General features: G+C 35.9%; 6 protein-coding genes and 1 long non-coding RNA gene across 13 annotated transcripts in view; 2 read left to right on the top strand and 5 right to left on the bottom strand.

Annotated features, from left to right (window-relative positions):
- Positions 1-24,328: 24,328 nt before the first annotated feature.
- On the top strand, positions 24,329-37,967 carry LOC129276012 (protein Wnt-4-like). The gene is made up of 5 exons (XM_064109725.1): positions 24,329-24,359; positions 26,164-26,255; positions 26,851-27,033; positions 33,458-33,724; positions 34,274-37,967. The coding sequence occupies exons 1-5, from the start codon at positions 24,329-24,331 to the stop codon at positions 34,472-34,474; spliced, it is 774 nt and encodes a 257-aa protein (XP_063965795.1). The 3' UTR covers positions 34,475-37,967.
- A 6,018-nt stretch (positions 37,968-43,985) lies between these two features.
- LOC129276015 (26S proteasome regulatory subunit 7) lies at positions 43,986-55,351 on the bottom strand. Its single transcript, XM_064109239.1, has 11 exons — positions 55,091-55,351; positions 53,540-53,577; positions 52,938-53,019; positions 52,029-52,260; positions 51,117-51,189; positions 50,337-50,432; positions 49,187-49,351; positions 48,621-48,708; positions 47,905-48,107; positions 47,033-47,129; positions 43,986-45,806 (listed from the first exon to the last, which is right to left on the bottom strand). Exons 1-11 carry the CDS (start codon positions 55,158-55,160, stop codon positions 45,649-45,651), a joined length of 1,302 nt encoding a protein of 433 aa, XP_063965309.1. The 5' UTR covers positions 55,161-55,351; the 3' UTR covers positions 43,986-45,648.
- A 5,179-nt stretch (positions 55,352-60,530) lies between these two features.
- LOC129276013 (protein phosphatase 1 regulatory subunit 7-like) lies at positions 60,531-71,723 on the top strand. 2 transcript variants are annotated; one of them, XR_010295632.1, is made up of 10 exons: positions 60,740-60,830; positions 62,527-62,636; positions 64,030-64,095; positions 64,663-64,793; positions 65,669-65,831; positions 66,273-66,389; positions 67,362-67,466; positions 68,034-68,120; positions 68,566-69,725; positions 70,739-71,723. XR_010295632.1 is itself a non-coding variant. In XM_064109080.1 (9 exons), the coding sequence occupies exons 1-9, from the start codon at positions 60,812-60,814 to the stop codon at positions 68,737-68,739; spliced, it is 972 nt and encodes a 323-aa protein (XP_063965150.1). In that variant the 5' UTR covers positions 60,531-60,811; the 3' UTR covers positions 68,740-71,723. The 2 variants fall into 2 exon arrangements, 1 of the variants encoding a protein (XP_063965150.1); XM_064109080.1 differs by having other exon boundaries at positions 60,531-60,830; positions 68,566-71,723.
- A 1,556-nt stretch (positions 71,724-73,279) lies between these two features.
- Positions 73,280-101,949, bottom strand: LOC129276751 (GMP synthase [glutamine-hydrolyzing]-like). Of its 6 annotated transcripts, XR_010295630.1 has the most exons (18): positions 101,805-101,949; positions 97,557-97,651; positions 95,360-95,451; positions 94,761-94,875; positions 94,142-94,239; positions 90,965-91,068; positions 90,173-90,366; positions 87,624-87,677; positions 87,023-87,134; positions 86,297-86,509; positions 85,665-85,883; positions 83,301-83,416; positions 82,695-82,820; positions 81,951-82,066; positions 80,624-80,754; positions 79,810-79,982; positions 73,983-77,880; positions 73,280-73,665 (listed from the first exon to the last, which is right to left on the bottom strand). XR_010295630.1 is itself a non-coding variant. In XM_064109075.1 (17 exons), the coding sequence occupies exons 1-17, from the start codon at positions 101,932-101,934 to the stop codon at positions 77,779-77,781; spliced, it is 2,190 nt and encodes a 729-aa protein (XP_063965145.1). In that variant the 5' UTR covers positions 101,935-101,949; the 3' UTR covers positions 73,280-77,778. The 6 variants fall into 6 exon arrangements, 5 of the variants coding, with proteins under 5 accessions (XP_063965145.1, XP_063965146.1, XP_063965147.1 ...); XM_064109075.1 differs by having other exon boundaries at positions 73,280-77,880; XM_064109076.1 differs by having other exon boundaries at positions 73,280-77,880; positions 97,557-97,648.
- A 4,857-nt stretch (positions 101,950-106,806) lies between these two features.
- LOC129276330 (uncharacterized) lies at positions 106,807-116,784 on the bottom strand. The gene is made up of 6 exons (XM_064109526.1): positions 116,694-116,784; positions 114,615-114,727; positions 113,837-114,008; positions 112,852-112,971; positions 112,174-112,242; positions 106,807-109,587 (listed from the first exon to the last, which is right to left on the bottom strand). Exons 2-6 carry the CDS (start codon positions 114,666-114,668, stop codon positions 109,565-109,567), a joined length of 438 nt encoding a protein of 145 aa, XP_063965596.1. The 5' UTR covers positions 114,669-114,727; positions 116,694-116,784; the 3' UTR covers positions 106,807-109,564.
- A 1,863-nt stretch (positions 116,785-118,647) lies between these two features.
- Positions 118,648-132,838, bottom strand: LOC129276017 (forkhead box protein J3-like; the record flags this gene model as incomplete). Its single annotated transcript, XM_054912462.2, has 4 exons — positions 118,648-127,428; positions 128,966-129,112; positions 130,320-130,418; positions 132,631-132,838. Coding segments are annotated over 4 exons (750 nt in total), but the record flags the coding sequence as incomplete, so codon positions are not given.
- Positions 132,839-143,091: 10,253 nt separating this feature from the next.
- The window catches only part of LOC129276331 (uncharacterized), a 10,294-nt gene continuing 10,099 nt past the window's right edge, over positions 143,092-143,286 (bottom strand). The window contains exon 3 of the long non-coding RNA XR_010295757.1: positions 143,092-143,230. This is a non-coding gene — a long non-coding RNA (uncharacterized LOC129276331). The remainder of the gene's footprint in view (positions 143,231-143,286) is intronic.

Raw genomic sequence — 143,286 nt, 5'->3', positions numbered from 1 at the left:
ATCCGACAATAAGAACCAGGCTGTAATGTTGTAACATTAGATTAGATTAGATCATTTACACAGTAGACATTTTTGCTAGAACATGTCTTGCATAATTTTTATTTCAGAGTTAGATTAGACTTGTATTTCACAATCATACCGTGACATTGCTAGGTCAAACACAAAACTAAAGTTGAGTATCAAGCCTAGAAAAAAAAATACAAACAAATTATGAACAATGATTGAGGATGAAATCGACCTTAAAATTTAAGTGCATATTCACATAACACTGTATAAGTTAAATCAAACATACATTACTTTGAAGCATAAAGCTTTGTAAATCAAATAATCGAGCGTTTCTTATTTGGATTGTAATCAAGGATGCATTTTTAAAAATATAAATTAAACACTTTCATATTATAAAAGACAATTTTAAATTTTTATATTTACCATATTTCATTTCTTTTCATTTATAATTATAAAATGTTTACCCTTGGTTTCCGTGCATTGAGAATTTGACAAATGATCTTAATTAGTATTTTTACACGATACTCATTAACCCCACCTATTATACTGTTAGAATATTAAAAAACATGGACACTAAAAACACTAAAATAATTTGAAGATTCTTGTTAAAATAATTTATTACGTCCGTTTAAAAATTAATGACAAGATAATTTTATTTTGAGCCGAAACTTTTTTTTCTTTTTAACCCTTCTTTTTTTATTTCAATAGAAATTATATTATGTGCCCGCTGTTTAGCCACTTTAGGTACCTATTAAAATTTGAATAGATGGTTTCTGGAATTTGTGTTTAACATGAATTCTTCGGACAAAGTACCAGAGGGTTACCTTTAAGGTAAAGTACTTTCACCCAGCCTGTTGCAAACGTGAGCCCTCTCCGTTGCTATCGACCTGTAACAAAGATCCCTTTTATCAATTTACCAAAATTGGCAGTAGTCAATTTGCTTCCAAATTAGTTGTGACAAATTACTCCGCGGCTCGCTCGGATAGAACATGACCAAGAAGCAAACAAAACATCGATCCTATCCAGGCATGCCAAGGAAAGTGAACTTGATGGAAGGTATTGACTCACCCCATCCCCTTCGATTCAAAACTAGAAATGAGATGCGGATTGCGTTTGATATTTTATACATTTTGTTGTGTCAAGATACATGCAGCTATATGTTGTGGTAGTCATGAAGAACTGATGCGAAACACAAGATTGACGTACAAAAACTGCAAGCAGCCTGGGGCTGTAGGAGCTACTTAACATTTCTCGCTTTACGTCATAAGCATCGGCTTGCATTGTTTTAATTCCCTTTATTTAAAATGTAATCAATTTGGTTTCTATCTTAGAAAAGTAATTCATTAAGTATTGTGTTTATAATCGAATTCATACCCTTATGAGGTAATTATTCCAAATTTTGTTAAATTTCGAACAGACCTAGGCCTACTCGACTTTTTTTAATTAAGGAAATGGAAGATATCTTTAGATTGGGAGAAAAACAACTATGATTGTTAATAAGCATAATCATCAAATTTGAAGAATTTTCAAAATATGTTGATCCTGATCCGATCTATATTAAAAAAAATACTTTAAAACACCTTTACTTTTTCGTTTCTATGCTTAATTACAGCCCTGATGATAGTCAACCGAGAAACCCTTTTGTATTTATTGATATCAGTTTCAACGCTTTTTCTCCAATTACAGTTATTTACTAAAGTGTGTTTTTGTTGTAAATGTTAATTAAGGCGATTCCTGTCTGACCCAAATGTTTGCAGTGATTTCAATTTTCAATTTCAATTTCAATTTTCAATTTGATGGATGCAACAGTAACAGGAAAAGTGATTTTTAATTTCAATCCTGGAAAAATATAATACTTTTAACATGTTTAATCAAAACGTTTTGATGCTTTCTGATTCCTTACCAGAGCGATCTTCAACATGCAAGCTCTTGGAATCAGTACCATCAAATCACCGGACAACTGCGAAGAGTTACCAGGACTAGTTAACAAACAAATACAGATATGCAAACGAAACCTTGAAGTGATGGACAGTGTTAGTCTTGGAGCTAACCTTGCCATTCAAGAATGCCAGACTCAGTTTGCCAACAGGAGGTGGAACTGCTCGACGGTCGATGGGTCGGTGTTCGGGCAGGTGCTCGATAACGGTGAGTTCGAGGGGGGGGGGGGTGATGGGTGGATGATAATGTGATGTGGTCGTCGATGTCAAAATGTGAGGTTTGAGTTCGTGACTCGCATATAAAGGGTGGATGTTGGCTTTGGGCTACCTCATCATCTCACTGTCTACATAGGATATCTACATGCTTAGATGTTCATGAAATGATGATTGTCACGATGATGATGATGATGGTGGAGGGGTGGTGATGATGATAATGGTGGTGGTGGTGGTGGTAGTAGTGATGTTGGTGAATATGATGAAGACGGTGGGTGGTTGGTGATTATGACATCGGTAGTTGTGGTGGTGGTGTTGGTAGTTTTGATGACGATGATGATGATAATGATGGTCGAAGTTTTGGTGATGACGTTGATGGCAGTGGTTAATGATGACGATGGTGATGATGGATGGTGGTGGGGTGGTGATGGTGTCGGCGGCTCGTGATGGTGAGAAAGATGATGGTGGTAGCAGGTAGGTGATGACATTGGTGTTGATGTTGATGATGATAGTGACGGTGGTTCATAATTCATTGTTGGTGATAATTATGGTATCGATGGAAGGTGATGGTCTGGTGATGATGATGATGGTGCGATAAGGTGAATCTATGAAGCCGTTGACCACAGTCCACTCTGTACTGTAATTTCATGTTAATTCGTGAATTATTGCCCTAACCATTCATAATTATGTATTATGTTGGCATATCATGGCAAGTAGCGTGATTACTGAGCCGTTATTCTGCAAGCCAATGCATCCAAAATACGCCGGGCCTGTATCAAACGTAGTAAAAAATAAACAAATTTGCTCAAATAGATATGTGGGTTGTCATCCAGGCTTCCTTTGTTTTCCTCACACATGCTTTAATGTTTCCACGAATGTCGTAGTAAATGTCAAAATATTGGTTCACGGTCCATTGACGAGATTGACGAAAGTGATGACGAAAGCCGTGGCGAGTGTCTGTGGTCGTGACAGAGGTTGTGTCAGGCCTCGCCAAACGTGGCTCCCGCGGTTAAGGTTCTGGCACATTTGTCATTTCTCTCGACGCCTTTACGTATACTACTATTAAAGTTTTTTATATTTAAAGGACAAGTCCACCCCAACAAACAAATTATTTAAATAAAAAGAGAAAAATCCAACAAGCATAACACTGAAAATTTCATCAAAATCGGATGTAAAATAAGAAAGATATGACATTTTGAAGTTTCGCTTAATTTCACAAAACAGTTATATGCATATCCTGGTCGGTATGCAAATGAGGAGACTGATGACGTCATCCACTCACTATTTCTTTTGTAGTTTATTATATGAAATATTCTAATTTTCTCCTCATTGTCAAGTGAAACAGTGATTAATTCCTCCCTATACATGTGGAATTAGCATTGTTTAATATTATATGGTTCAGTCAAGTCGGTCCCTTTGGTCAAATCTGTAAAAAAATGAAATATTGTATAAATCAAACAATAAATAACAAAAGAAATAGTGAGTGGCCATCATCGACTGACTCATTTGCATGTCAGTGAGTTGTGCATATCACTGTTTTGTGAAAAATAAGCGAAACTTTAAAATGCCATAACTTTCTTATTTTACATCCGATTTTGATGAAATTTTCAGTGTTATGCTAGTTTGACTTTTCTCTATTTATTCAAATCAACATTTTGCTGGGGTGGACTTGACCTTTAAAGATGGTGATAGAGTCCAATATCCATCGCTCATAAAGTACAGAAAACAATAAATTTAAAGGGCGCAGAAACTGTTGAATAATAGTAGTATGTTCTTCTGCGTCAACTCCCGATATGCTTGTTATCAATTTAAGAGATACATAATTTAAGTTTTGATGATGATCTTTACCTCGCTTATTCACTTCAGTCATGCTTCTCCGAGATGACCGAGCACAAAGTATCAACATCCAAGAGTTGCGGGAGTTTAAAGATCGCACTCCCTGCTACTTTTCATTTATTACGATTTAGAAAGTCATTTATGGTACGTTTCTTTGTATCACGATCTTGTTAATGTCATATTCATCAAACTCCGACTAAATCTACGGGTCGTCGGTTGTATCATAATCTGATTTCCTAGCAGACATGGGCTCTTCATAGGGGCCTAATAATTATATTCTTTTTTTTTAAAGTGAACATAAGGTATGTATTTTATACCATGGCTATGTAGATACATACGAAATCCAACTGAACAATTTTTTTTAAAGATGGCGTAAGATAGAAATGACTAAAATCTCAAGTGACACAACGGCGACGGAAAGACTCCGGTTTGAATTCGGTTTGAATTCTGAAGAAGCAAAAGAGTTTCAACTTTGGTCGCACAAGCAGGGTGTGTGGCTTTGGAATGCTGATGATGAACAGAATGATGATTTGACAAGAATGATGCGAAAATTTCCAGACTGAAAAATACCAGAAACTATTAAGAAATCATCATAATTCTAAACCTTTGTGAGTTATTCTAAACTTTCAAACATGAACAATCATTCGTAAATGGAAAACTGAATTTTCTGTATCTATAACTGGATATATAAACACAACTCGAGAAGAAAGTTTCTCCTTGATAAAAATGACGTATCTTTAAATGGTTTTGGCGAAATATTTGAATTAGAGTATTCCTTCAGACTTTAGCGAGTCACTTCTGTGTGTAATATAATTGATGTGTTGTATTGCATGAGCATGATGAGTGAGCACTTTAGTCTGGCTAAATTTTCGATTTCGAAAGTCATTCTCTAATCAATTCCTTTCATGAACATATCCCGGAACATATTTCTTAGATAATCATATTTATAGTGGTGTTGTAGATTTCTTCCTATCTCATCCATTTTACATGAATACTATGTTTTCGTTATAGTCTTCTGAAGCTAAGTTACACTCTTAAAAAGGTTGGGGATAAGGCCCAATTTTTAACCATCACTGGGCAATGGCACGACATTTGCTCCTGCGACAATTGCTCTGGGCTTTATTCCGACTAAGATATAGGGTTAGGGTTACAATAGGGTTTTATGTTAGGTTCAGTGTTATAGGTTTAGGATAGGGTATAGTGTTAAATTAAGGATTGAAGTTGGTCATTCCATCAATGTGTGGAATTTACAGCGGAGCAATTGTCGCCGGAGCAAATGTCATGGTGCCACTTGGCGACAAACTGTCCACACAACTATTGGTTAAAATCTGTCCAAATTGGGTAATAAATTTGCTCCGTTGAATTGCCCATAATATATGTATTTTTTTACCAACATACATTACCCAACACAGTGGACAGTATGTTGCCCAACATTTTAAGTGTCTAGATAAAAGAGTCCGTTTTATTTTTTCGTCATAACCTGAAGCCAAGAACTCAAGTTCCTTTTCTAATAGAATAATGAAGGATCTTTATAAACCTATTTTGGATATGCCTATTTCTGTAATTCATTTCAGATGATTTACTGCTGGTAATGGTTCTTTCAAACGCAAGAAAGCGGCCTTGTATCATTATGTGAAATAAATTGAAATATATATCGCCCCACAAACTAGATATAACTATCACTCACTACGACTGACCACTCCATAAAATCATGATCCGTGAAAATAATTTTGAATATATTTTTATTGGTTAATGTTTTCATCATCGTATCATATCGCGAGATGGGTCTCTCGAGAACGTGGAATAAACTCTCCCAGGAGTGTGATTGGGGGTAGCAATTCTCTTGACCTTTGACCTGACCCAGAGCATGGGGTCAAACAAGAGATGGATGAACGATTGGAAGGGCGTTCGGACCGCGCCAAGATTTCTCGTTCTCCAGCCTGAGATGAATGTGATGTTTCGAGAAGCATTTTGGAATAGTTCTAGGCTACATGATACTCCTGATAGCTTTTCGATTGTCGAGCTCTAGCTTATTACAGGGAGAATGCTTTGAGGCCCTATAGAATGGAATAAAAAATATATTCTAACTTTGGGTAAAATAACATTTTCAGTTTTAATGAAAATCATTCCATTGGTTTTACGTAGGTTGCAAATTTTCGAGCACAATTTTAATGTTGATGGACGGAATGGCATTAGACAAAATGAAGGTAGACCATGACTTTGTGGTGAGTGGACGAACTGGCAGTGGACGAATTGGCAATTTACTAGATCTAACGACGACTGGTGTTAATTTTAACGACTAATTTACAGTTAACCCCCCCCCCGCCCCCCTCCATGCATTATATCCCTCTTTTACCAGTGGAAATGATAATTATAAGCCCGTTTCGTGCCTGTTGCACCCCTCCTCTGATCTCATCCCAATCATACTCCGTACCTCTCCGCTTTGTAATGAATGAGAGAAAAACAGTTTCAAGAACGAGGACCACCCATTATGGGGTCCGCTGCGCTTTGAAAATCAAATTTCCGCTGTTCATTTTTTTCAATTGAATGTAACGATGGCACGCAAAAATTATATCCATACCAAAACGACCTTCCGTCTTCGCTCCATCTTTCCTCGTTCTCTTCCCTTTTTTCTCATCCCCTCTTTCTCCTCATTCTCATAACTTTTCCTCCTCGTTTGTCATTTTTATAAGGTCATCAAACTTGACTTTCAGCAGAGAAAAAAATGTCATTTTTATTCTCTATTTGCGGAGGGACCACGGTATTATAAAATCTTCATGCAGATAACATGAAGTTGACATAATCATGATGCATTGGTATTCCGTGACAGTACCTAAATGACGTATTGTTGATGTAAATAGTGTGAAATAATCATTACCATAGGCTTAGCAATATTGGGCGAATTCGTTAACATACTGGTAATAAAATACTCCTTAAATTATAAAGTAGAATAATTTCGATCCAAATTTCTTGTTAGAAGTAAAGCCTATGCTAACACTCTCAAAAAAGGTTTACACAATATTGGGTAAAATGGGAACATGCATGTTGGTTAAGTAAAAATTGCGTTGAAATTAAAACATGCATTTAGCCCAATATGGGGTAAAAAAAATACTTAGCAAATATGCATGTTCCCTTTCTACCTAATATTGGGTAAAATGGCACTCAGTGTTTTTTAAAGAGTGTATATGACATAGCATTACGTTCATAATATTAAATCATCTGCCAATTTTACAAGATTTATCATCTTGTGAAAAATTATACATATGTACAAAGGGCATTTGATGTTATGGTCTTCTTTTTATGGATGACTTTTTACTGAATATGCCTTCCATCTTGTTGACTTGTTGTGATATTACTTTGAAGTGATAGACCTCGAAGACTTTGTCCAAAACTGTTACAGATAGCTAGGGCTGCGTTCTTCTCCATTGTAAGGGTAACACTGAGTTTGTTAGTGATGCCTTTTTAATAGGTTTTGTCACATGCCCCGCCGGCGAGAATCTCACCCTAACCGCGAAGGCGGAGCTCCGCGGTATTGGGGTAGAGAAAATTCAATCTTATTAGCCACCGCGACGCGAAGGTGGTCCGGAGCGAGACGATAAAGGGATATCACAGGGGGAGTTCCGGCGGGATGTCTTTCCAGCAAACAGGCGAAAGCACCTACCGTGTTGATCTCATCCCCTCTGAGTGATACCATAAATGGAAATGTAACAGTTGCTTGTCGGTAAAAGAGGCAAAAAAGATCTCCAGAATGCTGCCATGCAGAGGTGGAAGAAAGTCTAATAGTTCATCGTATAACAAGAGAGCCTATTTTTGTCCGAATTTTTAGTTACGCAATAGTTTCACATCTTATGACGTAAGCTATACTAGTAATCACATCACAACATGATTGATTAATGCATAGTTCAAAAATGTAGGCCTGTCAAACTCTGCATACGTGATTACTTCAATTAAAATTTGATACTTAAGGAACTCTGAACTTCTTAAGATAAAAAGAACTATGAAGGTCAAACAAAAACGCTTGTTTTTTAAAAAAGAAATTCATGGTGTCACTGTCAGCTGATCTGACCCCCTTCCCCGAAACCCAATAAAAACACAAAACAAACAATAGCAGACTACTATTTTATGTGAACACTTAATGACAGAAGTGAATAAAATAATGTATATCGACATGACCGAGTGGTTTATTATTAATAATAGGACCATATTTCACATCCATAAAAACTGCATCATCGTTGTCTGTAAAATGAACTTAATTTCGTGCTTTCGTTTGAACATTGATGTACGGTTTTTATACACTGTAAAGTTATGGGACAATATTCATCTCACTCTTTTCTTTGGAAAACGAATCTGAAGAAAACTGATCTGTAAATATTATTCTTGAGTTACCCTTGAGAGTCGTATGGATGTACTATGTTGTGATGCTAACGTAGTACACCAGACAGACGATCTTGAATTTCTATTGTTTGATTGGAAAACAATTTCTCACCTCCTTTTCGCGCTTTTTAGTGACAAAAGTGACTCATTCAATTCCTTGTCTGTCATGATATAAAAGAAATGATATGTATAAAGGTGTATTTTACTTAAACACCAGCCTCTCCCCACCCCTCTTTTGTATCCCTTTTTTATCCATCTCACCATTCTCTCTCCTTCAACCACGCTTGCCTGGACTGATTGAAAGTTATTTTTAATTCCCAATAATTATGGATACTGTAAACTGGCCCTGGGAAGCGGGGGTGCTTGGGGTGCTGAAGCACCCTAAAGATTTTCCTTGGGGGTGTTGTAATAGGCAGCACCCCCTGGAATTCAGGAAGGTGATGAAAAAAAGATAAATATAACCCAAACGAATTTCATTTTGCAGTGAAAACCTTTTTTTTTCTTTCTTTTTAAATTTGTTAGGACTATATAACTTCCATTTTGAAGTGACAACCTCTTTTTTTCTTTGCTTTTCAAATTTACATCAGCTCCCCCTCTCAAAAAGTCGTTCACAGGGCCCTTTGTAAAGAGAGCTCTAACCTTTGCCTTAAACTAAGTGATTTAAAAAGTTGTTTAAGAGATATCCAATTTCACAAACTTCTCTTTCAAACGCTATTACCCGCAATCTGAAACAACTTTTTTTCGTTAATAGGACAGCTTTCAAACTTTCTTTATTAGCCCAAATCCAACAATCTTGAAAACTAATCATTGTGCGCGTTTTATTGCGGTCAAGCTTTATTTCAAAGTTAAGCTTTATAGTATAGGCATCTCAATTACTCATCAAGAAGCAATTTGCCATGTCGATTGCACACCACGGCAACAAAAAGACTTCCCAAGTATAATTTAATAGCAGCCCCAGTCAGAAATGCCGCTCTTACATCTAGGTGGGAATGACCGTGAACTCCGCTATACTCTAAGCCACATTCACCCGTCACCTCGTTAAATTTCCGAGCTCAATTTTCATACATTTTTTTCTTTGGCATTGAATGCCAGGAATAGTTGATTTTAATATACAATAGCCCCAAATAGCCTCGGAGAAAAACTGGTTAGTTACATTCCATTTTACAAAGTTGAATTACCCACACAGCGGGTGATCCACCCAGAAGCAAGTGACCAATTCAATCTCCCTTTTTTTCCAATGCTACGACCTCAGTACGCAGATTCAGATAAATCTAATCACTAATCTCTATCACTAATAAAATGCAAGAAGTTTGTCCTTGATTTTGATTACTTTATTGCAAAAGGAATATAGCCAGCATACTCTCATGTTATAGTTACACCATGGAGCTATTAGCTCTATGGTTACACTACTAGATATTTCACGTTTGTATCCTCCTTTTAAAGTAAAATTCGTTCAATCAATCATAGAGAATACACATTTCAATAAAAGCAGAGAACTGCGAGATTTTAACATTTCAAATTAAGGTGACGTTTTATCATGTGACTTTAGATCTCTTCTATTTTGCTAATGACTTTCAACGTTGTGATGTTTTTCGTTTCACAATTACAATTGAATTTATTGTTCGAAATAGACATGCAATAAATATACAGTTCATTGTCATAGTTTAGCAACAAAAACTCAAGATCATATTCATAAACAAACTGTTTTGTATGTGAGTTACCTGCATGATAATTGAAAAAAGTTTTGTTTTGTTTATTTTTTGTTATTTTTTACTGACATCGATTGCTGAAAAAAATTGTCAAGAAGAAAGACATTTAATACATTATAAAGAAGACTGTCGCGAAAATTAATGTTATTCATTCAACTACAAGATAATGAATAACCCTTTCTTTTGAATGTCGTATAGACATCATGCTGACAGTTAGTTCAAATCCAACATGAAATTAAGATACAAGCCGTTCAATATATTCATCTCTCACGAGACACTTTGGAAAGTGCATCCGAATGTTTTTCGTGTCAACTTCGAGTAATATGTATGTGGTGAAACGTCTTCAAGAAATCACGATCAAAAGTACAACGCAGGGTAAACTGCCGATTTCTTCATTTAATAAGAGGTTTGGTATTTTTTGTATTTACCTTTTAGAGAGACAGAAAGTTGTTTGTTTTGATATACACAGTTCACTGTTAACATGGATAATCGGAAGCTAGTGAACGTGGGCCATAAAAACACACTTCTAGATAATTAGGATGTCAATTTGATGAGATTTTCATGACCTAAATACAAAGGGATAGGTTCTCCGAAGCACGACAAACAGACATTCATTGTAAGTTTTAGATGTCTGTGTTATTTTCTTATTTCTTTTTGGTCCTCCCTGTAAACACGAAATTTTCAACGTACTTAAGTTATCATGAGCGAAATTCATTGGATCTTTATTGTGATTATATGGAGCGGCAGCGAGAGGAGAAGGGGTATCAAATTTTTTATTTTTATTTACTGAAAGCAGGCACTAAAAAGGAAGAGAAAGAATTATATGAACAAATAAAGAAATGAATAAAGATAGAGAAAGAGAAAAAGAAAAAAGGGAAAAAGAAAGAAAAGAAGGAAGAAATAAAGAAAGAGAAAAAAAGAAACAAAAAGAAAGAAAGGTTTAAGGAGAAGAGCGAAAGATTCAGAGTAGAATATGAAATTATGGAAATGAAATAAAAGAATTGAATTGAATTGAATTGAATTGAAATCTCATTAACTTAACAGGCTCTATTCATTTTCCTATAAAGCTTGTAAAGTCTTCCACCTTCTATCTTTCGAGGAGCCCCCGCGAAAGTGACCACCACCCCCCCTCCCCCCCCCCAAAAAAAAACAATAATGATAAATAAGGGAATATTTTTCTATGCGACCACAGCGTACGAATTATTGCGTGGTAAATCTTTCGAGTTCCATTTTGTTACTCTAAAATATATAGGCTAAGGGAGAATGGTGAGAAAAAGACTTAAATCAAACAAGAAATAGACGTATAATATGACATGTCGGAAATGTCATTGATGTGTTATCGCAACTATTTCCCAACACTATTGCTCCAGTTTTTCTTCACTTACTATGCCTCTTTTTAATGCACTCACCGATACAAAACCTGGTGTTATTAGGGCTGCGCGCAGTAAGTAGTTAGACAACTATTTGTATATAGTATTGGGTTGGGGTGTTACGCTCATGGGTGTTAGGCGATGAATTTATTGTGGCGAATAAAAAGGGGATTTTGAACTTGATATTGTGATCAAATTGGCAATCAGTCGAAGGGGTATCAGCTGACAGATTAATACCACCATGAGAGCTAGGCAGTACGCACAAGTTTGCTTCTGGGTATATACTGGGCCCGGGGGGGGCCACTTCCATTCACGAGTGGATACCATGCGCGACCATGGGGTCTCGAAAAGCACCCTAAACACGTAATATCCATATTCTGAAAATGCGCCCCTTAACAAGTATTGGCGTGTGAAACCCTACCCTTAACAAGTATTGGTAACAAAACGATACTCTCGGCAAATGTTCCCTGAAATGAACCCCTAAACAAGTACAGGAATGTTTTATTGTTACGGGTCCTTCGGTCGTCGGCTTTACCTTATTTGGTTTAGTACGACCCCACCTTCTACACCTCGCGCAAATCGGACTCTAAACACGAAGTGTTGGGGCAAAAAGGACATCCTTTATAAAACATTTTAATTTTGTTTTATCATCCCCGCGAATTCGACCCTAAACACGTAATTTTCCTAGCGAAATAGATACCCTTTTTTTATTATTTTTGTGTTTTTGACACCCTTATCACGTTACGTACGTAACGTGCCCTATCGTGAAAAAGACATCCTTTTTACGTGTTTTTTTGGTCGCGCATGGTATCCACTCGTCAATGTAAGTGGCCCCCCGGGATACTGGGAGAGTCGAGAGGAGGGGGATGGTGTTGCGACGAACAAAAAGAAGTAACGACGCACAGCTCATTTATATACAAACTTCTTTCAAGTAGCACAAGTTCAAGACAAAATCAAGAGAAAGTGCACTGAATACAAGATTATGTACAGAAAGTGAATTGTATGATTTTATACTTCAAAGACTTTTAATGTCATTAATATTATTTGAATTAATTTCTATTGTAGAATGGTGATTTTCTTAAAATTATCAATTCTTTTACAAGATCAGGCTTATTTTGCTTTACCAAAGTCATTGGCTGATATAGGCCTACTGACATTGATGGCGAAACTAACATTTATATATTGTCATGCTTTTCCTATCTTATACTATATAATAATACTTTTATTCTGTTTGTATATTTCATTAAGTAAATAACACACATAAGAGAACAAATTAATAATACATCAGAAATCAAATGTACACAGTTATTCGAAGTATAAAATTATGAGAGGCATTAACATCGTATTTGTAACAGTATTACCTCAATGACTCGTGCCATAAAAGATGCAATTATTTGTGCAATTAATCGTAGCTGCATTATATCTATATGGCAAAATGTGTACACATATCCATTGTAAATACACTCTAAAAATGCTCCATGAGGGTAATTGTGTGTCCAACCAACATTGGGCATTTCTTGCATTTTTTTTATCCAGTGTGATGAAAATTCTGCCCATTCTAAAGTAATTGCTGCTTATTTTTAACCTTACTGGACAATATGCTTCCCGCATTGGGTAAAATCATGGATCCTACTAGAACTAGGATCCATGGAAATAGCTCCATGGTTAAATGGTGCCCAATATTTTTTACAGTGTACATTGTACATCGATTCAAGGAGAGCGACCCCTTCCCGATTTATCCTTGATAAAAAAAATCTCTAAATTTATCCTTGATGAGTAACCATTCGGTCTTCCATCCTACCATACATCTCAGCCTTCCATCCCACCCTGCATTATAACAGGTGGATCTGATGGAGATAGATGACATTCAACATCCAACGTGATACCTGTTTCTACGACAATTTTATTTCCAACGACTTCATGCCATGTCGTGACTTCGTTTGTCAAGTTTTCGTTAAGCTATTTCAAAGAGTATTTCATGAACCGTCTTGTGAATTTACCGAAGTGTGTTAAAAGCTACTGAAATCCCTGTATCTGATTGGTTGAGAGATAATTTGCAGTGATAATTACTGACAAGATGTTTTATGAAACGTGATGTGGCATGCTCGTTGAGAACGGTCAACGAATGGCAACTTGACATCCAAGCCATATGCATGCACTACGCAATTTTGCAATTATAGGCATCCGCAAGTTGCAGTTATAGGTCTACCACGATTTACCAATTCAAGAAGGGTTTTTATTGAAAAGAACTGCTTTTCCGTTGCCCACTCGCAAACAATCAAATATTTATCAGAAGTCACGTGAGAAATAACTTTCATGATTATAGCCTACTATCAGTTAAAATTTAAAAATATGAATATTGTCATCAGTCTACACATCAAACATGCATGGAGCAACAGTGATGACGTATGGCTATGGTGGAGTTTCATACCAAAATAACCGCAAAAAACAAGTTTGAAAACTATTTAAAAGTAGATCCATATATATATTTTTGCATTGACATTTTAATGAAAAGGGGTATTTATAAGGCCCAATGCTCATTAATCGTTGTGACTCTAGTGAACACATATGGTCAAAATGTTAAAGCTCGAAGAAGCAGGGTAAAGGGTGAATGTCCGAAAATACTGTACCTTGACGATGTGTAGGCCTACTATTTCGGACAAGATAAGTTACGACCTGCACCTGAACATTCGGCGCCTGGTCAGCCATCATGCATTTATCATTGGACGTGATGCTCCCCAATCCGCCCCTATCAAACCTCGAAGAAAGAACGGAAAGGGGAAAAAATGGCCTTTACTTCGTTGGGGGCAATAAATCTCTTTAAACTTAGGGGATACTAACGTAACGTAGAGGGGCAATTATGATATGAGTTACGAGGGCATTGCAGAGTTGAATTGAGAGGATTCTATGAAATGGATATCATTTTCTCAGTGAAACGATAAAATACGAAGTGGGAAACGAACACTGACAGTTGAAAATATGGTGCTTCTAAAGGTTTCATCTGGATAGGAAAGACTACATTTTCTCAATAAGCGTATTTTTTCTCTAGAAAGATGAGGGGTGGAATTGCATGGGTATGAGAAAAAAAGAAAAGGATGGAGAGAAAGGGATAAAAAGGAGAAAAGTAATAGGAGAAGTACTGACAGTTTAACCCTTTAACAGCCCTGTAATGCAATCGAGAAAAAAAAATCATCGTCTTGCCCCTGGCCCCTCTCAAAATACGCATATGTAAAAATATGATAAATATGACAATGCAGTGCCCTTCAAGATGGTAAAAAGAATTTATTTTAAATCGACAACTTGGCAAAGATTGAACCCAGGACTTCCAGCTCATAAGGTTGGGCGCTCTGCCTTTAAACCACCATGATTGACCATCGATCCTCAATGAATAAAAAGGTTAAATAGATATTTACTTTAAAAGTTATGGTTTGTCTCTTTTGCGATATTCATGACGTGATTATTCGGGATTTTTATTTGTGATGTAGAGAGTTGGAGACCATTACTCCGCCATCATCAGCATCATGGGTGAAATGGATGTTGTTCTTTCTTTACATTTCTATCTGTCAGCATCCTTACCATCAACCATGTCAACATATTCCATCACCACCCACACAAAAGATAATATTCTTGTATCGTTAACTCATCATCTCTTACCATTGTCTGTCCCTTTCCGCCTATCTCCGCATGCTCCTTCCCCCTCCTCCTCCCCCTCCTCCCCCTCTTCCACTCTCTCCCCCTGCACGTCTCCTTCATTCCTTCACTATCCTCTTCCCTATTTTTTTCGACCCTCATCCTCCCCTTCCTCCTCCCTATGGAAGCAGGAGACCGTCAAAAACACGGATATACGTCGCGTCGTAATTCAATTTACTACACGACGTAAATAATTACGTAGTGTAGCAATTCGAATTACTACACGACGTAAATAATTACGTAGTGTAGTAATTCGAATTACTACACGACGCAATTCCGAATTACTGCCCAACGATTTAACGTCATGACGTTAAATGAATTAGTGTCGCTACATCAAATAATTAAGGTCGTGTAGTAATTCGAATTACTACACGACGTAAATAATTACGTAGTGTAGTAATTCCAATTACTACACTACCTAAAGAATTACGTCGTGTAGTAAATAATTACTACACGACGTAATTCCGAATTACTGCTCAACGATTTAGTGTCATGACGTTAAATCAACCAATGGGATCGTCCGTTATAAACCTACAAAGCAATGCCAGCGCGGGGGAACTTGAATGCGGGGCGTGCGGCTGATCGCGCTGGAGTTATCGACCAATAAGGATTTTGAAGATATCGAACTATAAATCAATAGACTTTGTGTACCGTGTCTACAAAAGTACGAATTAAGTTAAAAGATATCGGTATCAAGAGTAAACGATTATCTATTGAAGTTGGAACGAAAAAACTTATAAACATCGATTAGCATTGGTAATGATTTATGATTATGTATTGATAGATGTCTGACATTGATGTTTAATTCATGAGTTGTCAAGGTATGCATCAATTTGTAAAGACATCAAACTTCTATTTGTTATAATATGTATTTTATTTTGTATATGAATTGAAGTTGTCAATAAAAACTACTGAATACAAAATAATAATAATAATAATGATAAGAATAATAAAACTCATACTGATTGTTGGTTCCGGGAGCCGGATGAGGGGCCAGTGGCGTAGCTACCGGGGGGGGGGGGGGGCTGGGAGGGCACGTGCCCCCTTGAGAAGATTTGGTGTGCCCTCCCCTCTCCCCCCCCCCCCGTGCCCCCCTGAAAAAATGGCAAAGGAAAAAAAAAGGGAGAAAGAAGAAAAGAAAAAAGGAAAAGAAGAAGAAAGACAGAAAAAAAGGAAAATAAGAGGAGTAAGACGAGTGAATGAAATAATGTGAGGGGAAGACTTGCAAAGAATCAACAACAAATCTTTCATGTTACTTCGCGCCAGAATTGCCTGTTCGATGAGATCCATATCTTGCTCAATAGGCTGGTATGCAGCAAGTTTTGAAGTCAATATACAAAACATATTTTGGCTCGGACATCGAGGTTTCATTATCTTTTTTTATTTACAAATTTAAGTGCTCTGTAAAATGTCCGTTTTATGGTCTACATAAATATCAGCATTATAAGCTCACGCTGTGTGGTCGCATTGTTTGATTTGCCAAGTTCCTATTGTCTACGTGTATTCCGTTAAGTTCCATTAAACAAATGTATTCAGAATGCCCAGATTCTAGGTCTAAATCTAAAACATGCGCGATAGTCTGCATGTTCTTTATTTAAAATTTATTTAAATAATCAAGTTTCACATCAGAATATCAATAATTGTCTGCTCACGCTTCACGATCGCATTATTAATGATAACCAATTAACTATATCCTATTTATGATTTACAAAATATGAATAGAGTGTCCCGCTTTTAGGTTAAAAATCTCGATCTTCTTCCTCTCGCGCTTCGCGCTCGCATCAATTGTTTAGTTACATACCTATCCCATTTATTAATACAAAAAGTGCTTAGAATGACAATTTTTTTAGGTCGGAATGTCCAAAAAATTTTCTCGCGTTTCGCGCTCGTATTATTGAGATATATACCGTCTTCGTGGGTAACTGTAAGCAGTCCTTAACAGGTCCCTTTTCGATAATGCTAGAACAGTTAAAAAAAATCTGCTCTCGCTCTTGGCGTTCGCAGTAACCATCTAGATACATATGAATCTTGTTCAGGATCACACATAACATTGCCCAGAATATTAAATTTTCAGGACAAAATACGTGAAAGTAGAAAAAAAATCGCCCGCGCTTCGCGCTCGCACTTTTTATAAGGCTTATGAGATTATTTCATGTTTGTGTTGTTTTATAAGAATAAAACTAAGAAGTGACTGATCGGGGAAAATATAGGTGAAGGTAATTACGGGCCCCGTCCCACAGTGGGCCAGAATGAGTTGAAAGCTGTGCGCCAAAATTATATCCCGTATTATATTTTTACTTAAACATGTTGATTAAGGGTAATTTGGGGCGTAGAATCGACTGAACATAATTTAAAGTCGATATGACGTCACTTTGATACCAAATTTTGATTGGCTACTTAAAACCTATCTGTGAAAAGACAAATTCCGCTAAACAATGTGCAGTATATAAACTTTGTGTTCTGTGTTACTTCAAGATTGACCAGAGTGGATGTTGGTTTATGCTTCTCACATGGCTAAAAAGTGTGTATGAGATCCTGAAAATAATTTTATGGCATCAAAATGATCATCAGATTAAAAACAATACTTCAAAATCTGAAAATATTAACCGTGCTTTGTCAAGCGGGTAGACTTTAGTAAAACGCATAGTATATAACACCACTAATGTTTTACTATATGAGGAGGGTTTTGGGCTGAAATTATACTACAATTAACTTTTATCTCTGGAAGAGGGGTGGGTAGCCCTCATATGAGTTATCAACCTTCATTTTGTTTACATCATGCCCGGAATTCATGTCATTTTCATGGAATAGAAGGGGATCGTCCCCGCCGTGCAAAAATGAACGGCAATGTACACCCCACACGGTGCGCTGCGATAACTGCGCGGTATAAAAATGACGGTTTTTGAACAGGTTTGGGGGTGCTGTGTCAAGTAAAATCGGCTCTAACATGAAAACGGGCAAAAACGGGCAGCTAAATTTGGTATTGACTTAAAGCTTCGACATCTGGCAAAATAATGATGATAGAATTTAAACGGAAATCCACGGAAATCTAAACGTTTCTAATGATGCAAAAAACGTGGATTATCAGCCTATTTCGAGGAATAATTATCCTATAAACCTCCTGAAATGTGTCTTTTATTAACTTTGAACCCTTTCACATAAAAAAAGAATATATCAGGATTATGTTCGTGCCTTTTTCAGATTCCTACTTGAAAAACCTCCTGTGAAAGGGCTTGTTTTCAACTAAGTTGTCATATACGCGGCATTTCACAAAATATCACATTTTACGATGTGAGGTAGGAAATTAACAATCTTTATGCAAATTCCCGAATGAAATATTTTGCTGAGGTATTCTTTAAAGTGTTGTCTTTCAGCCGTGCATGACAAAAATTAAAAATCTGAAATTGCCCAAAATGACTTTTGGCGCAATTTTGTTTCGTCTCCTATTGGCGTAAGTCGGATCCGCCCTTGTGACACACACACACACACCGGAAAAAATGGTGCCCAACCCCTGAAAAAGCAAGGACCCCCAGTGCCCCCCCCAGGAAAAAAAATCCTAGCTACGCCACTGTGAGGGGCACGTATGGATGACAACAAAACAAATGCCCACAATGCAAAACCAGGATAAAAACACACAGACCATGACCCATCAATAGGAGTTAATGGTGTATGTGTTTGGGAGGGAGGGGGTGGCAAATCTGTATGGTTGGAATTTTCTTGAAGCCCATAAGATATTACCCTTGCACCTGGCATACATGGTATAGGTACAGTGGCGTACCTAGGATTTTCCACAGGGGGGGGGGGTGGGCAAAACCGTCCGCCAAAAAATTTGACAAGCAAAAAAATAAAAAAATAAAAAAATAAAAAAGGTCTTCAAGCTCGTCAGGGGGGGGGGGGGCAAAAAAGGTCTTTCAAGCTCGTCGGGGGGGGGGGGGGCAGGGATACGTCCTTTGCATGGGTTGTGGCTCGTCAGTGGGGGGGGGGGGGGCAGACTGCCCTCCCTGCCCCCACCCCCCCCCCGTAGGTACGCTAGTGTATAAGTCCCATGATGGAACACTCGATTTAAATCTTATTGTTTTCGGTTGAATCTACGATCAAAGGGAAATCGCAAAATCCCGCCAAAAGCATAATTTTTCTTTAAATCTAATTAAATATATCGAATGGCATAATAGGAATAGTGATTGGCGTTTTCTTAAAGCCTATACCCTTTTGCCTGGTACAAGTCCCATGCTAAAACACTCGATCTAACTCTTTATTTTTTACGATTGAATCTACGATCGACCCAATCCTATATAGAAATTGGCGAAAAACGCAGAATCCCGCCAAAATCAAACATTTTCTGGCGCGAAGCGCAAGCAAAAATTTTATGTAGTAACATGAAAGATTTGTTTTTGATTTTTTGCAAGTCTTCCCCTCACATTATTTCATTCACTCGTCATCCCCCTCTAATTTTCCTTTTTTCCTGTATTTCTTCTTCTTTTCCTTTATTCTTTTCTTCTTTCTCCTTTTTTTTTTGCTCGACTCTGCCATTTTTTTTCAGGGGGGCACCGGGGGGGGGGGGGGCACACCAAATTTCAAGGGGGCACGTGCCCTCCCAGCCCCCCCCCCAGTAGCTACGTCACTGGCCCCTCATCCGGCTCCCGGAACCACCAATCAGTATGTGTTTTATTATTCTTATCATGATTATTTTTATTTTTTTTTTCAGTATTTTTTATTGACAACTTCAATTCATATACAAAATAAAATACATATATATGTAACAAATATAAGTTTTGATGTCTTTACAAATCGATGCATACCTTGACATCTCATAAATTAAACATCATTTTCTTCCCCTTAAGTGTTGCAATAAAACACAATGTCAGACATCTTCCAATACATAATATGCTATAAATCGATGTTTATAAGTTTTTGCGTTCCAACTTCAATAGATAATCGTTTACTCTTGATACCGATATCTTTTACCTTACCTTCAATTTCACTTCGTGCTTTTGTAGACACAGTGCACAAAATCTATTGATTTATAGTCCGCTATCTTCAAAATCCTTATTGGTCGGGCGCAGGGGCGGATATCTCTCCCAAAAGGTAGGGGGGACAAGGGGCTGGAAAATTATCACCCCAAATTTAAGGTAATTTCGTCCTAAAATACATGTTTTATTTCGATATTGAACGATGTATTTCTTACTATCATAAAAGACCAAAAATTAGTAGGGGGGACATTTGATATTGTGTCCCCCCTACTATTTTGAGTAGGGGGGGGGGAGGACACGTCCCCCCTGGGATTTCCGCCCATGGTCGGGCGCTATTGGTCGATAACTCCAGCGCGATCGGCCGCGCGCCCCGCATTCAAGTTCCCCCGCGCTGGCATTGCTTTGTAGGTTTATAACGAATGATCACATTGGTTGATTTAACGTCATGACACTAAATCGTTGAGCAGTAATTCGGAATTACGTCGTGTAGTAATTATTTACTACACGACGTAATTCTTTAGGTAGTGTAGTAATTGGAATTACTACACTACGTAATTATTTACGTCGTGTAGTAATTCGAATTACTACACGACCTTAATTATTTGATGTAGCGACACTAATTCATTTAACGTCATGACGTTAAATCGTTGGGCAGTAATTCGGAATTGGGTCGTGTAGTAATTCGAATTACTACACTACGTAATTATTTACGTCGTGTAGAAATTCGAATTACTACACTACGTAATTATTTACGCCGTGTAGTAAATTGAATTACGACACGACGTATATCCGTGTTTTTGACGGCCTCCTGCTTCCATACCTCCCTTTCCTCTGGCTTCTCTTTCCTATTCCCCCTCCCTCTCCACTCCCTACCCCTCTCATTTAAAGCACCCTTTCACCATGCAGGGTGTTCCCTGTTTCACCCCCCTCCCCCTCCATATACCTCATCCATTAGGCAAAGCTCTGTTCGATGTATACTTACCATAAAAAAAACCACGTCACCAAGATGTACTTGACAACAACATACCCGTCACCCCTCACAACCAGAAGGCCAAGTACATTCCCTTATAGGTTAACCATCCTAAACCCAGAAGATCAACTTCCCTAAAAGAGTTGGGAGTAAAAAGACTCCACTCGGATGAGATACGAGATTCTATTCGATTTCCGAATCATTTCCGGATGGCATTCGAGGGAGTTAGATTTGTCTGCTTGTTGCATCTCTCAAATTTGTCTTCTCTTTCAGCGTCGAGAGCTCTCGTGTTCGAGTCTCTCATCACCGTGTAGTGAATGATGGCTTTGCGTCGGGACGGGTCTGAAACATTTTTGTTTGGGTAATGTTGTTACAAGGATCATTGCCACTTCATGGAAACATTTTCACATCCACTCATCTCCGAGCTATATCTTTTTAAATGATGGAAAGTTAAAGGCACGCCCGTCCTATATTCTCTGTACGATTTTGTAGGCGTATTTTATTTTAAGGTGATGATGTCGTCATCTCACCCATGGTATCCTCCTTTCCTTTCGCTTCTTCCATTTAATTAATCTCTCTTGATAATACTACCGCCCTATATATCGTCTCATTCTTATTAATTTGTATTTCGGGTGTATACTTTTGCTGCAGAATTAATACTAGAATTTATTCTCAAACTATCAAATTTTCATATTATTTTTCCCTTCATCTGTGTGCATCTTTTGTTGGTAGTTGGGTATTGGATAGTCACACTGCTTCCTCATTGTCGATCAGTGGCGTAATGAGACAAGATATTCAAGGGGCACGAAATGATGTACGTTGGAAAATTTCCACAAAGTGTCGTGAGCGAGCGACAAAATTGACTTTTACACTGTTTAAAATGAAATTTATTTCTGTGATAATTTTGAATTAATATTAAACAAATAAACAAATAATATCATATTTCAGCATTTTTTCTTTTTCTTCTAATTTTTGCTGGATCGTAGACATTTTTTTATTTTATCTTTTTTATGGGGGGGGGGGGGAGGTGAGCCCCCATCTGTTCGCCAATGCTGTCGATGACTTTTGTGCCAGGAATTCATTATCATTGCCTTCCTATAGCTAGATTGAATGATCCCCTTACCCTAAAAAAATATGTCACAATCTATACTCAGAATATGATTGTTCCTCTGAATCAACAAGTATTATGATTCTTTTTTCTGACAAAAAAAATAAATTCTGAAATTGGCGTAAATTTAACTCAAGCCCTAGCAACTATCGAAAAGAGAGATTGTATCATCCTCTAAATCCAATGAAATTAAAGGGATCTCTTTCTCTGGCTCGATTTGCCGAATATCTGTCATCGTTCTAGGTATTTGTTACGGATCTGTGATACCATACACCAATACGCTAACTCGAGCAATGTGTGGTGAGGAGAAACAGTACATATCAATTTTGACATCGATGATGAATGGCTGAATTTCAAAAGCATTGTATAATTCTCTCTCGTTATTGCATTAATCCATTTTAACTTTGTTGTATACAGTATCATTTTTTTAGACCATATAAGCATAAACTCCACTTCAAAACAAAGTTAAAAGCAACATCAGGAACTTTCTCGAGCTGGGCCCAATTGAAAAATAAAGAAAATCGTAGTCATTTTAATCAATAAAGGATATTTGTCGGAATTTCAGTACTTTTCAGTTTTTATTTAGAAAAAAATGACATCTAAATTTGGAATACTTACTTCAGATCTACTAGAGATCTATGGGTGGAGAGCGGCAGGTGTAGATAAACGACTTGCCAACCGTCGCGACGCTATGGCCACAGTGGGATTCGAACCCCGTTACCATGTGGTTTTTAGACTTTAAAAAGTCAAGAGACTTATCCACTGAGCCCGCACAACACTTCAACATCTGAAAGATTGGTATTGTTTTTGCCACTAAATAATAATGGCTTCGATATTTTTTTCCAAGAATTATTTGTAAGTTTAAAACCTCTCCCAAGACAGCTTTAATATAGGTGCTACCCCCTTTCCTCTGTGTCTCTCTCTTTCTCTCTCTGTCTCTCTCTTGCAATGTTCGCTTTTCGTATATCTCATCAACAAGCAAGGTCGCTTTTTATTGAGAGTGTTAGGAAGAAAAATTCCAATACCTAAATAACTGCTTATAATGGATTCGAATTGAATAAAAGGAATGAGTAAGCCCTATACAGTAAACGAAAATAAAATTGATATATACAGTCGCGGTATCCTTGGAAACAATTTTAGAAACATGAATAGAAGGAAATTGAATTTTGCCCTCAATTTCCTCTGCTTTTCATGACAATGTAAAATTATCTCTTTCTGGGCGACCTCTAGAGGATGCTTTCTGTGAAAAAGGACTGAAAATATTTTCAATTTAAATGAATCAAAATCCTTTTAAGTGCTCTCGAGTATTTGGAGTTCAAATATTGTGGGATAAAGAAGCATTTCGTTGAAAGCTATATATTTCCCCATGAACAAAACTACTGTGCATTTGACGTAAATTCCAGAAACAAATTATAAAGGAAGGTGACATGAAAATGTTTTCAAAGCATTTTTGGTGAAATATTTAGTATATTTACACTCTAAAAAAGATTTAGAAAACAAATTCCCAATATTGGGTAGAAAGGGAACAAGCATGTTTGCTGCCTAATTTTTCCCCTCATATTGGATAAAATGCTAGTTTAAAGGGTAAATTTCAACGCAACATTGCGTAAAATTTACAAAGTATTTGGTATCATTTTACCCAGCAAGCATACATGTTCTCATTTTACCCAATATTGGGTAAACTGTTTTAGAGTGTAAGAAGCATGTTTCATGCGAAAAATTTTACGCTCCAAAATTATCATAAGATGTATTATTGTTATTCAAGATTAGATATTGCGGCGATACTTAACCTACACACATTCATGCTTCCTTTCAACAATTAATGTTTGGTAAACATTTTTCTTCAGGACTGTAATCACACAACAAACGTTATAACTCCATCCCCCACTTTTTATTCTGCGTATTATTTACTTGTAGTCTAAATACTAAATATAAATTACTGATATAAAACATTACAGGCCTACATACATTTTATTTGGGGAAAGTTCGTTTATTTTCCTTTTCTTGATTCCTTTATTTTAGAACTTATGTGAATACACAATTCTTGTTTGTTGGAATTTTCATTTCAATTTAGCCCTTTTTGTAATTTACAGCACAATTTTTAAATCTAAAAGTTATTGAATAAGAGTAGCTTTCTGATATTGCATGAGCCCTACTCACTTACTTAAAGGAAAAGGTTAGTATATTGCTAAGTCTTTATCTTTTACCATTTATCATTACCACCACCATTACCACCAACATCACCACCACCTGCACTACCACTATCTTCATCATATTCATCATCATTCCTGTTATTGTTATTATAATATTTTTTTCCCCTGGTGTCAGAGGTTTTTTATTCATTCAATAGCCAAGTTAACATGTATTAACATTCAGGGTCTTAGAGACAACATCCGAGATGTCGTCTAAAAGAATTTCATATTTAAACACATGCCATATAGAATAATTGTTGTATGGTTTACCTTGAAAATAATTAATCATATACATCAAATAGATTGCATATTGAGCATACACAAGGACTGTATTTATATCTGTTGCTTGTTCATGTGTGAAATAAAAACCAACTATTAATAATTTTTCGTTTAATATAATTTTTTCTTTAAACATTAAATTAATCAAATCCACAATACGTTTCCAGAAAAGCTTTACGCTTGGGCATTATAAAACAACATGAACAAAAGATTCTGTTGTTTTACAGAAAATACATAAGTTGTCTGTTACGATTTTCCACCTTCACAAGTTGTATCTAAACGGTAAAATCCTATGAAGAGTTTTGAAGTTGAGTTGCTTTATTTTATTGTTTTTCAATGTCTTAAACTTAAATTTCAATGTGTCTTTCCAATCAAAATCAATTGCAAGGTTCAATTTACCTTCCCAGAATGTCAAAGCAGCCGGGTCTCTTTTCTTAAATTCACACAATAAACTATAGAAATTGCGAGACTTCATTGATCGTAGTCTAATAACATCAAGCGTTCTAATTTCGAATACGTCGCTTCCGTACTGTGAATTTGTTTCATCGTTATCTGCATAACTTATGTCTAGTTATTATAATATATCATTATACATTTAGATATGAATTAAAATAAAAAAATATCAATTACGACAACCTATCTACCCTTTTGTCTTTGGTTTTATGTTAATTGCATCTCTATACAAAATACACAATAATTGTGTGTATTGCTCCTTTTCGACTCCACCTCTGCAAGCTATAGACCTCATATTCCATGTATTCTGGCCCTCTCGCATCGGGATATTATTTCATGGTGTTGAGTGATAAGATGATGTGACGCGTGTCAAGACAAAAGTTGGCGGTAAATTGCCGTATAAAGAAAGCCCCTAGATTAAAATAACTCCTTACTGCAATATTGGATTTGAGTAAGTTCCTTGACCTTGCCATTTCTTTCAACCATCCCGAGTAGACGACGATTGTCGGGCGATCTTATCTTGACGGTTATTTCGTGGTGGTCGAATTCATGGTTGGTCGGTTGGTATTGATAGCCAAAGGGCTTTTGTCTTTGAAACTGCAGGATTTTTATGAAATCCATGATAATTTCGGGTTAAAATCGCGAACAATGAAAAAAATAAAATCAGCCTGGGGGGGGGGGGCGAAGTGCTATGATTTTATGAAAACTTACCAAACCCCCTTCTCAATTAGGCTTAGGATTACCGGCTTTGTAACACTCGTGTATCCAAGGGGACAATACCATAAACAGAAAAGTTTATTAATAGCACCATTTGCTCGTCACCTTTTTGGTAGAGGGAAGTATTGCCGATTTTGCCAAGTAAAAATGACCAAAAAAGTCTGCGACTTGCTCCCCAACCCCTTCCCTCTCCTTCCCAGTTCGTCAATATTGTATACAGGAAGCAATCTTAAAGGGCCAATGACAGTCGTGCTTTTCATGTGTTTAATTTTTTTTTAGTCAATGAATAAATTGATTTTAAATTCAATCATATTTGTATTTGTTTTCTTCACAATGCAGGCACACGGGAAGCAGCCTTCGTGAATGCCATCTCGGCGGCCGGCGTGGCTCATGCGGTGACGAGGGGCTGCAGTAGTGGAGAACTGGAGAAAGTAAGCCAAGTGTATTGGGTTGCGTTATTCTTTTTAAATGAGTATAAAAGAGTGAAATAAAGAAAGAAAGTGTGTGGAAACTTACCCCGTCCCTCCATATCACGATATCCTGAAGTGAAAGTCCTGATATTGACAAAGGCCGGGAAACCCATTAAAAATAAAAAAAATCAATCGACTGAAATGAATACCTTTTTTGTGTGTGTCAGTTTTCAATTTCAAAGTTTCTTTTCTGCAATCACCATTGTATAATCGTTTTATGTAAATTTTATTGTTATATATTGTGTATTTGTAATTCTGTTATTAGTCCTGTACCTCGTCCTAAAAAAACGAGTAGTCTGGATTTATTTTCATTGGTTGTAAGTTCCCTTTATTTTGTTTTGAATAAAGGTGATACTTAAAAAAATAATATATAGGTTTTGAAAATTGTCGGGGGTAAATTCCTCCCGTCCCGCTGCCTATACGACTTGTATGATGACGATTGCCATTGTGTTGATGGCCCTACTTGACTTGGATGAATGACAGACAAATATTAATTGTACTTTTTTTTTTTTTAGATTAATATTCATATGATTTTTTTTTTTCTTTTACCATGCAGTGCGGCTGTGATCGTACGGTGGGAGGTAACAGTGCAGACGGTTTTGTCTGGGCAGGCTGTTCAGATAATGTCGCTTACGGCGTCCAATTCTCACAAACTTTCGTGGATGCCATGGAAAGAAAAACCCGTGCTACCCTTGAACGAAGGCTAATGAACTTGCACAACAACGAAGCTGGAAGAAGAGTAAGAAATAAATAAATGTTAGAAATAATATTACACTTCTTTTTCTTATAGCCATCCACTTTTGAAGACGCCCATAATATCGGAATGGTAAATTATACCGATATGTCTACGGTCAGTTTGGTTTTATCCCAGATGTTCTTATCTCCTTTTTATCCATCTTGTTTGTATGATAAACTCTTAATCCAATTTCCACGAGTCTATATACCATCAATTTATTTAATTCCCATTCAGGCTATAGTTCATCTAGGTCCTAATATTCACTTGGTGTAAGGCCACTTTAGTCTGTTGGTTAGAAGAAGTGTTTTATATTTTCATTTGACAAAGTAAAAAAAGAAGAAGACAAAGTGGAATTAGATAAATTGGGCATTAGATTGACCATTAGACCAAGTGGGAATAGGACTAAGTGTAAAGTAGACCAAACGGCAATTGGACGAATTGATAGTAGACCAAATTGGTTTAGTCCATGTGGTAGACTATCCTGCTAAAAAAATCTTAGAAGACAAAATAGACCTACTGCTTTACTGCATGTAGACCAAGTTACTACTCGATCGAAACGATCATGACGATGTCAGCAGTTTAAAAAATGAATAATGGAAAGAGGAAATATTTTCAATGGTATAACAAAAGTCAATGACATGAGACTCCATTGTTTCATAATTATTGTGAATCATGTCAATGGGGGCAGGGGTTCAGGGAGTAAATAAAAATGTATCTTAGTTATGATTAATAAGATAAATAATGCAATTTGTTGATTATGCATTTACCCCTGAACCAGCCGCCGAAATGACAAATTTATTTATTATTTTATTCGTTAGAACAGGTAAGCTTGCAAAAAAGTTTTATTTTAGGAAAACGGTAATCACCTCAAGCAGGTGTTCTCATCTTAAATTTATTCGTAGTTTTTGAAAATTTGTTCTCTCAATTTGATTTTGACCTATTATACCGACCCCATTTCCTTCGTATAACAGATTATCTGGAGTTCAATTTTTTTTCCCGTTTTCTTTTCTTGCATTTCCCACCTATTTTTTCACTTTAACCTTTTCCCTTCTTCTTCTTCTTCTTCTTCTTCTTCTTCTTCTTCTCCTTCTCCTCCCTTTTCTTCTTCTTCTCCTCCTCCTCCCTTTTCTTCTTCTTCTCAACCTTCTCTCTCTTCTTCAGTCTTCTTCTTCTTCTTCTTCCTCCTCCTCCTCTTCTTCTTCTTCATCTTCTTTTTTTTTCTTCTTCTTCTCCTCCTCCTCTTCTTTTTTTTTCTTCTGCTTCTTCTCCTCCCTTTTCTTCTTCTCCTCCTCCTCCTCCCGTTTCTTCTTCTTCTCAACCTTCTCCCTCTTCTTCAGTCTTCTTCTTCTTCTTCTCCTCCTTCTCTTCCTCCTCCCTTTTCTTCTTCTTCTTCTCAACCTCCTCCCTCTTCTTCTTCTACTTCTTTTTCTTCTTCTCTTTCTTCATCTTTGTTCCATTCTACGTTCATTTTTACATTTTCATTGTGAGTTTGAAGCTGTGTAACTTACGTAGGAGGTATAATATTTTTTACCTTTATCAAAATTGACTTTAAAAAAGATTTTTTTTTAAATCGTTGTGCGATAAAAAAGAAATCTTTATAATTTATCAGCTGTGTAAATCTTGTCATGAAAAAAAAACTGTTTATCCATTTTTTTTTTTTTTGGGGGGGGGCTTTTAAATCGTCGTCGACACGTCATGATTATGATTGTATTATTTTCGATCTCCCTTCGTTCAGATAACTCGCCACAGTTGACTCACTGCGAGGGCGCGCAAACGACCCCGTCTATTTAGAATAAATCAAAAAGTTTTTGATTTACGGATCGGAAATAACGCGTGCATAAATAACCACTGATTGACTTACTGTCGTGCGAGTCAATTTTCTCCTTGATTAATCCATATTCTTTCATCGGTTATTGATCGACTCTGGGCGATTATTTAGAAATGTTTGGTAAATATGCCGCTCGCTGTGCTTGACTTGCATCTTGTGTTTCCAAGAGACAGAAAGTCGTTTTCTGCTTGACAGATTTGTAACTTTTGAACTTGAAATGTACATCATGGGGTATTATGGGTGTGGGGATGTGACCACTTTTATAGAAAAAGTAAATCCACTGCAAAGGCCACAAGAATTATTCGAGAAACACCGTAAGACAATCTATTGGTGATATGGGATCAGGACTGGGAGACTTTCAAATTCGAGGACCACGTGTGAAATTCGACCACAGCAACAAAAGTTAAGGGGACAAATGTGTATGGAGCAAAATTTATAAAAACGCGCGAGCGAGCATAAATGTTGCCCCTCTTTAAAAACGAAAAGCCCTCTTATGTTAAAAAACGTGATAGAGGGACAATAATTGTATTAAAATATATATATACATTTCACCCTTTTTCGTTTCCTTCTCTCTTCATATCGTTTTCCTTGGTGATGGAACTTGGGGGCATGACCCTATAAGCACCCTCTCCCCAACTATACACCATCAGCGCACATTAATGTAATTCGACTAAGATGATGCATGGATGGAAATTGACTATATTACTGATACCTATATATTTATGTAAAATATTGAATGTTTCATATTTTGCGTGCATCTCGTTTGTGTATTAAAGACATTCATTGATGCACTCTGGCGACATTTTCATATCGTCTATAACCTTCACGCGGCGTCACGGGGTGGACACTAAAAAAACAAACCAATCTTTCACGGATAGCGAAGCGTAATTCAGGCAATGCTCCTGACTTGCACGCGAACCCATACCAGAAAGAATTACCTTATCACAAGCTAAATGAATTAAAGTGTTCAGTGATTTATGTAATTAAAGATTCTTTCATATTTTCTCCTTTCTCTCATCTTTTCCCCACCTTTCAAATTTCCCTTCTCTTTTATCTATATTTTCCTCGTCGTTGTCGTTTTCTCCTATTCGAGCAACCATCATAATGTTTTGCCGGGGGATGGGGCCTTCACGAGAACATTTTATTTCATAGGAAATAAAATTTCATATTTTATTAAATTCATATTTTTGAAAAATACAATTCTTGTAAATACAGTAAAGTACATCATCCGAAGTCGTTCATTTAAAAAAAATGAAATTAAAATGATTCTAGTGCACACTTTTGATTTATTTTTATTTTTTTCAATGAAAAAGTTGCAAAGGAAAAACAAGCTTTTACAAATTGCAGGAGTAGGCTGGACTGACGATTTTTTTCTAAGTTCTCCCCCCCCCCCTTAGACACACATACTCCGCTTCTCGAGATCACGGCAGTATCTTCTCTTTTACTTTTGAACCTTTGCTTCACATTTTTTGCTCACAATCTTAACATGCTTAACTTAAGATTTATTAGAGCAATGGCGAGCATGCGATCATCATCATTCTTCTGAGACATTAAGAAATGCCCCCATTTCTCGCAATGACCATGATGACGAATGGGGTTTGGACAAAAATGTAGACACGGATCAAAATGATGAAGTGATGTTGCTAAAACACCCAAGGCGGTCCATTCGAAAGTAGCATAAAAATGTGTCCTTAAAGTCTTACACTAGATCACCAGAAACCCAAGGGAAGAACAAAATAATTTGAAAGAATGATAATTGTTAGGCAAGAGATTCGGCAATCAAGACGGACTAAGTAAATACATGTACATGATACATCCCCCTCTCTCACTCAATCTCCTTTTCTCTCGTTCTCGCATCTCATTTTCTGAGTATTGATGATAAAAGAGGAATAAACACATGATAAGTTACTGAGTTGGGGATTTTTTTAAATTCTATTTTAAACAAGATACTTAAAATAATATCATCGGCGAAAGTTTGAATGTTTAAAAAATAGTTGTCGGAAACTGGAATCGAAGTATAGCCTATGGCCGTTAAAAACTACAGTCTTTAAAGAATATATCCCTTAAGAATTTCTAAAACAACGCATATTTGTGGGAAACTGCGATCAAAATACATGAGAATGTTATGTTTATCTGTAACTTGTTATTTGTATCAAGTCGAGTCTGAAGCAGGCGATTGCGATCTAGCCATTAAAAGCGCGGGAAATGATGAATGGGTGATCTTGGAACGAGCGACGCGTGCGCCGAGATAACAAACACAGAAATTGTAACGTCTGCCCATTTAATGTCGCCATCACTCACTTGTGTTCAAAATAGAGATATAATATAGGCCTATTGCATACACCTCCCGAAGATCAAGCATAGAATTGTATCATCCAAGAGATAGGCCTACTGTTTTTAATTAACTGAACAATCGTGTTCATGGGCGAGTTAGCCGAATAATGCCGATGTTTCTTCGAATTAATTTAATTCATTCACGAGTTGTATCATGTTTATTTGTTGCTGCATGAGCAATTCAACAGCTTAGCTTTTCACTTTTTTTGGTGTCTATAGGTCACGTGCCAAGAAGAATTACTAAGAAGACAGAGTTTGGAAGGGGGAGGGGGCTGTTAATAGAGAAGAAGCGAGGAGATGTGTCAATTTCAGATGAGATTACGGAAGGAAACAAAGTCAAACATTTAAACATAATATTGTCACATTGATGGACACCCAAAGGAGTAATGAAATTCGGTTCAATGATATTTTCTCGACCGACTTCCTTTCCACCATGCCTCATCACATCCCCTCGCAATTTCATTCCCACCCCATCTCATGTCATCGGCTCACTCAATCAGTGATTAATATTTTGTCAGAAATGTCCCCATAGAGTGCTGAGATCAGTTCGGCATTTCAGGCATCCACACACATAATCTGAGCCAACTTTTCAATCACAACCACCACCGGTTATTGAAATGGAAATATTTTCCGAGTTCATGGACCAAGCTCATACATAAACAGATTTTTGGATATCATGACGGTTGGTAGATGATTTCGGGCTGTAAATTTTCCAATTATTTTAAAGTTTAGAATTCGCCTCCAACTTAAGTGTTAATTTGTACTCTTTAAAAGTAAAGCCTATCGGTCGTCAAACCAATGAGTTGATGGATAATTATGTTTCCGAACTACACCGCTCCTCCCCCCCCCCTCTCCTCGAGTCGGGCCGGCCAGATGTGAAGCGAAATTCTAAAGTTTTTTTGCCAAACAAAATTTACTAATAATAGGAAGACGTTAAGTTATTCACGTGTCATACAAGTCTCGTATTAATTAATAAACTATCCCAAACATACTGTAGATAGACTTGCCAATTTATAGCCTTTAATAATATATCTTAAATACATGCTGACTATTTTGTACATAGATTTACTGGCGGAGAGTCAGTGACGTTAATGTTGCAAAATAGGTAATATATGTCTTCCTGGAAAACATTTTGTTGATGTCCATTACGGAATCAAGAGAGGTGTTGCGGATAATGTAAAAACATTATTGTCAAACCTACACTGGCGTAGAATAAAGGACCTCAAAAGTATTAGTGCTTGTTTTTCACTTTTGCAGTAAGAGCTAAATTCATAACCTAGGATGCCTACTAGTGACCCCCGTTCAAGTAATAAGGGAATCCCTTTTTAACGCCCCCCCCTCTCTCTCATTTTTGTTGCCTTGACATAAATAATTTATATGAAGACATTGTTATCACCAAGGAAAACTCATCAAAACCCATAGTCCACCACTTTTAGAAATCTACTCGAAAATACTACCTTGATGTGTCATCGATGCATTTAACAAACCCCCAAAATATGAGTTCCTGGTATAGTGTTTAAATTTTGGAGTGATAATGATGTCACTTTCTCGCTAAAAGTGAATAGATTTCGTTTTTCATTTAACGATGTTTATACTGTCCATTTGACTGTCTGTTACGGGTGGCACTCAGGGGGGGGGGGTACCCCTTTAGTTTTTCATATGCTTAAAATAGAAGGAAGAAAAGAGGAGTATAAACATATGTAGATACAGAACGGGAATAAATGAATCAGTCATTTAACTATACAACATACCTGCATAGGTCTTATTTAAAAGATGGAAATTAAATAAAACGCATATTTTTTTTGTTTCTTCTTGACACCTCTATAACTGTATACACTGGCACAGCCTTTGGCCCGTTGCCATGATTGTGAAGCAAGAATTATATAAACTTCCAAGAATAGAAAACGTACTTGTCTTTTTGAGTTTGTTATACTAAACATTATGTAAAGTGTATTTGTCGAAGTTTACCATAAATTGTGGTTATTCGTTGATGTTCATGAGGCCAGTACAGAGAATTAATCAATATGGGCCTATATTTTGTGCCCCCATAACAGTAATAATTATGAAAGATATTATGAAAATAAAATATAATCATCGCAAGATAGCTATACCAGTGAACCGTATTATTTATGATATCACACTCTTGGTAAAGCTTTGAATCGTTGAAAAAAAAACAGGGCATCATGTATGTAATATCAAATTTCCATTTTAACAAAATTTCAATGTCCTATCTTTCTTTTTTTTTCACTTCTCGAAATTAATTAGACAATCGAAGACAACATGCGGATGGAGTGCAAGTGTCACGGCGTGTCCGGTTCTTGTGAGATGAAAACGTGCTGGAAATCGATGCCGACCTTCGGCGACATCGGCTACGTCCTCAAAGAGAAGTTCGACGGTGCCACAGAAGTCCAGTCCCTGAAGATCGGATCCAGGCAGCAGCTGGTCCCTCGCAACGCGGACTTCAAGCCTCATACCAGCTCGGACCTGGTCTATCTTGTGCCATCCCCTGATTTTTGCGAGGAGGACTTGAAGGTAAGCTTCTTCTTCTTCTTTTTAATTTTCTTCTTCATCCTCCTCCTTCTTCTTCTTCCTCTTCTTCTTCTTCTTTTCCCCTCCCTCATTCTATGCCTCCGTTTTCCTCCCATTCCCCTTCGTTCCAATTCTTCTTTTTCTTCTTAATTTGATTTCGTTTGGAAACCAACGTATTTTGCCATTATGGGCATATACTTTACATTCATGTATATGAATTGAACAAATTCTTATTCATTTTTATATATCTAGTTTTGTATTAAAATAATGATTTTATGAATTGTGAATAAAGTTACATTTTAGAAGAGTTTGTGTGAAAAATACTAGGTGGGCTTATAGTTACAATGAACTGTCTTGTGGGATAAATTTCTTTTTTTAATTTTATGACTGAGTAGTGTTAAATCACTTGATGAACAAATTGCGTTCTCATTGTAACCTGTACTCTCTTAGAATATTGTCAATACTATTCAAGAGTGTCGTATTGAAAGAACAGATTGTTTTTGTCGATTCTTTCTTTGTTTCTTTCCTTCCCTCCTTCATTCACCCGCCAAGCTGGGATCACTGGGTACTCACGGACGGCGCTGTAACAAGACATCAAAAGCCATCGATGGTTGCGAGCTCATGTGCTGTGGTCGAGGTTTCAACACTCACATCGAAGAGGTGGTCGAACGATGTAGCTGCAAGTTCCATTGGTGTTGCTACGTCAAGTGTCGGAATTGCCATCGGACTGTCGAAGTGCATACGTGTAAATGAACGTGCGGGACCGAACTCGAGCAAGGCGCCGCGTACTGCATCTTATCGTGCGTGTGTGCACGTACGTCTACCTGAGACGAACGCGGTGATTGTGATTGGACAATATTTATCATCACGTGACGGACTGTCGTAACAGATTTTTTAAACAGTATTCCATTTCAAGCAAGCGAGTTTTCCTGGCACAAAATGGTAGACATGGCCATGGGAAGCGGGGTTGCTTCACCCCTGAGATTTTCCTTGGGGTACTGCGTGTATTATTCTCCATATGCAGCACCCCCTAGAATTCTGGTTGGTGTTAAAAAATTGAGAAATGTTAGCAAAACGAAAATCTTTTTTTTTTTGTTGCTTGTCAAATTTACATCAGCAACCTCAGTCAATAAATCGTTCCCAGGGCCCTACTATGGTAGAAACGTTTTGGCTGGAGACTTCAGGAGCATTTTCTTGTACCGGTGTCATTATTTGAAAAGAATTTATTGAAAAAAAAAATGTTGTTCATTACTCCTTTGTTGTGTTAAAGCATTCAAACAAGAAGAAATTAAGGCCTTAAGACATCTCTGAATGCATAAGTAAGAATTGTTATAAAAATATTTCTAACACGTTTAAAATGATAGTTGAGGGTGTCTAGCCTTTTTTGACGGTACAGAATATTGGTACGTGAAATACTAATGCCAGGACAAAACGGTGTACTCGTATATCATTTTCTTTTTTTTTAAGTATAATGTTGTAATTATACCTATTTTACTTATCTCGGAGCCAAGACAGTGGGTTACGTTTGGCAAAATGAATGCCTGGTTACTTGTATGTCCCTCAACCAATATCTAGGCCCTTCATTCTTATATCAGTATAAGAAGTTTTCTTGGGGTCATCACTGGTTCATTTTCATAATACATTTGTGATACTTACTAGTTACTATGGTTACCTTATCAATATTAATCATAAATCTGGAAGTAATCAATTGATTAAAATATTTATGTTGATGTCGGCTCGAAAAAGCAGATGAGAAAACTAACTGCAAGTCAAAAGCAAACACATGAATTTCTTTACCTGTTGCAGTTGGAAATGGTTTCAAGCTTGTCCAGAATGATTAAAAACATTATGTGAAAATAATCTTTAAAAAAAAACTATGCAGTAGGTCTTGAAAATCTTGTACAAAATTGTACAAAAGTGAAGGGAGGTCTTATTCGAACGCACGCTGCAAAGTACCATTTATCTAAGATGCTGTTAACGAATTCAGACTGCCCTCAGTAATTACGTCCTTTCTAGGCGGAGGCATGATATTTGAATCTGTTTAAAAACAAAATAAGTCATCATTTTCTGAAGACTTTAATCATTTTAGAACACAATTATTGAAGCATTGTGTTTATAAGTGCCTTATGCTCTTGCCGAGCTATTTCATGATTTACAAAAAGGTACTTTATCGTTTGAACTGGTTTTTTTTTTTATTGAAATGTGTTTGTGTGGTGTACAATTTATTTTACGCAAAACAATGTACAGTATTTCTTGTTCATAGGCCTACATGTATCTTATTATCATTGTACTATTGTATAAAGTAATTTTTTTGTAATATAATGTCATTATAATGTCTTCCCTTATTATTGTATGTGATAATATTTGATACAATTACGCGCATGTAGCCAAAACTTATGTTATTATTATTCGATGATAATTTTATTAATGTATGGAATATTCATCAAAATTACTCATTGTGTTAATAGCATGTATTATTCTTTTTTAGAATTCTTTTGATTCTGGTTTTTATTAATTGCAAACCACAACTTGGACCCCTACGAAAACAGCATTTGCTAATAGGCTTTTCCATCCCACAAGTGGTAAATGAATAAAATGAATAAAAAAATCGAATCAAGTGTAAGAAAATAAACACAATTTCCGTTAGTATGTCATCCATGCTGTTAATTCCCGAATCTTTTTTTTTCTTAGGGGAGGGGGGGGGGGGTGGGCTTGTGTTCTATACCCTAACGATAAAATCCCCTTTTGCTATTCTGGTATTTTGTTTTGAATTAATCCCTTGAATATTTTGTCCGTATTTTGATTATTTAAAACCCGTCAGCAATAAAAATCGGTTTTAATTTACTAAATTTTGCACTCGATTTCTTTTAATAAATGTTAAAATTAGTGATGAAAGCTGTTAGCGATTCTGATATTACTCGTTCATTTTTGCATATAAAACTAAAAGTAGATATTTATGAAATAAAAAAAGGAAAATGGCATTATTTCACCGTGATGCTTAAGTTACAACGGTAAAATTGAAGCATTAATATTGGTGAATTGATAATAATTGATACACTGCAAAATTATTAGTTGATTTAAACTACACTATTGGTGTAGAACGGCAACAGACACTTTACACCAGTGTCCAATTTATGGTAGCAGGTCAACGCCAAATGGTGTATATGATAACTTTGGTTTTATAATCTGATTAGTTTTATGTTCGGACTTCAAAGTGTCCATTTAAGACCCGAGCGTGTTGTCCTTTATTAACTTGGACTGCATCTAAACACTATATTTTTAGAGTGAAGCAACAAAAGCGCGAAAATAATAAGATTTCAATGAATTGCTTTAATCCCTATTCATTTTGTGGTAAAATTTCAATAATTATTTGCATTCTCACTTTTAATAATTACAAAATCAATTTAAAAAATGCTGCAAAAATAGAAAGAAAAGTTTCAAAGAAAATTATGCGTGGTTGAATGTAGAGAATTCTTTTTTCCCATGACATAAGTATTTGTTATTTATATTTCAAAGATAATGTGATTGTAAAACACTAAGCGACCTTGGGTCTGTTTGTAAAAATGTACTACTAAAGAACGTTGTAATAAAGCATTGATATTCGGGATTTCATAGAGAATAAACATTGTCTTTTGAGCAATTTTTATTGACTAGGTTTCCGCAGTCTTCCCGGGCAGCGTCCTGGGGCCCGTTGCATAAAACTTTTGCCATAAAAAAAACTCTGGAAAATAAACAAGAAATTTATGCAACGGGCCCCTGGTGTAAGCGGTTCTGACTCTTGCCTTGTAAGCAGAGGGTCTTGTTTTCGAATCCAACCGCGGCCTAACGTCCTCTGGCAAGGCGTCAATCTACACTTTGCTGTGAGTCTCCACCCAGGTTTCAAATGGGTACACGGTAGGAGGGATACTATGCCTGGTCATTGAGTCTTGAAACTCTTGTTGGGATGTTCCCCAGGGAGTGGAGAAAGTGCATACATTGTGTGCGCGCACAATGTAAAGTGCTTAGTGACATCAATTATTAGAGGTCAAGTCCATCCCAGAAAAATGTTGATTTGGATAAATACAGAAAAATCAAATTAGCATAATGCTGAAAATTTCATCAAAATCGGATCATGTAAAATAAAAAAGTTATGACATTTTAAGTTTAGCTTATTTTTCACAAAACAGTGTTATGTACAATTCAGTGACATGCAAATTAAACAGTCGGTGATGTCTTTCACTTACTATTTCGTTTGTTTTTATTGTTTGAATAATACAATATTTCATTTTTTACATATTGAAACTAAACTTGACTAAACCATATCATAGGCGGATCCAGCTTTTGGCGAAAGGGGGTGCGCACTGCCGAGCGGCGCACACATTTTTGCACTTCACCGGCGCCATAAAAGAAAATGTTGAAAAAGGGGTAAAGTCTGACCCTGTCAAATGCTCCTTTCAAAATGTAGGATTTCCAGTCATGCCATTTTGCATGACCACACGCAGATAATATTTCCGGGGGGGGGGGCAAGACTCGAAAATTTGGTGCACATCTCACATTTGCACAATTTTCATAGTTTTCATGAAATGTTAAGGAAAAAAAATTGTTTTTCACAACAGCAGATCGCGAATGTGCCCCCCCCCCTTCCCCCTTGCTGCGTACGACCATTTCCTGAAGTCCACTTAAACATATCTCATTATAACAGAAATATACATCAATTTAAACATATAATCTTTAAAACATATATAGAGAGAGATTGAAAAACTTATCAAAGAAAGAAACAAGCAAAAAGTAACACAAATTATGCATGTTATTTGCGATTTCAAAATCTCGTGTATTAACCCTTTTATTGCGTTGAGGCCAATACTTTTGTATATTAATAGAGATACAAGTTTTTTTTACTATATGCATATATACACAGGGGCGTCGATCCTTTTTTTTAGATTTGGGGGGCAAAATCATGAATCAACTTTCCAAAGGCGCTCGATATCACACAAAACAAACAAACTCACACAAACACACACACACACACATATGCATATATATATATTTATAAGACTCATGAGATAGAAACACATATCTAGCCAACAAATTAATGCGAGCGCGAAGCGCGAGCTGAAATTTTTTAGTATACTGACCTGAAAACAGGAAAAAGGTGCCTGTTTAGGACTGTTTGTAGTAACTCATGAGGAGGATACATATCTCACTACACAGATAATGCGAGTGCCGAGGGCGAGCTGAAATTTCTTTATATTCTGACCAGAAAGCTTGATATTCTATGCATTTTTGGTACCAATGATTAAGATTGGTATAAAAAAAAAAAATAGATGCGAGCGCGAAGCGCGAGCTTAAAATTTTGATATTTCGATCTGAAAAAAAATGACAGTTTAATGGACGTTTGTAGTAAAGAACAAGATTGTATCCAGCAAAAGATTATTGCAAATCGAAGCGGGAGTTCTTTTGACGTTTAGTCCTGAAAAGGGGACATTCTATTCACCTATTTAATCATGAAAAGTATGGGGTTTTGCTACAGAAATGATGCGAGCGCGAAGCGCGAGCTGAAATTTTTTATATTCCAATCTGAGAAGCGGATAATTTAAGCACGATTTTAAATAAAGAACGAGTTGTGTAGCTCAATCTCAATATACCACTGGTTGCGTAATTGTACACTCCCGGTACTAGCAACGGGTTTTAGCAAAGTTTTGGGCTAAAATATCGAATCATCTTCATAAAACACTGATCCATTGTGACGTCAGCGCGCAGAGTGTAAAATATGCGCAGATCATGATGCGCACAAACATAACTGTGGAACGTCCTTAAACTAAAGGCCATAGAGGTGGCACAATGTGGAATGTGTAAAGAAGAAAAGTGACTGACCTTCTTTTTATTAAAGCATTGGAAAATAAGATCAAAATTAAAGGGTTTGCTCTACGCTTTTGTATGATTCTGGGATTTTTAAAATAAATTAAAGATTTCATGACATCTGTCATTCTGTGGGCAACTGCCCCGCCCCAGTCCACTCTGTAAGGGCATGCGATAAGCTTTGTTATGACCATTCAACAATAAAATGTATAACCAGGTGCCGCTGATCATTCTTGACCGGCGCCGATCTAAATTTGGTTGGCAATAGGCCCTTCTTCAGTATTCTACCGGTGCCTATTTATGGAACCAGGGGACGCTGATTATTCTTGACCGGCGCCGATTTATAACCAGATGGCGCTGATTATTCTTGACCAGCCCAGATTTAGATATAGGTGGCGCTGATTATCCTTGATCGGCGCCGGTTACGAACTCAGGCAGCGCCGATTTTTCTGTACCGGCGCCGATTTATTTCCAGATGGCGCCGATCATTTTTATCTGGTGCCGATTTAGATTTAGGTGGCGCAGATTATCCTTGATCGGCGCCGGTTAAGACTCTGGCAGTGCCGATTTTTCTCGACTGGCGCCGATTTATAACCAAATGGCGCTGATTATTCTTGTCCGGCGCCGATTTAGATTAAGGTGGCGCTGATTATTCTTGATTGGCGCCAGTTATATGCAGGCAGCGCACTGCTGATTATTTTTAACCGGCAAAGTTGTTGGGAAAAGGGTAGTTAAAAGAAAAGATAAGGAAGATGATATGATTGTGCTTTGCTGGGGGATAGTATTTCCTTACTGTTGCTAATATTATATCAGTGTATAATTTTTTTAAGCGGCGCCTTTTCTTTTCTTTCCTTTATTTTCATTTTTTCAAGCAGCGCCTTTTCTTTCTTTTACTTTTTTTTTGAGCGGCGCCTTCGGCGCCGCTCAAATATTAGGGGGGGGGGGGCGCGCGCCCCCTGCGCCACCCCCCTGGATCCGCCACTGCATATAGTACTTGACAATGTTAATTCCACATGTTCTTTGTTTTTTTTCTTTCCTTTTTTTCTTTTTTTTCTTTCTTTCTTTCATTCTTTCTTTCTTTCCTTTTTATTGTTTCTTTCTTCATTCCTCACTTCCTTCCTCCCGTTCTTTACTTTTCTTTCATTATAATTATTATTTCTTCCTCCTTTCCTCCTTCCTCCTTCTTCCCGACTCCTTTCATTCTTTCTTTCGCAATCCAACAATTTTACAAGCCATTGCCCCAGTCAACTCGTCCATCAGCCGACTAGGCTCGTAAATATCGACTAGGGTTGAACATTAAGTAACAAGAAATACCTGATTTTATTCTGATGGACTTCACCAAAACACAATAAAATTTTTACGGCGCAAACCGATACAGGATAAAGATAAGCGCTTAATTGTAATTTATTCGATATTTGTGTGGTATTTTATAGAGTTTATAGTAGCTGCATTCCTTGGTCAGACGAGAGGTGGATCACAATCAGCATTTTTTTTTCTTATTAAACCATGCAAGGTACGAACATTTAAGTTGTATCATTTTTTTAAACAGACATCCATCTCCCTTTTCAAAAGATATCGAATTTATGTGTCCAATTTTGTTATATATATACCGTTTTAAATGATAGGCATATATACTGATATTTCTCTTAGCTGTACAAAATAAATAAATGACGATAAAACGTATGATATGGCAATTTTGTATGTATTCATACTTGTATTTAAAGGCTGAGTAACGCGTATCAGTTACTTGCTCTTAAGAGTCTAATTGCTCAACAATAATGAAATACAACGTGATAAATTAACAAAAATAAATATTTCTTATGATAATCATTTGAGGGTCTCAGTTCCCCTCACCCCGAGAAGTATAATATGAGAGAATGTACATATGAAATGTATCCTCTGAACATATTATGATCCCTACTCGTGAGTCGTAACATCCAAACATCTACAGGATTAACTGAAGAAGGACAGTGAAATGTGACTATTACTTTATTGGAGGTCATTGGCACCTCGAACCGCGGCACCTCTTGGGGTAGTAAATCAGATCGTGGATAAAATTCGGAAATATATGTGTGAAGAACGGAAATGATGTGTAGGCGTATGGGGATGAAATATGTCTGATCGAAAATAATAAATTCAATTAGAGAGATATATATATACATCAGGGTATGTGGGTTGATCATGGCCTTACGTAGGGGGAGGGCGCAGTTGCCCCCCCCCCCAAAAAAAAAAAAAAAAAAAAAAAAAAGCAAATCGAAAACATGCTTCTAGTTGCAAATTTTCACAATAAATACAAGTGAGAACTTTCGGATTATACGACCAATTTTCGCTTTTCAACCTTAAAATGCCAAAAAAGCAACCTCTCTTTGATACGCGGAAGAGCAAGGCGACCAAGCTTATTGATGTGTTCTAGGCCCATGGACCCCCCCCCCCCGAATAAATCTGCGTACAGAATTGAGATTGATTTATAGGGATGAATGATAGACAACCTTGACGGTGATACAACATTTGCTCCTGCGACACTTGCTTTTGATATCTCAGAGGGCACATATTAGAGTTAGGATTTTAAGAGTTTTTGGTTCAGAACAATGTAAAGATAAGAAATAGGTGTTATTTAGTTTTGGAGGTTATGTTTTATGTTTGGCTAAACGTGCAGAATATCCATCGGAGCAATTGTAGCCGGAGCAAATGCCATAGAACCAAATAGACAGACGGACACTCAAAGGCAGATAGATAGTTTATATTGATAGATGGATTGATTGAGATAATGAATGATAAAAAATACGGAGAGGGGGAGAGTGTGACCCGGGGAGGGTGAATGAGCGAGCGAGCAGATTCAGGGGGGGGGGGGTGGCACGGCCGGCCCGTGCCCTCCCCCCCTTTGAGAGGCACAATTAAAAAATGTAATGTAAAAATGCCGTTAAAACGTAAAGACCTTTATTATTTATTTATTTTTTTCTTTTTTTGCTTGTCAAATATTTAAGTGGACGTAATGTCCTTATTTTGGGGTTAAAAACTTGTTTTGCTTGTCCAATGTTTCTTTGGGAAAATGTGCCCCCTTGCCTTTTTGAAAATCCCGGATCCACCCCTGGGGGTGAGCGAGAGGGGGGGGGGGGAGAGGAGTGGGCATTTTAATCACCAAAATAATATCAAATTCCATTAATGTCCCTATCATATTGTCTATCCTACCCCGTGGTGCCTTCGCCCCCACATGAGACTGAAGTCACCACACTGAATAAAAAAATCTGCATTTCTACGAATTTGTGTTTGGCATCACGGGGAAGTGAGTAAGAATTACAACTCCTTGACGATACAAAATAAACACATCAATCCAAACAAGACTGTAAATTATATGTCATCTTGAGCTATCAAACTGCCGTTAGAGTCAATCATCGTTATTCTGAGGGGAGCCATGTTTATTGTGGAAAAAGTTATAGCTTTCATTCTATAAACTATACCTCCATGATCTAACAAGGGCGGTGGGAGTTTCTTTTCTTTTCTTTTTTTATTCGTCTTATCCTCCTCCTGTCCCTTCTTCCTCTCCTCCTTTTCCTTCTTCTTCTCCCCCTCCTTCTTCGTCTTCTCCTCCTTCTTCGTCTTTTCCTCCTTCTTCCTCTTTTTTCTGCTTCCTCTCCTCTTCTTCCTCCTCATTCTTCTTCTAGCTTCATTCAGCTCTGAAGATTACGGGGGACCAGAAGTTCTTTTCCGTCCATCTCCCATTCTCTCTCTCTACCTTCTTCATCCCTTCTCTCCCTCATTCTCGCTATATTCTTCCTCTTTCTCTCTTGAATCCTAACCATGTCTTCATCTCATCCCTCCTTCATTCTCTCTCTCCTTCGACCCCCCCCCCATTTTTTTTTCTTTCTGAGGAGCGATTCATCGCTAATTTGAAAGAACAATTCTGATTGGTTCCTAGTCAGTCTACTGAGCAAAATGAGCATGCAACGATGATCTTGATAGGCCATTTCATTTAGCCATTAATCGCTAACCTCTGTGTTACGGGACCCTGGTGGGTGTTTCATAAAGCTGTTCGTAAAGTTACGCATGACTTTATGCACGACTTGAACATGTTCTTAGGTCATAAATCAATTGCATAGGGATATCACAAGAAAGGATCACCAGTCGTGCGTAAAGTCATTAGTATCTTACGAACAGCTTTATGAAACACCCACCAGCCCACTTTCTCTCTTCTCTTCCTCCCCTTCTCTCACTTTGACTTTCTCTCTCTCTTTTTTTTACTCTCTCTTTCGCCCAATCAGCCTCTCCGTCTCTTTCACTCTCATATTATTTCAAACTCAGACATCTTGTTATTCATTAACTACAGTAGTAGGGACCTTCTCATAGAAAGCACATATCTACAGTGTATGCAAAACAACAATTCCCAATGCAATAATGAATTAAAACGACAGCTTTTTCTTTTTGGAATTTTGTATTCTGCCTCAAGAATCATCTTGAACATTCTTCCATTACAACACATAATAAATGAACAGGACTTTGTTTATCACAAACTAATGTTTCCCCACATTATTTTCAAACAAGTAAGAAATAAGATGATATTCATGTTGTACAATAATACCATCTTCCTGACTATCTTGACGATTAAGAAGGGAATTCGAAACCAAATAAATAAATCATTGTCATGTTTGGTTTTCAATGAACACAAAGTGAATTCATTCTCCGTTTTCACAACACAGAACGTACCACTATTTTTGGTATGCACCAGTATAGCATTGAAAAGGTAAATAGAGAAGTGCTCTCATTTGTACACAGATATTGTATCGATTTGAAAAGAGAAACTGGCCAAAATGCCCTTCATCATAAGGCTGCAAATCATGAACAATGCATTATACATCTCCAGAGATAACTGAACAAATAATTTAAATATTTGATACAATAATCAGCAAAAATTAAACCTCCAATCTTGCTGGCATATTTAGCACTGTCACCGAATGGGAAACACTCATGGGGATAAACTCTTGCTTGGCTCATGTTCTCAAACAAGTTGGCCTAATTAAGAGTTTGTTGAACTCCACATTGTTTAATTGCATGTTGTCAACAACCATAGGAGCATTACATGAAATAAATAGTCAGGGATTTTCAACGACTATTGTCATAAGCTACTGAAATCCTTGCATCTGATTGGCTGAGAGCACATTAGTCAGTGAAAATCACCAACCATTTTTTTCATTTTTTCATGAGACTAAGTAGGGCTTAGACCAAGCGGTCATTAGAAACCTACTGTTAATCAGAACAACTGATGGTGGTTAAGACAAAATGGGATCAAATGTGGTAAGCCCAAATAGAGATAGCTCATCTGAATATTAGGTCAAGTGGGTTGAGAGAAAGTGAGCACTTAATAAACCATATGCAGTCATTACGGGATTTAGGTAACATGTAAACCTTCCAATAAAGGATGCAGAGTTACACCCCCCACCTTCCCCTTATGGAATATACCATCGTGGAACAAATAGAGCATCATTGAATACCGATACAGTCAGTTCCTTTGTGTGTGAAAGGGCTTTGTAAGGATGAGACACATAATTTTTTTTTTGCAACCTGTTATACATCTGGTAAAAAGGTTGGCTAAGATTCACACGACCCTCAGTTGAATTGTATGTCAGACAAATTGTTTTCTTCTAGTTGCAATATCTGAAACACATTCAAATCCCCAACTTAATACTTTGAAGGAGTGATACATCGGCTACCCAATATCGTCTATTCATTCAAGTTTTGAGTTATGTTTCAAAATCATCATCACACATGTGTCTCACGGCCCTATCATACACATGGTATTACAAAGTCTATTCTGCCCTACTTTGCCAAAAGGAAGTAATCACATATCAACTAAAATTAACTTTTTAATGTATACAATTTACAAATTTATTTCTTCTTCCAGGCCAAATTTCAGAGGAAAACATAGACCCCTTCAATGAAATATGGCTGGTTGAACACCATATTCATGCATTAAAATCTATGAATACCTCAGACACATTTTACTCTTTACAGTAGTAAATTTCTTTTGAAACTGGCTTCCTTTTGTCAGAGTAGGGTAGTATCATACACAGGTTATTACAAAGGTCTAATTTAGTCTAGTTGTATGTCATGTAGCGTGGCGTGGAACTGAATTTGGCGTAGGCCTTGATGACCTTGTTGATGGCTTCTCTAAAGTCCTTCTCGCTGGCAACCTTCTTCCTGGCTCTGATAGCAAACATACCAGCCTCTGTGCACACGCTACGGATCTCGGCACCTGATAAATGAGATACAATTGAACAAATTCAATATAGATGTTTTAGATTTGCTTTGTGAAGGCCAATCTGACAATGTATATCAACCGACACATTTAAGCGTTGACACTATTATCAAATTTGTATATGTCAGACCGGTCTAAATTTCCCTTAAAAAGATTTTGAAAAACCGAATGAGTTGTTGAACTCATAATCTAAAAAAAAAAGAATGAAATCAAGAAAATAAGATGCTTTTGAGCCTGTACTCAAAATCAGATCAAGAATTTGAATGACTTTTTTTGCTGAAAGAAATTCATGCCATTAAATGGGCCTTTTAAGAACCACTACATCCTGATTCTTTCAGCTACTTATGTCGACTTTAACTATATTCAAATATTGATTTGTCTTTTAAAAATTCAAGCACTGGGGAACTACCATGAAGAATTGGGTCTAAAATTAATTTGTACACCTTGGACAAAGTTTAGCAAGGAGCTCAAACAATGGCTTACCCTTCAAAATTTTGTCTGACCAGCGGGCCGTTTCATAAAGCTGTTCGTAAGTTAAAGCGACCTTTAATTGACAAATCATATGGAAATCAAGGCTAATCTCGGAACAGAGAAGGGATTAAAGTCTTTCACTCGGCCGCATGCCTGGGGGTGTTATGTAATAGACGCCGGCATGTCTGGGAAGTCTATAGGAGAGCAATTAATTAGTAGACTAACCAACCAGAAGTAAACTGCGTGTTTTCACTTTTAAAACATGTAACTTCACAGAGGTTATTTATTTTGGTTTAGCAATCAAGAGACATGCTATGAGTCTAGGAATTGGGATTGTCGGAAACTGGAACTGCGATGATCCGAAGTAAATAACCATCAAGAGTTCGGTCAAATTCGTGCTGTACGAACTTTTATCGCATTAGTCCGACGGGCGCTCATGACGGACAGATTATTTCATGCAAGTCAATTGGCCTTTTGCAAATTTCGTATTGAATCAAATTCCCCATGATTTGTCAGTGGCTGGGCCCTTTAAGAACAACTTTAAGAAGGACTGGTGAACCTTTATGTGCCAAACCATCGCCAATGAATATACCATTTACCACAAGAAAGGATCACCCGTCATTCTTGAAGTCGCTCTTAATTTACGAACAGCTTTATGAAACACCCACCAGAATGTTCAAGTATCACTGTTTAAGTCATGCTGTGTATTTTATTTTAGAAAATGCATGGTAAATGAAGGGTCTTCAACTCACCTGTACAGTTTGGACATAGCCTAGCGAGGAGCTCGTACCTAATGTCCCTTTCTACACTCATTGATCTGGCGTGAATCTTGAAGATATGTGAACGACCCTGAAAGAAGGCAACATAAAATAATAAAACATCAATATAAAGATATGTTTATATGAATTGATCAAGTAAGAATTCAACAACAAAAGCATTATTTAATAATAACAAAAATAATAATGTGACAAATTTACATAGCACTTTTACAATATTTCGAAGCAATGCATACTCTTAACCTGGCTTTAGCACAAATAACTGCTTAGAGATAAGCATGTATCTTTAACATATGTGTACAAACCTGTATGAAGGCTAGAACTTTGAGACATCCTCACATTATCAAAATGTTCAGGGCTAGCCCAATTCCATCTCACACCTTGCCTAGTCTGCAGGTTTTACATTGTCATATTACCTCTCTCAGCTTTATCTGATCATTACTTATTCTTCAAATTGGCAATATTGTTATTTTTCATCCATTGGTTCGTTTTCTTTATTTCACAGTTTGTGTATCAAAAGAAAAAAAATATTAAAGTGTGCCTTATTTGAAAATTACTAAATTGTGCCAATTTGCATTAAAAACAGATTTCAATAATTTTCATCACATTGCCAATTCAAGGATGATTGTTTTCCCTTAAGAATATATTTTCAAATATATCAAAGTATGTTTTAGCAGCGAAAAAAATTATACTCATGCACCTGAAACAGGCACAGAATGAGTAGAAATTCTATTATTTCTTCTGATCTATTTTGTACATTTATAGCTCAGCTTTATGAGTTTACGGGCAAAACCATGAAATAAAGTCACATTGTTGCGAATGGTTGAGAACCATCAGAGAAAACTGACCTCTAAATCTGGCAGTCCAAACTCCACCTTCCTGTCCAGTCTTCCTGGTCTGACGAGGGCGGGGTCTAATGTATCAGGTCGGTTGGTTGCCATGAGAACCTTGATGTTACCACGAGGATCAAAACCATCTAGCTGGTTGATGAGTTCCAACATGGTTCGTTGGACCTCGTTATCTCCTCCTGCTCCATCATCAAACCTGGCACCTAGAGGAGAAGATGATCAAGATAAATAGGGCATGAAATATAAGCGACTCCATGTCTACGGAATGATATTAACTGACAAGGAACTGTTATTTAACTCCCTGTCACTTCAAGTCTCTAAAAAGCTTGACTTTGTAACTAGCAATCTTACCAAATTTATAGATTACCAGCAACAACTGAGTGTTGCAGAGCTAAATTCCCTCCAATTCAAAACAAGCAGCTGTCACAAAAAATTGTAACAAGGAAGAGAGAAATGTTTTAAATGTATAACAGGAAAACCCAGCAACTGTTGCAACTCCATGGATGCAAAGTGAAATCTACTCGCTTTCATGCTTATTGTTTTAAGTTGTTTTTTTCTTGATCAGAATAGTGTGAGAAAAAAAGCGAAGGGCCTGGTAAGGTTTCTGCTTCATTTAACATGTAGAATTTGAATGAGAGACAGAGCAGCTGGAGCAAATGATATGTTGTGATATCCTACAGCATGCTCTATATGTACCGGTATAAGAAATAACTTACCTCCAATTGCATCAATTTCATCAAAGAAGATCAGGCAGGCTTTCTTGCCTCTGGCCATTTCAAACAGCTCTCTCACCATCCTAGCACCCTGCAAAAGATATCAGTAGAACTGTTTGTTAAATAGGATGTACATTACACATTATTATCATGAGTCACGTTGAATGATGTCAGAACTAAAATGTCAGAAATACAAGAAAAAAAAAAATTCTTGACTGCACACAGTGGAAATTTATGCCTATGCCAGTGCCAGATCTGAAGTAAATTGCATACTTCATTCTGATATTGTGAAAACCATCAAACTAATCTCATTTAAATGAAATATGGTTTAATCCTTCCTGTGATATGTAGAGGTGCCTAAATCGGATCATAGTCACTCCCATATGCATACATGATCCAAATATGAAATCAACCCATCAAACAGTTATTTAAAAAAATGTGAGAACAAAAACGGGACGGATGAACTGATGGTCAGCCAGACAACACCTACAGTGGGCGGAGGCATTATAATAAAATCAGGATTTCAAAATCTGTGAATCTGCTGAGAAAATCATGCCTTATAAACTCACCTCTCCTACATATTTCTGTACCAGCTCGGAACCAATAACCCTGATAAAGCATGCATCTGTTCTGTTAGCCACTGCCCTGGCACATAGGGTCTTTCCTGTACCAGGTGGTCCATACAGAAGAACACCCTTCGGAGGCTCGATACCAAGATTGACAAATCTTTCAGGCTGGAAAAAAATAAAGGAAACAGGATGATAAGATAACTTAGTAAGATAACAAGGTAAGTTGTGACAAAAAGAAAGTCATAAAAGAAAATGGATGTTCCTTTTATAATAACAAACATTCAGCATTGAATATACACAGCACGATTGACATGTCAATGCTAGGCACTGTGATGATTGCATGAAAACTAATTGTATAATAATGATGATAAAAAAAAACGTTATTAATAATAATACTAACAACAACAACAATAATAATAGAGGGTATTCATTGAGCGCATAATAACAGACCTGCCAACCTCTGTGAATGAAAAAGTGTATTCTGTGATTAAAAAAGTGTATTTTTCCCCAAAAAAGTGTATTTCATTATAAAATGCATGGCGCACTCGCTCATCGCGGCGCTCAAGCTGCATGCAAGCTAAAATGCGCACTGCTCTTGCAGATGAAAAGAAAAAACATTTAAACATGTGTATATCTCACCCTGGTTTTAACAAAATGATTGAAAAAAAAAAAGTAACCTGAAATTACATTGATTTAATAACCATATTTGTGTAAGTTTTATGAAATAGAGACATATAAAGATGATTTTTCTCAATACATTATGAGTTTGTAAAAAATATATTTTTTTATTTATTTTTATTTTTTTACAAAAATGTATTTTTTAAAGAAAAAACGTACTGCCGTATTTTGGTTGCAAAAACGTACTAAATACGCCAAAAACGTACTGGTTGGCAGGTCTGTAATAACAAGCATAGTTTTCTATGCATTTCAAAATTATTATGTGAAGTTACAAACTAATTCAGAGATCTGTGGTTCAAACAACATTCTGAGTCACATCTTTGTGATGGTGACATTAAAGGCTGGTCCCAGATGTAAAAAATAATATCTGAAATCTTATAAGCCAAATACATACACAAATAGTTACATACAGTGCCTGAATCTAACTCAAATTATAAACTGGCCAATACATAATGAAAGATTCCAAACTTACATGCAGTAGAGGCGTTTCTACCACTTCTCTGAGTTTGTCTATTTGTTCTTTACATCCTCCAATGTCGGAGTAGGTCACATCTGGCTTCTCTTCAACCTGGATAAATATATTTGTGAAAATATTGGTCAAAATGAAAAGTTTGTACAAAATAAAACGCATTAAAGTATTTAAGCAAAGAGTTTCTTACATAAATGTGTGAGTAGGGCTTTAACACACCAAAACCATTTCCACCTCTCTCACATATTAACAGGCTCTTTACCTAAAGGCGACCGCACACCTTACGATTGGTCTGCGACTCAATTTTGGAATAAAACGTAGTAGAATTTGATACTAATATTGAGACTTGGAATATCTTACTGTGTAATGTTCTAAATCATCGTACAAATACCTTTATTCAAATCTGTGACTATGCTATCATCCTTCTTAGAATAAAAGCAAATTTAATATCTAGTTGTAATGACGTCATAGCAGTCGTACGATTCGCTATGATTTGAGACTAATTTGGCCTTTACTCCAAAATAAAGACTTGCAACCTTTCAAAATGGTTATATTAGTATTCTTTCAATTAATTTTAACCTCAAATAAAATGACATGTTCCATTCACATTTTCAGAAAATGAGCAAAATGCGATTTGTTCCAAAATCGGATCGCGAACAGTCGTAAGGTGTGCGGTGGCCTTTAATCATATGGTCTGATTGTATGTAGATACACTCTGAAAGGAATAAGGCAAAGGATGAGAGTGAGATGGGGGGAGGGATGAGGGAGAGTAGATGAACTAACCTGCATCATGGTAACCGTAGGATCAATCTTAGGTGGCAATGGAATGTGAATCTGGTACTTGTTACGATCAACCCTGCACAAACAAATCGTTGATTAAAGGTAAACAAAACAGACACTAAATTATACACAAAGAAGGCAAATATTGACTAGTATACATTTTCTTCTAGATTTTTCTGGGTGAATAGACTTTGTATACATATTTAACCAATTATGAATGTACTTAAAAGAAGTTGTGTATATGTTGTAAACATTTTTTTATGCTTAATGGAATACAGTAATGATACATCATTTGATTAACCCGACAAACTGTTTATATAATCAACAGTCTCCTACTTTTCCATTATCTAAAAAGCAAATCCCGACTTTTGTAGTGTTCTTGAAATACAATTTTGATTTTCTTCTGTGAAATATACATGTACATTTATCTACAGTAAAATACATTGAAACTGCAAAATCACATTAAACTACCTCACATTAAACATTGACAATATCAGAAATTTATAGAGCATACTATACATAGTAATTTGGCTCACATTACATTACTATTACATGCTTTCAGATACTATAGCAACTCTCTTGGAAACATCCTTTTGTGTAATTTTGTTCTTCTGTTGCAGAAGTGGTTTTTTTTTCTGTGTTACATGTAGTTAGAACTTGATGAACAGGTTCAAAATACATCTTTTCACTTTGGTCTATTGATAATCTCATCCGTATGGCCGGGGTACCCAGAGACAATTTATATGATTTTGGAAGAAGAAGAATATAATTACTCAATTTGTGGGGAAAGAAATTATATGCAACACATATTCTGTAAATTTTCATAGTTTTTCTGACAAATTAAAAAATACAGAGAAAATAACAACTCTCTGATTTACTATTTACAGAAGATATAAATAATCATATCCTGCTTACCCGACCCTCATGCCCTCCTCTATATCTGTGGGTGCCACATTATCGTGAAGATCCACCACAAACTTGGCGAACTGTTTGACGTTGATGATGTACTTAGCATCTTCGGTGTCTGCATTGATGATCTTAGTGCATCGTGCTACCTGTAGAGGCTGTTCACTAGTGAGGGTTTGCTTGTCAGCCTGGAGATCCCAGAGTGCAGGGTTGGCTAGACCTGTGTCAGATTCTTTAATACCTATAAGACAAAATTTACAAAATCAGTAGCAGGGTAGTTTGTAACGACATGCTATAAATGCTCCAGAAGGTGATATGAACAGTGGCTTAAAAACCTTTGCCATTTTCCCTTTGTATCTTGATGCGTGAATCCGAAAATGTTCAATGATGTGCTCTTAGCATAAAGAAACAGGACTTAATCTTAATTTAATGTGTAAGATCATCTTTCCTGTATTCTGTAACAAAGAACATGCTTAGTTTATACACATGTTCATGCATGAAACAATTGAATAAATGAGAAAATGACAGGGAATAATGTTCCTGATATCGCATCACAATTTTTAAAGGCTGCACTGCACAAAAAGCCTTTTGTGTAGCAGAATTTTTACATACATTGTAGGACTGTACTGAAGTTAGTTGAGAGCTTTTCTCTTAAGACCAAAAATAGCTAATAAAAATTGGTAAGCAAATTATTCCCTGTATAATAATACATAAAATATGTGGCATCATCAGCTTGCTTGTTACCTATCCATGATGATATGCATAAAAAATGTTTCACTGAATAGAACAAAAATAAGAAAGTCCATATCTTTGATAATTGCCATCTGATTTTATTGAAACTAGTGAAGATTTTCTGATTTTATTATTGATGGTTGGTTTAGATTTCGTTAATCTTTTCATGACAGCACTAATACTTACCAGTAAGCTCATTAACTCTCTTGACAATTGCTTGTATGTCATCTTCTACTTGTTTGATTGGCTTTGTGTATGGTCCAGCTCCCTATAAAAGATTATTAAAAAAATTAATTGTAAATACAGCATGCTAGAAAAACAACAAACCTTAAAACAATAAAAACATGATAAAAAATTCATCACAATCAAGCAGTCATTCTTAAGTGCATTATAATGGATAACAAAGAAACTTTTATCCTACCATAAACTCATGACCAGAACAAGGGATTTTTTTTGCTGTATGGTTACTTAATTTGCTAGTAGGTATTATGTTGTAAAACAGTATCATACATCATTGTTTTGAGTCTAACATTTGAGATATTCCCATCATCCCTTATATTTCTCCCATAAATGGTATAATATTGAAAGAAAGGCATGTTTCAATCAGTCCTCCTTCCCTAAAGATTTCTTGTTTTTACATCATATTATGGTGCATTGACCAAAACTACATTTTTACATTTTGTTAAGGGTAAAATAATTGCAAATATGAAAGAACAAAAAATGTAGGATATGTATGTGGATAAGGAAGAAACTTAAATAGAAGTGAGAAAAGAAAATGCCATACTTACATATGATTTCAGAAGTGCAATATCTCCTTCATCCAGGGCTAGAAGTATGAGAAACAAAGCCATCCAATTAAAAGGAGGGGAAGGAGATTGACACAATTTTGAAAGTATGAATTCCAAAACTTAAAGGACAAGTCCACCCAACAAAAAGTTGATTTGAATAAAAAGAGAAATATCCAACAAACATAACACTGAAAATTTTGAGAAAAAAAGTGTACCAAATATCTCATAAAAATTTGAAAGAAATATATGATTTTCTTGGAAAAAAACTCGGGCAGTCATTTTCAGATTGAACAAAAAAATGGTGCCCCATGTCTGCGCACCCATTCACTTTGCACGCGATTCAGGGATTTTGATAAATGCTACATTTTGAGGCCGTCAATATGCCAAAAATTCATTATTTTCCCAACATTTTTAATCAGATTTTTTAATGAATATCTGTCTATGAATTGCATTTGTAAAGTTTGTGTTCATTGCGTATCTTCTTTTACTAGAATTGCGCAGATACGCGTGTGCGCAGACAAGGGGGACTGCGCAGACTTGGGGGAACTTGCCATACTAAAAAAACCTCCATTATTCTGAAAATGGAACCCATCATTTGGGCGATTCCATGCTAGAAAAATCAGCCATTTTCACAACACTTTTCAACCTGCTGTCCAAACAAACATGGAACTTCAATTTGCTTTGTGGCAATATTAAAGTTTCACTTGGTAGTCACATACATGTGTAAAAAAATTACAACCAACAAAATTATTTTTTCCATTGATGAATTAGGGGTGAAAATGTTGCATGTCTCGTCGTACGGGATCGGGACATTTCTGAGTCCCGTACGACACACAACATTTGGCTACGCTTAGTTTAATTCACCCGTAGTCGACATAGATCTAACGTCAGATCTACTTTTAACATGTTGAACTTTAATTAAACTAAAGTCAAGACTTTTGCTGGTGGTTTTTCAGATCACTAATCTACCCACACGTTTCATTGACAATGACAAAAACAGAAAGATTTATTGCTCAAGCTTCTTTCAGCTAAGTAAGAGACTATAAATAGTTGTCAAAATGTCCCATACGACACGTATGGAATCGCCCATTTATGATTCCACTTTTTTTAGAAAGTGAGATGAGACAAAAACTTTTTCCACATTTTTTAATTTAATAATAGGCCCTATTAATAAACAGATATGAATTTCATTATTAAAAATTTGAAGAAAAAAAGTTTCATCTCTGCAGCTCTGAAATCATGAATTGATTGGTTCCATTTTTAGAATTCTGGAGTTATTTTAAGTAAGGAAACAAAGTAACTTTTATTCTTTAAAAAAAAACCCGAACATTTTGAAAACCCGCTTCCCTCGGTAGTCTCAAACGGGGTTCAGGAGCTCCGTTGCCGGGAAGCGGCGGCGGAGCGGAGCTCTATGACTATGTCTATGAAGCTGTCAAATAATTTCGCTCAGCTCACTGAGTCAGCGTCAGCGAGACCCGAGTTGATCGTGCAGGCTGATGATTTCGAAATTGTACTTTTAACCAACACAGATTAGTCTAAAGTCATACTTACATTGTATAGGTTTATCATCTTTATCCTCAGTTTTTGTTTTTCGCATATCATCACCCAAGTGGTCCGGCATTTTGACAATTTTCGTCGAAGAATATCAAATCAGATTAAAAACTTCTCCTCACAGCACAGACAACAGTGCACGGGACCGACGTATTTTTATGCGCAGCGCAATGAGTCAACAAATTACGAAGCGGTAGAAATTAGCAGACAATTTTTCGTATTATCAATCTCGAGTTTCCAATGTCGTCCCTTTGTCCCGTTGGTTGAGACAAGGGGCCGATTGCACGAAAGGGTCTTTCCAAGGACCGTCTTTCGTGTCGCCCATGTTTTATGATGCGCTATAAGCGGGGTGTTTCTGAAATTTATGATAAACAAATAAAATTCGTAAGCTTGCTTTTAAATCAAATTTTATACAATTTCATGAAATATCACATCATTTTATAAACAAATATTTTGTTTATTTTAACGGAAAAATAAAATATATTTGCAGATAATTTATTTGAAATGCGTTTCACATGGCGTATCATAAAAGATGGGCGACACGAAAGACGGTCCTTGCAAAGACCCTTTCGTGCAATCGGCCCAAGGTTCCTTGGTTGAGATATAAAAAAAAAAGACGACGTTTGCTTCAATAAATTCTAATTTGTTGGTAAGGAGTTTAGTTACCATTAGCTGCCTTTCAATCACAAAAAATGGAAAGGGAAAAGATATGTATTACGACTGAGTAATTTAAGGAAGGAAAAAAGGATTAAAATAGGGGGGGGGGGGGGGAGACCGATCGAAGCCTGAGGAGTAAGATATTGAAAAGAAAAAAAAGAGAGCTTACAAAATGTCTAATTGGGTTGATCTTTTATTTACTTTCTATCATTGTATATATATATATATATATATATATATATATAATCAATATTCTTGCTATAATGTTTTATGTTTTATATACTTGTTATGTACGTTATGTTATGTTATGTTACTAATTTCATTAAGGATCCCCTTTCAAGCTCTCCCTCTTCTGGGTCTATAAACCTTTCATGATATACTTTTGCCAATCTTTATATAATATCACCTGACTGGTTTGAATAAAATTATATCTCTTAGGCCCCTTTATCACTTTAAAAAAAATTGAAGAACTTAAAATGAACAAAATTAAATGTAACCTATATGATCTCAGAGCCCATGGTCATTATATTACTCATTTAAAACACTAAAATAGTGACTACCCAGAAGGAAAAACCAGTAAGACCAGTAAGAATTTTTACTGGTTTCCAGTATATTTTTACTGGGCCAGTTGATTTTTAACTGGACCAGTAAAAATCAACCAGAGACCAGTTCAAACAATTGCACTCCAGTTGAAGCAATAGTAATACCAGTTAATTCTTTTTTCGTCAATCTGGTGTTACTGGTCCAATAAATAATGACTTTATTTCAAGTCAGATCCTTTGACGAATTATGGAAAATGAATCTTGCAATTCAGAGAAAGTTATCATCTTTATCATTTATCATTGTTATCATCATTCTTATAATTATTATCATTATGATTATTATGATCATTGTTATCATTTTTATTACTGTTATCATTGTTATTGATATTGTAATTATTTTTATTAATATTATCATAATTATCAAGTATTAACATTATCATTAAAATAATTATCTCCTTTAATCATGATTAAGATCAAAGCAAGATATATTCCTCTGATATAGTCAACTGGTCTAAAGTAATTCATTGTTTGATATTGAACTGGTCAAGACCAGTAATACCAGTAATTCTGATGATGGCTGATCACGTGGTTTACCTCATTTGCATATTTCCTGTTTTTAAAAGAAAAATCAGGATTTAGAATGGAATATCCTTGCAATGGCACTCATTGTTGTTGAAAAACTTTCTAAATAAGTGTGTGAACTAATCCACAATGAAAATGTGTAATTTCATATATCACATTTAAATAACAGCAGAAAGATTAATTTACTAACCGTCTTTTCCATCACATTTCACTGACCATGGTATATAACAAACCAAATGCTTGTAATAAATTGATCCAGTAAGACCAGTACGAGGACCAGTTCGACCAGTTCAAAGACCAGTCAGACCAGTAGAACATACCAGTATGAAGACCAGCGAGACCAGTAACAACAATCACCATCAAGACCAGTATAAAATTCCAGTAATTCAAGACCAGTTTAATTTTTAACTGGACCAGTAAAATTTTAACTGGACCAGTATGACCAGTTAGACCAGTAAACCGATGTTCCAATTTCCAGAGTTACCAGTTAAAATTCTACTGGTCTAACTGGTCCAGTGGAATTGGTTTTTCCTTCTGGGTAATATTCTTCACTCTCTGCATTGGATGGTTGAAGGAGAATGAATGAAACCTTTTGAACAAGTTTGTATGAAAACACACAAATCATTAAAGGAAGTCCACCCAAACAAAAAGTTGATTTGAAAAGAAAAAGACAAATCAAACAAGCATGACTGAATATTTCATCAAAATCAGATATGTCAAATAAGAAAGTATAACAATTTCAAATTTCGCTTAATTTCACAAAACAGTTATTTTAACATCCTTATTGGTATGCGAATAAGGCAACTGATGACATCACCAACTCACTCATTTCTTTTGTATTTTGTTAAAAGAAATGTGAATTATTCTGATTTTCTCCTCACTGTCATGTGAAAGGAATTTTATTCCTCACTGAATCTGTGGAATTACCATTGTTTTTAACATTTTGTGGTTCAGTCGAGTTGGTTCTTATTGTCAAATTTGTAAAAATTGAAATATTGTATAATTCAAACAATTAAAAAAAAAAACGATTGAGTGAGGGACATTGTTGACTATCTCATTTGCATGTCACTGAGTGGTGCATATATCTATTTAGTGAAAAATAAGCGAAACTTCAAAATGTCATAATTTTTTTTATTTTACATCCGATTTTGATGAAATTTTCAGCGTTATGCTTGTTGGATTTTTTCTATTGATTCAAATCAACATTTTCTTTGGTGGACTTGACCTTTAAAGAATAGGATCAATGAAATTTTGAGAAAAATACTATAGTCTTGGGAAAAAAATGAGATTGAGTAGCCGATATGTCACGCCATCATGAAATATTATACTGTTTAGTCTAATCAGTTGTTGACCAGAAATAGTTTCAGAACACACTTCAGATTTTATTATTTACCGGACACTACCCCTGGATAAAACAAATAAGGCCTGGCATATTTAAACCAACTGTGCTGCACTGATCCCGAAAAGACTGGAAAGGAAGAACTTGGAAGATAATGAGAATAAAGACGAGAATAAATATGCAGATAACAATCATTATGATAACTCTATACCCGTGGTGATAATTCAATAATGAAAATGACCAATAATATAAATCGTCTTGCCCCCAGCCCCCGGCCCTCATCAAAATATCTTGATGCCGCCCCTGGTTACAATGTTGCTTCTACTTAATTTATATAATTTTTATCATCGTATATATTAATATACAATATTTTGTCCATAACGGTTGACTTCATCTATTGCTTCATGAGCGTGATGAGCATGAAAGAACTCGTAATAAAACTGATTCTTTAAATATAGGCCTATAATACATGGATGTTCTTCGAGCTATTATTCTGATAACTGGTGAAGGAAAATACTTTACTTAGTGGTATATTTTGCTTAAGAGAAATGCTGGAAAATGCTTTTTAAACCATCTAACAATGAAACCATATACCAGCCGTACGTCCTATAAGCAGTTGCTTATATCATTGCAGCATGCTTTCTATAGCGGCAAAATACCCCCCTCCTCCGATACAGACAGACATAACAGCTATATGGATTTAAAGTTGTAGAGGAGTAGCTGGGGTATACCGGGAAAATAGAAGAATGCATAATATTTTACAATATTGAAATAAATATAATGCAATTAAACTTATACTAGGCCTGACGAATAAAGAAAAGAAAGATACCTCCACTGGCTAATGAGGGGGGGGGGGGGTGGGCTTTGGGCATACCAAGAAAAAGGGGGAAACTGAAAAGAAAAGACATACGTGAAGATATATAGGTAGGCCTATACATGCGGATTATGTCAAAATTTTGATCTCAAAGGTTTTCATCAAAACGTAATTTGCATTCACAATTAAGTGACTTAAAAAAAACCCGGTTCATTACCCCACACTCTAACAAACAGAAAGTGCCAAAGGCCAAAGGAGGGAAGGACTTCATCCCATGCCCTGATCCCTCTTGTACATCAGTACACTCTGGCGTACCGTGGGTCAAGGCATTGGGGGCACCATCAAAAATTTTGAGTCACTTAGTGGGCACGCGATGCACGCTCAATTTCCAGGTATACTGACCTAATAGAGACATTTTAAGGACTGTGCCATATTAAACGGATATGTATCTCACTGATCAAATAATGCGAGCGCGAAGGGCAACCTGAAAAATTGTGATATTCAGACATAAAAAGGGACATTATAAGAAAATTGTTGTAATCATGATACGTATCTGTCTCGCTAACTAATAATGCGAGCGCGAAGCGTGAGCTGAAATTTTCGTATATATTGAGTCCAAACGGAAATTTTAAGGATTATTTTTTAGAAATCGATTCACAGTATATATCTCACCATAGTCATCTAATGTGAGCCTGCTGCCAAGCGCTTGCTGATTTTGTAGAATTACATATAAACACATGAAGCATTTTTGTATTCATGATTAACATACGCATCTCACTATTCAAAATAATATTGCGAGCGCGAAGCGCGAGCTGAAAATTTAGGAAATTCAGACCTGAAGAGGGACATTCTAAGGCTTGTTTGTAGGAATTCATCCCGGGGAATTCATAAGACCATACGTATTTCAATAACCAAAATTAATGATGCGAGCGCGAAGCACGAGCTCAAATTTTTTTATATTCAGATCATAAAAAGGGACATTCTTAAGGACTGATTTTAGGAATTCATGAAGAGCAGACATATCTCACCAATCCAATAATGCGAACGCAAGCACGGTCTGGAAATGTTTATATTCAGACCTCAAAAGGGAGCAATCACTTTGTGTAGTCATGAAACGCTACATAAAACAATAATAACTCGAAGTGCGAGGAAATGTGTATATTGACTTGAAAACTGGATGTTTTAGTACAGCAGGATTATATATCTCGTTAAAAATTAAGACAATGCGAGCCCTGAGCAAATTATGTTTCACAAAGTTATGAAAAAATATTTCTTATGTAATATAACATAATTATATAATATAGTATAACATATTATAATGTACAATAATTTCTTCTTTCCCACTACGTATCTTTTCCTTTCTCCCTCTTTTTCTCCCTCCTCTTTTTCTTGCCAGCCCCCCTTGCCCCCTCCCCCGTAGTTATGTCACTGACTCTACAGTTGCTCGGCGCGGTCATCCCAAGGTTGATCGATCCCCATTAAAAAAAAATTATGATGTGGGAACTCAGAGTGAGTCCGGGGATAATGTTGGCCTTGTGTAATTTTTTTCTAGACATTCGTGGTGTTTCAAATATGAAGAGATAAATCTATCAAAAATAAATATTCACAACGACTATTAAACTCGGAATTTTGACCCCCCCCCCGATTAACGGTTTCGTCAGTTCCTCATATTATTTAACCCTCTTTTTCCCCCAAATTCAATTCAATTAGAGATACCATATTGTCATCAAAATTCGTTTCGAGTCGACTGCTGTGACTGTGTGAAAGAAAGAACGGAAAAAGACGGAATGGCGGAGGAAAAGAATGGTAATTTTTCATATTTGCTTGTATTCTTTCATTTTAGTGTATTGGTATAATGATGTGCATATGTCATGTATGTATATTTGTCGTGAGAAGAACAGTAAAGTGAGGGATTATTTCTTTAAAAATGAAAACAAGCTCTTGTGGAGACTTCAAGTCTCACACTTAGGGGAACACTCCCGCGTTCATCTACGGTGATTAAGCTTGTGTGTAATTCTAATTCAAATTAGCAAGGAAACGTGATATCGCTTAATTAGTTACATGCATAATAAATTGCACATGTCGATAATAGCTTTGGCCTTCTGAGCTTGGACGTAACTACATCAAGTGGATTTTGTAATTATTTGCATGTTATTTTATTGATGTGATTAATTGCATGTTGGCCCAGTGTTAAATAATTCTGATTGCATTTCTAATTCTGAATTGATGTTGGAAAAGAAGAGGATAAAGTTTGATTAAAAGAGGCCAGGAGACAGATCAGACTCGGACTTCAGAGAGAGAGAGAAGAGAGCATGATGATTTGAAGAATAGAGATGATGAAATACTTCTGAAAGTGATGAAATTCACTAATCTTTGTTGCCTAATGTTACAGAGCTCTCTTTTATATGTCATCAAAAGGAGTGATTTTTATTAAAAAGTTTTCATTAAAAATTTATTTGACTGAAAGATGATATCACTGTCTGAAGTGAAATAATCTACATTCTACAATTTAATCTCCACTTAATTTTGTATTTAGGATTGATATGTGATTAATTGTTTATGAATAAAATCCTTTGCTTGTGTTAGTTGTGTAAACATAAATATGATTGTTTTTGCTGTTAAATTACTGTATTTATCTACTTTTATTTCTCATCAGATGTTTTATTGATAGTTTCATACTGTACATCTGTTCTGATGATGATTATGTTTAATGGTGTTCATTAAAAATAGAACATTTAGGCTCCCCTTTTTGCTAATTATTTTTTTATACCCACTGTTTTTGTAAAAAAATAACAATAAATTCACTAATATTTTTCATTTAGATTAGTAGTATTTGATAAATTTCAAAATTTTATTGATTTGTTCATGAATGTAATATGTATCTCCCATTTTTTTTTTGGGGGGGGACAGTCTTTGAAAAATTGTATTTTCCTTATTATGATGACCTGGTGTAAAGTTTGAAATGAAGTACACACCCTCTTTCAAAATACAATATTTTGTAACAAAAAGATTCTAAACAAAACATTTTCTGGAGTGTTCTTATTCACTTGTTTGATTTCTATGGAAGGAAATACAATCTATTTTCTAAATATAAATCTGCTGACTCAACAATTTGTTTTTGCAATTTTTACGGTACATGTAAACCTTTTACATGTCTGATTGTACAGCTTCGCCATAAAATAATTTTATTTAACAAACCAATTTGACAATTTTTTTAAAGTAGGTAGGATATAAATTTTAAAAAAATTGACAGTAGGGCAATTCCATAAAATAATCAACCTTTTTGTACGTCCGACCCCCATTTTTCTCAAGTTTTACTCCACTTCATAAACAAGTCATGGTCATTTGAGAGCATTACAGTCTTTCAAAAGAACCAAAATCAGAGACAGAAAATTTCATGAAGATCCCACATATAGGGGGTCGGACGTACATATTTTATGGAATTGCCCAGTAGCATGAATATCTGTAAGCTTTTGATTTTCTTTTAATTATCATTTTGAAGAAACCCCAATGACTGATGAATCTGAGGAGGAGGAGGAGGAAGGAGGACCAGGAGTCCAGATGATAGAACCTCCGGAACCAGAACCAGTTGCTTTAGATCCAAATGCTTATGTAAGTAGTTTGGTTTATAATTTACTTTGTCTGCAATAGATTTGGCTACTTTTCAGATAGTCTCATACCACATGGGCTAAACCCATTTGGCCTACCATCAGTTAGGTTAGACTACACTTAGACTAATACCCAGTCTAATTCTCAATTAGTCTAATGCCCGGTCAGTCTAATTTCCACTTAATCTAATCCCTATTTTTCGTTTTGTAAAATTAAAATTTGGTTCATGAATAGTTTATCTAATCATATCTAGACTAAGTGGTGTTAGACCAAGTGGATATTTGACAAAATGGGTAAAGCCTAACTTGAAATGAGACAAAATGGTACAGTACATGGACTTATTAGCAATTAAACCAAATGGTTAGTAGATGAACTGGTTGTAGATAAACTAGAATTACACCATGTGGGATGAAACCAAGCAGAAAGTTGACAAAGCGGGTGTAGGCCAAGTGGTAATTTACCCCCAATTACCCACTGCGATTTATGGGAAGGTGGGAAGGTCTTCAAAGCCTCATAGGTATATTTAGTGCCACATTGTCATCAGACAATCAATTTTTCTATGTACCTGTACATGTATATGATATGAAATTATAACTATTTTGGCTCAAACATGTACATGTATATAATATGATTATAAAAATCTGTTAATGAAACTTCTTTTATTCATGTTTTATGTTGAACTGCGAAGAGCTAGCCTACATTATCAGAACATAACATTTTTAAATGATATAAATATTGTTAGTTGTTATTATGAGATAAAAAAGGAATGTATGATATAGCTGGGCCACTCATTTGCACACCACATTGTTCTGTAATGAACCTTAAGGATTTTGTTTCACCGGTGTCCATAATGCTGCAACTATGAATTGCATGTTATAAACCCCTACCAACTTACCAACCTACCAAAGATTTAAATTGAAACTCGTATTTTCTTACTTTTTAACAAAATGTGCATTTTGGATTTCCTATTGTTGTTCTTTCAGCAGTACGGTACTTCCTTATATTTTCTTTGGGATGTTATTTCCTTCTCCTTTTAGCGTGTTTCTAGGCATAACACCGAAGTGGTTGGTCATTTCTTTGATTTCTATGTTTTGAGGGTACCGTGGTCTAGTGGTACTGGTTACGACTCTCGTCTTTCAATGTGAGGGATGTGGGTTAGTTTCCCAGGGCTCTTTCCTTTAGCAAGAAATTTACTCACAATTTGCTGCACTCAACCCAGGGGAGTTTAATGGGCACCTGGGAGGAAGAAATTCCTTGATTACCTGAGCGCCTATATGGGCAGCGCAGCTAAAGCTGGGGTAATGATAGCACCACTTTGTATCCTCAGGTGTTAAGCGCTGTATAAATCCAGCTATAATATTATAATTATTTATATGATCATATTTGTATGTTACAGGATGTAGATCTTACACACAAGAGAGTGACTAATCTCAATGGCTTTGAAGTACTGAGACAGGTGGAGGTAAGCGCTTAGCTCATTGTTATCAGTCTTAAAACTAGGCAAATTTTTAAAGCTCATCGTCATTCAAAAATGAAGTTGAGAGGAAAACAAAGTTCAAGTACTTTTTTGATTGATAATTTCACACCCTTCTAGACTATAACCAGGGATGACGTCGAGGCTGGTACTTCTGATTTACTATGCCGCTGGAGAAAACAATCTCCTATAAATTTGTACACATGACTCAGCCTGAGGCCAAGACCAAGACCAGCAAGATTGGCCTGAAGGCTGGTCTTGACGACATCCCTGACTTTAACTACCAATAATTTCCACACCAAGCAAAACAATATCCTAAACTTCATTATAATGATTAAAATAATGCCCATCCAATGAAGATTTACACAAATTTGTTCACAAAACATTTTCAAAATTTTTCTATACCTTTTCTGCAGGTTCTTAGACTAGAAAGTAAATATTAAGTTCAGAAAACATCTCCATGGATAATCCTTATATGAGATCATTACTTTTATTTTGTTCTACACTCCAAGAAATTGAATTTCATGTATATTCTTTTATCTCTACTTATTCTAGACATTGTGTCTGCGTCAGAATGAAATCAGGAAGATTGAAAACTTTGAGAATTTGACGACATTGACAGATTTAGACCTTTATGATAATCAACTGAAGAAAATTGAAGGTCTCCAGACTCTAGTAAATATGAGGTGAGTCATCATGTATGATGCTTGTATATATATATATATGCCCGAATTCACAAAGGTGGTTTTATGCAGATTTCCTGTATAAATTACGCTTAATTTAGCATGTATCGGGCGCGTGTATAAACAATTCCAATGCTGATGTGCGCTTTTGTCACAGTGCGCCAAATTGACGCCTGTTACCATGGTTAGATACACTATTTTATTCATGAGTCCACTATTTGAAGAGTGGACTCATGAATAAAAACAGTGGACTCATGAATGAAATAGCGTGGATAACCACGGCAACAGGCGTCAATTTGGCACACTGTGATAAAAGCGATAATCAGCGTTGGGCATTTTTTAATATACGCGGTAAAATATGCATAATTTATACAGGAAATCTGCATAAACCATGGACTCAACTGTGGGTTTTCAAAACCACCTTTGTGAATTCGTGCCATAAAGTCTGTATTCTGAATTCAGGTTATACCCTTTCATGACCACATCCTTCCAGCCAGTCCCACACTGGCTTATCATTTCTTCATGTGGTTTATATTTGAGGGATCCACCAACTACAAGCAACCTCTTTTTGGTGAATTCCTCTATTTCAACAGATATTGATAATGTGCTCTTAAATTTGTTAATTTTTACTCATTAGTGTGCACATATTTCAATTTATGTGTATCATATATATATTGTCATAGTATTTTTTCTTCTGGAATGAAATAAGCATGATAATTGACTAAAAATGAATATTATATGGTTAGAACTTTAGTCAATGAATAGAAGTTTGTGTTATTTTAAACAGATAATAGATATCTTGAATCTTATTTGTTGTATAAATTTGATTAGTTATTCTCTAAATGATCTCATCTCTCCCCTACCTTGTTGTTTTGCAGAATTCTAGATCTGTCTTTCAACAAGATCAGGACCATAGAGAATCTGGAAACATTGGTCAAAATTGAAAGAATCTTCCTCATCAATAACAAGATCTCAAAGATTGAAAATATCAGCCATTTTACCAATCTTAACATGCTAGAGCTGGGGGATAATAGGATACGAGTGAGAAGATTTTTTTACTCTCTTATATTCAATTTAGTTTTATTCAAAATACTCAATAAGAAATCTGGAGGCTAACAAGCTGAATTTAAGATTTTGTTTGAATATAAAAGTAGATACAAGGTGTACATAAGATACTTAGTCATTGACGCGGTTTCACTTTTATGAAATTAATTGTCTGATCTCTTATCAGAAAAAGTCTGTTTTATCCAATAATTATAATAATTATGATTATCAATAATTATAATAGTTATTAATTGCATATATCTGTCTATAGTGACACTCAATGTGCACAATAGAAATTCATTAACTTTGTTTGGCCACTGCATGAAAAAGAAGATTTATTCTTTCTTTTTTAATTACTGAAGTCAAGAATCTTGATACATTGGTCAATGTGGTCATTGCCAAAAACTTATTTGATGCTATTCATTTTTTTTTAAACAGAAATTAGAGAACCTTGATGCATTGGTCAACCTTGAGAGTTTATTTGTTGGGAAGAACAAGATCACTAAACTGGAGAACTTAGAGAAACTTACAAAGCTACGAGTTCTTAGTATACAGGTAACAACTTTCTCCATGGTTTGATGTAGGATTGCATTTGCGTTTGGGTTCTTGATTATCATCAATGGTAATTTGATCATGAAATGAAAATATAATCTTGAATTGTCAAACAATGTCAAATAATTTTCAAAAGCCATTTTATGTCCAGGTAGAGTACACTTGAAATAGTTGCAGTAGATGTCAATGTTGTATTTTTATTTTATTGTCATTCTGTATAGCCCTAGTTCAGTGGATAACACTTCGGATAACACTTCGCTCATTGTTGATTGATCATAATATACAGTGCATCCCAGATAAAAGGAAAATCAGGATTCCCTTGTCTTTTTATTCAAAGGCAAATGAATTATGATATTTCAATTACATCATCATCCAATTCAATTATTCCTCTATATTTTGTTACCTTATGTGAGACGAAAACTTCACGCATTAATGAGCAAGACGAGTTTGAAATTTTAATGTCAAAATCACGTTGCGCATAAAAATTGGACAAGATTGGTTTGTGATAGGACGACTGTGCATATTTGACGATTGGGTCATTACCATTTCTTTTGTATTCTTTGTGAAGTTTCTCTCACTGATCCCTGAAATGAGAGTGGATTCAGATTCACATGCGAGTTTCTGCGGGAATCGTTTCTGTTATGCCTCAATATTAATTGTTCGTAATCTGCCATGCGTTAATGATTTGCTAAGCTGTTGGTCTCAAATTAGAGATGAGATTCCACTCTCACTCATACCTTTATGTATAAAATTTATAGTAAAAACATATTCAATAATTGTGAAATCTATCACTGAAAACAGGTTTCCTTTTTTGTGGGACGCACTGTATAATGATAAAATCTCAGTCCAATAGTAATTTCCTGAATCAAGATCCCAGTGAAGATCAAGTAAGGCTGGTTGAGCTTGGGATACATTGTATGTACCATTCATTTAAGAATATATGATTTAAAATGTTCAATAATGCCTTTATTTCAGAGTAATCGTATCACCAAGCTGGAAGGCTTGGAAACTTTGACAAACCTGGAAGAACTCTACATTAGTCACAATGGTCTAGAAGTCATGGAAAATCTAGAAAACAATGTACGTCGACAAAATCTCTGTTATTTTTATCTATAGTTAAGATGTTCTAGAAATAATGGAAGATCTTGAAAACAAGAAAGTTGATAAAATCTATCTCTGTTGCATTTCACTATAATCACAATGGTCTAGAAGCTATGAAAAATTTAGAAGATATTACATTTCCCCAAAAAACTTGTCTTCGTTACCTATAATAAGCATACCTTCAGTAAATAAAAGAAAATAGATTTCTATGAAGATCCATTTTATGACATTGTATGGTACGTTTATGTGATATACATTCTAGCAGCTTTTTTGTTTAGATGTTTTAAATTCAGTCTTAATTCCCTTTACAGTATCTCTGTTTATGGGGGGGATTGTTGCTGTAATACTCTTCTTCCTTTCCCTTTCTTTCCTTTTGCCTGATGTGCATATACCATCCTCAACCCAACCCTTCTATATGCTCCCCCAACTGTTTCCATGGTTTCTAAGATTGCTTGGTATACATACTTTTATATTTATTAATAAAAACTATACTTGACAGATATATTGAGAGATGTAACTGTTGCTATCTTATATTTTTGTGTTTAGGCTAAACTCACCACTCTAGATCTAGCAGGTAACAAGATTACAAGAATACAGAAAATTGGTCATCTAGTACATCTCGAAGAGTTTTGGGTAAGTAAATTATTATCTTTATAGTTTATACATATTCATCAGTTTGTTGAAAATATTGCTTTGCCTGGATGTCTTTGTAACATTTACAGCGAAAAACTGTCACCCTTCAAATTAGAAATTGAATTTTAATCGTAAGTTTAAAATTATTAGATGTTTAGACTATCTGGAGGATTTTTATGGAAGAATATAAGTGAAAAGGACAAAGAAAAAAAACATACCTTCTAACATTTTACTGTAACAAAAGAAAAATCTTTCCTCTCCTTCGTTCATCTTTTTTTTTTCTCTTAAATTCAAATTGATCATCCTTTCTTTCCTTATTTTTATGATATCTTCCCTCTCTCATTTGACTTTGCTCTTGCTCCCCCCTCCCTCTCTACCCTCCCTCTCTCCACCTCTCTCTTTCCCTCTCTCCCCCTCTCTCGACCTGCTTTACCCCTACCCACAGTTCAACAACAATCTCTTAAATCATTGGAAGGATGTGGATCAGCTTACTCCTCTCTCCAACCTACAAACAGTCTACTTAGAACACAATCCTATCTACAAAGACAAGATGTACAGGAACAAGGTCAAACTAGCAGTCCCCCATCTCAAGCAAATCGATGCAACCTACTGCCGGTAGGACCCTCACTTCTGAGAGGGTTTGCTCAGCATCAAACTTCATCCATCATAGGCCCAACTTTGCATCTTAGGAACAAGGTCAAAATAGCAGTCCCCCACCTCAAGCAAATCGATGCAACCTACTGCGGTTAGGACCCTCACTTTTGCTGGGATTTGCTTAGCATCAAACCCTATCGCTCATTGAAACTTACCTACAGTCCTAGTCTGAATGTTGCACCTTAAGAACAAAGTTAAACTGGCAGAATGGCACCTGAAGCAAATTGATGCAACCGAAGTACTGCAGGCAATAGCGGTCAGTAACATGCACCTGCTAGGATTGCTCAGCATAGAAACTCCACCCTCCGAGAAATCTTTGCACCTTAGGAACTTGTAAGTACCCTCCCACCTCAAGCAAATCGGTGCAACCTACTGCCGTCAATAGCGGCTGGCAGAACCCTTACTTCTGCTAGCAATCGCTCAGCATCCAACTCCTTCCCACATAGAAATCTTACGTTCAGTCAAAGACTCAACTTTTTCTTAGGTTGTTGGCTCAATTTGCAATACAGTGATTTCCTCATGCAAACCATGTTGCTACTGCCTTTTCTCCACTAACAATGCACTGAAGTGAAATTAGCATGGTATAGTGCTTCTGAATCTTGCTTTTACCAGAGAGCCTAGGGTCATGTGCTTATACATCCCACCATGTCATAAATTTCCAGTGGTAAGATGCTATTCTACAAGAAATTACGTTTTATTATTTCCCTGAACTTAATGAAGGGGTACAGGGGGAGGGGTAAGGAAAACAATATAACAATCTATAAGGTTCCTCCTATTATATTTTAACTTCATCCAAAAGATGAAAGTGTGTTGTCTTTTCACAAGTTGCCCATGCATTCATACCAATCTCGACTATTGCATCTGTGTACCATAGAGATAAGAAGCTATGGAGTTAAGAGTGGTAGGGTCCCATTTACCTTTTTATAACATGAACCCAAGATTATGCTACACATATGCATTAAATTGACTTGCCAAAGTTGTACTTGGTTTTTACGAGTGTTTTCATACTTTAACTTTGCTTTATATCTTGCTCATTGGTATTACTTATGAAAGGGTTTTGGTTTTCACAATTACATACTCTTTTCTGTTTACATTGTTTGTCTGAATGTGTTCTGTTTGTATGGCACAGATTACTCATGGCTGATTTTGAATGAATTGTTGGATCATTTTGCTTCTAGCAAGCGTCAAAATGATATTGATCAAGTCATACATGTTTTAAACGAAGGTTTTATCTGTAAGTGTAACCTCAAGGAAACAAAACAATATAGACGGTCTTGTTTTAGAAGGGCACTTCTTGCCATTGATTGTGTATTCGCATGAAAAATGATCTTGAATGGCTTCAACCATCACCAGGGTTCAGTTTCATAAAGACTTGTCATATCAACCAATCAAATTGAATGATTTTAGTAGCTTTAAACAGTTATTGCATATTTGTTATTGTAACAAGTTTTATGAAGTGGAACCCTGAATGCAAGAAATTCAAGGGAAATATTTTCCTGCGACGGCTGCTGTATGAGGAGCCACTCGATGTGGCTGCCAACCATTTTGTTTTCTTTTGTTAAAAACAATTTACCTCTTGAATCAATGTTGAATCAGAATGAAACCCTTGAAACAAGATAGCTTGTGCAAAAACAGAAAATTCAAAGAAACAGATAAACAAAAGTTCGAGAAAAATTGAATGAATAATAAGAAAGTTCCGAGCATTTGAAGTTTAGATCATTTTTTTAAATGTAGATCCTCCTATTGGCAATGCAACAAAGATGTGTGACGTCACATGTGAACAACTTTCCATTATTTTTCTATATATTTCACTTTAAATGCCTGTTTGATCACATCTATCAGTAGATTATGTATTCTTTTAATAGGAGGGCATGTACAGTTATACAGATTCTCAAAGAATACATTATGGATAAAATATACATTTTCGGGGTATTTTATAGTCCATCAAAGGGAAAATTGTTCACATGTGACATCACAAATATTTGTCGCATTGCCCAAGGAGGGTCTCCATAGCATTAGTGATTGCAATATTCAAATGCTCATAACTTTTTCATTATTTGTCAGATTTTTCTCAAACTTGCTTTGATCTTACTCTTTGAATTTTCTGTTTCCACAAAAGCCAACTTGTTCCAAAGGTTTCATTCCCCTTTAAATATTTCATCTTCCATTGTAATGCAAGTTATCGATCATGGTCAGATGATGACATATAAAACTAGCTATTATTGTTATTTTGGTGCCAATTTGCTGGTAAATGAGATGTACTTCTCCATAAGATAGAAATGTGCTATTAAAGCACAGGTCACTACATGTTACTAGTCAAAGGACCATGAACATCGTCAACAAGATGGAAAAATTAATTCAGATATTGATATTATATTGTCCAATTATATATCTAATTTACAATGATTCTAGAAGGAATAATATATATTAATTTTGATACTAGCTATAGAGATTTATTAATGGACTATTCTTTACAATTCTTTAATATACCTTGTAATTTGCTGGTCTATCCAGTATTTCTGACACTTTTGAGGAGATTAAGTAATTGGAATTTTTTTGTGCACTTCCCTTTGTTTTCTTGTTCATTTTCAGGCTGATTGTTTGAAGCAAACTGAAAACCAATTTTTGAAAAATGCTTTTATCACTGCGCTTCCCACACCTCAACACCACTTCAAAATGTCAATGGATACAAGTAACTGAGTACTGGAGCGTTATTGTTGAAATATTGTTGGAAAAAAATGGTTGTTTAATAAATATATACATACAATGTCAGGTTTTAGAAAGTATAAGCATTGATGTAAAATAGGTATTGAAATTTTGTATTGTATGTACATTGAATATTATCTTGGAATACTTATAGTAAACTTTGAGTGTTGATATTGTTTTTGAATTAATGTACAGACTTTGCAACTTGATATTGCATCAAATAAAAGATTTCTGTAGAAAATATTATTTACCAGTGATTCCTTTGTGAAATTTCTGGGGCCCATAACACAAAGGTTAGCGATTAATCGCGAATTTGAAAGAGCAATTCTGATTGGTTGCTAGTCAGTCTACTGAGCAAAATGCGCATGCAACGATGATCTTGATAGGCCATTTCATTTTGCGATTAATCGCTAACGTTTGTATTATGGGGCTCAGGTGGGTGTTTCATAAAACTGTTCGTAAAGTTACGCACAATTTAACGCGCAACTGGTACATGATCTTAGGTCCTAACTCAATTACATAGGGATATCAATTGGCATGAGAAAGGGTTACCAGTCGTGCGCAAAGTCATTCGTATCTTACGATCAGCTTTATGAAACACCCACCAGGGGCCTGTAGCACAAAGCTTAGCAATGATTTATATTCTGGGTTGTAATAGCGTGCTTAAAGGTCAAGTCCACCCCAAGAAGTTCTTTTCTAAAAATAGATAAACATTGAACAAGCATAATACTGAAAATTGCATCAAAATCAAATGTAAAATAAGAAAGTGAACATTTCAAATTTTTCTTGGATTTCCCAACAATGACAGGTGATGAACAAGTGAGAGAGCAGATGATAACTCATTTTTTCTTTCAGGTTAATAATTATTTTTTGTTGGTAGACTTGATAATTAAGATCTTCATTGAAACACAATGTTATAATTGTGGAAATTCCAAAAGACATTTTTGTATGGCGCTTTTTTTTTCATTTTGTATACTGCCCTTATTACTGTTCATGAAATTGAAAAAGGATCCAAATTCATTTAACTTTGATTTTGAATAATTTTCTGAATTATGCTTTTATGATTTTCTACATTATGTCTACTTAAACAAAAAATACTGCAGTTATTAAAGGACAAGTCCACCCCAACAAAAAGTTGATTTGAATAAAAAGAGAAAAATCCAACAAGCATAACATTGAAAATTTCATCAAAATCGGATGTAAAATAAGAAAGTTATGACATTTTAAAGTTTCGCTTAATTTCACAAAATAGTTACATGCACATCCTGGTCGGTATGCAAATGAGGAGACTATGACGTTAACCACTCACTATTTCTTTAGTATTTTATTATTTGAAATATTCTAATTTTCTCCTCATTGTCAAGTGATACGATTAATTCATCCCTTAACTTGTGGAATTAGCATTGTTTAATAATATATGGTTCAGTCAAGTTGGTCCTTATTGTCAAATAGATTAAAAATGAAATATTGTATAATTCAAATAATAAAAAACAAAAGAAATAGTGATGGACATCATCGACCGACTCACCTAGTTGTGCGTATTACTGCTTTGTGAAAAATAAGCGAAACTTTAAAATGTCATAACTTTCTTATTTTACATCAGATTTTGATGAAATTTTCAGCACTATGCTAGTTTGATTTTTCTCTATTTATTCAAGTCAGCATTTTCCTGGGGTGGAGGGGGATAATTCAGATGGTGTGTGGGATGTTACCACCCCCCTCAAGCTAACATGTTTTGATAATACCTTACCCCAAGAACCCATTTCAATACAACATATATATATCAAAAAGAAAATGCATTATTTGCCAAACACAAAGATTTTATTCATGAATAATTTTAGCATTTCATAATATACTCATATAATACAATAACAGTCCATTCACATTCAAGAAATAAGAGTAAAACACATACAGTGCAATGTGAAAAGTACATGATACAATCAACACACGAGAGGAAAGTAACACTTGGATGTATTTCAAATAGAGGCACTTTAGAACAAGTCTGAAACCAGGGAGTTTCACAGAGATTTCAGTCTGAATAAATGTTGCGACTGAGAGCTAATATGAACACGACATTTGGCTTGTAATGTACTAGGCCTAGTCCCATGAACATATTGAGACCAATGAAGTGATGCGTTATACATACTACAATGTAGATGGAATTAGTCAACTACCTCCAAGCATTCTTTCAGACCAGAATATGCAAAACATCAAAGTCGAATTTTACGTTATTCAAACCTATTCTTGTGGTTCTGATTTCTGCCTCGGTCAAATCTCTCAGAATCTGAGAGATTTCGACTGAAGCAGAAATCAGAATCACCACATAAAACTTGGAATTTATGCGTAATATTCAGACTTTAACCTTTGAGAAACATCCCCCAGAGCTAGAAGAGAGATATAGGGGGTGTCGCAAGATGCCAATTTGCAATTCATTTCAAATATCAGTTGGAAATTTGCACTGCACAAATCAATGTCAATATAGTGACTTAATTTTTACTTTACATTGCAAAAAATAGACCTGGGGCTTTTAACAAAGCTTGGTAATTAATCATATGCTATTAATGGTTTATATGCCTGACTGCACTTAGTGATCAATGTACTTAAGTGTAATATTCTGCCATAAGAACAAGTTTTGTTTATACCGAGCCCAGGCTAATTTTACTTATTGTGACTCGATCATTTGCAAACTTCAATGCCCCCATACGATAGTTGTGACATACACAAATTCCTCGATACCCTATGGAACTCTGAAAAACTTATTGACTCTTGTACTTCCCCAATACTGTACATAATAATGATGGAAAAATAAATTTGTGCGTTATCGTCAACAATTGGATTATGACAATATGGAAGAAAACTGGAGATAAATATTCGTCAACATTTTCGTCTTCCTCAATTACATGTAAGAGCCACACTGTTATCAATACAGTATTTCATCGCTGGGCTTTTGAAATCTCATATCTGAAAATCAACAATTTTTAGGGCACCTCACAGAAAAAGCTTGATTATAGAGTTACAACTAGAGAATATGGAGATTGTTTTGAGACAATATCATGTTGCTACCATTGCCGTAATTCTAAAATATAATTTTTTTTCTAAAAGGCAGCATTTGGGTTCCCCTCACTATTTTTAATTTTTTGAGAAATGGGGGTTTAACAGCCCACTGACAATAAGTAGAATTAAAATCAAGTCAAACCTACTTCAGACTCATGTGTATAGGAGGACCACTTGCCTATAAGGACCATTCAATCATGTATCACAGAAAACTGCTCAAAGACCACCTGCCCATTAAGACCACTATCTTGCCCCCCCCCCTTGGGTAGTCATTATATACAGGTGTCACTGTATTACAGGAACTTGGCCATATAGACCATCTACTCATTAAGACCACAATCTTGAATTGTTCACCTTGTCACGGTGCTAAACAATAAAATACCCCTCAGAAAAATTGAGGGATAGGTCAAGAAAAAAGAAGATAGGATTAAGTTTATTTTACAACAGCAAATAAAGAATACATGGATGTTTGCTTATACCCGGGCATGACTACAGTATACAAATAATGCATGCAGCCGAGTGCGTTAGTGGAAATGCAGAGCACTCAAGGTTTCTTTAGATAGGTGCCGCACTGTGCACGAGAGCCAAGTGTGCACCATCTGAAGAAACCAAGCTTTCTCTGCATTTACTTTTACGCACGACAGAGCAAGTGCATTATTTGTTTTCTAAAATAGCAACACAGAAAAAAAAAAAAAAGTTACAGTACAGTTTTGTTGGACTTCTCCCGGGATTTCTACTGCACTGGTCTGCTTGAGCATGCAATGTAAATTTTCGTTGCGCACCTTTTACACTGCCGTGCAGTGCACAAAAAAGTTGGATGTCATGTGACGCGTATTGGCCAAACGCGATGCTTGAAATAATACACCTATTTTATAAAGATGCTTAATAATCAAACCTACTTACCAGTAATTAATAAACTGCCTATCGTATTCAATATTATAATCTAAACTTAAGCCAATGGCAGATTGATGAAATAGCACCTGACATACATACAAATATTTAGTTGCTGATTTCATTTCCCCAATTGCTCTGAAAGCATGAAAGCTTGAAAGTAAGCCACCAGAGGACCATTGGATTAAAGTTCTCAATTATCATTTTTAATTACCTCATGAGAACTTCCCTTTAATTCTCACTTAGATTGAATTAAAATATCAAAGTGGATATTCAAGAAATCATAATAACTTTCTGAAAAAGTTGTGGCAAGACCTCTTTCAGCACTATTCAAAATTCCTATAAATGACTTCCAACATTCAATTGTGCAAACGAACAATCCCCCCAAACAACGAAAGAAATATAACAAAGATAGAAATGATTTGGAAACAAAAATCATATGTTACATGAACTGCAGGTCAGTGATATTTAACAAAATCGCACAAGACGGAATGAAAAGCTTTCTCACAGCTAATATAAAGTATGGCAGATATTGTGTAACCATAAGTAAAATAACAGAATCTTCATGGCGTTTCACAGCATAGTTCAAACAGAAATTTAAACCACTTTGCGCTTTGTTAAAAAATGTATTTGCCACTCTCCACCCAGGTTTTGAATGGTTGCCATGATGATGCAAACACACTTGTTTTGGAATAGCAATTTCGAGTGTTTAACCCACTCATTCAAGGAGTAAAGAGGACATTGCAAACAAGAAGGTGGAGAATGGCAGGTTTGTGTATAATGCCTTACCTAAGGAAAATAGTGCTATGACAGGGCTGGAACCATGTCACATGTAGCCCACTGAGTGAGTAAATGTTAACGGCCATGAACTCAAAGTGTTGTGCTACAAAGAGCAAATTCAGTGTTGACCAGTGTTAAATCATTTTCTGTAGAATGTGATTTGCAACAACGCCCATACTGTTCCTTCAATAGACTGTATTGACTGACATGGCACGCATTAGGAGATAAACATTTAAACAGAAAAAAATCAATATGGTCACCGTTTCATAAAGGACTTGCAACTATTGTAACTTTGCCATAATGGCAACTACCATGGAAACAGGGCTCAACAGCCAATCACAATCAAGCTTTCCATGGTAGTTACAAAAATCGAAAAGTCATCATAGTTGTAATTCATTATAAAATGGGCCCTGAACTAAAAAAATCACAAAATGCATCCAAAAATAAATCAAACACTATTCAATAAATTCTATCTATGTCCAATTAAAAACTCTATCAAACCCTGTCAATAAAATTTCTACAAAAATAGTAATTTTACAACCACTTCAAAACGTATATGATTACATAAATTAGATATTTTATAACCATAATTATTTCTACTAACTCTATGCCTTCATACATACCTTAATTACTTTCTATGAGGGTTATGAAACTTGTCATATTTCAGTAGTCTCAATGAATGAACAGCAAATAGGAAAGAGCAGATATAAATAGAAATACAAATAATCACTTTATAAAAGCCATAATTTTTTAAAGATTATATTATTGTATATTTGCAAAATGATAAACATGGTTTGCTTATAAATGTATCCCATAATCATGTATCGTAACTCAATTTATCAAATCAAACCATAGAAGTGGCTGTGTTATTTCAAATTTCTTTTCAACAAAAATATTGTATATCGGTACTGTAATTGTTGTTGGTGAGCATCCTTGACTGTGATTTATTACATGTCTGCATAGGTCTCTGTTTGAACAATACGCAGTTAGAAGCAAGCGAAATACTCAAATGTGAGACAGCAGTAAATTACACTTAATAATTACACGTTATTCACTAACTACATGTTCTTAATAGCCCACATTCCGAAGTCCAGTTAAACTGAGGCTAATATACTTAATTAAGGGAAGCCAAAATTGTCAACATTTTTATTTACTTTGTATATTTTTTATATTTACTGTGTTCTTCCCCATGCTCTTAATGATAGTGAAAAAATATTTCTATTAATTATTCCCTGACAGTTTTGAATGAATCAGGCATCAAATGAACTAATACAGCGAGAAAGATGCATCACAAGTGGCTATCCATAGTGAAACCACATCTTTAGACCAGAAATTAAATTAAATCCGGATTCAGAATTCAAGCTATCGAGTCTAACTCTGGTTAGGGTATTTTCAAAATCTTCTTAATTCCTCTTTACATCCCTGCAGGTTCTAAATCTCCTTCACAAAAACAGCGGCCGGATAATCACATTCCGTCTCAGGCCCTTCCTCTCCTTCTGCCCCCTGAATGTAAGTGTATCTTGGCCGACCAGTTTGACTTGTCCTTCATGAAAAGTCCTGAAATCCGACGTTATCATTCCCATTCGGTTGTTCCTGGTGGTTTTGCCGTGAGGTCGTACATGACTCGTGATATCCCCGGCACGCTGTAAACAGCCTTCACTATCCTCATAACGACCTAAATAAAATGAGGAAAAAAGAAAATAAGTATAATGATCAGTGAGCTAACAGATACATACTTGATACTACTTTTATGATTATTTTTATTTTCAATTCAATTTAAATCAATTTGCATTTATTTCATTCTCGATTAAAATACACATAATATAATAAAATATAAGAAACTAGTTTACAAGCAAAAGTATAACAAGTGGAATGCCTCTGGCGGTCTCACCTGCATCACGCGATTCAATATAGCAGCAGTGCTGACTTTGAAAAACAACCTTTTAATAATTATTCACAAAAAACACCATTCAAATGATACAATACTATGTTCATTGACATTTGACCTTGATAATGTGACCTAAAACTTGTCAGTGATACTTGATTACCCCTATATCCACATTTTATACACTATATCTATAAACTTTGAAAGTTATGACAGCAATCTAATAATTACCTCTAAAATGGCCAAAGTTCAATGACCTTAAATGACCTTTGACTTTGGTCATGTGACCTGAAACTCGCATGAAATGTTCAGTGATACTTGACGACTCTTATGTCCAAGTTTTATGAACTAGACCAATATACTTACAGAGTTATGATGGTAATTCAACAAATACCCCCAACATGGCCAATATCCATTGACCTTTGACCTTGGTCATGTGACCTGAAACTCACAGGATGTTCAGTGATACTTGGTTACTCTTATGTCCACGTTTTATGATCTAGACCAATACACTTATAGAGATATGATGGTACTTCAACAAAAAAACCCAACATGGCCAAAATTAATTGACCCTACATGACCTTTGACCTTGATCATGTGACCTGAAACTCGCACAGGATGTTCAGTGATACTTGATTACTCTTATGTCCAAGTTTCATGAGTCAGATCCATAAACTTTAAAAGTTATGATGGTAATTCAACAGATACCCCCATTATGGCCAAAGTTCACTGACCTTTGACCTTGGTCATGTGACCTGAAATGCGCACAGGATGTTCAGTGATACTTGATTACTCTTATGTCCAAGTTTTATGAACTAGACCAATATACTTTCAAAGTTATGATGGTAATTCAACAAATACCCCCAATTTAGCCAAAGTTCATTGACCTTAATCATGTGACCTGAAACTTGCACAGGATGTTCAGTGATACTTGATTACTATTATGTCCAAGTTTCATGAATCAGATCCATAAACTTTCAAAGTTATGATGGTAATTCAACAGATACCCCCAATTTGGCCAAAGTTCATTGACCCTAAATGACCTTTGACCTTGGTAATGTGACGTGAAACTCATGCAGGATGTTCAGTAATACTTGATTAACCTTATGTCCAAGTTTCATGAACTAGGTCCATATACTTTCTAAGTTATGCTGTCATTTATAAAACTCAACCTTCGGTTAAGATTTGGTGTTGACGCTGCCACCGCCGTCGGAAAAGCGGCGCCTATAGTCTCACTCTGCTATGCAGGTGAGACAAAAATGAAAATGAAATGGGGAACTGCAGAAATAAATCCAAAAGGCTTTGTACAAGAGCACTTCCCAGGATATTGGTAACAAGAATGAATTACATGTTAAAGAAAGGATAAGAAAAAGAATTGAACAAGGTATATCAACAACAAAAAGAACAAAAAGTGACAATTTACAAGAGAGAAATGACTATACATTATTGAGATAAAGAAACTGCTTGCTTTCAGTTTTATTTTCTCAATCTGTTGCACTTCCTTTAAAATCGTTATTTCTGAAAAATGTTACATTACTTTTAAAATCTTTATTTCCTCACGTTACATTACCTTTGAAATCCTTATTTTCTCTTATATCGCAATACCTTTAAAATCCTTCTTTTAATACAATATTGTTCTACCGTATCTTAAATATTCTTATTGACTCACAATGTCACACCACATTTAAACCTTTTATCACCCAGTGAATTATTACTTACTTCTTCTGGTATGTGTTTGCCTGGCTGGGCAGGGATTCCTGTCATGAAGTCATTGGTGATGAAAGTCCTGATAGCGACACTACGCTGACACGAAGGCTGGTGCATGACGGGATCACGGTCAAAGTGGATAGGGGCAAGTATGATTGGCATCTGACTTATCTTCTTGTAATAACCTGAGAAAAAAGACCAGTTTGAAGTTTACGGCTCATTTCAAAATTCACCTCACATGTCTACATTTGTTTTAAATCATGAAGAAATTAATTTCTGTGAGTTAAAACTGTTATTATCAAAGAATTCGCACCTGTATTTTAGGAATCTTACAAGTCAGAGTACGCCGCTTAAAAGGTGCTACGCATGTTTCTACATTGGCTTTCCTGCATTGCACATGGTTTTGATGTCGACAAAATGTGATGATTTGAAATGAATCATCATCATCACCATCATCATCATCACCACCACCACCATCATCATCATCTCCATCATCATAATCATCATCACCACCACCACCACCACCACCATCATCATCATCTCCATCATCATAATCATCATCACCACCACCACCACCACCACCATCACCATCATCATCATCACCACCACCACCATCATCATCATCTCCATCATCATAATCATCATCACCACCACCACCACCACCACCATCATCATCACCATCATCATCACCATCATCACTATCCTTTCTTTCACCTCCCCATCACCATCAACACCATGATCATCATCTTTTACTCCTCCTCCTCCCTGTCACAATCATCTTCATCACCATTGTCATCCTCTTCATTCTCCCAATCCTCATACTAACCACTATTCATGAGCTCTTCTCTGGCGTAGAAGTCTGCCTGTCTCAACGTCCCCAGGACGTTTGGAGTGAGGAAGGTCGGCGTTACATCCTGAATGGTTTCCATCACCGGCTCACCAAAGATATAAACAATCCTAAAAATAGGATGAAAATAATGGTTTGAAGGTGGGTTAATCGCAAAGGTGGATTACATGAGCAGATGGATCAACATGCATAATATGATTCCAGCTGATTCTTCTCATTATTATCATTTATTTGGCATAATCAAACATCATTATAAAGAACATGGCCCATGGTTATACTGAACCCACCAATGATAATCACCATTTAAAAAACCCAGGTTAAAATGATGTAATATGGAATGCTTTGACCTGTTAGTTCAAATTAAAGGATAACTAATTTCTGTGATTTCGAGCAATCTTTTAGGAGTCACTCTTATTTTTTAAAGAATCTTGAAACATACAATGATGCATATACCATTAATTACTCTGTATTTGATTATGATTGCTCTAAAGGGCATTTTACATACTAATGAAGATCAACTTCATAAATCAGTATGGTTTCTTATTTCTTAAATCTAGTTATCAATGAAAAGTCGCAAGCTACTGTATTAAGCTAACGACCCTATGCAATAACATCATTGTGCCGCCATCTTAGAGGCTAAAGCCATAGCCTTGCATGCGTTTGAGATCTGCAGCTGGCGCATCTCTGACAACTCCATTTACGCATATTCCTATATCCTCTGAGTGAGGGCGCTATTAAAATAATGTACTTTGATTGACTGAGAGAAGATTTGTCATAGAATTCATTCATTTTTAATGTTACGTTTTATGAAGCAGGACCCTTAACGGAATTAAAAAAGACAAACTAGTTGAAGGAAAGGTCACAGACCAACACAACTACAAACAAGAATTTATGACAAGCCTGATATGCCCCAAATTGGATTCCAATACAGAGGAAATCCTGTTTTAGGACCACCTTGTTGGCAAACATTATTCAGACATGTCTCTAAAACTACATAACATCCTGTGAAACCAACCCCCATGATACATACACTCTTCTTGTGTATGGATCTGGGCCTAGTCTTACAAAGAGTTACAATTGATCCGATCAATGGCCAGCAACCTCAACATCTATCATGCATGTTTGTTCAAAATATTTTCTAGCTGTGATGTATATTCATGCATTCATTGTTTTCTTGAAAATTCACTGCGCTTCTCTTGCATACAAAGGACATTGTGTAAAATATGACACTGTAGGATTTCCATAGAGTTATGATTGATCGGATCAATCGTGACTCTTTGTAGGACGGGGCCAAGGTTTCACTTACCTATTAACACTGTGGCATATCTTAGGGATGAGTTTAGATAGCTGCATAATGGCTTCCCAGTCAGGAAACTCATCTGAAGACAACCCTGCAACATATGAGTACGTTCTACCATCTCCCTGGAAACGAGAAAGAAGTAAAAACATGAAAGACACTAAACTAAGTGTTTCGAGAATGGCCTACGGTTGCAAAAGAGGAAGCAATGTGGTCACAAGGTTACCATGACGCCTATTTAAACATAAGCTCTGAATGTTTCAGATTCTTTCTAATAAATTCAGAATGGTTGAGATGCCTGTTAAATACACCCCCATAATTACAGCCAGGGCTTACTCAAATTCAAAGAGAGGAAAATCATCTCCTTTTTTCTCAACTTTTCATATTTGGCCCGTTTTTCTTTATTGCAACTCTTAAAAGCCAACAGACATTTTCAGGACGTACCACACAGTGAATAATAACCCTCTTCCATGCCACTAACTTTTGGGCCAACTTCAACAGGTGTTTGTCTATGAGAAATTCCACAAAATATTCAGCTGTCTCGAGTGTCCGATCCCATTTTTCTTCATTCTTATTTCACTTTGTGATCTAGTAATGCCGTATGATTACTTAAGCATATCACAAATTTTCATAAGAGCTAGAAATCAGCTACAAATGACTTCAGGAATGTCTGAAACATACAGGGCCAAACAAAGTTATTCTGGAGAATTTCCTGTATTACAATATTAATTTTATTTTGAACTTTGAGCTTACCTGAACACCAACTGATTTGATTGGAAGCAGTGTTGATGCTAACCTAACCTTACTGGTGATAGAAATTAGCTGATCGATCTCATCTGATGACATGGCAGAACTGATCTTACTTGCTAATGCATGTGGCTAAGGAGAAAACAATATGTACATATATGTATAGAGTTAGTTGGTGGGGCATAAACATGGCATGATCATTTAATCTGATATTACTGCAGAAATGACATTACTTGCTAATGCATGGGGCTAAGGAGAAAAAAAACATTTACATGGCAAAGAATAAGTTTGAAAGTTTGCATTACATGGTCCCTGGAGAGAAAAGAAAATGGCATTGTAATGACTTGATTATCTCTTCTGATGTCATTGCAAGACTGATTTTGATTGCTAATGCACGGGATTATATTTATAAATTATACACGTAAAATAAAGGTAGTTTCTAAAGCTTTCTATAGCAGAGAACAAATACACATAGGGGCTTCACGGAATATCGTGCGATTTCCTTGGGCATGTGTTAAGTCATGAAAAGGACCAACATTTTTGTAAAAGTTGCAATGCAAATTTCAAGCTACCAAGTACCCATCCCTTCCAAGGAAATATTGTCAACCTTACCTTATCCATAGACTCTGCATAGTTGACTAATAATCTTAATAAGATAGTAGTCTCTGAGAAATCCTTCCCAATGTAAGGTTCATCTGCGCATATAACCCTGATCGCTAAACCAGGACCTATAGAAACAGTGAAAAATTAAAGAGATTTGTGAGGAGTGCAAAACTGGAGCATGGGGACTGAACAATGCCTTATATTCAATATCTTAAGGGCAAGGCCACTTTTTGAGAGAGCACATTTTTATGTTACAGCACCAATCAGAAAATTAAACAAGTGGAATGCCTCTGGCAGTCTCGCCTGCATTACGCGATTTAATATAGCAGCAGTGCTAAATTTGAAATTACTATAAAATAATCATTCACAAAAACACCATTCATATAATGACATAATACTACATTCATTGACCATAAATGACATTTGAACGGTGACTTAAGACTTGTCAACTACACCCATGTCCACATTTCATTCACTCTATCCATAAACTTTCAAACTTATGATGGCAATTCAACAATTACCCCAACATGGCCTAAGTTTATTGACCTTAACTGACCTTTGACCTTGGTTTTGTGACCTGAAACTCACAGGGGATGTTCAGTGATACTTGATTACTCTTATATCCCAAGTTTTATGAACTAGATCCATAAACTTTCAGAGTTAGGATGGTAATTTAACAAATACCCCCAACACGGCCAAAGTTCATTTACCTTAAACGACCATTGACCATGATCATGTGACCTGAAACTCGCACAGGATATTCAGTGGTACTTGATTAACCTAATGTCCAAGTTTCATGAACTAGATCCATAAATTTTCAAAGTTATGATGGTAATTCAACAAAAACCCCCAACTTGGCCAAAGTTCATTGACCCTAAATGACCTTTGACCTTGGTCATGTGACCTGAAACTCAGGCAGGATGTTAACTCATACTTGATTAACCTTATGCCCAAGTTTCATGAACTATGTCCATATACTTCCTAAGTTATGATGTCATTTCAAAAACTTAACCTTCGGTTATGATTTTGAAAATAATTCTCCCAACATGGTCTAAGTTCATTTACCCTAAATGACCTTTGACCTTGATCATGTGACCTGAAACTCAGGCAGGATGTTCAGTAATACTTGATTAACCTTATGTCAAGTTTCATGAACTAGGTCCATATACTTTCTAAGTTATGATGTCATTTCAAAAACTTAACCTTAGGTTAAGATTTGATGTTGACGCCGCCGCCGCCGCCGCCGTCGGAAAAGCGGCGCCTAAAGTCTCGCTCTGCTATGCAGGCGAGACAAAAAGCAAAGGGCACAGAAATATTGAAGTCAAGTGAGAGGGGCATTGAGGCCGATGAATAAGACCATGACCTTTAGTGCCCCAGATTAATATAAACCCCAAATAAATTTTACCTATGGTAATGACCACAAAATGAATTTGTACAGAATTCATCAAGATTTTGACCCATGTGTTTTTTTTATGAATAAAAGTTATGTGCCAAAGAATTTTGGTGGAAACAAGTATATGCTCAGAAATAATATAATTGAAGATTCCTCCAAGAGAAGTCTTTTTCCAAGAAATAATAATACAATCACTGGATTTTCTAGAATTCATTTTCTTACAATGCTAAGGTAATACATAAAGACCTTACAAATTAGATTGAGATCTATTAGCCTTAGTATACATATGCCTCTCTCTTTGAAGTATAACTCACTGCGAAACTTACGGTCAGCTTGAATAGTCTGCCAATTCAGTCAAACTTGCAAAGGCGATGCCTGTCTTGAAGGCCCATCTGTCTATAACTACCACCAATTTGGTTTCCACTGAATCATATTCTCTATTGAATCATGTACAATCAAACCTTCTTTAGCAACCACCTGTATAGAAGGATCACCTGTCTGTAAATACCACAAGTTTGGCTTTCCTTGAATAATGCCCCCATTGAAATATGCATTACAGGAACCTGTCCATAATGACCACCTGTCTCTCTTGGGTGGTCTTTCTATACAGGAGTCACTGTCTTACAAGAACCCGCCTGTAGAGTCCACCAGGGCCCCATTTCATAAAAAGTTGCTATGAGAGCAACTCTTGCTGGAATATCAAATTTTATTGTAAGACCCAATCAAAAAGCAGAATTTTCACTGCTGTCATGGTAGTTGACATTCCAGCAAGACTTGCTATCATAGCAACATTTATGAAATGGTGCCCTAGTCGTGCAGAATTCTTTTATTATTTTTCTTTGGCGGTTCTTATAGACAGGTTATAAAAGTATTACAAGAACCTATCTATAAAGTCTACCTGCTCATTGAGACCACTTTTCTTGTCTCTCTTTGGTCGTCTTTATAGGTTGATTTAAAATAAATATTAGAACAAACTGTACCTGGAAAAGGATGTCTATGAACAACATCCAATGGAAGACCTAGATCTTTCCCCAAGGCTCGCACCTCGTCTTTATGGAAGTCCTTTAAAGGTTCGACCACGCGACCTTTAGCCCTGAGCTGACGTACAAGTTCGGTGTCGTTGTGGTGGGTTTTGATAGCGTCTGCGTTGGAGCTTGCAAGCGCTGAAGCACTTTCTATCAAATCCGGCCGTAAAGTCCCTGGAAAAAATATGACACGTCGTGACTTTAGGTAAAAGAGCATTTCATTGCAAAATAAATTTTGACACTTTTTTAACTGCAGAATAAAATCCTGTTCCAGTAGAAAATGGTAAATTACTTAAGGAGTAGATTTCAAGAATAGATGACCCTGACCTACCCTGATCTTGAATGGTATCTTCCAGTCTGAGATTGTGTTCTATGCAAACCTCATCAGAAATATGCATGAACATGTTAGTCATGTTAGGGCATTCAAACAGCCATCCTTTATATTTGACAATTTTTCAAGATATACTTCTTAACTATCACAAAAAGGCTTCTATAGCTCACCATTATTATTTACAACTTCCCAAAAGCATTCATTTCCATTTAATAACTCATGAGAAAATGTTCAAGAATAAATGACCCTGACCTACCCTGAGCTAGAATGGTATCTTCCGGTTTAAGATTGAGTTCCATGCAAACTTCATCAGCGATGTGCATGAAAGTATCCCCAATTATCTTGCGCTTCTCCTCCGGGTTTATGGTAAGGTTGAGCGTCTTGGTGATGCGTTTCGGGGACTTTGGGTCGGTCTTGTCGACGGGGACTGCTGTGGTGCCATTATAGAATGACTGGGAAGCATTAACAACTGAGAGAAAAAAGAAATATGAATACCACATTACATTTTAACGCATGGTAGTCTTGCATACAGCCTTTTTTAAGAATAATTTTTTGTGAATGAGTGAAATGAATGATCTTTTAAAAATCCTTATGATCTTGACATACTCAGTCACGGATTTTCATCTCCAATGTTACAAGTGCTTATTGCAAAGTATATTATCTATCTTGATGCTATTAGATATTTATTTTAATGACATAACTTGGTAATAAATCAGAATCAAATAATTGGCTCACTTTTTGGTCCTTCACATTCTAGCTGTTCATAGACATATACAGACATTTATGGTAGGTTTAAAAAAAACATAACTCTTATTTGTAAATCTCAACTTTTTTGAGAGGAAAAAATTTTCATACAAACATCCAAAATGATGCACTTTCATTACAAGGCAATTAGTAAAGATATAGGTATGAATGAACAATATCTTTTGCATAATTTCAGTCATCTCATGTGATTAGCTCTCATGAAGGAATAACAACTTACCTTTAAGTTTAAGGCCTAACCTACTCAGAGACTCCTCGACCAGCTGACTTTCATTCCTTCTCATGAAACCATTGTCTATGTGTAGCGCCACCACTTGGTCTGCTCGAAGTGCCTGCAAAAAGGGCGAGTATTAAAGACAAAAGCAAACAATGAGAGAATATAATAAAGAATACACTTTGCCACTCTTCATCCAAGCGTTAAACGGTAGGTTGTGAAAGCCTATGTAGTATGCCTAAAAAGAAATTTGGTGGAAACTCATATGGGAATGATCCCTAGGGAGTTAATAAAGTAGAGTGAAGATTGTATGTGGGCAACCAGAATCCAACCACCAATAACAACAATCTATAAAGTGATTAGAGACATCATTCTGATGTATTGTGTGATATGTACAAGCAAAGTATAATCATTTCCCAAAATTTCAAGTCGAAATAAAATATGTGTACATGGATAACTTGATATTTCCTCAAAGTCCTGAAACCATAAACAAAAAAATGACTTAAAAGTGTTATGTATACAAATTCACAAAAGAGTATTTGTCTTTCCTGTTCAACTTCTATATTTTTTATTGACCTAAAAAATAACACAAAATGTTAGTACTTACTTTCCTGAGAAGAGCAGCACACACGGTTGAGTCTACACCCCCACTCACAAGAACCTGAGATAAAGAAGAATAAAACAACAACAAAAAAGATAATTTCAGACAAAAGTTCTGGAACACACAGATACTTACCAAATACCTTATTGAATGAAGCATAATGCACAATTGAAAAAAAAAGTCAATAGTCAGTCATATAGTTTTTAAATCCGGTTTACTCCAACTACGGGGGAAACAGGCTTCACCTCACACTCAACAGGCCCGTATTCTAAAGTCGGGTTTAACTTAAACTCAGGTTTAAAGTTGTGGTTTAAGTATGGATGGCCAATTGTTACATGAATCACTAACAGTAGAGATATCATATTACAGCTCATTTGGCTCTCAAATCATTCAATTGTATAGGAAGTATAAATAGATGATTGTCTTTACCATCGATGAATCAGGAAAGAGCAAAGTAAACATAAGAAACATACAACTTAATAAAAATGTTGACACTTTTGGCTTCCCATAATTTTAGCACAGAGTTAGACCATGGTCTAAGTTAAACCTGACTTCAGAATACGGGCCACAGAGATCACCCTCACCCTCTCCCAGCCTCTTGATCAACCCAATCCTCCCGCTCTCCTCAAGCACTTTCTTCTTCCATGTCTTCAACAAACACAAGTGGGGGAAGTGAATCAATGTTCGGATACTTCAAGAAAAATTTTAATGAAAAAGTTTAATTTTAGGAGACCTAAAACAGAACGTGTGCAGGTGCAGATATAGGAATGCAGAGATGCCAACCTAAAGGGGTGGTTGTCAGGAATATTTACCATATTTGTCAGGAACAAATGGGAGTTTCTCAGGAACATCCCGCGAAGTAGCATCGTTTATACAGGGATGCCACTAGGTGTCCTCCAAAAATACTGAAACTCATCGCGGGCCGGGACAGTGTCCAAGAAAAAAAAATTTAGGGGGGTCCACCTTTAATTTTGGGATGGACACATGTCACAGGTAAAAAATTGGACAAGCAAAAAAAAAAAAAAAAAAAAAAAAACAGGAGGGGGGGTCTGCCCCCACCTCAAATTTAGGGGAGGGGGGGGGGGAGGACCAAGTGGCTTCTTACCTTGTTGTGATCGATGACTTTGAAGTCAATTAGGTTTGAAAAACTGACGGTAGTTAGTTGTGTGTTTCTCATAGAACGCTAGACCAAAAGCTTCAGTCTCTGTATTTTGGTTGTTCAGCTGAACCGCGTTGGCTCCACTCACCAATACATAGACTGAAGAGTTGTTGGCCCGTACATTAAGACAATGTATCAGCTAACCCAGGGAGCTCTGGGCTAGCTGATACGTACGTAACCCAAAGAGCTCCGGCCCGCTTTTCGGGCCGGAGCTCCCTGAGTTCCGTATCAGCATGCAGCAGTAACGTTAGATCTAACATTCGGCGGAAACCCGATTTTCGGATCGTTTTTGGTAAATGCCACATTATGAAAAAATAATTACATCCAAACTTACGAGAAAATATATAAAATTCAGAAACATCGTACCTTAGACCGCAGTTACCGCTAATTCCTTTCAAATGATGATCAAAACTTAGTCATCCTCGATTCCTTCGTTGGTCATCGTAAGTTGCCATCTTGGATGACGTCATCATCTTTACAGTCGTATTTACCAGTCGCTATTATACCGCGATTCGTGCCGCTGATTTGTGCTTGTCTATGTGCGTGCGTTCGGAACTTGTCGCTCGCATTGATTGACCAGGATATCGATAATTCTAATCAGAAAGCCTTGATAAAAGCATAACTCAATGAACGTAGTAGGCAGTGCGCGCGTTTATAAATCATAGTAGAGAAACTCCCGTTGGTTTACCGTTGGCCACACACACGCTGCATGCACGATACATGTATACACAATACACGCATATACATGCACAATACACAATACACAATACACGCATATATACACATGCACAGCAAAGCAATACACAATACACATGTATTGTAGTTGTTTTTTCCGTAACCTTTTTATTGTTGCCGTAACACCGTAATTGGAGGAATAAAATCGGAACAAATACGGCGAATCCGTAACGGTTGGCATCTCTGGGAATGGGGGGGGGGGGGGCATAATTAGGATATTAGGAGAATTATTTTTGAGTTGACACTCATTATAGGACAGAATTAAATTGTTTACCTACCAGTAGTGCTGGGCGATATTTTCATATTATCAACACAATGGAAATATATTGAATATTCAATAATGGTTTTAAGATTATGTTGATATATCAGAGTATCACAACACAACCAAAATATTGTCGATTACAAAGATTAATCAATATTTATTGACCTAAAATGCTGCTCTGCATTGCTTTAAATCAACTCAAAACTTTGTTAAGTTGGTACCCAAATGCAGGCTATTCACAGACAAGCACAGATGACAGCTTAACTTTCGTTTCCCCCTTTCTTGCTCTCATAGAATTGCAGCTCATAATGAATAAATGTAATAAATTTTTCAGACTGCAATATATCATGTTATCTACGATATTCTGTTGGCAATAATGGACTAACATTGAAAACCTACCAGTACTTTATTGTTGCCAACTCTCTTTCGTATCTCTTGTATGCATGATTCCTCTCTACTCATCATCGTGTAAGATCCAGAGCAACTTGAAACCTCAAACAGGAAGTTACGCAGCATCTGCTTGCCGTTCTCGCTCAGGTCAACCTCAGGGTGAAACTGGACTCCATACAACCGCTTCTTCTCGTTGGCAATAGCTGTATGGGAAATGGAGATAAGTTAGGGTCTTGTCAAACTTGCAAAATGAAAATCATCTTTCCAGTCAAAAGTATTTGTCTAGTTCAAATAGACATTTTTTAATTAAATAAGGCCCTTAGCAAGAGATGAGTCTCCATATCCAACATTCATTTCAGGAAAAGCCAATATTCAATTCAAGACTTTCTTCCAGACACAGCTGCATATGCAGAGGCCCATATCAACAATCAAAATATTATACATCAAGATAAAACATTCAAAGATAATACTGAATTAAACACAGAACAGAAACTAAATAATGTATAAAAAGTCAAACAAGAAAAAAATCTCAAAGGAAGATTCATATCAAATACAAAAAAAGTAATTTCCTCTGATTTCATCAAGTAAAAATGGTTGCTCTGTTTTGATTTTTTATCATCCTTTTAATAAAGAGAGAGATAGAAAATTAAAAAAATTCTGTAAGTTTAAGGTATCACGCAAAAACAAATGGTTGAAGAAAACATAACAAGTGGATCTTAAATATATTCAAAAGCAATTCAACAAGAATGGTCAAAGTGCCGGCTTCTGATACGTATGGTGAAATAGCAAGCAGTGACTTACATGCTACAATGTTCCCTGATTTGGCAGCGACCACAAAGCCCTTAGCCACCTTGTCTATACTGTCTCCATGCGTTAATAAGACATTCTGTTGCTTATCAAGACCTCTGTAAGGATGACATAGATCGCAGACAAAGAATTAGAATGACATTGTAGAGATTTGAGTTGCATGAATGATGATGTGACATTGGAACTATCAAACTGATACACAATATAAGGTTAATGATATCACCTATTACAATTTTGTAAATGATTGGGATTCTGATATGTCCTAAACAAGATATCTGCCTTGAAAAGCTATACAAGTGGAACGCCTCTGGCAGTCTCGCCTGCATTACGCAATTTAATATAGCAGCAGTGCTAACTTTGAAAACTACTATAAAATAATCATTCACAAAAACATCATTCATATAATGACATAATACCACGTTCATTGACCATAAATGACATTTGAACGGAGACTGTCAACTACACCCATGTCCACATTTCATTCACTCTATCCATAAACTTTCAAAGTTATGATGGCACTTCAACAATTACCCCAACATGGCCTAAGTTTATTGACCTTAACTGAACTTGACTTGGTTTTGTGACCTGAAACTCACAGGGGATGTTCAGTGATGCTTGATTACTCTTATATCCCAAGTTTTATGAACTAGATCCATAAACTTTCAGAGTTAGGATGGTAATTCAACAAATACCCCCAACACGGCCAAAGTTCATTGACCTTTAATGACCTTTGACCATGGTCATGTGACCTGAAACTCGTACAGGATGTTCAGTGATACTTGATTACTCTTATGTCCAAGTTTTATGAACTAGATCCATAAACTTTCAGAGTTAGGATGGTAATTTAACAAATACCCCCAACACGGCCAAAGTTCATTGACCTTAAATGACCATTGACCATGGTCATGTGACCTGAAACTCGTACAGGATGTTCAGTGATACTTGATTACTCTTATGCCCAAGGTTTATGAACTAGATCCATAAACTTTCAGAGTTAGGATGGTAATTTAACAAATACCCCCAACACAGCCAAAGTTCATTGACCCTAAATGACCTTTGACCTTGGTCATGTGACCTGAAACTCAGACAGGATGTTCACTAATACTTGATTAACCTTATGTCCAAGTTTCATGGACTAGATCCATAACTTTTCAAAGTTATGATAGTAATTCAACAAATACCCCCAACTTGACCAAAGTTCATTGACCCTAAATGACCCTTGACCTTGGTCACGTGACCTGAAACTAGAGCAGGATGTTCACTAATACTTGATTAACCTTATGCCCAAGTTTCATGAACTAGGTCTATATACTTTCTAAGTTATGATGTCATTTCAAAAACTTAACCTTCGGTTAAGATTTTGAAAATAATTTTCCCAACATGGTCTAAGTTCATTGACCCTAAATGACCTTTGACCTTGGTCATGTGACCTGAACCTCAGGCAGGATGTTCAGTAATACTTGATTAACCTTATGTTCAAGTTTCATGAACTAGGTCCATACACTTTCTAAGTTATGATGTCATTTCAAAAACTTAACCTTAGGTTAAGATTTGATGTTGACGCCGCCGTAGTCGCCGTCGGAAAAGCGGCGCCTATAGTCTCGCTCTGCTATGCAGGCGAGACAAAAACCCAGACACATGTTCCCCTTATTCCGATTCAACACACCAGGGTCTCGCTTACCAATATTCCACCCCCCCCCCATCTCCACATTATTTTAATGTTAGATATGTGTTAGATTTTAAAAAAAGTTGAACATGCATACAAACACTTCTTGGCACGTTTGCCAATTATTGTAAGGGCATTTTTATCACCACATCGTAGTTTTTACGGCTGGAAATTATTGAATAACCAAATATGCAATATCGCAAAGCTCTAGGAGAGATACTGTTGGCTGGTGGCCTAGTCACTGACCAGATAGAGGTCTAAGCGAGATTATAAATGTCAAGATACAGGGTTCTAATCATAAGCAAGAAACTATTTCAGTCTTGCCACTCAAAAGAAGTTACAAGGTAAAGTTGGGCCAGAGAACAAGAGGCATACATGAAAGTATAACAGGGTTAAGAATTAAAAGAAAACAAAAGCAAATCTAAATGAACCAAAACAGCGATATTTTCATACCAGGAGGAATTTTTATGAAAAATTCAGCTAGTAATTTCCTCTGACCAGACTGCAGATACAAGGATTTACAGAGCTTATAATATCTGATAGTAAAAAATCACTGCCAAATAAACTGGGTTCCAAAAGAAACTTATCAAACTTCACAAGGGCACTACACAAATTTCACTCAGTCAAAATGAACAAAATTTTGATTCAATAATGTTTACTATTAAGCACATGTCAATAATTAAGAAATTGGTTTAATGACAAAGATGCTGTAGCCCCTCATATCAATTGGTTCCGGAATCCAAAGTCACAAAATGACAAAAGAAAGACCAATGAAAATGAGATGGGATTAAAAAAACTTACCAGTTTATTATAGTTCACAGTATGACCATCGGCATGTTTAATTGATTGCCTCAATAACTAATAAAGGTTACAGGAAGTTAAAATTAACATTGTAAACACACCTATTAAGGTCAAAGAAGCATAATGCATGAATGGACTCAATAGCAGTCAAGCAAAGAATGACCATATGGTTGAGAGTGAAACAAAAGTTTACAACAAAATTTTGTGACTTTGAATTCCGGAACCAATTGATTTGAAGGGCTACAGCCTCTTTGCTATTCAACCAATCTCTTTAATTATTGACATGTGCTTTATTAGTAAAGATTACTGAAGCTAGCCTGTGTCAAAATTTTATTCATTTTGATTGAGTGGAAATTGTGTAGTGCACTTCACTTGTGAAGTTTGATATAAAGTTTCTTTTGGAACCATTTAGTTTTCATGAAATTCTCCCCAGAAGAACATACAGTATACATCCCCCTCTGGGTGCTGTTTCATAAAGCTGTTCGTAAGTTAAGAGCGACTTTAAGAACGACTGGTGATCCTTTCTTGTGCGCTAAACCATCGCCAATGAATATACCATTTACCACAAGAAAGGATCACCAGTCGCTCTTAACTTACAAACAGCTTTATGAAACACACACCCGGTCATACAAATTCAAAAGGTATATACAAAAGAATTAGATAATTTGCTTGGGAATAATAGTTCATAGTTGGCAGTAACTCACCTATAGAGGGAGACAGCAGGGTCAACTGTGATTGTAAATTGGCCATCTTCTCTGGTGTCCTTCTTGTGAACGCTTCCTCCGAATTCCTTATTCATCATCTGTGAAAATAACAGTAACAGTAAAACCAATAACAATAATGCCTACCCTTGCATATGGAAGTATCTTTTGAGGTAGTTTGATATGTGGAAAGTGTTGCATTATTGATGCATCGAGCACATTGAAAATACATGTTTATTGTTTAATACATTGATGCATTGTGTTGGTGGCAAAGATGATGCTCATCGCTCTCACCACCACCACTCCAACAAAACCACATCATCATAATCATCATCACCTTCATCACCACAAACATCATCATCATCATCATCATCATCACCATCACCATCTTCATCATCATCATCATCATCATCATCATCACCATTATCATCACCATCATCCTCATCATCACCATCATCATCATATCATAATCATCACCATCACCATATCATAGTTAATCACCATCACCATCATCATCATCAATGATCATCATCATTATCATCGCCATCATCATCATCGTTGTTGTCTTCTTCAAAACATTTGAATTGTTGTCTTGGCCTGGTTGACATTTTTCATATCTCACCTGCATGCCATAGCAGATACCCAAGACAGGAAGTCCGCACTGGAAGATCGCTGGGTCATAGGTCGGAGCATCTTCTGCATAGACACTATTTGGACCACCTGAGATAATGATAGCTCTAAAGAGAGAGAAAAAAAAAGAACGATGAACAAATAGATGAAAAAAGAAAGAGTAATACCATCTATGAAACAGGGTAATTATATATAATGGACGAAAAGGGAAAGTTAAGCTCACTGAAATTTCACACTAGTAATTTTGAAAAAAATAACCCTCAATGAATCGGTAAAGAAGACTTGTCCCATTGGACACACCTGTTTTTGTAAAAAATCAGAAGTGCCTTAATCCTCTAAGTATCCTATGGTTGACATCATATTTTCCATAGGCCATGGCAAAACGAGAGGGAGATAAAAATCTGATCTATAAGCATGGGCACATATAAGTAAAAATCTTAAACAATTAAATATTCCTAGCCATTTAATAGGTACTGGTACAAAAAGGGTTTTTAATTTTATAGAAATTAACATGCCTTATAAATTGCACCTTGGTCTGGGTCTTGAAATGCTTGTGAACCATGAAAGTTTGAAGTGAATGGGTGTACTTACTTGAACTGCTTTTCTTTCAGAATGAAAGCAGGAGTTTCTAAGGGTAAAATCTCTGAATTCACACACAGTTCTCGAACTTTTCTGTCGATCACCTAGTATTGAGAGGAACAAAAAAAAAGGACAATCAATAAATCATTCTTAAAAGTGAGGACGACCATAAGAAGTGATAAGAAATCTCAACCTTTCTATTCAAACCAAATGAACCTGAAATTTGCAAAACATGATTGATATCATCTGATTATCGAATAGTTTAATGGGTAGAATTTTCAAACTATGGCAGGGTCGTTCCTCGAAGTAGGTGTATGCATTCGTGTTAGGTACAATTACTGTAAGTCTGCATAAGTCTACATCCCATAATCACCTGAATTGTAGAACGACTCCATGGTCAGATGCTTTACACTTTAATATGTCAATTATATCACTTGGCAGTTTCACTCTTACAAGGCTGAGGCTTTATGTGAAGTTTATACAGTGAGGTTTACTTGACAACCAAAACTTCAAAGAAATTTGTGGAGAAAATACTACAGGCTGTAGATTGTTAACAAAATGACAGCCTTGAAATTGGTCAGTCACATTGCCCTCCGAATGATCTAAGCCCTTAAAGGGGAATCCAACCCAAATAAAAACTTGTTTTTATAAGGAAAAGAAAAATCAGACAAGTTGATAGGTGAAAGTTTGAACAATATTGGACAAATAACAAGTTATGAATTTTTAAAAGTTGTAAATATTGGTAATCACTATACCCATGGAGACTTCGAATTGGCCGCGTATGGGATGTCATAGTGATGTAAGGCAAGGACTACTCTTCCATGTACTCCAATACATATTATGGCTAAAATGTAATTTTTCCTAAAAGTTTTATTTCAAATTATATTTTTCTTTCATGAGAATATAAAACAATACTACCTGGGTTATATTTAGATTACTGCCCCAGGGGAATGGGTACTTAGGAGAAAACCACAAATCCCTGATAATAAAGTACATGGCATATGAGAAAGTTGTCCTTGCCCCTTCTCATAATTTACTTACCCAGTTGCCAATTTGAAATCTACATAGTATTAGTGATCTCAATTTTAAAACAGCTATTACTTTCTAATTGCTTGTCCGATTTCTTTCAAACTTTCACCATTCTGTTTAATTTATTTTTCTCCTTCCCAACACAACATTTTACGGCCAAGGCTGGATTCCCCTTTAAATTTGTTCCTATTTATACAACAGATCCTGGTAAGTGGTTCAAAATTTCAACAGTATGGAACAGTATGGATAATCAGAGACATCTGACCTTTCTTATTCCAAATATTGATGATATCACTTAAAGGAGAATGATACCTTTGGAACAAGATAGCTTGTGTGAAAACAGAAAAATCAAAGAAACAGATCAACGAAAGTTTGAGAAAAATCGGACAAATAATGAGAAAGTTATGAGCATTTGAATATTGCGATCACTAATTCTATGGAGATCCTCAAATTGGCAATGTGACAAAGATGTGTGATGTCACTTGTGAACAACTCTCCCCACCACTTTAGTATATATTTCACTTAAATTGCCTCTTTTATCACTTCTATCAGTAGATCATCTGTTCTTTCTATGGCAGGGCATGTAATACTGATTTTTAAAGAATAAATCATGGATAAAGAGTTTGTATCACCATAAGAAAAAGCAAAAAGAGACATTTTGAGGGTATTTTATAGTCCATCAAAGGGAAATTTGTACACATGTGACATCACACATCCTTGTCACATTGCCAATGGGAGGATCTCCATAGAAAGAACAGATGATCTACTGATAGAAGTGATAAAAGAGGCAATTTAAGTGAAATATATACTAAAGTGGTGGGGAGAGTTGTTCACAAGTGACATCACACATCTTTGTCACATTGCCAATTTGAGGATCTCCATAGAATTAGTGATCGCAATAATCAAATGCTCATAACTTTCTCATTATTTGTCCGATTTTTCTCAAACTTTCTTTGTTCTTATTCTTTGATTTTTCGACACAAGCCAACTTCTTCCAAAGGTTTCATTCCCCTTTAAAAATAAGAAAGAAATTGATTTCTCATAGGAGTGCACATAAAATTATGAAGGGGGGGGGGGTGGGTTTTCATTTTGTTAACAGGTGCTGTGAACGGTAACTTTCAGATCTATTCCTCCAAATTCAGAATAATTGAGAAAGTCTGTGATATACACATGTACTCACCTTGCCATATTGAGCACCAGCGTCCAAAATAACAACCTTCTCGCCGTAAGACCCATTAGCACTCGAGTGATTTAACTCTCCATTCATATTGACTGCTGGTGATAAAAAGAAAAATTATCTATAGGGTTGGTTATAATTGCTGAGGAGCAGGTATAAGCTTTAAGCAAAACCGTAGTGAAAGGTTAATCCTGTTCATGATGGCTACTATGAGGCAATGCGTTTTGAATTGGGCCAGTTTCGTTGACATGACAATTGTGTCTTTTTTCATGGGAACAGAACTACATCTATAATGAATATTCATGAGTATTCCTAATAGATCAAGACTGTTTCGCTATTTGCATACCGTAAGTAACGGTGTATTAACCGCACCTTTTTCTCGGCGGGACAGAATCAAAAGTCGGGGGTGCGGTTTATACACGGTGACAGGTCTGAGCCAAGCCAATCTCAGCCCGATACCACTACCAGTTTTCAACTTGCGTCGGGTGGCCGAGCGTAGCCGCTTGGGGCAATCCCGTTTAGAGGGGTATGAGCCGCGGGTATAAAAGGGAAGCAACTGTGACAACCGGTATCTGCCGTAAATGTCCCTCAAAGTTATATCACGGTAACAAACGCACCTACCTTCATGAAACTGACTTTTTTTAATGGTGTGACTCTGTCTTTGTTGTCATTTTTTAGTCATCGCGGCAAAGTTCAGACGCCAATCGATCGCACAGCGCGGTGCAGCTAGCCGAATAAGACATGCATGTGTAATGTTTATCGCAACGTCAACGTAAGCTGGCGCTTTACCTTTCCGTGGAAGTTATTTTGTTTGACAAATTATTGGTATTATTTGACAATTAATTTCTTTCATTTGCCTTTCCTTCATTTCTCTCTATCATCCATCATCTCAAAATCAATCTTCAATCCCCATCTTCACTCCTTCCGACTTTTTATTTTTAATTATTATTCACTTTATTCCCGCCCAGAGCTCCCATTGAAAATACGGTATACCGGTACTAGCATTTTTTTTTCCTATTTTGCTGTCTGTAAGATACCGCCACACACGTACTGAGAACTACCGGTAGTGGTTCAAAGCAGACAAGAAAAACACCTGAACGAAATCGCAAATTTCTCGTATCTTGAACCTTCCCGTATTCCCTTGTCTAAAATTCATGTCAAGACATTGAATGCTAGACAGAATTCTGAAAGCAAAAGTGGGGCTGTGATGCAGGAAATATGATATGAACGATCTTCTCGTATGGGTGAGCCCCCATGTTGATGCTGGTATCGGTACTTGCAATGAACACCGGTACCATATGTGTGTCTGTGAGGTGACTCGGAGTGTGGAAGTGGCCAATAATATCGGCAACTTGCAGATAAGTGGCGAAGCGCTGATTTCCCATCATTTTTTACCAGTAATTCTTCGATATTTTTTGGTTCTTGACTCTTTCTTAAATACGCATATTAGAGATAGAAAGTAAGTTTGATTAAATTTTTTTTTTAATGAATTTTTTTTTTTTCCATCCGAAAATGGGGGGTGCGGTTAATACACGGGTGCGGTTAATACACCGTTACTTACGGTATTCATTTATCAGATCTCAATCTATTGGAATACTCATGAATATTCATGTCTCAATCCCTGCGCACGTCTACTTTGCGTTCGAGATGTTTTGGAATCAGCAGTGAATAATACGTGTGAGGAAATACCAACTGGCTTTAAATCACTGATTTTGAGATTGATAGAAGCAAGAACAAGGAGTGAAACAGGATGAAAGGTAAAAGAATTTATCATAAATCATGCGTAAGTTCACTTTCTTCAATGACTTGTTTTGTTTAAAGACAAAAAGTGACACACTTTGTCACTCGGAGTGTCAATTGAGCAGTAGAGGTGCTGGTCCAAAAATTGGGATTGTCCCAGAAAACAAGGAGTTCCTCATAAACCAAGACAAAACATGTCTTGATAATACGAGATTGTCCCTGTATATGGGACAAATTTTTTTCACTTACCCTTGCGGGACATAGACGGCAATTACGGGGATTGAGAGTGCTAAAAATAGTTTCAGACTTTCAGTGACCTCAATCCCCCCAGTTAACCATCTATTTTTCATGACTTGCCGTCTTCCAATAATCTTGTTGAAACCTGATTTGTTTACATAGACTAGCACACATGATTTGTATCGGCACTTGACAGGTGAATAAACTTTCCTAGATTTCTTGTGTGGAGAAATCTTTGAAAACTGAGAAAGTCCCTGTAAACTCACCCATGAGTGCATTACATGCCGCCGTGCACAGAAAAATCGCAAGCACAGCGCATGCAACACTTGCATGGGATTGCACGAATTCAACAATACCTATTGACTACTGTAGATTTATATCAAAGACACTACAAGGGAAAGACGAGGCACTAAGTTTATTTTACACGTAAATCGATGCAAAACGTCACACGAAGTTGGCAAAGTGCCCAATCTTTTTATTGTACATACTTTGGTGGAATGTTTGTTGACAAACGAACAGAGGCTCGCACTGATGGCTTCGTTTAAGGCACGTAGAATTTTCTACTTTTTGGTTCATCACTTTGAATGTTTCCCAAAAGTGTTGTCACTTTGTCGTTGTAAGCAATAATAATCTAAGACTAATAGTATGTTTTTTAAATTATTGCATTTATTGGTGTCTATATTTTATCAAACAATCATAGGAATTGCGCCACCCATGGGTTCATATCGTTTCGCGTGCGAAGGAATATCAGTCATATGCACGCGACACACACCACACATCCAAAATATACTGGGCTTTTGCCCACATAAAATATCACGCATAATCTGGTATTTCACATTCTGCTATGACACTTACCGAATCATTTAGATCCTTCCGTGACTTCTCCTTGAAGTTTCTTTTAAAAAATATGTATATTTTCTTGATCTTTAGTGAAGATTTCACGGAGATAAAAATTGGTCAGCGTGGATATCAATATTCGCCTTGAAGAGGGCGCCAATTTATATTCATATCAAAGACACAAGGGAAAGACTAGGCACCTACACTATTTTACATGCAAATCGACGCAAGGCATTACGCGAAGTCCGTAAAGTGTCCAATCTTTTCATTGTATAGACTTTGGTATAGTGCCGTATTATTTGACGTTTGTTAAAGCTTGTACTGCTGGTTTCGTTCCAGGCAGAGTATTTTTTTTATTTTTTTTTTTATTAGTCATCGTTTTAAATTAATTGCAAAAAAGTGTTATCATCGCCAATAGTAATCTTGAATTATGTTTTTGAAGGTATTCCATAATTAGTAAATTAATCATAAGAATTGCGCATTCAAAGAATTTAGACAGTTATAAAATTACAGAGGAGCTGAATCAAGGTTGTGAAATTTATTAGCGCCACCAAAGGGCTTCCTTGTATTTCCGTAGAAGAGACAAACAAAGTCACTTGCTAGGCCGAGGTAAGCGAAATTTGATCTTTTTGTAATGAAATTACTTCATAATCATAATATGTATAATTTTTTGATGTATTGCTACTTACCGGAAAGAGCCCCGGTGCGTAGCGAGAAGGAGTTTCGGCAAATATTACTTCAGCAATGAAGCGATGTTTGCCGACTACTTCGAAATCCAGGGTCAAACACGGTCCCTTGTACGAGGTTAGTATATATACTAACCTCGTAATAATACGAGTCGTATTAGTGTGAGTGGAATTGCGCATACAATGAATTTAGGGAGTAACTTTACAATCTAATGTCATATCAATTAATAGAGCATGGATACTGAAAGAGTGAAATTCGAATTCAAGTTAACTTTAAATAAGTCTCAACTTGAACTTATTCAAATTAATAATATTCAACGTTAATAAACGTCAGGAAGCCGGATCCGGAACTTCGGAAGACAACCAAAAACAGCGAGGCAAGATTCCAAGAAATTTCATGAAAATTACAGCAAAATACAATTAATTCTTATACAAAATCATTATGGCCTTGCCCTTGGATTTTCAATTGGGGCCTAGATCTATAATAACTGACTCTCATATTTAAATAATATTCATCTATCTTCCCCACAGAACACCACGTGAAAGGAAACATGTGGGACTGAACCCATAAAAACATTTGATTCTGATAAATATATAGGCCTATGCATAGCATCAAATTGCCGTCTGTTCTAACATTTTCCTAGAGAGACGAAAATCATTAAGAGGCCATGCCTAATAATTTCTAAATCTTATTATTCAAAACATACAGTTCTTGATATAATACAGAAAATGAATAAAGCTCAATACTCACTTACTGCGTGATGTTCTTGTCTAGTCTGTGGACTGACTGTGCCTGTGCGACGACTGGCGCGGCGTGTATATGATCGTGTCGCGCGCTTTCGATTCGAGATCGCGCGAATTAACGTCACGAATGACGTCATGCTATCAAATCGGCTCTTGAGGATGTCATTCTTTAAAGCTCTTCAGACATGTTTAAATGTTAATCAGAAAATCAGTTACTTTCCCTATCATAGGCCTTTGTGCACCCCCTCGATAAAAATTATAATTAGGAAGCCTCTCTATTGCCGCCTAAATGTTACATGTTTTCTATATGGGTTCTTCATTTCTCAAGCCATATGTAGTTTTATTTGTAGTGACCCCCCTCCCCCGATTTACCCAATACAGGCCTCCATGCTTGACGATACCGCAAATATACCAATACATAGAAGGCAAAATCAAGATAACAGACAACAGAACAGCTAAGTCATCTAGTGCAATCAACTTAAAAACAAAATGACTAACCCTGAAAAGAAAGCATATGCCAAAGATTTTCCCCACCCTGAGAATTCCTGGGACCCGCTAGGTCCTGTAAACAAATAGGTAATATATATTTTTGTTACCATGTTGCCGCGATAAGACAAACTTCATGCCATTATAGAGGAAAAATATATTCCCGTAAGATCAGAAAATTAATTGATTATATTCTAAAAATGCCTTATCATGAGGAATTAACAGTAAGTAAAAGTGAAAATTAAATCAACATTTGTTTTATTTTTTCAGATTTATTATGTTGAATATCATAAATTTTCCTATTTACTCATGTGACCACCTGGAAATAAAAATGTTGATAATGGATAATTTTGAGGATTAAAGCTTAGAAAAAAATGAATTTTTTAAATTATTGCAATGTTGCTGGCAACGTACGTCATCTAAAAACAGTCTCCTAATTCTTGGCAAAATTATTTAGACAAATGAATGTTGTCAGACATGACATAAATCTAAAATGAAGCTTTTTCTGAGCTTTCTTCAAATTTAAAAAGATGAGATACAAGGATTTGAAAGCCCAACAAAAAATGTTATCAATTTTCTTTTTTTTTTAATTTGCAAGTGGTCACTGTAGTAAATAGGACAAATTAATTAGAATATGAAATTCAACATACCAAATCTGAAAAACCCACAAATCTTGATTTTACTTACAAACATCAAGATGGAGCCACTTTTAAGGGTAATATTAATCATATGATTTTCTGATCTTCCCTTTTAACATGGGGGATATTTTGTAGCCATATGAGTTACCCAAACGGAAAAAAAAACTGCACAAGAAACACAAAATTGACACAGATAATGTTTCTTTTGTTAACATTTATTTTGACAATATACATGTCTATTGTTCCATCACAAATATATAATTTTGATATATCACAATATCAATTACATAAAAATACATATCATCATTGATCAAAGTGTAACAAACATTCATTTATTATAATTATCAGTACAAAAATACACAATTATACATAAAAAGTACACTGTTGGTGGTCCATAGGTAGCTGGCCAGTTTATTATACAGTGTGTCCCAGAAAAAAACAAAACAAAACTAAGAATGAATGATGTTTCATCATAACTTAGACCCCTGTAACACCGGATATCCTACCCGAGACCAATCTCGGGGCGCCCCGAGACTGGTTTCCAAAAAGTTGACCTAAATTCTTGACCCCTTATTACACCGGAATCGTAACGAGTCTCGGGGCACCTCGAGACAGCTTTCTGTGCGTTTACACCAAATTACCAAAGGTGTCCGAGATAGGTTTGGCAAGGCGCCAAGCGCATGCTGTGTTTCTTGTTTGGATAATCGTTCCACGTGAAGGGCATCAAGCGAACCTGTCTCGGGCAGGTTTGCGTTTACACCGAATCGAAAGCAGTCTCGGGGCATCTCAAGACCGGTCTCGGGTAGGTTTGTGCATATACATCGGATTAGAAACCTGCCAGAGACTACTTAGGAAATCTTAGGAATTAAAGTCTCCTCTTCCATCTCAGTGGTGCTACCTGTATGATACATAATTCATGCACGAGTGAGCAAAGTTAATTTGAAGAATACCAATAAGTCATTTGATGGACGGTATATGAATTCAAAAGACAAAATCACACCACTCAAAGTTCCATGTCTATTCTTTGTATGATACCTCAATAAAAGAGAATAATCAAGGAATAACAAAGTTCTGTTTCTTTAAATATAAAGCCTGCATTTTCAAACAAAACCATTTTCATGGATTGCCTATCATAGCAATTGCATAGGGGTATAACAGACTTTATGCATGGTTGATCATCAACAAAATAGAGTGGTGATTAAGAAGTCTGCTTAGCCTGTAAAAATGTCTATGATTAATGAAGCTAAAAGATAAAAATTCAATAATTCTCAGTTTTGTTATTTTTCTTCCATTATCTTATAAATGGATTGCAGATTCAATTTGTTCAGTATTAAGTACAACATTCTAAAAGCAACATTAATAAAAAGAGCACCATATCTATATATGTCTACATTGCAATACAAGCATAAGCGTTTTTAATAAGCATATAGCAATACAAGAGTATAGAGAACCCTACAAAGGGGGGCCACTCAAAGTATTTATGCAGTGGAAAAATGCACAAAAGGAATTTTTCGCTGGCAAACGCAGGTAATTTACAAATAAGGTATTAATTTTGATAAATGAAAAATATGCATTTAGATGGTTTCTAAAACTTGTGGATATGTGAAAAACAATATAGTTGAGTGGCCCCTCCCTATTGCACACAAACAAAGAATAATTATTCTATTTAAGAAGATGTATCAGAAAGAAACACAGGAATATGAGTAATCGATTCCGATCATTCAGGTGGGGAAGGGGGGGGGGGTGGAGGTTGATGGTTGCTGAGTGTGAACACATATCAGTGAAAACATATGTTTGTTTGTTTGTTTTTGTTTTTTTGAAGGAATCTATATATTTTTGTTTTCATCCTGTCTTTCTATACTAGGTCAAATACAGTGACACTTTAGGGCAATAGTAAAAAACCATACCTATCAAATATCTGGGTTACACTTCGTAATTCCGAAGCTTCGTAATTCCGAAGGTTCTTTATTCCGAAGGTTCATAATTCCGAAACACGTAAATTGCCTATACCTCGATGTTCGTTAATCCGAAAATGTAAAAGGGTTCGTTAATCCAAACATTTGTGGCGTTATTCCGAAGGTTTGTTAATCCGAAAACGAAATAAGGTTCGTTGTTCTGAAGGTTCGTTAGTCCGAAAACGAAATAAGGTTCGTTAATCATTTCTTTTTCGGACTAACGAACCTTCGGAATTACGAACCTCATTTCGTTTTCGGATTAACGGACCTTCGGAATTACGAACCTCATTTCGTTTTCGGACTAACGAACCTTCAGAATTACGAACCTTATTTCGTTTTCGGATTAACGAACCATCAGAATTACGAACCTTCGGAATTACGAACCTTCGGAAATACGAACCTTCGGAATAACCGAATCTTCGGAATAACGATGTTTCGGAATTATGAATGTATGCGAAATATCTGACCCAGTTTAACTCATTATTTATTAACTCATCCCCCCCATGCTAATCATAAGCCACTTAAAAAAAAAACATGTTGGGAATACAGGTTAACTCTGCCAACAAAAAAGTGGAACCTCTTGTGAGTTGTGACCATAGTAATACGTTTCCTTTCTAGGAAATCATACAACATAAAATATGAGAGTTGAACAACACACATCTAGCACAATCTGATAATGAACACATTGCTTTGATCTGAGTGATTTGACTTAATTACAACTTTGGCAGTTTACTACATACACTGTATTCTAATTTGAAACCCTGCAGGCCAATACAGGTATAGTCTGTCCACAGTGCACAAAATGGAAAACTACATTTGTCAGCATACACAATCAGAGCACATGAGCTGCCTACATTCGGCTTCAGTACATTTATAAATTTATATTACGTAACCATGTAATTATCATGATGTTTATAGTAAATGTATCATGATCAAATTTGTTTCAATGGTTATTCTTTTATAAGCTACTGAAAAGTGCAATTTGATTGGTCAAGAGCTAATATTCATAGAACTATATTGCAGTGAATATAGAAAATGATAACTAACTACATTTAACTCAAGGAAACAGGTCTCTAGTACAATTTTGAGATGGAACAAACACAGTACTGAAAATGTATTCACTAAAAAGTACCATTTGCTTTCACCTTAACTCAATAAACAAAACAATTCTTTCTGCAAGTACTGAATCCAACTTAAAAAATAGAACAGACACAGTACTGAAAGCAATGTCTTCAAATCTAATAATGTGCACCAATCCACTCAAATTGCCATTCACTTGCGATCTGAGTTAATAATTTACAATTTTGACTGCAAATACTGAACACAACCTAAAATTTGAAATTCAAAATCAGATCCACTTTTTGTTGAGAAAAGTACAGTTAAATGATTCAAGCTTTTTAAATTCAACTAGCATATCATAACTTCAAAAATTTCAAAACAAATGAAAAGAAAATACCAGGTACTGAATTTAGCTCCAATCAGGAAAAGGAGATGATCACTCAATATGCAGTCAAAATTCATTCCTCCACCATTGCAAAATAAGAAATAGTTTACAGCCTTGAAAATTTCCAAAAGGTAGGATGTAAGGACAAACCATAATGTCTCTGATGGTGGAGGCATAAAAGCTAACTGCATTCATGAATATAAAATTCCACTACAACTCATCGTCATCAATTCACTTGTGTAATAATATGGAATAACCATGGTAACATGTACTTAATCTACTAGGACTAAATATGAATCGACTCTACAATGATCACACACTTGTTAAATTTGGCATCTGGGCCTCATTGAGTAAATAAATACACTCCTGATGGTAACTTTGCAATCAATGGCAAAAGCAGATATATTATTAAAACTGTTTTTTTATTATCAATATTATTATTATTGTTACTTTTTTTGAATTATTATTATTATTTTTTTCCTGGGGGGGGGGGGGCATGGGGTCAAGCAACCATATGTGGATTTTCCCTTCTTCTCCCCAGTAAATGTTTGCTATCAGTATCAGCTACCATGGGCGTAATAATATTCAAGCAGGGGGAGGGGGGGCTGAGACAACAGTTCATTCCCATTTCCCAAACAATTAAATTAAGCCAGAATCAACTACCATGGTAACACTGCTCAACAGCCAATCAAAAACTTTTTTTTTACAGGTTTCTACTGATAAAGCTGGTGGAGTAATAGTTGTGGTGTGTAACCTCTGGCAAAAAGAGCTATATAAACCAAGCTATCATTATTATCATTATTATTATTGTTATTATAATGTAGCGGCATAAACCACAAATTGGCTAAAAGTCAAGACTATATAAGAAACTAACGTTCACTAATTCATGTTCTGTTTCCCAAATAGGGTAAAGTCATTGCGAATTGGTCACTGGGTATGTTTTCTGGCCTAGTAACAAGGTTATTTATAATAATGGTAATTCTGGTTGGTCAGCCACGCCCTGGCCAGACCAGGAGTACATAGTAACAATAAACACATTGGTCAAGGCTTAGGCTGGTATGCAAATTAGCCTAAGCATCTCAGAAGGGTGATAAGCCATATGCATCTTCCACCTCAGAAGGAAGAAAAGTTTCATTGCAACAAGTTGTGCAGTTACATTCAATCAAAATTTACTGATATTGTGATACCAGGGTTTCCTAACCAAAAGTTAGCAACTAATCGTACACTTGATTTTCACGATTGATTGAACATTGTAGTCAATGGAATAGATTGTAGAAAAGTGTTCTACGATCATTGCTAAGCCTTGTGTTACGGGCCCCAGGAGGTCAAACAATCGCAAACTACCAGTTGCTCGCTCGCGTTTGTCAATCACCTATTTACGTTTCAATCATCGATTATTGTTATACACGTGTGAACACATCAATATTTCGTCAAGATTACTGTTTACTGTTATGGATGACTTAACCTACATTACTGTGTGATTGGACATTTATCTTTGGAGTGTGCTGGTGCGTTCGGATATTGACTATCCATGAGCCTAAGTTAACCCTTAGCTGTAGCTTAACCGTGCAAGAAGCTACATAAAGTTATTATCATTATTAATACTATTGATGACAAAGTAACCAACTTGCCCATACCCACAACATGATAATAATACATATGGTTTTTAGTAATCCAAAACCTTATTTGACTAATTTTTGCCCACTCTTCACTGATTTGAATCTCAGATTGTTTTCTGCTTGAATGAACATCATCTCTATGTCAGGTTTGACTTCTCCAATAAATAGGCAGGCTATTTTTGTACACATTTCCCAGAGCTCATGGGTTGTTTGCAGGGCACTGGGAACAATTTTTTAACTGGGGGTGCTGATGTAAAATTGAAATGCCCAAAAAAAAAAGTTTTCACTTCAAAGGCAAACCCCCCTCCAAAAAAAGGTCTCAATACACAAAAAATATAAGTCATTTTGGTTAAATTTTTCAATTTTTACACACCTGCCAGAATTCCACGCAGCACCCCCTAGGAAAGTCTTCAAGGGCCACGGTTGTTCGGAACCAGGAAGCCAGGGTTTTAAGAGTCACATGCCTAATGAAACCATTGTGATGTCATTAGTTTGTCCGTGCAACTTTGGACGATTTTTAAAGACTAGAAGCACATAATACATATGTTTACAGCATATGTGGAGGCAATATGCCTCTCTGTGTCTGTTGTGGAAAATGTAGCAAAGCTTTGATAACATTACCACTATCATACAATAGAACCCTTTTGTCAATATTCTCATAGAAGTGGTGTTCAATTAAACCAAGGTTCTAAAACCACATTTTTTGGAGTGCCATTTGCTATCTACAGTATTTCATCAAGAACAAATTACCTTTAAAGAGTTGATAAAAAATCAATTTTGTTATAAAATGTGAAGATGATATGAGGATACAATAACCTTCAACTAAATCATATGGTATATTATCTTTATAATGAATATCATATCAGTATTAAAGAAAACTAGCATTCCACAGAAGTGTGGTCTAAAATGATTGTTTGGTCTGGGCCCCAGAACACAAAGGTTAGCGATTAATCAATAATTTAAAAGAGCAATTCTGATTGGTTCCTAGTCAGTCTACTGAGCAAAATGCGCATGCAACGCTGATCCTGATAGGCCATTTCATGTAGTGATTAATCGCTAACCTTACAGGGCCCTGGGTCCCGATAACACAAAGGTTAGCATTTGATTGCTAATTTCAAAGGACAATTCTGATTGGTTCCTAGTCAGTCTACTTAGCAAAATGCGCATGCAACGCTGATCCTGATAGGCCATTTCATGTAGTGATTAATCGCTAACCTTACAGGGCCCTGGGTCCCGATAACACAAAGGTTAGCGATTGATTGCTAATTTCAAAGGACAATTCTGATTGGTTCCTAGTCAGTCTACTTAGCAAAATGCGCATGCAACGCTGATCCTGATAGGCCATTTCATGTAGTGATTAATCGCTAACCTTACAGGGCCCTGGGTCCCGATAACACAAAGGTTAGCGATTGATTGCTAATTTCAAAGGACAATTCTGATTGGTTCCTAGTCAGTCTACTTAGCAAAATGCGCATGCTATGATGATCCTGATAGGCCATTTCATTTAGTGATTAATTGCTAACCTTACAAGGCCCTGGAGTTAAATCTGGGCTATGTCAGAATACCAGCCTTTGATGTTGGAGGAGGCACATTCATTACTCTCTTGTGTATGATGATTAAGATCACTATCTCTTTTTGAAGACTTTATCTGCAGGAAAAGATGAAGAAAATACAAGTGGGTGGATGACGATAATGGGGACAAAAGAAGAATAATGAGGATGAGTTAACCCTAATTCTCCCGGGGGGGGGGGGGGGGGGCCATTATGGCCCCCCTCGACAATTTTCGCGATATATCTGCTGCGCAAATTTTTTTGACCTCGCCGCTCACTGACTTTTTACTTTCAAGTCTCGCGCAAATTTTGAGACCAAATTTGTGACGCCCGGGTACGCGGTTACGACATTACGCAACATTATGTAAGTGCATGTCAGACCCAAAATTGCTCATAAACGTGATTTCATGTACAAATCCAATGCAAATTGTGTATTTGGCCAAAATTCATAAATGTATCATTATTTCTACTTTTACTGATTAAACTTAATTAAGTTTGCCTTGTTTATGATCAGAATTAAGTCTGGAACGATTTCCATTGAAAAAACAATAAAAAACAAAATGTAGAAAAACAAAGAAATACATAAGAAATTTAAAAAACAATAAAATACATAAGAAATCGGTCTTGGTACCAGAATTTTTTTCATTCACAATGGTTAGGAATGCTATAAAGAATATTTTCACAAAAAAATAGCATTCTAGGAGCTTTATTTAGTGAATCAGAGCATAAAGTATGATTTCATGAATAAATTAGCATAATTAATTCATATAAAATAAAAATATATGAATTCAGTGAAATTTACCAATGCAACTGCGTAGATTACGTCATTCTCTACCATCATGCAAATTTTCGTTGTGATCACGCAATCCACGGCTGAGATCTTAAGGGGGGGCCATAATGGCCCCCCCCCCCCCCGGGAATGACAAGAATCAAAATACCCCGGGAGATTGAGGGTTAAGCAATATGGGGCAAAGCAGCATTTTAGTAAAATTACTTTTGATGCAATTCAAATGCATTAGTATTTTTCATTCAATGGTTTAAAAATATTGATTGAAAATAATTACAAAAAATATCTATATGGGCAATGCAATAAAATATCAGAATAGACATTCCAAATGCAAATTCACAAATCTTATACTGATATTCTCCATTACTCTCTATCTATTTCTAATACATAGATTTTAAAAAGAAAAATGTAGTAGTAAAAGAAAATGTATTACTGTTGCCATTTTGAAGAAAAACAGTTTCAATTAATTAATTGTCCTGAATGAGTAAAGTAGTCAATGCAAGCTCTTGATCTGCTTTCAGATGGATGGATTCCTAATTTTACTTTGACAAGATCATTGATTTATTAGACAAAATAGACCAAAGATGCATGTTTAAAAAAAACACATACACATACGTTAAGAGTTAGTGTAAACTGCCAATTATTAAACTTAAAGGAGAATGAAACCCTTGAAACCAGCTGAATCCATATCAAAGATAAAAATCAAAGAAACATATTGTTGAAAGTTTGAGGAAGATTGAATGAATAATAAGAAAGTTATGAGCATTTGAATATTGAGATCACTAATGCCATGTAGATCCTCCTATTGGCAATGCGACCAAGATCTGTGATGTCACACACGTACAACTCCCTCATTGCTTTAGTACTTATTTCACTTATATTCTCACTTTTATAGAATCTATCACAAGGTGAGGTGTTCTCTTTATGAGAGGACAAGTACAGAGGTTTCACAACATTATATAATTGATGAATCGTTTGTCATATGATTAGAATGAGCAAAAAGATATGTTTTGGGGTATATTTTCAGTGTCCAAAAGGGGAGAGTTGTTCATCTGTGATATCATAGATCTTGGTTGCGTTGCCAATGGGAGGATCTCCATAGCATTAGTGATCTCGACATTCAAATGCTCATAACTCTTCTATTGCTAGTCCTATTTTACTCAAACTTTTGTTGATCTTATTCTTTGATTTTTCTGCTTTCACAAAAGTTAACTTGCTCCAAGAGTTTCATTCTCCTTTAAGTGCTAGTTGGTTAGTTAAAGATAGCACTGCAAAATTTTATGATATTGGGAGTTGAATGTGCAAATATATTTTTAAAAAATGCATATTTAATTCATAATGATTAAAAAATAATTATTATTTTGGGAACTTTATTTTTTATACTGGCTTGTAGTTACATCAAAATGAATGTAAATTTTGGCGCGATTGCTTGAAAAGCTGCCGAATCAAAACGGGGGGGGGGGGGGGGGGATAAATTTTCAGGCTTGAGCAGATCTGAGCCATTTCACGAAATGACCATATGATACTGTGAATCTAAGAATTGGGAGTTGAATGTGCAAATATATAAAAAAAATTAAATGCATATTTCATTCATATCATATTCATTCTAAGAATGCCTACTAAAGGGATGTCAGTCAGTTCTACTGACTGGGCCTGAAAAGAGGCCAGATCATGTTAAAGCGCAAATATTCACTAATGAATGATACGCGCCGTATAAGCTAAAACAACAACAACAACCAATACATGTATGTGCTGTACAATGTAAAGTATGAAAAAGCCTGAAATTAGAAACTGTCGTGGCCTGAGACCAGGCAATTGCCCGAAGAATGGCATCTCTTTTTATTGGATGCCTATATTAATTGTCTTCATCTGTTAACAATGAGTTCAAAGCACTCACCTGCAATCGGATGTAAGGCCTCTTTCCATGATAATGTCTGTCGGGGTTCAGCGGAGTCTACTTCGTCATCTGTTTATAGAAATGAAAATAGGCGATGCATCAGCCTCTGACAGAACAAGTCAGAAAAATACAAAAGGTAATTTCAAGTTTGAAGTTGAAAGGTCGTGATTGCGTTAGCCTCGGACAAAGCAAACACGAGCCATGGATGGTGCCTATACCTTCCGGCGTGATTAAGGTAAAACATGAATTTCTTGAATCCATACATTTTTCATTTGCTAATGTTCCTTGTATTCTGACAAGTGTGCCAGAAATCTCTGCAAATTATGTGCAAAGAATATTATAATCTATCAAGAAAAACTACTGCCTGTCATGATTAGATTGAAAGAAAAAGAAATAAAAAACAACAATCATTAAATTTGAAATATGAGCATGTTGATTGACATTCTCTACAATGTTAAAACAATTTTGTATACACACTAAATGGAATCTTTCAAGACTAATTCACTGTGTGTTTAATAATCGGGATAAAGGTTTGGATCATATTTTGACATTTTTTTGTCAAATCATTTGTAAGGCTGCTCCCAACTTTATGACCAGCTTTTTCCTTCATTATAAGAGCTGTTTCAAGTGATGAAGGTAGAGACACTGTTTGTAGGGTTTTCTGTTACATTTTCCTACCTGACCGTGATGATAGTTTTCCAAGGTAACATAAACAGAAGAAAGCAACAGCTATGATGGCAATATTCATCGTGAGGCAGATGATGAAACCAGCCAGGTAATCATTTGTTCCTAGTCGTCCTGTGTACAATAAATATCAGATATCATATAAGATATTGTACATTGTTCCTAGTTCTGTGTACATAAAATATCAGATATCATATAGGACACTGTACATTTCCTAGTCATCCTGTATACAAAAAATATCGGATGTCGTATATGATATTGAAGACTGAAACTACCTGTCCTCTGTGCAAAAAATATAGGATACCATATAGACAATGGACATTGTTTCTAGTCACCCTGTGGAAATAGGAAATTTTTAACTTTGTTCGAAGTTGAAAAATGCACATTGGAAAGCATGCTACAATCTCATCAACAAAAACCTACTCCAAATCAACCAATGATATGGTATTTGAAATAATGCAATATAGATCAGTCTGGAGAATTTTGATTGGTGTGACTACAGCATTACAAATAGTACACAAGCAAGAGTGTGTTGATGGAGATGCAGAACTAAAAAAATGGATTGGCATCTGATTTATTTAATTAGATTTTCATTGATGCAACTTATTTTATTATAATGGAGACATATCATAAACACATGTATGAAAATGTGAAATAACTAAGCATGATTTCATGTAATAACATAAGAAAAAGGAAAGTATGGATGAGACATCATCAGCAAACCTAAAGAATATTCATAAGGACATACATATAACTGTTTCCACAAAATATTGCTAAACTTTAAAACTCAATAACTTTGTTATTTTTTATCAGATTTTGATGAAACTTTCATCATTTTGCTTGCTTGAATTTTACTCTATACAACTGTTTTCAGCCCAGAGTACCCCTTTAAACCCAGGCATTTGTTTATAGAAACAATCAATGAATGCATAGGAGAACATTTTTTAACCCTGCAGATTTGAAAAGCACAATAACATACCTGAGCTTTGTGGAGTTGGAGGGAGTATAGGTCCATACGTTGGTTCATTACTGGTATGTGTTGGAGTTGATTTAGATCCTTCCTCAGGTTGAGGTGCAGGGCTAGGTGTGCCAGGAATGGTAGCTCCATTGATTGCTAAGAATAATTGACTAAGCCACCAAGTGCCAAGTACCTATAGGAAAATATACAAATTTGATATATTTGCTATTCATCTGAGAATACATTTTATCAAGTCTTTGAGGATTTGAACAATCTGATATAAAACGTAAATAAAAAAGCAATGAAACAACCGATGTATCAAATAATAAATCTTATTTATACTTGAAAGCAGGCTTTCAGCACTTATTTATATTAATTTTATCAAATACATTTTTCTTTATCATAAAAAAATGCACTGTGCATTGTGAGGCATCACATGCAATCTATGCTTTGCCTACTTATGATCACGAGTCCTTAGAGGCCATTCAGATTTTATCTCCACTGTAAAAATCTGGTTGCGTGTTGTGACAGATCACAAGTGGCGATCTATCTTCACATTAATACAATAAAAGAGAAGTCAGGGCCACTACCACACAAAAATTTGAGATGAATTGCAAATACAAAAGCATCTTTCTGAATCATTCCTCTTCACAGAACTTTAAACAAAAAGTGCACCCAACTACGATCTTGATTGGCTATTTAAATTTAGCGATTGATTGCAAAACTTTGTGTTATGGAGCCCAAATATGATAGTGCTATCAATGGTAACTGGTTTTAACATCAAAAGGGGGTTACATACCACATTCAATCTCATCATCCAAAGAGCATCCATGATGTTTAAAAAGTCTCCCATCAAAGTTAAAGGCAGTTCTCTTCTTGTATTAGGCACACAGATGACATGGGATTATCAACCTGTAACAAATTCAAAAATAATATTTCAAACTTCATTTTAATCCATTCAGTTACCCGTTTAATAAAGCGTACCCTTCGGCATAGTCATTTTCCTTTTTTTCAATTTCAAGTTTTACTCTTTAAGATGTCCACATTGTGAAGGCCGGGCAAGAGAAATGATCTTAATATTTGATGCAAGTGAATAAAATGTTTGACAGGCCTTAAATTTCATTATTTTTATGACAAGGCCAGTTTGGCCTTAAAATATCTCATATTTTTTAGGGCACCAAGGCCACTACAAAGGGCACTAAGGACAAAATCTTTTTCAAAAAAGGGCATCGAAGGCCATTTTCTTTTCAAATGTATTAAGCCGTATTTTCCTGAAAATTAAACCGTGACCGTGAATAAACATCACCCCCAAAATCGGGAGGCTAAAAAAAAAAAAGACAGACCAAAGTTGTTAGCAAATTTCAATGAATAATCATAGAAAGATCAGAAGCTCAATAAATATATTACTAATTTTTGTATGCTTAAAAATGGTTACTTCATTCTTTAATTTTATTTTGAAAGAACATAAATCATTCTTGTTTTCTATTGTTCTTCCCCAACGTTACCCGACGCACGCGTCTGTAACGTTGGCGAAGAACAATAGGAAACAAGATGGCGGCGTAAACATCGGGCAAGTCTCTTCCGACTTTACACAATATTTCTCTCATTTTTTTGATGAATTCTTGTTCAAAAATAACAACGAGAGCGTAGAAATGTCGGAAATGAAGTTTTATCCCATGTACATGATTTAGGCATTGGGCTAGATCTTTTAGAAAGAAAGTAGAAATTTCGGGGGCGAAAGTTTCAGGTTTTTTGGTGGTACACGCAAAAGTATATGACGGAAGCCCTGGCTTCGTATGAGAGTGACCTTACGTTAGTAAATGATTTTTACTCTCTAGAAGCCGCCTGGCTACATACACATGACATAGGCCTATAACCCAGAGAGCTCCAGCCCGCGTAGCGGGCTGGAGCCCAGACGCTCAGTGTGCAAACGGGCATTCAGGTGAGAGTACCGTGAAGTTTGGTCAAAATAATTTTGATAATACATAATTAAAACAGAAATTAAGCACTTACCACGATTGTATGGATGATAGTCTAACGAGTGGCAGTTTCCTGACATCGAGGCACAGACTGGAACCTCAAAAAACGATCAGTTCTGTCGCGGTAGCTCTCCTCTTTCAGAATTCAACACAAAATGGCCGATCGAGACCGAGGCTAGTATAGCACTAGCGCATATAGACTTTGTCAAATTCGCGCATGCGCCCTACACCCTCTCGAACGGCCATTTTGCTATGAATTTTGAAAGAAGGAGAGCCACCGCGACAGAACTGATCGTTTTTTGAGGTTCCAGTCTGTGCCTCGATGTCAGGAAACTGCCACTCGTTAGACTATCATCCATACAATCGTGGTAAGTGCTTAATTTCTGTTTTAATTATGTATTATCAAAATTATTTTGACCAAACTTCATGGTACTCTCACCTGAATGCCCGTTTGCACACTGAGCGTCTGGGCTCCAGCCCGCTACGCGGGCTGGAGCTCTCTGGGTTAATAGGCCTACTGATATTATAATGATGTACCGTATACATAGGCCTATATGAAACATTTTTCTTGTGCATCCTTCTTATATGTAAAAGATAAAAGTTTGTCGTAATGCTAATAAGTGACTGTTTTACTCTTAGAGTTAGACTTAACTAACGTTAGTTCAATCAAGCTCAAGTTGTCCAACTAAAAACGGAAGAACACATCGCTTTGCACGTGTGGGACTGAAGTAAAAAAAAATATACTCATACAGACACACTCCATTATATATTTCATTCTACGAGAATGAAGAACAATTTCGCATTTGAGAAACATACACATGCTATCAAACGATTAATTCAATTCAAACAAATTGATAATGCTTCGGTTCCAATTAATAAAGGACTTTAAACCGACTTACGCTTTACTGGAAAACGGCTTTACATTTGCTTATTGGGATTTCATCCTCAGCATATGCGTAGCAGACAAAATTTCTCCATCCATATCATATCGGCTTCAACGGTATATGGTCAAGGAGATATCTCTCCTATCCTAGTATGGTAGCCTATCATACAGATCGGGGGGGGGGGGGGGGGAGGCCTTGCCTTACAAGTTAAATGAAAAATTTATTCAAAATGAGTGAGGTTATTGCTGAATTCATGAGTTGTTGGTGTCTAAACTGAATTATTATAATGATCTTTTCATAATGAGCCCTTTAATCAATCATATGTGGCCTAATGGCAATCCAATATTTTTTTCTAATAGACTATATAGCTCCATCACTTGCATCCTTATTTTCTTCAATATACCACCGCCATTACCAAAATCATCAGCCTGTCATCACTGCCACCAGGCCCACCACCACAACACCATCTGCATAGCCAGGATTTAATTTTGGAGGGGTTGGGAACTTAACACGCTGGTGGCAGATATGATAGATTTAATTACCCGCTTTATGACCAGAAGAGTGGAGATTTTGTTGAATAAATTATGATGTAGGAAATGATGACTTTTCATACTTAGGGTAATTTTATATCTAATCCCATACCTGAATACCTTATACTTGCTAGCTGGAAATACTTGAGCCCAATACATCCATGGTGGAGATCGAAAACGGGGAGAAATATTGTCTGGAAACAGTGGGGAAAAGTATAATATCATCATTCCCTCACGGCAAAGCGTGAAAGCAAAATCTATGAAAATTTTATATTTATCAAATTGGAATGAGTACTTTTATTTCTTGCCCTTTCTTTCTTCACTTTTCATTTTCTCCTCATTTCCCTTCTTTTTTCTTTTTGGGGCATTTTTTTTTTTTGGGGGGGGGAGGGGGGGGGGGGCAGTCAAGAAAAAAAAGTCAAATTCATTAAGGACCAAGGTATAACCCTGAGTATTTGCTGGAAATACAGATCAATTTCTTTCCAATGGACATTGGTGTCACAACAAGAATAGAACCCAGTAATTGGTCATCTACCGGTATTCCAAATTACACATCCACTCGACCACAAAGTAAACTACAGCCACACTTGTCCATAAAAACCACTCACAAAGGAGCGGTCTTAAAGGGATGGTCCAGGCTGAAGATATTTATATTAATAAATAGATTAAAATTCACAAAGCAAAATTCTGAAAATTAGATCAAAACCAGATAACAAATAACAGAGTTATTGAATTTTAAAGATTTGCATTATTCCGGTGAAACAGTTCTCCGCATGTCTTTATGAATATTCATTAGGTGGGCTGATGATGTCATATTCCCACTTGTTCTTTTATATCTTGTTATATGAAATTAGGTTTATTAAAAAAATTTCTGATTAAGTGCATTAGTTATTTATTGCTGCAACTTATTTCATCATAATGAAGACACATCATTTACACATGCATGAAAAAATGAAATATTTATGATTTCATGTAATAACATAAGAAAAAGGAAAGTGGGGATGTGACATCATCAGCCCACCTAATGAATATTCATGATGATGTGCATATAACCGTTTAAAAAAAATATTAATAGATTTTAAAATTCAATAACTTTGTTATCCGATTTTGATATTTTCAGCATTTTGCTCTGTTAATTTTGCTCTATTTATTTAGATATAAATATTTTCAGACCAGACCATCCCTTTAATGAGCAAGTGATGTTTATGGACAGGATCCTGCCATATATGTTTCAATGAGGTAAAACTAATGTAGGGATACCATTATGGTCTTTGTACCAGTTGGTAGATCAAGCAGGGTCCCGTTTCATAAAGACAAGTTTACTATCTGCCAATTAAAATGAATGTTTTCAGTAGCTTTGAACTAATATAACAAGTTTTATGAAACAGGCCCCTGGTCTGACAGTGAACACACACATTCAAATCTGGGCACCAAGGTAGTTTCAAGTCAAGCTCATTTTATTTCTTTCTAGGCAAAAATGTTAAACAAATACACAGCATTCATGACAGTTCAATTGAGTATGATACATTCATATTTCACAAATGAAAGAAGATGTCATATATATATATTGGTTTTTATGTACAAAGACAGGCAATGCAAGTCTCCTATTTTACACATTTGGATATATATATATATCACAGAGATAAGGAAGATAACTATATGATTATGTACATATACTCATTTTCTTAATATATATCTCTCTAGCATTTGTAACAAGAGTTCAAAATAATTTATACAAAAATAGTTTAAAGAAGGGGTAACAACATCCCTGATGACACCATTTAAAAATGAAATGACTTTATTGCAATAATTGTCATTCTATTTACATATCAGTATGAAAGATTGAAGATCATCCAGCAACATTTTGGTCTAGATTTATGCATCGCATGAGAGTATGTGTAATCCCTACTTTTTAAATTTCAGTGGTAACCTCCTTCTGCAATTATTTGTTTGTGAAAAGGTCCTATTTCTTAAAGCTCTTATTAAGTTACAGACAAGTTTACGAAAAGGTGACTCTTTCTTATGCTAAATTTCCTGTTTCAACAGAATGAAAGAGAACCATCTATAATTCTCATCAAATATCAAACTTTGCATTCACATGCTTGTTAACAATACCATAATTTTTTCAGGGAAAATTGGATTTCATAGAAATGCAATTATTGCAAATCTGGGGCCTGTTTCATAAAGGACTTGCAACTTTTGTAACTTTGCCATTGTGGCAACTACCATGGTAACATGGCTCAGCAGCCAATCACAATCAAGGTTTCCATGGTAGTTGCCATAATGGCAAAGTTACACCAGTTGTAAGTCCTTTATGAAACGGGCCCCTGATCTAGCACAAGAAAGGGTCATGCTTGTCAACTTATTGTGGATTTATTAAGTTAGGTGGTCACTGCGCAACATACACTTTTTGATAGGTAAATTCAGAGTCCAACAAGCCTCTTAACTGTATGAAATAGTAAAACAATCCACAAAGAATATGCAGTTGCTTGAAATTTGAGCTACGTTAAGTGCACACATTTCTTCAATAATATATGTATAAATATCTTTATCTCTATAAAATAAAATTATTTCAACAGATCTGTCATACTTTGATTAGAAAACATATAGCTTCTCCCCACTGCAAATCATATACCCTTGAAGGCTTGTTAGTTATTTCTATGGATATAGTTGTTCTATATAAATATAACTCTAACCTTTGGCATGAGACGACTTAGAAATAAAGAGTATATTCAATAATAACTGTTAATATTCAATGTGCATGTCCTGATCCACTAACATTTATCCCAGATAACATTAATCATTAAAAAAAAAGTGTTTGCATCAGGGAAAAACAAATTATTTCAATATTTCATTTTTAATGTTGAGCTCGCCAGCCCAATTTTGCTACATTGTATTACAGATTATCCTAGATCCTGTTGGAATTAAAGGAGATTCTTATTACGTTTCCAGGGCTCTGGAGGGCACTTCGGTACGAATTCGACCTGAGCCATTGTGTAATTTTTCCCCAGTGTCACATATGCATGGTAAAAAGAAAAATTCGTAGGGGGTATATCACAAAGAGTAATATCCCACCCAATGAGAGTGATATGATTAATGCTTTGATGCATTATATAACACACACACCTGGGAATTGAAGTATGATTTGTTTTATTAAAGTCAACAATTAAATCTTTGTGAAACACCATCCCTACTATTGTCTAATCAGGGGTCTGTTACAGAAAGAGTTAAAATCAAACGCAACTTGATTTTCAACCGATGAAATGCATGTGTTATGGACTTGGGCTTAATTTTGCAATTACATTTAAACGCAACTTGTTCTGCAACAGGGCCCCAGGTATACTTCACTTACCAGAAAACATCAGATATTGTTCCAGTTTGAAAGCAGAGTACATTGAAATATCCCTTTCCAAATCATGGAGACTTACTTCAAGAATTTCAAAGGTAACAGAAATATTTGCAGAGTGAATGCAAAGCATTGGCTCTCTGTATTATGTCAAGTGAAATAAAATATCAGTATGAGCCTGAACTAAGGCAAGACATATATATTTTACTATATTTGGCTTGATGGTTTCTCACTGGTCCCAGAGCCTGTTTTATAGAGTTACGACTATAGTAGCTTTGTCACTAAAATGGTAGCAAGTCTCAGCAGCCAATCACCACCTAGGTTTCAATCATCGATACAATAATGGCAAAGTTACGTTAGTCAAAAGTCTTTATGAAACAGGCCCCAGGGACATGATGCATAAAGGTTATTTTATTCCCCCAACATTTGGTAACTACCCCAACAATGATTAACACCCAATCAAAATCAAGGATTCCGTTGGATGCTGGACATATAGTGAATTTTATGCAAAAGAGCCTAGGTGTGAACACACTGTCAAATTGAGTAGAGTACATGCCACTGAAAAAAAGGGAGCCCACAATGATTTAAGACAACATTTAGTGCTTACACTTAACTAATTTCAACAAACTAATGAAGACAGTATAAAGTTTAACATTTCCTTCTTTCAAAATCAACATTTTTTTCATATCAAAATAAACAATCAAATTAAAAAAAAAGGCCATCGCATCATGAAACACTCATTCTGGTCACAAGCCCTTTCAGCAGAAGAATCATTTTCAAAATCATAATTGTTGCAGTCATCCCCATACCACCACTTCTTGGAAAGTGCAATATTGATTAGAGCCCCTTTGACACAAAGCTTAGCAAGTGATCATGCTGTTGATTTGTATGACTAATTGCACAAAATGATAATTGCAATCAATCATAAAAATCAGTCATCCTATCGATTGATTAGCTATGTGTAAATGGCCCTGGATCAGTAAGGAAACATGAAATGCAAGGGTGTCTCAGAAAAAAAGTGGAACGGTTGGTTTTAAGTACTTTGCCTTTAAATTCAAAAGCTTGATTTTTATTTGTATCAATGCTTAAAACATTTCTAAGAGAAATTACTATTAAAGGTGAAGTAACACAAAGAAGAGAAGTTCAAAACAAGCAAAGTACTTAAAATCAAATTTTCTACTTTTTTGGGGACACAATCTATTTTTAGAACACCCTGTACCACTGTCAATCTTTGCGTGATATGATATGTCACAACGAATCATTCGTATTTTGTTAAATAGCTTTCACTTTTCTACATTCTCAATTCATAAAACCATTTGAACTGAAGAGAGTGATGATTTCAAATAAAATCAAACCAATGATCTAATGATATTGAGATTATTACAATCTACTTTTAATAACTTTGTGGTGTTTCACAAGGGTGTTCATAAGTTACATGTACACATGACATGTGACACTTTCTTGGGTGCATTTTAATGGATTGATTCTCATCAGATAGAGTTGAAAAGCCTGAAATGTGATTTTTAGTGGATTAAAAGTCTTATTTTATACAAGCATGGAAGATTCAATATTTTCAAGATTGATTAGGGTTCACGAACACACTCTTATTTTATCAAAACAGGAAAATTTTGTGATGTATTCACATTTAGCAAAAGAAATAACCCTCGCTTATGCATAAAACTGTGCCTAACATACAACAGCTTTACAAAATGATCCCCTCCTCTATCTTTACTGTGACCTTGAGAATGGATACCATCAAGTACATTACAACCTCTTTGAATAGTGTGTTGAGCTGTTCAAATTCTCATTGCTTAAACATCACTATATAAAGGTTTCATGAAGCATCTTTGTCAGTGGTTTTCAGAGACTAAATTGTTCTCAGCCAATCAGATGCAAGGATTTCAGTAGCTTATAACAGTTGTCAGTGAAAACTCACAGACAATTCATTTCATGAAAATGCTCCATATTGCTTATCTTTTTCCTGTGAATTTGACCTCTGATCATTACCATAGCTTGACAGAAATAGAGATGCATCCATACCAGCCTCTATAGATGACCGAGTTTTCATTGTCACTTGATCAATATATGGAGACATAACCCTGAAAAACACCTGCTCTATTAGATCCAACGTTGCCATTACATGAACGTGGGGAATATCGCATGAAAAGTTGTCAGTGATTTGCGCCGACTATTGTTATAAGCTACTACAAATCCTTGCAATTGAATGGCTCAGAGAAAATAGGTCAGTGAAACCACTGAAAAAACTTTGTGAAACACTGCCCTGAACCTTACTCCACTAACAAATTGATTTTCCTTTTCGATGGGGAATTTTTGTTTATAGTTCACTAAAAAATTTTCATTGCTGAGGCAATGCAATTTGCAAATCAAGAGAAATGTAGTTTCGTGAGTTTGCTCATACTTTTACAATATCTGTATTTGAGACTCTGACACAATATAGAAGTGTTCTCAAGACTGGCAGAACTAAAGCAATGAAGCTAAATGTACACTGTAAAATCCCACAGCAATTAAGCTACAATTAATATTAAAAGAGATTTGCTTTTATGCTGTAATGCAGTTGGATAGTACAATGTAAGATGTATTTATGATGTAATTCAAATTCACCACAAATATAAAACAACAACAAGAAAAATACAGAACACAAACGCACCTGTCTAGAAATACGAACAATGAACCCTATTACACGACAATCACAATGAAATATGATTGTATCATATTCAATATATTTTTTATGAAATATTTGAAATTACGAAAGAAGAATTCAGCAATCCAATATATCCTTTGTCAGTTGCATAGAATAGTGTGCCAGGCAATAATGTGGATTTCTATCATATTTCTTTACCGGCACAGTACGTTATTTGATGATCTAGATGATCTACACTGTACAGTAAATTTGGCGGTGTCACAGGCGAGGAAGTCAGATATCCTAATGTATGGTGTCTTCAAATAGACTGCGCAGGTGAAAAAAGTTCAGATTATCAGTACACATAGCCCTTTCTTTGGTTGTTTTTACTTGTGTAGGCAAAGTTAACAGTTGAATTCATATTTTTTAGCAAACCTTACAAATATAATTCTCTTGCTAAATTTCATATACATTGGCTCATTTTAATACACCGTTCCCTCAATCTTTATAGTGTAAAATTTTCATGGTATCTTTAAGCTGAACAGTAATTTTTGCTGACATCGCATTCTCATATTTTTTTGAACATCTGGCGCAGGTTTTGGTATTGTTTGCTAGTTTTCTGTGAGTGTGAGCAAAGTGTCATGTGTTGAATTGGTGTTTCCCATGTGGTGATGATGAAGACAATAAAGAGACAAACATTATTTTTCATGTTTTGTGTGTGTCTGTTGTGTCTTTTGGTTGTGACGTAGAATCTGAACATCCTTTTTATTTCCACCGATTCTATTTTTAGACATCATACGTTATGACCAGGTTAGACCTCCTAGCCTGTGACACTAGCAGTAACATTCCAAGAGACAAAATCCATCGTACTAAAATATAAAGCCTCATGATCTATGTACAGTAGGTCTCTGTCTTCACTGTCCATCAAAATTGTCACTTAAAAAAAGGCGAAGGATAACCTGAAACATTTCTTATAAAAAAGGTCACTTACATTCATTATTAATACAAAACTACAATATCAAGTTTTGCAAGAAAGACTATTATTACAGAATTTGGTGCTATTCCACACTGCGGACTCAGTCACATCAGTGAAATCGGTTAATTGCCTTTACGTCCACTCACCGCATGGTCTACTTTCATTTAGTCTAATGCCATTACGTCCATCAATATTTTTCTAATAACCATTTGGTCCAATAACCATTTGGTCCAATTATCACTTCGTCTAATCACTATTTCGTCTTATAACCAGTTGGTCTAATACCCATTTACTTTTTAATTCATTTTGAATAATTAACACTTAAGTTTAATTAGACCAAATGGTATATGGACTAAATGGCTATTGGACCAACTGGCTATTAGACAGAATGGCATTAGACTAAATGAAAGTAGACCATGTGGTGAGTGGATGAACTGATGATAGACTAAATGGTAGTAGACGAGTTGGCAATTGGACGAATTGGCATTAGACAAATTGGAAATAAACAGTGAAATCAACTCCAAATTGACCAAATCTATAACGTTATTTCCAATGACATACCATTGGTTGGTTTGGACTCGTGTGTGACTGTGGCATTTCACCTTTTTTTCCTGTGACTCTAGTCTTATGTTTTTAAAAGAAATATGTTACCGAACTTAAAAAGTGTGAAACAAATGCAATTGGTGATGAGCGGTATTTACCCCATCAGTGTTAAAGAATGCCCAAAGAAGAAAGAGAGATATTGAACTGGTATATAACTCCTACAAGCTTTACTAACCCTGTTTAATAACACTACATGTCAATGGCTGTTTAAAAATTCACAAACAATGCTCTGAGTTTAATTTAGAATTCACAAGAGGAATAACTTATTAAGATTGAAAAATCAAACTGTACCAAATAAAACATGATTTGAATTCGAGTAGTAAATACTCATAAATGACTGGTTATCCAAAAAATGCAAATAATGAATTATAAAATTGAAATATCATTATCATATCAAAAATCCTTTTAAAATTGAAATTGATCAAATGAAATTGATAACCTCCAAAGGAGCAAAATTCAATGATTGATATATTGCAATAGATATGAGCATGCATCATGCAATGATATTCCTATTTACTGTATGATTGGCAATTATGCAAGTCCCATTTAAATATTTCATGTATAAAATTGAATGAAAATGTACACAGCAAAGTGTCACTTTGTTCCAGTGGGGATAAACTCTTCTTCGTTCAAACAAAACAGATGTAGATTTACCCCACCAAATCAGTGCAAGATAGCATGGAAGCTAATGCACTCAATCTCCTAAAAATTCTCAAAAGATAATGAATCTATTTTATTAAAAGAGGTATTCACGAACAAAAATACGTACTATGAACACAAAACTAGCTGCTACTGGCAAACTGAAATATTAATCCAGATCGGCTGAGAATAGTCTATTGGATGTACAGAATGTGTCAAGGAAAAAAATAAACTCTGGTAATTTCAATAAGGTAGGGTCATTTCAATAGTATGCCCAGTTGTATAATGGGTGGACGGTTGTTTGTCCAGACAAAGTACCAGTGAATTTGCTTCGCGTTATTCAAAAGCGTGCCTTTTCCTCATCCTACTTTAGACCAGCCTACAAGAATAGCATATTTGAGAAAGATAAAGAGATTTGAGAGAAACCATAGAAACAGAACCAGCACAGTTTTGGGTGTATTGCCATTCACACTCTCACACACACACTCACCCAAGTATCACAAATATATAGCTGTTTGTCTATGTACATATCCACACCTGTACAACATAACTGGCGAGAGAGTGTTGACCATAAAAATATTCTCATAACACAAATAGATAAAAATTATCCCAGGCAATCACTATTGCTTTTCCCATCGGTTTCCATTTTCTTTGATGATAAACATTAAAGAAAGAGGATGAAGCTTGGGACTACATCTTTTTTTATTAAATTATTATTCTTGGTTCAATTTACCTGGCATTTTGCCATTTGTATTAAAAATAACATTCATTAAACTCATCATGCAGCAATGATTCATATCTATCTACCATCTCTGAAATCCTTCTTAAAAATGTTGAAAATTAGGGAGGTGCCTGTCAGAATTAGCCAAACAAAGAGCCTTAAAAAGTGAAGGATCGTTGTTCACTTGTGCTATATAATGGGTGATCATCGATAATAGATATCACTCCTCCACTTTTACACCCTTGTAAAGTACACAATTCCTTGGCCATTCTTCAGAGCAATCACCATCTTACATATTTGCTACAACACATGTCTTCTGGAGATACTATCCCAACCTGGAGCAGCATAACATTTGTTTTCCCCATCTCTGTCATGTGACTTCTTGAGAAAGACTCGACATGATTTACACAGGTGGTCTTTCAAAGTACACTGCACATTCTCATTTGCTTGAAAGCGGTTCTCGCAAGGTTGCAACTGCATCATCTGGTGTCCTTTCAAACGTCGAATTTACCAGATTCCTTTTCTCTCTTACATAACAGGTTTTCTTTGGATAGACATGGATGAATTTTGTTGTGACACTCGACACTGAAGCGATTGCAGCACGCCGTTGACGTGTTCCTTAACACTACACGCAGGCACAACCCTTTGATGCTGTCGTTGATGTTTCCAGACAGATAGATGTGCACTCAAGCTTTCTTTGATGAGGTCTTCCTCAGAGCACTTGCGGTTCGGACTACATCCCTGGAGTTGCCTAACAGCGGATCTAACACAGCCTCCAAAAGCGGCAGACAGGATAGGTGGATGTACCCAGAATGCTGAAAGCATCCTGCTCTCCCTTGCCCTAGGAACACACACAGGCTCCACAAGCGGCAGAGGAACGGTAGACATACCAAGAACGCTCAAAACATCCGGCTCTACCTTGCCTAAGGAACCCACCCAGGCCCTGAACACCAAGGAAAACAGGGGAGTTCTTGTCTCAGTCAATGCCCAGGATAGGGCTATGCGATTGTGTCCCACGGGAAATTATCCTCAATGTCATCATCGGGGAAGTCGGTGGTGCGCCGTGGCAGCACGCTCTGGTGATGGACTACCCGTTGCATGTTTGGCGATGACCCTTGGTGAGGTTGAGGGACCATGGTTGGGCTAAGGTTGTGACCCATGATCGGTGAAGGAACACCTAGGGATTGGTGGCTGCTGTTTGGGCTAAGGAGGGGCGGTGAACCCATTAGGAAACCACCACCTCCTGTTGTTGAGTTAGAGATGCTGCTATGAGGACTGTCACTGAATGCGCTTCCTGTAATGAGAGAATTGGCAAAATAACATAAATCAGACATCAAATCATCAGACATCATAGGGGAAACCCCGGTGTAGTGGTCCACCTGCATTCCCCCAACCAATTATATAGGGAGGAGATACCTGCGGGTCACAGTTCTGTGTGCGCGCCCTTCTAGGCGACCCAGATTGGCTGGCTCCTCCAAAAATGCGCCTTTGAATATCTTCTACAGATATATGGCGCTATACAAATGATGTGCATCATCATCAAATCATAATCTAATTCAATCATACAATACAATTCTTAAGTTGAAAGGAGCATTTTTGTTGTCGATAATAACCCCCATAACCTGAGGGCGTTGTGCTTAATAAAGCTTTTCGTAAATTACAATAAACTTATGTCTGTCAAAATTTACATGAAGGCGCTCCTTGATATGAAACTTCACTTTAAATTCTCTTGAAGCTAGACAGGAAAGAGTTGAACTCTCAAACAAAAATCAGGCTTCTTGCGGTCATGCCAAACACAAGAAAATAACAACCTTGATTTCAAGTAGAATTTCCTTTCCTACATCCTCTTTCAAACAATAATGTTTATCCGTGATAAACTAAAATCACTAAAAATGAAACATGCCTCACGCTTTCATGTTCTTCATTTAACCACAGAGTGTTTTGCTCTATTAACATCAAATCTGTCCTAGATTAGAGGTTTTACTTGTGATTATGATATGCATCTTATCCTACTTCTTATCTTTTCAAGGGATGGGTTATTCTTAGATATAAAAGGGTGGGTCATTCCTTTCATTTTTATAATTGAAAATTTATGAACATTTATAACTCAATCATCAACTTATTCTGTTTTCCATGTTATTCAACTTCATATTTAATCCTTCTTAAAAATCTGGCTATTACAAAGTTTCCTTATTAAAAGTCAATATAGCACAACCACTTATAACAGAATTAGCTCAAGACCTAAACTAATCATAGAGTAGCTGGGTCCTCATCAAGGATGCAACATTCTAATCTTGTAATCTTAAAGTAATTGTACACTGTAATGATACTATAACCAATTTTCTCTCATTCTTTACACAATACTCATACCAATTACCATAATATCTGTTATCTTCCATGTCATGGTTCAAAGTATTCTTTTTTTTTTCAATAAGAGCAAATGGCCATCATTTTTTTTAAATCCAAAATGAAACTACAAATGAACTAAGTGAAACTGAAATAGCACAAATACAGAAAGTAGGAGCCTTGAGAAAGTTTATAATTGCTTTATCCTCTTCCTGTTTCAAATGTTCTCTCAAAACCAACTTTATATCTATTACACTCGTGTCCTTGATCATAATAAAAATCTGTACTTGGTTTTAAACTGCTTATCACTTTATAAGAAGTCTCTAAGCATTCTAATGCAGCATAATAAACCTGGCTTTAGCAGAGCAGATGCTTCTGCATTTCAAGAATAAATTCCTGCCAGGTACCCATTTACCTCACCTGGGTTGAGGTTTATAGCACAATGTGGATAAATTAGTGCCTATTGAAAAGTTAAATCTGCCTACCTCCGCCACTACCCCGACTTGTGTTGAGATACCCAGCTACACCCGTTTGCTGGAAGAAGTTACTTAGCGACTCTGCTAGATCAGCAAACTGCTCAGGCTGCAATGACCAGTTCTTGGAGTCAGCTTGCTTCATACTCTCCATGAGACCTGGGATAAAAAAAAAGAGTTAGAGTCAAAGATAGTCAGAGAAGAGTCAAAGGTGGTCCGGTGGCAATGGTCAGAGGTAAAATCTTGTGGCGAGATCAGCAAACTGCTCCAGCTACAATGACCAGTTCTTAGAGTCAGCTTGCTTCATACTCTCCATGAGACCTGGGATAAAAAAAAAAGAGTTAATTAGAGTCAAAGATAGTCAGAGAAGAGTCAAAGGTGGTCCGGTCCGGTGGCAATGGTCAGAGGTAAAATCTTGTGGCGAGATCAGGAAAATGATCTAGCTACAATGACTTAAAAGTTCTCTGAATGTTCTTGTCTGATAGTCTTTGCAAGCCCTGTAATGGTAAAAGAGAGTCATAGAGGGTCAAATAGAGTACAAATGAGAGTTGCGACTTCATAGTCAGTCCATCTAACTTCTATGGCATCAACTACCAGTTCTCATTAGCAATTCAGTTAAATGTTACGGCAGACTCTTTGAGTCTGTTTTTCTTAGTAAACAGTAAAGGGTGTCAAAAAGTTGGCAGTCAATGGGATCACAAAATTATATTTTTTATCTTTAAAATTTGCCGCATGTCTTTAATAGGCAGTCTCAGATGCAGAACCAGCTGAATATTAAAGACACATTTAAAGGCGGACTACTGTGCAAAGAAAATGCTACCCTTGAAGGGTATTGTATCCAGCCTAGATGGATATGCCATTACCGTTTGTAAGTTTTAACATTACCGATTAAACAAAGTCTAAAGTCATATTGGAAGTCAGGAAACATATCAATGGTTGGCCTAGATGACATTTAGAGTTCCAACACCGTTCCACTTCCTTTCCTTTGGTATATTTCCAGACCAACCCTGGTAATTACACAACTTCAGAAGGATATTAAGCAACACTTCCAATTCCATAAAATGAAACGAGTGAAAGATAATCAACGGTCTACCGGTAAAGCCACTATTGGTTTTCATGGAAATAAAATTTTCAATTTCACTTTCATCTGCGGTTTTGAAAAACAGGGAATGTTCATGAGTTATTTTTGAGATTCCTATTTTACATTTTTTTAGAAGAAGAATGCAATTTTTACAGCATCATCATTTGTGAGAAAAAATTGGTCTAGGGATCCAATGTAAGTAATCTTAATCTATTCTTTTAATTGTTGTTATTAAAAAAACTAATGAGGAGTTGGAAAAGGAGGGGGCGGAGTACTACAACTTACCTGCAAATTGTGATAAATCTAAATCTGAAAAGTTGTAGCTACTCGCAACACGTACACTCTCTTTCAGAAGGTCAAGGTTATTCAACCAATCTGAATTTCCTGTTGTGAAAAAGAAGAAAAAACAACAACATATCATTAATGCAACCCTATTTATTCAGTTTATGTTGTGTTCAATTTTCAGCTATATGGGTGCAGAAGAAGATGGAGAATTTAAGGATGAGAAGATAAATGAGGGGGAGAATGAGGTAGAAGTAGGAACAGACAAAGAAAAAAAGAGGAAGAAGAAATGAAAAAAAGGAAAACAAGATGTAAAAGGAGGAGAGAATAAGAAAATGGTGGTGATGGTAATCAAGGAGTATATATATGAGAAGATTGAGAAGAATAGGAATTCCATGTAGGAGGAGAAGCAGAAATGAGAAGGAAGAGAAGAAAAAGATAGGATAAAGGGGTCAAAGCATGAAACATGAGGGAGGAAGGAGATCTAAAGCAAAAGACAAGACAAAATGAAAGGAGGAAAAAAAAAAGAAATTTAGAAAAAAAGAATGAAAGACAGAAAGGAAAGAACTAAAAGAAAAGAAAGACAGAAATAAATAAATAAATGAAAGAAAGAAAGAAAGAAAGAAAGAAAGAAAGAAAGAAAGAAAGAAAGAAAGAAAGAAAGAAAGAAAGAAAGAAAGAAAGAAAGAAAGAAAGAAAGAAAGAAAGAAAGAAAGAAAGAAAGAAAGAAAGAAAGAAAGAAAAAAAGAAAGAAAGAAAGAAAGGAAGAATAAAATTTTAACTTAGAAGGAATGAAAGAAAGAAATACAGAAACAAAGAAAACAAATCAGCAAGAAAGATAACACCTAAAATGACAAGCATTGCTCTGGAAAATCAATGGGAAATCTCAGTGACATCCGCCAGGATATTTCACTTCTAAAAACAAACTCCCTTCATCCGTTTTCAGATTACCCTCAAATCGATTTCTAAATGTACCAACATTGTGCTCTTCTAAGAATACACATTCCTGTTATCATTTCGCCATGTGGGAAAGATGTATTAGATTGTATCAATAGTGAGATATGAGTATTATACCCCATTTTCTAAATTCTTGCCCAAATGTGATTTACACTTATAAATCAGTTTATTCACATTTTTTATACAGGAGAGATGAATTTTGAGATACATGAAGTATTCAGCAGAGCTGAAGCAGATATTTGGTTACAAAGAAATAAAAATCAATATCAGATTTTAAGACCACACTTGATAAAACCTGAAAAATGATAGAGCTTCACAAAACTATTTCCAGAAGAGAAAAACTATTAGATATCCATCAAAGCTAATAAAAATAGATCTGGTTATGAAGGTGAAAAGAAAATCAATAAGATTTCAGTCCCTGCTTGGTGAATCTAAAAGTGACAGAACTCTCTTAATATTTTGTACCAGAAGAGACAAACTTTGAGATATCCATCAGAGCTATTGAAAATAGATCTGGTTATAAAGGTGAACAAAAAATCAATATAAGACTTCAGACCACACTTGATAAAACCTAAAAATGACAAAGCTCCACAAAACTATTATACCCAAATGAGACAATTTTTTTGATATATACATCACATCTGAGATATATCTGGTTTTAATTATGACAGGAAGAAAAAATCAATTTAAGATTTTGAGACCATTTTTATAAATCCTAAAACTTAATAACAAAAAGATCAGACAAGATATAGTAGTTTATTTGTTTCAACAAAACTTGCTTTCATTTCAACAAAGTGGTGGGATAAACAGTATGGAGTAGATTGATATGGACACAATCAGTTTAAAGAGCATTGCTGCTTTTAATGCTATATTCATACATGTAGTTCATGGTTTTAACATTGAAATCACTGCAGACAAGGAAGGAGAGGACCTTATCTGGTTCTTAAAAATCTCATTGTTACATGTACCTTATACCTCAGTCACATTTGTTCTACGGCGGCCGTACGGCGAGTCGAAAACAGCCGTTTAAACATTTTTCGTACCAGCTAAATATAGGTGGTTTGAATAAAAATGAATAAAACGGCTATTTTCGACTCGCCGTACGGCCGTCGTAGAACAAATGTGACCAAGGTATTAGTTGTATAATTTTTTTTCTTTTTTAGCATCGTTAAACTTCAGTAAAGAGAAAGGTGGTAGCTAAAAGAGCAGGTTTGATGGAAAATTGTAAGTGAAAAATAATATGAAAACTGTCATAAATGTCAGAAAATCTTGGGATATCATGGTACATAATACAGCTATCTGCAATTACATGTCACATGACTTTATGAAACACATACAAAACTGTTATATAGCATACCTAATGATAGTTGAAGAGCTTGCTGTTGTGATTGTTGTAAGACCTGTTGCTGCTGTTGCTGGTTTAGTTGTTGTTGTTGATTGTTGTTGAGCGAGGAGAGACTACCTTGTGAGCTGTTGAAGGCACCCTGTTGATGACCCAACGAATGTGATGAGTTTGATTGCTCCAGTTGAAGCTTGTACTGTGTGATGATGTCACCAACATCTACATGGAAATCAAAGAGAAATTAAATAATGAAAGGCATTGGTTCACATTGATTTGACTTTTAAAACTCTTAACTGCTATTAGTCACACCTTTGTCTGCAATAATATAAGAATGAATACGTTAAAAAACTTCACCTGATAATAGTGCTTCAGGAAAAAAAGTAAAGAGACCAGAAAAATGATTTCATATTCAAAATAATATATATATGTACATGATGTATTACAATAACGGTCCCCAGTAACGACTTTTTAAAGGAAATTTTATACATCTTTAAATTGTAGACACAAAATTGATGTTAATAAGTTGGTTCATTAGAACAATATTAAAATACAGCTTACATCAAAGTCCATGATTCTTTTTTTAATGAATAAGACCTCTGTACATGTAAGATTAATCAATGTCTTTACCAAGCCACATAGTATGTAGCCTACATGTAGAACATGGATGCCCTATGCCTCATAACATATAATTAATAGGGATTCAACACAGGAAGGGGGGGGGGTCAGGGGCAAATTTTTACTTTTACATGATTAATTGCTACGCATTCTGTAATATGGGGCACAGAACTTGTCTATATTTGAGGTAAAACACCCTTTGCCCCTTGTATCCATCCCACCTCCTTGTCATATCTGAGGGTGTGATGAAACACTAGTACTTTTGATGTTATAAGACTGAGAATGACGTATATGTACTTTCTAGTGTGAATAAATTCCAAAAAATTAAATGTAGTTTCATTTTTAAACCAAAGGACAAAGATTTCCTAGATAAATTGAATTATTTGTGCTCTGATTCATCATCAATTACCAAATCTAGATTAGATATGATCTATTTTCAGTTTTCTTTTCAGATCTGCAAAGAATTCTTGAAATATATGAATAACCAGACCGAATTGTAAAAAAAGTACATTTATTCATAGTGAAGTATAATCTCTAGTAATAAATCAATGTATTCTATAATTCAAGATATCAAGAGACAAATAAATATTTGAAAATGAGGAATTTCACAATTAAGGAGGGACAATGGAACAGTAGTTCATACATGTACATGTTGATATAAAGTGAATAGCCCATTACATGTATTTTCAAATTGAGTTTTTCATTTCAGTCAAAGGTTTTTTTTTTGCTGGGTGGGAGAAGGGTAATGAAACAATAAATATTTTTAATAGAACTGTGGTAGTATGAAAATGAAGGTAGGGCGTCAAAATAGCAGAAGTCTATAAGAAATTGATTGAATCATTATTTAGGTTTCAGAACTGTGCATTTGTTTTCAAATATCTACAAAATTAACTCATTGAATGAAAGATTTCCTTGTTTTGAATCATCCAGCTGAAGTGTGATTAATGGTCTAAATGTGATAGTGTGACTGCGCTGGTAGAATGACAACAAAAGAAAATTGTTAACATCAGAGTGATAGTATTAAAGAATAGAATTATATGATAGAAACGTGTGTGAGATAGTATGGACAGGTTTGTAGGGGCATGGTAGTATAATCATGACAGATGCTATTATCATTTAAAAATAAACTCTATAACATATCCACAATGCATGAGTTTCACTGGTCCAAGTACTATCTGTATATATTTGTCTCCCAATTTTCATCCATATCGTTCAGTCAAATCTTTAAAAAAAAAGCTAAAAATCTGTTCATTTTTAGTAATCTCTGAGTGCTTCTTTGAATACAATATAAAGCACTTGGGAGGAAAGTTATATTCTAATTCTATTTATTCTATATTATCTGAAGTGCTTTGGGCATAATTGAAAAAGTTAGATACTGTAAATGTCAGAATGTACATTATTATACAGTTGTATCATGGACCTAGAGTAGTAGGTTCATGATTGTATGTATAGTGAGAATACTTAAAGGACAAGTCCACCCCAACAAAAAGTTGATTTTAAAAAAGGAGAAAAATCCAACAAGCAAGTCACAGAAAATTTCATCAAAATCAGATGTAAAATAAGAAAGTTATAACATTTTAAAGTTTCGCTTAATTTCACAAAACAGTTATATGCACATCCTGGTCGGTATATAAAAATTGGCAGACTGATGACGTCACGCACTCACTATTTCTTTTGTATTTTATTATATGAAATATTCTAATTTTCTCCTCCTTGTCAAGTGAAACAAAGTTTTATTTCTCCCTGAACATGTGGAATTACCATTATTTAAACAGTTAATGGTTAAGTTATTAGTTGGTCCTTATTGTCAAATCTGTAAAAATTGAAATATTGTATTATTCAAACAATAAAAAACAAAAGAAATAGTGAGTGATGGACATCATCGACTCTCTCATTTCCATATCGCTGAGTTGTGCATTTAACTGTTTTGTGAAAAATAAGCGAAACTTTCTTATTTTACATCCGATTTCGATGAAATTTGCAGCGTTATGTTTGTTTGATTTTTCTCTATCGATTCAAAATCAAAAATTTTCTGGGGTGGACTTGACCTTTAAGGAAGATTAAAGAGTAGAAGTGTTACAAGTACATAGTGAGAGTATGATAGCGAACTAATCACAACCAGGCAATCTACTACACATGGGACTATGGGACAGGATCTGTCGCGACAGTTTAATAGAAAAATTCCTCTTTAGCTCTGTAGGGACATCGTATGACATCACATCCCACTATAGTGTTCCTGGCTGGAAAAGGGCATCTTCTATCAAAACCGAATCAAGTTTGCCAGCGAAGAGAGATCTACTATAGTCATGAGTACAGAAAATACTGGATGGGCTTGATACAGACTGCACATTTTTATACCCGATCGGCCTCACATGTTAAAACACTGTGCAGGCAGGCACCCGTTGCAGAAAAAAAATTCATGCGAAAGTCCAAAATACATACAAGCTTGTGATTGATCAAAAATTTGAATGATTATGCATTCCAGGGCCCCCATTGCATAAAAAATACAATTATGGTATTTTTACCATTATGGTATTTGCCATGCAATGGAAACTTGCATGGAATCCTTGATTTTGATTGGCTGTTGATCAGCGTTACCATTGGATGGCAAATTTACCATAACAGTAACTTTTATGAAACAGGGCCAAGGAGATGTGTTTGATCGCAACTCTCTCTGCAACAAGCAACTAGAAAATCAATTGCTCTTTGTACGCGAGTTTTTTGGAGTAAATTTTTGCTTTTAAACATAAATTTTAATTCATATTCTACCAAACATCTTCAAGCTGATTTGAAAAAAAAAGAAAATCAAACTACACTGCAGCATATCTTTCATCAAAATCAGATATGAAATGAGAGAGTCAGTGTTTTTCAAGTTAACAATTTATAAAACCCCATTTCACATTTAAGGATAAAATTTAATGAACATGTGTTTAGTATGTACTGTACATTATATTCATCTATGCATACAAAATATGCACAAACAACGCTGACCCTGAATAAAGGTTCATCTGATTATTGCTGAATACTGGAGATATCTTTTTGCTCTTCACAAAACCAATCAATATTTATAATACAAAGATGTAAAAATGTTAATATTGATCATACTGAACAAAAGGAATTTTCACACTAAATGCCATTTGATATTGTGTCTGTAATCTAAGCCACCAGTGGCAAGTGCTGCCATCTTGTATTAATTCTCGCTACCCCAAATAGGAACAAAAATCTCATAATGCGCGAGACGAGATAATTTTCACTCCGTCGGGTCGTCATCACCACTTCCGGTTCAGAGTCATGCTCGCGCGAGGTTCGCAATACTGAGTTTTCCACCACGCTGAAATCGATGCCAATCAGCGTAATATGTACAGATTATAATACTTTTTATCTAATTTGGTCAGTTTTGATTCCATTTGAATTATAAATAAAAATAACAAATATATTTCACGAGAAAATGTGAAAGAGAGGGTTGTGATCACGAACTTTCCGAGCGAAAGCGACGTTGTGCATGACGGCACTGTTGATCTGAATGGCAAAACAGTGCATTGGACTTCCGATCAGGAAGTTGTAATACCGAAAAGCTATCCCATAATGCAATGCGCGTTACAGGGATTTTCCCGGATCTCGGTGAAATCGCTATTTGGGGTAGCGAGAATTGATTTTACTGCAAATATATTACAGTTGCTTTCTGGAACTTAGTACATTGAACTCTTAAAGTGATTCAAGTGAAGTGTGTAGGCAGCATATATGTGAAACAAGATCATCTGACATTTTATTCATGATTCTGGAAAATTTCAATACTGATATGAAATCAAAGTAAATTGTTACTGTTAGCATTGTTTTTCATCTCCACTTGGGAAGTGAATGTGTGATCAGGCAAGGAATACTGAGCAAATATTAATTTTATCAAGATAGGATACAACTAATTCAACAAAAATATCCTGTTACAATCTGAGAATATCTCTTCAATCATGTGATAATTGATATTTCTTCTTTTTAAAAATGTTTTTCGCTTCCAGAATCCAGAATACTGAAAATGGGAGTTTATAAACTTCACAAATTATGTACAAATTCAAAGGAGAATAAAACCCTTGGGACTAGTTTTAGTTTGTGTGAAAATAGAAAAAATAAAGAATAAAATCAACGACAGTTTGAGAAACTTAGGACAAATAATAAAAAAGTTATGAACATCTGAATGTCCAGAACACTATGCTACATGGAGATCCTCCTGAAGATGTGTAATTTCATCATGTCACACCAAGAAAGCTCCTTGGTCACACATAAACAACTCTCCTTCCTTTTTGGTAAAATTGCAATTGACTATCGATATTTCTTGCAACACCCTCAGTCTGAACATTGTCTAATAGCATTTCTTGCCCACATCCCATCTCCTTGACTGATAGAGAAGTTCTTTTTTGCTCCCGATGGGAAGGGGATATCCTAATAAGATAACATCTGAATTGATGTGGGGGAAAGAATCAATTTTGGCTCGTCCCTTCAAGTTTCTATATCGATCCGTCAATGGCAGTCTCCTAGAATATTCCTATCGTCATAAATGTTGTTATCATGCCAATGAAATAGACTAGAATCGTCTATGAATTTCAAAAGTCATTCTAGCAAGATTGAGACTGTAACTTATAGGTTGTACTGTGTAGGTCTTTGAGTCTTAGCTTTTTCATACCAGTAATCTTTCTCATGGCAGGGAAGCCATTTTGAATAGCGTTTGAAAATCTAAAATGCACTATTTTGACACCCCTTCGCCACTCTGACAATCCTCCCTAAACCCAATACATGTAGTTCAGTTGTACTGAGTAGGGCTGTGTGCGAAAACATTAAAGGAGAATGAAACTCTTGGAGCAAGTTAGCTTTTGTGAAAGCAGAAAAATCAAAGAATAAGATCAACAAAAGTTTGAGTAAAATAGGACTAGCAATAGAAGAGTTATGAGCATTTGAATGTCGAGATCACTAATGCTATGGAAATCCTCCCATTGGCAATGCGACCAAGATCTATGATGTCACAGATGAACAACTCTCCCCTTTTGGACACTGAAAATATACCCCAAAACATCTCTTTTTGCTCATTCTAATCATATGACAAACGATTCATCAATGATATAATGTTGAGAAACCTCTGTACTTGTCCTCTCATAAAGAGAACACCTCACCTTGTGATAGACTCTAAAAGTGAGAATATATTACCCCTTTCATAAACCTATCCTCCAATTAGCCGCCTAATAGTAATGCGGATAATTCAATAAAAATTGCGTTCACAAACTCCGAAAATTATCCGCATTATTTCTACGAGCGCCCGTCCTGAAAAAGGCGGATAATCGTCATGACAACTGGACATGCCCCCTCCGATGCGGTTGTGTTGGAAAAGGGTGACCTTGTGACCGCACCATGGCAGTTATCCGCATTATTTGGAAATACGTTCATAAACTCAAAATCTTGTCCCGATGCTGCTATTATGCGGATAATTGCAGCATCAAAATAATGCGGATAACTCTGGTCCTCCTCCGATTTTACGACCAAATTATGCTGCTATTAGCTGCATAATTGGGTTTATGAAAGGGGTATAAGTGAAATAAGTACTAAAGTAATGAGGGAGTTGTACGTGTGTCACGGTGTGTGACCTCACAGATCTTGGTCGCATTGCCAATGGTAGGATCTACATGGCATTAGTGTTCTCAATATTCAAATGCTCATAACTTTCTTATTATTCATTCAATCTTCCTCAAACTTTCAACAATATGTTTCTTTGATTTTTCTCTTTGATATATATGGATTCAGCTGGTTTCAAGGGTTTCATTCTCCTTTAAAGGACAAGTCCACCCCAACAAAAAGCTGATTTGAATAGAAAGAGAAAAATCAAACAAGCATAACACTGAAAATTTCATCAAAATCGGATGTATGATAAGAAAGTTATAATATTTTAAAGTTTCGCTTAATTTCTCAAAACAGTTCTATGCACATCCTGTTCGGTATGCAAATGAGGGGACCGATGACATCACCCACTCACTATTTCTTTTGTATTTTGTTATATGAAATATTTTGATTTTCCCCGTCATTGTCATGTGAAACAAATTTCATTCCTACCTGAACAGGTGGAATTCCATTATTTTGATATTTTGTGATTCAAGCAAGGGGATCCTAATTGTCAAATTCGTAAAAATTGAAATATTGTATAATTCAAACAATAAGAAACAAAAGAAATAGTGAGTGAGTGACATCATCGACTCTCTCATTTGCATATCACTGAATTGAGCATAGAACTGTTATGTGAAAAATAAGCGAAACTTTAAAATGTCATAACTTTCTTATTTTACATCCGATTTTGATGAAGTTTTCAGCATTATTCATGTTTGATTTTTCTCTATTTATTTAAATCAACTTTTTTCTGGGGTGAACTTGACCTTTAAGGCAGAAAATCTGTGTAGGTATTTCTATGCTTTTTATACTGTTGCCTGTATGGAAGCATTTGTGAGTGAATTATATTTGAAAATTATATAAAATGTATAGCCCCTATCCCCTCCAAAACCTATTGAAAAATAACAATATTAACTTAAAATATATGCAAATAAAATGCCTGACCAAATCAAATCTCTGTCTGGATCTATGTTCATATCTATCAGTGCACATACATTACAAGATCTATGTCACTCAACACTGATCAGGTTTCCTTCTTTGATAATATACACAGAAGATTATCAAAATTGTATTTTTGCAAAACTGTATATTTCTACAAATTTTTTTTTCTTCAAATAATATGGTTTAAACTTTAGACATTGAAGTTATTAACACCCATCATTGGATGACTATCGATCACCCCATCACTTGTATACCATCCCTAGCCCTTCATGACATCGACTCTCAAATTGGCCACGGCAGACCGGGAGTCGCGAATTGGCACGTTACCCCCTGCATTGATTGGAACTGAATGAAGCTCTTGACGAGTGCCATCAGCTGACTGGGCAGTTGTACTCCCTGCTCTCATGCTTCACATTGTGTACTGACCTTGTGCATTCTGGTCATGAGCTCAGATATGTTGTGTGGTTTCATGCTAATTCACTCGAACATGTACGATCAATGGAAACCTCCTCCACTTTCCCCATGCTACCACGAGATATCTCGCATTATTTCTTTGAGGTTAGTACCGTACAGGGGGAGAAGGTGACAGATAAAAGCTGGTATATGTAGAGGGATACGATCAAAATCATTAATCAAATTGAAATTGATTATACATACATCATCAATCTAATTCTGACAATATAGTCAATAATCATACATTGTAAGTGTCCATGTTCTATATACAGGGTGTACAGTAAAAAGACTACAACTTTTCATAAAGTTGCATTTTGTTTCAGGGATATTAAACTTTTCATCTAACATTTTTAGACACTTGTCTGTCATAGCAACATGTGAAGTTGCAATGCAGATTCTTTCTATAAAAATATGTCATTTACATGAATCTGAAATCACAGAATGGAATGAGGGAAAACTAGGGATGAATAAAAGATATTAAACTGGCATGACAGAATAAGCACAGATCACCGTTTATGGTTGCAACAATAATTGCAGACTATACCAGAAAGAAAGCAGATGTTTCATTGACATTTCTGGAAATGGATATTATATCCTCAAGTTCAATTAAGTCTTAGGTCTGAGTTTTAACATGTCAGTTGTCATAAAACATGAACTGTTTTATACATGTATGATATCAACATGTAAGTTGTGACCTTGTTAATCTATGATTTCTCATGAAAAAGGATACTTCCTATAAAAGAGGAAACATAAAGTTTATCTTCCGGAAATAACCTTTAATCTCTACTCACATACAATGCCATAGAGGAAACATATCCCCCTGGACATACACCAGACTATAAAATGAGAATTATGCTTTTCACACTGCATTTCCTTAACCCCATACTATTTTTAACCCCGGACTATCCTTAAACCAATACAATTTTTTTTTTGGTTTCACACTGTCTTTTTTAACCCCATACTATTTGCTTACAGTCAGACCGCAGGTCCCAAGAAAGTGGCTTCTTTCATCCAAGTGATATTCATGACTTGAGATGTTTTGCATATTTAATGAGCTTGATGCGGACCAAAACACCTCTTTTCATTCGGTCATTGCTGCTCTAATTGTGCATCGAATTTCATGAATTTGGTACCATTGTAAAGAAGAAGAATCATTCTTTCAGGTCATGTGTTTGGATTTATTCAAAGATTTTGTAATATAGGTTAAAATTTTGATCTAAAATATGCTACAATATAAATATTTTCACCTGACAAAAGCTGCTATTTTCACACTTTATTTTTGTTTGAGCCCAAATGATTTTTATATCATGGTAAAGCTGAATATGTATGCTTTGAAATGATATAGGTTTCAAAAAAAGAATTTGTTTAATCGGGTCAAGATCACACTTTTCATTTGCCAAGTACATAAAGCAGCTTGAAAACAAGAATACTGCACTCTGATTGGCCAAAAAGACCTCACAATGGCAAATTCCAACGGTTTCAGTGCCTGGGTTCGTGGGAAGGTCACACTTCCCATGTGGTAATCTCCTCAAATACCCCGCGCCTGTTGTTCTGTGAACCTTATCCAGCCAATCAGAACTCTGGATTTCATGCAAGTACAAAATTTCAGAAATCTCGTCTTGTACCTTGGTGGGAAAAGTGTGATCTTGACCCGATTAAAAGGTGCCGCATATCAAGAGTGGCATTGTGAGAAAGTACATAAGTTCAGCTTTAAGGTGATATAGATATCATTGAGGCTCAAAATAAAAAGTTTTGCACAATTTGCAAAAGAAAACAGAGGAAGAAAATTCAGTTTTGAGGCACATTTTCAGGCCAGAAATTTACTTATTTAACAAAATATTGAATACAAAATAAATGACCAATATGAAAGAGTAACCTTTACTCTATCTGATGGTGTAATAATATTTCATTTAACTTGAGGTTAAAACAGGTAAATTCTAAGAGAAAAAAAATCTCACGAATCATGAGATTTTGCAAGGAGGATTTAGCCACGAGATGATTTGGATGAATCTAGCCTTTTTGCTCATTAGCATAGGGACCTGCGGTCTGACTGCTTAGCCGAGGTTAACGCCTTAACCCCGGCCTATCGCACAGCTCATTAATACATGTATTGATGATTTCGCCACACAGAGCGTTATTAACGTGCAATTTCGACCTCTGTGATTGGCTAATGCTTAGCCCGGTTTCGTTTTACACTGTATCTCTTAGCACCGCAATAAGCCGGCTAATCCGGCTTTTTGCAGGGCAAGATAGTACCATACTATCTCCGTGCTAGCCCACTTTGTTATACGTAGTGTGAAACCAAAGTGTGCTAAAATTAACCCTAGGAAAATATGTGCAGTGTGAAATGCATATGAGTGGATATGAGACCAAGTGTTGTGTAGACCAAACAGCAATTAGACCATATTGATAATAGACCAAATGGTTTATAAAGCCCATGTGTTATTACTACTACTTGCAGACCATGTGAATAAATAAGGCCCCCCCCCCCCCCCCCCGAAGAGGGAAAAACAGTATTTGCTGTAACCTGACCGACAGTAGTCAAACTGGCTGACTTCTTATTTTATTCAAATCCGAAAAAAAAATCAAATTTTGACGTCAGACCCTAATTTCCATTGTTTTGGCAACACTTTTTTTACGATTTCATAGAACATTGTCAATATAACATTATTGAACATATCTTGAGCAGAGAACTAAAAAAGAAAGAAAAAAAAAAACCCAACCCATTCCCCCACCCACCCCCCTGTTACAAACACAAACATTTTGTTCTAAGCCTAACCATCAAAATTTATGAATATCATTATCAAGCAAACATATTAAAGTCAACCTTACCTCCTTGTGGGTTATCAAATACTTTCTTGTATAAACTTCTGAAGGATGCACTGAGGTCTTCTATATTGGGGTTTGACTCAAATAATCTGTGGTCTCCAGAGTTTGATAAGTGACTATGAGGCGGTGATGCAAACTGAAAAGAGAGATGAATTAGGAATGCATCAAATCTGACATTCAAAGGCAATTTGA

This window comes from Lytechinus pictus, chromosome 14, assembly GCF_037042905.1.
Source record: "Lytechinus pictus isolate F3 Inbred chromosome 14, Lp3.0, whole genome shotgun sequence".
Taxonomy (NCBI): domain Eukaryota; kingdom Metazoa; phylum Echinodermata; class Echinoidea; order Temnopleuroida; family Toxopneustidae; genus Lytechinus; species Lytechinus pictus.
The sequence above is the reverse complement of the archived record's forward strand: the minus strand, read 5'-3'. Positions and strand labels throughout refer to the sequence as shown.

What these genes read in the sequence shown, in the direction of transcription:
- LOC129276012 (XM_064109725.1), top strand. Translation starts at nt 24,329, where the DNA reads ATGAGCCCTACTCACTTACTTAAAGGAAAAG. An exon ending in GTAGTGGAGAACTGGAGAAA is followed by an intron (nt 26,256 to 26,850) that starts GTAAGCCAAGTG and finishes TTTACCATGCAG; the next exon opens with TGCGGCTGTGATCGTACGGT. An exon ending in ACAACGAAGCTGGAAGAAGA is followed by an intron (nt 27,034 to 33,457) that starts GTAAGAAATAAA and finishes GAAATTAATTAG; the next exon opens with ACAATCGAAGACAACATGCG.
- LOC129276015 (XM_064109239.1), bottom strand. Translation starts at nt 55,160, where the DNA reads ATGCCGGACCACTTGGGTGATGATATGCGAAAAACAAAAACTGAGGAT. An exon ending in TTGCACTTCTGAAATCATAT is followed by an intron (nt 53,020 to 53,539) that starts GTAAGTATGGCA and finishes AATCTTTTATAG; the next exon opens with GGAGCTGGACCATACACAAA. An exon ending in GAGAGTTAATGAGCTTACTG is followed by an intron (nt 52,261 to 52,937) that starts GTAAGTATTAGT and finishes TTTGTCTTATAG; the next exon opens with GTATTAAAGAATCTGACACA.
- LOC129276013 (XM_064109080.1), top strand. An exon ending in CAGACTCTAGTAAATATGAG is followed by an intron (nt 64,794 to 65,668) that starts GTGAGTCATCAT and finishes GTTGTTTTGCAG; the next exon opens with AATTCTAGATCTGTCTTTCA. An exon ending in TGGAAAATCTAGAAAACAAT is followed by an intron (nt 67,467 to 68,033) that starts GTACGTCGACAA and finishes TTTTGTGTTTAG; the next exon opens with GCTAAACTCACCACTCTAGA.
- LOC129276751 (XM_064109075.1), bottom strand. Translation starts at nt 101,934, where the DNA reads ATGACGTCATTCGTGACGTTAATTCGCGCGATCTCGAATCGAAAGCGC. An exon ending in AGAAGAGCTCATGAATAGTG is followed by an intron (nt 79,983 to 80,623) that starts GTTAGTATGAGG and finishes CTTTTTTCTCAG; the next exon opens with GTTATTACAAGAAGATAAGT. An exon ending in GCAAACACATACCAGAAGAA is followed by an intron (nt 77,881 to 79,809) that starts GTAAGTAATAAT and finishes CATTTTATTTAG; the next exon opens with GTCGTTATGAGGATAGTGAA.
- LOC129276330 (XM_064109526.1), bottom strand. Translation starts at nt 114,668, where the DNA reads ATGGGAGACTTTTTAAACATCATGGATGCTCTTTGGATGATGAGATTG. An exon ending in TCCAACTCCACAAAGCTCAG is followed by an intron (nt 112,972 to 113,836) that starts GTATGTTATTGT and finishes TATTGTACACAG; the next exon opens with GACGACTAGGAACAAATGAT. An exon ending in AAAACTATCATCACGGTCAG is followed by an intron (nt 112,243 to 112,851) that starts GTAGGAAAATGT and finishes TTCTATAAACAG; the next exon opens with ATGACGAAGTAGACTCCGCT.